Here is a 144,179-nt window from a genome sequence, read left to right as displayed (position 1 = left end):
TGTAAGCATGGTGAAGATATTCTACCAGTTCGCGCATGTACATATGCTTGGAACTGCAAGAAAGCTAATAAAATCATGCGGCTTGCTATGCTTAGTAGAAAGATAGTGCAGAAAGCGCCACTATATATAATCTACCTCAAAAGAAGCATGTTATATAACTATACTTCCACTTTGCACAAGAAGCAGAATTAACTAAAGGTTACTAAGGGCCACACAAGGAGAGCTCATAGTTAGAAAAATCGAGAATAGATGGCAGAAACAAAACTCAGCAGAGGCAAATCGTGCCAAGAAAGCCAAGGTCGTATCAGTAGAATAGACACACAGTAGCTAAAATTAATTGAAACTAAGAACAGAATATCTTGCTTCAGAAAGGTCAAGATAAGAAACTGAAGGCAGGTGGTGGGTGAAACGAAAATCAAATACACTAATTACATAAAGAAGAGACAAATTCACAGTGTCTGAATCACGTGACCAGCTGAGCAAGGAGAAGTGAGACCTTCACACCTACACATGGCAGCAGGCCAGGTGAAGATATCAGAACTTTTCCAGACAGAAGATGCAGTCTCAAAGCCAACCACAGTGAAATAATTGACACATGGCCACTAAAGTGATGATTGATTGTAACAATAATTGGAGGGAGGCCGGGGAGCTAAGGGTCCTCCTGCACCTGGCCGATCATTCTGCGTGCTGCTAGGCAAAGTGAAAAAGTATGTGTGGGGTTTGGTGCCAACCCAATCACAGTGGACCAAGTAATCTAGGGTCCTATAGTTAGTAGAACCAATGGGATGTCGTACTTTTAGTGGCATCTACAGTAGCCATTTTGGAGGTAGGGCATGGATGTCACACCTGACAGTGTTTATCCAATCCCTTTACTCTGTTACCATGTACAGATATAGTACCTATGTTAAAGTTACCTTTCCTAAACCAATAGAATAGCATGCCAACTTTTAAGCGTTAAATGTCAGTGATGACAAGGTTTTAGTATAAATGATGTTTTTATGAAGTTCGTTGGCGTTGTGAAGCGAGAGAGAAGATCACGCATCCGCTGATATTCATGGGACTCCCCGTTTTTTGTACTTGTCATTAAACTGACTCCCTTTGCCAAACCGTCGAGTTGTCATTATTGATTTGGTGTAGGAGTATTAATCTGCACCCCCATCCATCGCAAGGGTAGTGCTTCTGGGCAAACCCCGAGTGTATCGGCCGGTTGGGGGTCCCGGAGTACAAGTGCCTAACAAGCGAACAATAAATAAATAATTGAGAAGGATTTTGGTCTTACTGGCATTAAGGAAGAGATCACTAGCCATGCACCAGGCCGGAATAGCAGTCAGGCATGAGAGAGGAAGAAGGGAGGAAGAGGAAGGAAGCTTGAAGGAGAACTTTGTGTCATCACTGTAACACTGGAAGTGAGGGGGAAAGGTGGAGTTCAAGTAGGCCTAAGGGGCACGGTAGATGTTGAAGAGCCACAGTGATAGGATCGACCCCTGAGGGATGCCACAGGTAGCATGTGAAATGGCAGAGAGGAAAGGGCTCAGTTGCACCTGCAAAGGTCGGGTTTGATAGGAAGGATGGCAGCCACGCCAGTGCCTGGTCTGTGATGCCGAGGGTATCCGGAGACGATTTATGAGGCTGGCATAATTGACCATGTCAAAGGCAGAAGAAAGACCATGTAGGATGAGAGCGGAGGGAGAGTTGGAATCAAGATTTGAGAGCAGGTCTTCAGATCTAAGTGCAAATCCATTGTTTTTTCCAATTCCAGCTTTGATTGATTTACTTTGCAAAAGATGAAGTAAGCAAACATGACAATTATTCAATTATGTTTTCTCCATGTGGATCCATCTTCTAATCTTACTGCATTGGATAACACGTTCCTACTCTTTTTGGTTTTGATAACACAGACGGAGAGGCAAGCTGGCTACCGTGCTACTATCATTGACTCCAGAGAACAAAGAATCCAATGGGTTCAACACAGCTGGTGAGTCAGAGGAAGCTGATAGCAAATTGAACTGTGTTTTGTCCAAGGCTGCGAGTAGCAACATTGTGAATGCAAGGAATTTTCACAAGAAAGAACTGGTGTGGGTATTTGAACTTTAAAGAAAACCCGTTGAGGTCCAGGTGCAGAGGGGTCCGGCGCCAGGTGGGCGCTCATTCAAAAGACTCTGACCGGGACCTGCTTTTGAAACTGCAAGAACCAGAAAGCTCTAGGAAAGGGGGACGTGAGGCGTCTGAGTGGTCCTATAAATGTTACATCAAATCCCTTATACAATCGCAAGTTTCAGAGCCCAGGCCAGAGGAAAGCTAGGGGATGGGAACCCTGCTTTCCAATAAGATTGTGAACTTTGGAATAAGGCAAGTGTGAACCCGACAGATGGATCCCGAAAGAAAGCTATGAGAAGGGAAACCAATGCTTTCTGATGAAATTGAATAAAACATGAAAATGTAGTTAAAATTACATGAACTGTGTTAAAGAATTCCATAGTGACCCCGATGAAGGGAGGCCCATTTTTTCAGGGGTGATCCGAGCCTGGGAGTGGGAGATCCTAGGGGCGAAGAGCAATCACCCAAGGTACAGGAGTACCGAAGGTACGTTTGTTTGCTTGTTTGTTACTTTGAATCAGCAGTCCTTCTAAGGCAAGAGGCATTTGCAGGAAAGAGACTTAGCCTCTGAAGCTTGTGATATCGTTGAAATGGAACTGTGAACCTCAAGCTGACAAGGCCAAGGAGTGTGCTGTGCTCAAGAGTCCTGTCTTGTCTCGTGCTTCAAACGTGTGGAATGGAGTCCCGGGCACACCATCCTGCCTTATCATTTGGTGAACACTTCTTTATTTTCTGGTGAACGTTATCCCACATGCTTTATTTGTATTTAATTGTAAGTATTGGCAATCGTTTTTTTTAGTATAAGCCCTTTTCATATGACAAGACACCACTGGGACTGCTTTATTATTATTTGATTGTCGTAACTTGTTCCCATTTTAGATTTAGGTTTAGATTAGGAGTTTATCTCACCCATTATAAAGTTCAATAAACACACTTGAACTGTGATCACTTGTGCCTGTCTTTACTGTTGCAACCATGGGTTCCTTACAATACCAAGATGTCATCTTGATACACCAGTGTCCCTGAGACCCCCTTAACAATCCAACTCATCACTGTTCGAAAGACCACTTCTAATGTTAATCCGAACTGTATCCTACAGGAGTAAAAAAATCCAAAAGGTGTGATGAACAACGTCAATGCTCTACTGTCTTCAGTTAATGGAATTTGGTGATATGCATCTGAAAGGGCAATAGGGTGTTTATTCCCCTGATGAAGATGTTGTGAAATAGCTATACGTCGAAATTGGTTGGGACAGGTTAACTACAGGGTCCTAGAAAACTCTCTTGAATACCCTGGCTTCGGGACCAAAAGAAATGGCTACATAAAATCTTACATTAAGAATGATGTGTTTATGTTGTGCAATTCTAGTATTGATTGTGCATGAGTTGTGGATGGTATGACTGGTATGATTGAGTATATGAGTTGTACTTGACGACATCATTAGTGTTCTCTGACTTTTCAGTCTTCTTTCATTTATGATGGATTGTCCATTGGATTAAGACCATGTTGCTTGCGTTTTGAATGAATTGTATGATTTACTTCCTATGGGGAAAAAATGATCTTAAAAGTTTATTTTACAAATTAGACCTACAAACCGTTTCTGTTGTTCAATTCTCTACCGTGCTCACCTGTGTTTAGTGGAATCTCCTGAAACTTTTTCCCTTCCCTACCTAGGGCACGTAACAGTAAAGACATGTACTTCTCTGTACCCATGCCCTCTGCATTCCACTGCGCTCAAATAACTGCACCAATACTGCTTCCAATCATTCCACTTAATTGATGGTACAACTGGATTGGGTATAAATGCTTCAGGAAGATGTAAAGTTATTGGCATTTTATTTTTTTATCATTTCTTTTTTTTCAAGTTAATTCCTCCAAAGATCCGAAGCACTTAACTATAATCTTCTTCATTTATAAATTGCTGCTGTGTTTGTATTCTCATTAGTACCCGGCACGCGCTGTCCACAGGAAATACTACATGTGGATTGGCTCTTTTCCAAGCCATACCACACAGTATTCCCATGGATGTACGAGCATGCCAGCGTTTGTTCCCAGCAGGGGGCGTGGCAGCCCCTTAGCCAAAGAGGAGGCTCGAATATGGGCAATCCCCGCTCCAAGCCTCCCAAGGCTGGAGGGTGCCTTTGTCCCCTGTCGGGGACTCGAGTACTTTTTTTTTTAACTTTCTGTAACTAGCGACCTGAGGGCATTACCTGGGGTGGTATTGGCCCGCTGCCTCGGGTCTTATTGCACAATATTTTATGATTATCCAAAATGGCCATCACGTTGCGTGATAATAAAGAGGTTATTTCCTCTCAACTCCCTTCATGCGTGCCGCACAGGTCAAAACAAGTGCTTTGCCAAATATGGCTGCCACCTCCCTTCTTCGTAGAGTGGTCCTTTCCTCTACCACGTCATCTTGGGCTTGCGCTCATATTGTCCCAGGCTATGCTAGACATTACCTTGCTAATGAGTTCCCTCCGCGGACAACAAAGTGGGACCGCAGGGTATTCCTTTGTTCTTGCCTCAATCCATGCCAATTTCTCAATGATCCCTCACACTGCCTTGCTCCGTTTTGGCTCAGACATAATTGATGGCGAGATGAGCTCAGTAAAAGTAAGTATTTATTTTGGAAAGACCCCACAGCAATATCCGCTGTCTAAACTCAACCGCCTTCCTCCGCAACAAACACCACTTTCAGGTTCAAGTTCCAGAACTTGGGATCTGATGGTTTCTAAGATACTTTAGACTGTACTGAATATTTCATCTCAGTCCCTGCACCAATCCAGTTCAGTTCCCATTACTAACCAACAGTCTGTTGTTATAGAGGGTGATTTTGTTGCGCACTGTCCTCCAGTCCATACTGATTCCTTGCCGGTGCCTCCCCACCTACTATCTTGTAATAATTCTTTAACAGTCACACCTGCTATTTTCGGATCCAACTCCTCTAATGCCCATTCTAGCTTTATGGCAGAGGCTTTTTATGAGTCTCCAGAGGATTTTCTTTCTTCCAAAGTGGATAAAAGACCTCCGCCATCACATTTGTCTGAGCCTTTAATGAATTATTTTTTGGACAATTCAAATGAACCTCATCTGGTACTGAACCTCCTGTATTTACCACAATCTTCCCTTATGGCCGCAACTTAAGCTCTGCTTCCATCACAACACTTCATTTTGTCCTCAATTCGCTAGTCAGATTGTATGACAAATTCAACAGTCACAGAAGAATACTCTTAAGGCCGTGAACTCTAAGCTTTTGTTTATAGAAGGGCGGATTAAAAAAAAATAGTAATAAACAAAAGGATGAGTCTATTTGGGGGCCAGTACAGTTTTGTGATGAACCATCAATCAAAATATTACCAATGATGCTTCAGGATAAGTAATTTAAGCTGTATGTAATTCTCAAGCTTTTATGAGGATGCTCCTTATCCAGGTGGACTTACAAGGAAAAAAGGACAAATTCATCAACTGGAATGCATCCTAGAAAATCTCAAAATGATAAAGCATAGCATAACAACAAATACATTGGTTCCCGAAAATTCCTACTATCACTGTTAAAATCTACTAGGCTCCCTTCTCGTGCTGTGTCCATTGTTGGCGAACCTCAGCTGATGGAGGATGACATCCACCTAACAATATCACTCTTAATCGCACAAAGAAGTCCAAGAAAAAGTAAGCAATGAAGTCAACTCTGATAGAAATTGCATCTGATTCAGACAGCAGTATACTTCCATGTTTGAGTCATGGTTCAAAACTGTCTAAAATAAGTTGAGCTGAGGAAATAATTGAGGATGCTGTGTTAAGTTCGGACATACTCATAATTGTTTCTGTACACAACTGGTTTCTCAATCCTTGTGCCTGATAATAATCAAACTAATTCTTTGTTGCACTATCCTAGAATCATGAATATTTCATCGTGCAGTACTTGTCCATTGCCTTCATCTTCTTCTGCTGATAGAGTCGATCTGGATGACCTCATACTTGCTAATCAAATTATGACGGTTGTTAATAGGGTCCACCAGTATGCTAACCTAAATGCATGCTCATCCTGTATTTGAATTGGTATTAAATGCATTTTTAAATTTGATCAGGTCACAATATTGAATAGGAGAAATATTTTGAAAATGTTCCATATGGTTCCCTGTCTTCCATTGATTATATTGGAGGTTATAGATTTGGTTTATTTTGTGAATGAAAATTAAACCGATTTGGTGCTGCTCTATTTTGGCTCCAAAATTATGCTTGACATGATCTTTAATGAATCGAATGTTGTTTTGAAAATGGGGTCTGATTTGTTTTTCCCTCAGAAAAACCTGCCCATTTTGCAAAGCATCCAAGAATGGGCCATTCGTTTGGAGTCTTACTGCATACATACCCCTTCAACATGAGAAGGAACGGTCATTTCTATCAAGGTACGCCACACAAATCGCAGCCACAGGATGATTTGACATGGCTGCCTAATGACTTAATCTCATCTAATAATCAACAATTCAAGCCTCTTTTTAATCATTAATGCTTGTTTTAACACTTTTAAAATATGTTCTTGGAATACCAGAGGTTTCACACATTTTCAGAACCTAGACGCACAAAATATAAATCTTTGAGATTAACAAATTAATCTTTTGCAAGAGGTTTGGATTGAGGGATACTTATTTTATTGATGGTTAATCAACATACCTCCATCCAGCACGTAAAGGTTTGAGGCAAAGACCCTATGGTGACTTGAAAGTCTCACTTAGTAAGGAACTCCCTTTATCTCTCCACGTCCTCTTTGAAGAACCCCCTGGTTGGTTTACATTAATGATTACTAGGTTGGAAAAAACCCTGGTGGGATAGTCTCCATATTATTAATCTGTAGTTGGATGTACTCTGGGGGCCAGAAATTAAAGGTGACACTAAATAATATTCTGCTAAATTGGAGTAATGATAATGACAGGGGGAATATATTCAATGCTGGTGACTCCACCTATGCTATGGGCCCGGACCCCTTGGATAAGCATGGCTTCTTGCATGGCCCTTCTTTAACTGGGGATAGCATCTTCCCAATTTTGGAAGACTGGAGCCTCATTGCTCTTAATGGCAAAGTCCAATGTAGCAAACACAGGGTTCTGTCATGGCTACCCAAGGGGAAGCCTGTCCTTGTGAGGCTAAGGAGGTGAGGCCACTACGCAATACCCTCCCTACAGGTAGAGGCAAGCGGGACCTCACTGGAAGAGTCTCCACCTTAGGGGACATGAATTTCCGTTCCGGTAAGGAACTCCCTCAGTCAAAGATCACTACCCCATCTTCAATGAAATATCATAAACATAGAGGTGAAGAAAAGATTGACATTTGTTATTGTCAACCAAGCACACCATTACAGTTTGTGAGAGAAAGCTTTAAAGAAAGTTAGACATAGAGTATTCAAACCATATTTAATATGAGTCCAAACAAGAAGAAGGACGTTTCCAATGTACCATGGAAGCCCCCTGACTAAGTCATAAAAATGGAAGGTTGGGCCCTGGGCACAGTTTCTAATCAGCTGGAGTTGCCCACCGATAGAATCCAGGGCACGTGGCATCTGAAACGAGGTAGAGAAGCCTATGAGGCTGTTTGAACATGAAGAGCCGCTGAGTGTGGGACCGGAGCAGGTTATCTGTGCACCACGTTGGAAGGAGAATGAGACACAGTATATCACTGGAGCGCTCTTACTCATCCCAGTCATAAAAAGATATTGAGAATATCAAAGAAGGGGAAGAATCATTATTATTGGCATACTCATACTCGTCCCAGTCAACCCAAAGGGTTGAAGAGAGAGGAAGAGAATTATAACAGGAACCCTCATACTCGTCCCATTCACAAAGACATATTGAGAGTACTAAAGAGGGGAGAGAATCATTACTGCTATACTCATACTCATCCCAGTCAACCAGAAGTGTTGGAGATGAAGACAGAGAGTGTTATTCATTCGTCCCATTAAGAAGGAAATATGGAAAACACTCAAGGAGAGTGATAATCAGGATTTGGAACACTGGAACTCATCCCAGTCGAGAGAAACTTGAAATAGGAAATGAGAAAGAATTTTGCCTTTATAACTTGCATTGAACAGGATGACAAATCAACAATAAGAGGTTGGAAAGATTGGTATGAAACTAGAGTCAGAGGTGTTAAAATATTCTATCAGAGAAAAAAGGTAACAGACAAAGCAGAAGAAAGAAAGCGAAAACGAAAGGACACAAGTGACAACACATAGTCAAACCTGGGAGAACCCTGCATTGGAACTGAACAATCTCATGAGAGGTGGCCAAAGAACATTTTCGAATTCCCTATTGAATAAAAGTTGGAAAGAACCCCAAAAAAGGAAGGGAGGTATTCTCCGAAACCTTAGTTGTTTAAATAGTGGTAGGGGCAGAATAGATTTGTTTTTGGACAATTGACATTACCTGATTTAAGACTTACACTAACGACTGACAAGCACCTTAGTCAGTTTGTTAGGCAGACAATACACTCAGATTAGGAAAAGATAGGAGTCTACACTCTCCTCTTGAATAAACTTCAGTCAAAATGGAACATCAGAGTCTGCATTCTTCTTCTGACCCGCCACACCAAGGAGACTTTTCTCCCAAGAATACCTGGAAGTGAGGCGTCTCCTCATCCATCACTGAGTATGCTTGGGTTTCCAGTAATCTTTTTCAAACTTGTGCCCTTTTTCGAGATTATTCATACTGATAAAAGTGATCACAACAACCTATCTTGCTCTTTTTGGTCCAATCAAAAGAGTGATGGGAAACTTACAGGCCCTTTTGACGTAGTGATCAACCCTTTTAAGCATCACTTGACTTGGGCACCAAGGTACATTCACACCTTTAATGCGATAATGCTCGATAAGATAGACGTCTCTTCTGGTGCCCAAAAGCACATATCTTCTCCCCTTCTGAGTTTTGTAATACATGGTTTTTGGGTCGGGGGGAAATGCTAGAATCCTCTTCTTGCTCAGGTTTCAAAACTAGAAAAACTCAAGCCTTCATCTCATTATGAAATCTCCTTAAAAAAGAGAGCTTTGCAGAAATGTGCATTCTCTTAATGATGTGTTTTTATATACAAAAAAAACTGAGACAGGATTATAGGAATTGGCTAAAAACTCACAAATGCTTGATGCTGCAAAGGGATAGTGAGCATATGCTTTCTATTCTTGCTAAATAGCAGACCCATTCATTTTGGACTCTGATGAATGTTCACATCATAAATCAGCACTTTCCTCGGTTAAATACTAATATTCAAAAAGGACCTGGACAGCTTATAATGAGAATTTGTATGATTGTAAAAAAGATTCAGAAAACGGCGAGGTCCTTGAACAAGATGCCACAAAATGGCATATACCCTTTTCCTTGGACGACCTAATGGCACTAATGAAAAATGTAAAGAACTCACAAGCAGCCGGTCTGACGGCTTACCCAACATTGTTTTATAAATAAAATAATCCTGCCATGTGGGCAAACATTCTTTATGCTCTATTTTCTTTGGTCTTAAGTCATAAAATAATTCCTATTTCCTGGCAGACTGCATTTGTGGTACCAATTTTCCAAAAGAGCGATCAACACAAAATCCCGACAATTATCATCCAATCACTCTTTTGGACACCAGTTAAAAAATCTTTGCATCTCATGTTCTCAAACAGATTGAAGTCTGATCATCAGGGGCTGGCAGAATGGATATCCCCCAGTCTGGATTGCGAAAAGGCATAGGCTGTGGACTTAGTCGTCTTCTGCTCTCCCTTCTAATTCAGCAATCCACTGCAAAGCGTCTCCCTCTCCCTTCTAATTCAGCAATCCACAGCAAAGCGTCTCCCTCTCCCTTCTAATTCAGCAATCCACAGCAAAGCGTCTCCCTCCATATATGGCTTCCGTTGACTTGTATAATGCCCTTGACAATGTCAGCAGTGCCAAACTGTGTAGAAAACTTGCAAAGTGTGGTATGCCAGCTTCCTTTTAGGTATAGTGGTCAACCTACATGATAGTTCCTCTTTAAAAATCAGATGGGACATGTATGGCAAAAGGTCAGGCAATATATCAACCTTCAACGAACTGCATTAGGGATGTGTCCTGGCTCCAGCATTGTTCAAGCTATACATCTGTGATTTGGTTTCCTTTTTATCAAAGGTAAATTCTTTGCCTCCCAAACTCGGCTCTACTTCCTTTCACTTTCTGGCATATGCCGATTATCTAGTTCTACTTGATAGAACTCCCGCTCCCACACCAACTAAAACAAAACCCAACACACAGTCACCGTTTTCCCCGAAAATAAGCTAACAACAGCACAGCAAAGATGGCTTGCGCTCTCCCACTTCATCCCACTAACTAGCCCTCCCAAGCCTTGCTTCCTTTCCGGATCTGCCACAGCGCCTGGAGGCCACGAAAAGTGCAGCAGTGCGCAGTCAGAAAAGCATAGCATTAATTAATGGGGAAATAAATGGACAGGCAATAATCACAGAGGGTCACTAAGTAATCCATACGATGTTAAAAGTGTCATTTTTTTGAAAATGTAATTGCCCCATGGTGTTATGGGGTGCCCCTTGAAAACAAGGGGACAGGGCATCGCCTTTAATAAGGGACCGAGGCAGTTAGGCCGAGCAAGCTACCATTAGCAGGTCCAATTGAAATGGCCTCAGGGGTTTAAGAAACCTTCTTGTTTCCAGAGTCTAGGCCTGGCATGAATTTGAAAAATGTGTTTGGGAGAAAATCAGTGGCCCACATAAAGATTGAACAACGCATTCCGAACAAAGGGCCCTCGCCTCCTCTAGCAGATTCGCTCACTCATTGCAGTCACAAGGAGCGAGTAACTGAGAGCAGTCTCTTTTCGCAGCCCAGGCCGGATCGCTGAAATAATGCATCACTTTGAAGTTAATGAACTAGAAACTACAAATGAGGATATAATCAAAGCAGCAAGTGATAGCGCCCGCTCAGAATATGAATGCGAGTCTGGGACTGAACGGGAGCCACAATGTCTTCAGAAGGTAAAATGCAAATAAAAACATCGCACTGATGGATTGAAGCAGAACTGTAAAATAAAGCAAGGGGGACAATCGAGGGCTAGCTGAGAGCATAAAGGAAACGGGGAATAATCGAATGAATGGTTTAGTCCAGCAGTGACCTCTGCAACAGCGTACTGGATATTAAAAGAGGTAAAACATATACACATGCTTTGTTGATAGAAGTAAAAGCAGCAGTTTATTTATTTTATTTATTGGACATTTGTTAGGTGCCTATACACAGGTGTTTCCAGGCACCACAAGACAAAATGTGGGGGGACATGGTAATCAGAAAGTAGAACAAAAACGGTTATATTCGCCTTGTGACAATCCTACCATGCAAGTGTATGACAAAGTGATAAGTGTGAGGGGGAGGGATTACAGGGTGAAGTGCAGGAGTGGGGAACCCCCAAGGGTGGGGGAGGGCAAGTGCTGGGCATGCCAAGGTGGCAGGTGCCAGGGGAAGAGGGGGCAGGGGGAGTGTGGTGGGCATCGTGGACCCAGTTGGGCTACTCCGTAAAGGGGAGCCTGAGGGCAAATGCTGGGAAAGGGTGCTGGGGGACTGGTAGGAGGGTGGTCTGGGCCCTGTATGACTCTGAAGGGACCAAGCGCAAGTTGAAGCGGCAGATGGAGAGTTAGCACCAGGGGTGGACTGGCTTATAGGGAGCTCTGGAGATTTCCCGGTGGGCCTCTGACCCTGGGCCTCTTGTGTGGTATTTCCAAATTTTCTCATAGGAAAAGCATTGGGCTGGCTGACAATGTGCCATATGGGGCCGCTTTGAATTTTATTTACAGGGCCTCTTTTGGTCTCCAGTAATTATTTCCAGGGCATCTTTTAGTTCCCAGTCCAACCCTGGTTAGCACGGGAGGGGAGAGGGAAGGAAGAGGAGAAAAGGAAGTCTTAAGAAGTTTCCGGCTGAAGTCTGAGGGGGGAGGGAGGTCATTCCAGAGGGAAGACCCAGCCAAGGAAAGGGGCCTACCTCCCACTCTCTGCTTGAACAGAGTTGACAATGCTGATTAAAAGAATGGCTTAAGTGGAGACAGGAGTCACTTGTAATTAGTCAATCCCTCCTGGACCACAACCAATCCAGCTTTAGACCACACACTAACTGGTGTAGCCTACTAGAGACTCACGATTCTTCTTGTCTGACCTTACCCATATCGCTTGACCGCCCCACAGCATTGTTGCAAAGAAGTGCATCCATACAGCCCATTATACGTCAAGCTCTCTCTAGGAGCTGTGCTGCACATTTCCATCAAAGGAATTAGAATTGTGAAGGTCCCCAAAATATAAGTCTGAATATGGGGAGGGTAGGGCAAGTTATTTCACAACTTGACAGTCAGGAGAAAGAGGTGTGCCCTCTGAATAACATACGAATGTGGCTTGCAAATACCGTAGTTTTGATGATCTATGGCGTTTGGTTGTTTGGTAGGGCAAATTTTATTCAGGAGATAGCTGAGGTCTGACATTTTGCAACACTTATAAATGTGACAAAGACTTGTAAACTTAAAAGGAGATTCCAGTGGCTCCTTCTGGGCAGCAGAGAAGATTTTATTCCTTTAAGGCTCATGACCAGTCAGACCCCAGCATTTTGGGCTATTGCAACTTAATCAGATATTTCTTTGCTATTCCCAAGGATAAGCTATTGGGATAGCATAGTATGGAATTGGTAATGAGCTCTATGAGCATAGCCGTAATTGTGCGGGTATGAGGGCAATCACAGATCTCACCCAAGCAGCATGAAATAATAAGTTGTGCACTGCATGATTGACTTGATAGCCTAGTGAGAAGGCTTTGTGCATAATCTCCAAAAGGTACTTATCCCCTGGAGACAGTCACTTTTTCGTTAAAACCAAACAAATGTTGGGCGACACAATCTAGCTACAACTCCTGCAAGCATTCAAATAGTTTGGAACCTTCCTCTCTGATTGGCAAAAAGTGAGAGACTGGGAAACCCCATTTCTCCCCAAGGAGATTCAAAGCCTTTAATAAGCAGAACACCACCTCTTTCAATCCTGCATGGATGACTATGGCAATCACCCCCATGTTGGTGGGCAGAAATGACCTGTATCGGCCGACCAGCCTGAGCCTAAGCAGGCCTGAGCGACAAGGGGGTGACAGCCATTCGCACCCGGGGTGCAACTAGTTTATTTTTGTTAATTCTTTTATTTGATTGGCTGAGATTCTTTTATTAACCTTTCAAAAAACATATAAAAAGTGTATGACATATAAAGAATCTATATACAAAAACTCTATATACAATAAAGCAAAATGTTTAAAAATTTAGATCAAGACAAAACATCACATCACATTTTATACAAATAAATGTTTACATAATTAAGTGTTCAGTTAACAGAAGGATCCAATTTAGCCATATTGGCCTGAAAATAATATAAAAATTACTATTCAGCATATGATATATGTGGGGATCCTTAAAACCGTGACTCATCTACCATAGCCCCAAGATGGTGCATGAGGAAAGATAGATTTCAAATATTGTATTAGTGCTATCTTGGGTGCCATCCTAGGTGTGGAAACATTTTTTTGCCAAATTTCGCATTCTGGTAATGGACAATAAAAGTTATACTGTGTCTTAAAAAATGTGTTATGCTTTGATGTTAGAGCAGAACACCCAACAACAATATGCTGCAATGTTTCTTTCAGATTTTTTGTTGTTGCAGAAATTACAAATATTTTGGTACTTTGTTATCATGCCTCAACTTGCTAATATTTCATTTGTAGGTCAAAGGTTCAGTCTGAATCTTAGATATTGATTTTGAAAGAAAGATGATTGGCTCTTGATGAGATGTCTGCCATGCTCCGTAGTTTTCTATGACCAAATAAAGTTATATCAAAATCTACATAATTAGTACAATCGTGTTGGGTGCTTATCCAGTCATGTTGTTGCAACTTAATTTTAGTATGCACTGGATTGGAATTCACAATTCAAGAGAAACATCTGCATTATCTAGGGCATCTAGCGTGTAATTTCTCCATTTTGTTGTAAATGAGTGAAAAGAGGTTAACAGATACTTAGCCACAACACCTAAGATATTCTTTGCATTAGAACCTAAAAGGCACTTTCTTAACAAGGCACACATCTTCCACAACATTTGAACAAATAGAGACAGAGCACCTAATCCAAACCGTATAACAGCCACTGGTGTATATTTTGGTAACTTTAATACATCCCTCCAAAATTGAGCCTCTTATTTATCTCATAACTGGTGCTCTCTAGGCACCTTTGTTTCTGAACCATAGGTTATTATTGGTACTAGTTTTTGTTGATAAAAAAGCATGATATGCTTACAGGTGAATTTACCATAATTGTAATGAAGAATTTTGGCTTGTGAGGTAAGATTAGTCATCTTGGAGTCTAAATTAAGTAAATGCAATATTTCATCCGATTTACCATTTATAATGAGACCTAAATATTTGTAATGCGAAACCACCTGTAATCTGTGTTCTTGTAATGACCAGACAAATCTATTTGATTTGCTCTTTCTTTGTCCAACACATTCATCTATTTGAGTCTTTTCCAGGTTAATAATCAGTTTGTTTTTATTAGCATAGTCATTAAGTTTTTCTAATGATCTCTAAAGACCATTCTGTGTTTGGCAGAGTAACACGAGATCAACCGCATAAAGTAACCACTCTATTTGTTGTAGACTGTAGGGATATTCATGCAAAAAGAGCAAAAGTGGGGGTTTCTTTGGGTAGTATGTAAATGCAGCCATTTCAGAGTAGGTGTGAGGCACAGCTTTTTAGCAATAAAAGCATTTAGCCAAACCAGCAAAATGGGTTTAGTTTTAGAAGCATTTAGTACAGTGTGCTGTTATTTAAAAAAAAATGCATATTTTACAATTGGGATGCTTTCATTTCATCTGTGTGGGACTGCCTTAAAAAAAAATAATTTACTAATCCAATACTAATTTGTCCCACTAACTCATTAACTGTTCATCTATCATATAATACAGTTCTAAACACAGTGAGATTCATTCCATGTTAGCTTTTTTCTATGAGGAAATATGCACCAGCAGGAACCAAATGAAACAATTTCACACTGAAGTTTTCATTGTTCTAAACAGGCAAAAAAGTAGTGCAGAACATTCTTGTAATTTGTTTCAAAAAAGGTAGCAGGCGCTCCTCTCCAGAAAGAACATTCTTGTAATTTGCTTGGTAAATGAAGGGGTAGAAGAACTGATATCAAAAGAGGGCTGACCTAATAGAGAGAGTTTTTTAATGAGCTGGATTCAAAAAAATAGGCAGAGCTGCTTGGGATCTGAATGCGAACAGTTCTGCCAGAGATCCGAGTGCTGCCGGTGTCTCCCTGGGACCTGGGATTCAGAGATGCAGTTTTGAAGACAGAATTCCAAAGGCGGTGTCCGTGGGCTGAGCTGTGTGAGGGAGGTTCTCATAGATAAAGCTCCGGTGGCAAGATCTTCAGAATTTGCACATTTTGATGAGTCAGGTCAAAGATGAGGAGCGTGAGAATGTATGAGATGCATTACACATATAGAAAGACCGTGTGGTGAGATAATTTTAAAAAGAAAAATATCATGTTTCTCTAAGCATGTTTGCATTGGCTAAGAAAATGATGCACACTGAGTTCATTTTGCGATGTTTTTTATTTTGATATCTTTTTGATGCATTTATTTAAAAAATAATTGGATACAATGTTTTTATTTCTTATGCTTGTTCTCTTCACTGTGTTTATTTTCTAGAAGATGAGGTTATGCTCGCTGTTGGTAAGCTGGATTGTGTATAACAAATATATTATGACAAAAAGCAAAGCTGGTGCAACTTTATTGGTTTTATTTTATGTCTCCCATGTTTACTGTATTAGGGGAAAAAGTCAATGGGTAATTCTAGTGTTATACCAATGTGGTAAATAATTTTGCTACCTCATTTACCACATGGGGCAAGTTTAGGACAAGAGTAAATATATACAAATAAGCAAGACAGAAGGTTGTATGCATGAATGAGTCCTTCTCTGCATGCAGAAAAAAAGGCAGTGTCATATAAGACACATAGGTTACTGGATGTAAATAAGTCATTAATACAAGCCACATACAATAGGTGGCGTTCTGCATAAACTCACTGTGTTGCCTAAAAGTGTGATAGGTCTAGGGAGTTCTCTAAAGGCGACCAAGAGATATCCCAATAGAGAGTAAAGGTTTGTTTTATCATGGGGCCGTAGTAAAAAAAGATATGCTCACCACCATACCACACAAATAAGGTAATTCCAAAAATACCACAAAATAAGATACCACTTAAAGTTACCGCCAATATAAGCTAACACCATATTTTCACCAAAATAAGATAATACTGAACTACTCCTAATGGTAAAAACAGTTTACCGCCAGATTACTGAAAAATTACCACTGTAAGAAAAAAGTGCCAAATTCTGAATTTACCCAAAAGACAAAACAAAACTCCTACATAAATGGTGCATTGGCCCTGTTGGAACAGACTGTAGAGCAACTACTGGGCGTGGCAAGTGTGTTCAACACCGCCATACGTGCATTAAAGGGAACTCGGGTAAGAATCATTATTCCGTGCGAGATTCGTTTTTTCTTGCTGCTAATTGCACCAGTGATCCGCCGACCTGCAAGAATATCTACTCAGCCTGCATGTTTTAAACTTGATGCCTACAGCTGCTGTGTTTGCCCCTGCCACCATTAGCCACACTTCCAAGATGGCCGCCCGCCATGTCTCAAGGAACCCCAGTGCCTAACTGAGCACATCCGACTGTCCTCGCATCCGATTGGCCATTGAGCCACCTTAAGCAGCCTATCGCCAGCCGGTAGGCGAAGCCGGCCCACTCCCAGCAAGGCCCAGGATAACAAGGCCAATACCTGTCTTCACCTGTCCTCAGCCTTCCTCGCCGTTTGCCCGGACCCCCTGCCGGATTCCAGACCAACCTGAACGGTAAACACCACTTCGCTTTTAAATTGAACTGCCTAGACTCTGGAAAAGGCTTTGTTACCACAAGCTACTTATTGCCACTCTCGTGCACTCAGGCCTTACTGCATGCTGTATCTGTGCCCAAAGTTGCTGCCATTTCCAGTACATAGGTGCTCATTCGTATTTAGACTACTGTGTCGCTAATCATCCCTGTCACATATAACTGCACTGTGCCTCACTACTGCTCGGCTACCCTATGCAATTCTAGCTGCCATTTTTAACCACATTGTGACCATCTGCCCTGTTCTGCTGATCTGCTCACCAACTGCCTCTAGATCTGTTGACCTGCAGCCCAATGTGCCCCCGCTCAACATACTTTTATAGCCACTAAACTCAATGTTGTGCTTAATCTGCTCTATGTGCTATTCTGAAGTTAGGGGTTATTCTGATTCTAGGTGTTATCTTGAACTAAGTGTTACTCTGAACCTAGGTGCTATTCCCATTCCAGCCGCTATTCTGAATACATGATACTCTGATCCAAGATGTTAATTGGTACACTGGCACAATTCTAAACCTAATGCTGTGCTAATTGACAAACGCTTACTATGACCACTTTGCTTACCTGTACCTGAGTCAGATGCCAATCTGCAACCTTGCACTACATGGATTAGGTAGTATTCGGCTACTCCAAGCAGGCCGCACTGTCCACTGCTAGATTTCAACCCTAGACAGGACACACACTGCACCTTACCCCCCTCACACAATGTTCCTCCCGGGCCTTTACTCTATACTACTGAGAACCATTCTCCACATCACCAATTCCGCATGCCTGCCCAGCTCACCCCTTAACTTGACCAGCCTAGGCACCGCATCACCCACCCTCACAGAGCCCAGCACCACAATCATGCTTAGCCTACTCGCTCCCCCATGCCTTTCGGACAGGCTGACCAGATTACGATCCAGACTTCCAAAAATACACGAGCCTAGAGCCAGGGACTCCTCACAATCCATACTCACACACCGAACCTCCATCAGCTCCTGCGCTAACCTTACGCTAAAAAAACCCGAACCTAAACCCGTCAACTCCACTACAACCAACAATAGAGCGCTCATCACAGCTACCACACCCACCCCTGCCAAAGCCAAAACCCTACCTATAAAAGGTGCCCTCATCAACGCACGCTCCATTATTGCCCATGCCACGGACATCGCTGATCTCATTTTAGCTGAAGATCTAGACTTCCTAGCCATAACAGAGTCCTGGCTTCATGCAGCCGCAGGCCCAGCCCTTTCGCTAGCCATCCCCACTGACTACACCATCATCCGAGCGGACAGAACTGAAGCTAAAGGCGGTGGTTTGGCCATCATTGCCAAGACCCACCTTACCATCAGACTCAACTCCGCCACACACCACCCATCATGTGAATCACTTACAGCCAAACTACCCATCGCTAACTCCCAAACAATATCCATTCACTTACTATACAGACCTCCCGGACCCCCGGGATCTTTCGAGGAAGACCTCAATGCCATCCTTACCGACAACCTAAAAAACTCCTCACAATGCCTTCTCTTAGGAGACTTCAATTTAGGATACAAAGACCCCAAAGACAATCAAGCCACTCTCATCAGCAACACCCTGTCTGAACTAGGCTTCACACAAAAAGTAACCAGCCCCACCCATAACAAAGGGAGAACCCTTGATTGGATAGCAGACTATAACTGTGCCGTATCGATCACTAACAACACTCCCCAATCCTGGACCGACCACCACCTCCTCTCCTTCTCACTTGAGGCCTCAAGCCCTACAACCAACATGGCACTAGCCCCAGCCATCCACACGAGAAGCAAAAAAAATATCACAGTAGAAAAACTGATCCCACTCATTCTTCCTACACTAAGCCAACTCCAAGACTCTAATCCCTATGACCTCGTAGAAGGCTATAACAACACCATGCGCATAGCCTTAGACGCCATTGCACCATTGAAACTTAGAAAATCCAAACCAAAAAAGCACCTCAACCAATGGTTCTCCAGCCATCTTAAAACCCTTAGATTGGAAAAGAGTAAACTGGAACAAGTCTGGAGACAATCTCCGACTGACCACAACAAACTATTGCTTAACAAAATAACGGCCAACTATAAAAAAGAAATCATAGCGGCCAAACAAGAATCCTATAACCTGAGAATCTCCCAATCCAACTCCAGCTCCAGAGAATTATTTACTATCCTGAAAGAATTGGAAACCCCGGTAACAATCCCAGATACTTGCGTTAAAAACAAACAATGGTGCACCAGTGTCCAAAATGCACTAAACAACAAAGTCACTGGCCTTCAAACAAAAATTAAAAATAAGAAAGACTCCCTCACCAATCTTACCAACCCCATCAACGCCCACTCGAGCCCTCCACCCTCACACCACACACCTAACTCTGCTCGCTTCAGCTTTTCCAAAGTCTCTTCCCTCGAAGTAGAAAAAATAATTCTTGGCCTTAAACCCTCCAACTGCAAAGGTGACCTCTGCCCCCCACAAATCATTAAAGACGCGGCACGAGACCTCTCGCCATTCATCACCAGACTCATCAATGCCTCCTTTTCCTCAGGAACAGTCCCCAGTAACCTTAAAGAGTCCTGGGTCCTCCCTCTCCTCAAAAAACCCTCCCTTGACCCGTCCATCCCAACCAACTACAGACCGATTACCACCGTCCCATTCCTGCTCAAGATACTAGACAAGACAGCATACCTACAAATTCAAAAGTATCTTGAAACAAACCACCTTCTAGGAATAAGACAATCCGGCTTCAGACCCCAACATGGAACTGAAACAGCCCTGATAGATCTGAAAGCCCAAATAGACGACCTTAGAGATAACGGGAAAACTGCATTACTACTCCTGCTAGACCTCTCTGCGGCGTTTGACCTAGTTGACCATAAAATCCTATGTAATCATTTAGACTCAGCTGCCCACTTTTCACAAGAAGCCATCAGTTGGATTGAGTCATTCCTCAACAACAGATCCATGCGAGTCTTCTCCTCCTCTGCCGCCGCCGAACCCATCCCCATTACATGTGGAGTCCCACAGGGCTCGTGCGTCTCCCCCACTCTGTTCAACGTGTTCACAAAGCCCCTGTTTGATGATCTAGACGGCCTGGGTATCACCTACACTAACTACGCCGATGATACACAGATCCTCATCCCGTTGACGGGAGATTACAACCAGGATTTGGCCTTGGTGAACAGGGTGTATCTCATCATCCAGGCATGGATGGCTTCGCACAGTCTATGCCTGAATGATGACAAAACTGAACTCATCATCCTTGGTTCTACGTCCAACCTAACCAAACTCGACCACAATTATGCCAACTTCATCATAGATGGGAACCTAATCAAGGTTTCGAAAGAAGTAAAAACCCTAGGAATATACCTCGACTCCTCCCTAACCTTCCACAAACAGGTTAGCTCGATGGCATCCTCTACGGCCTACACATGTAAGCTCATAAGAGCAGCCAAACCCTTCCTCTCCACCCACAGCTGCACTACACTTGCCAGAGCATTGGTATTATCCAAACTGGACTATTGTAACGCCCTCTACATAGGAGCCACCAAACAAATCACCAACAAAATTCAGACGCTACAAAACAACGCCCTTAGGGCAGCACTCAATATTCCCAGGAGGGAACACATTTCCAATATCAGGAAATCCCATAACTGGCTCAGCACAACAGACAAAATCCTGCTTAAAGTAGCATCGCTCACCCACAAATGCCTGAATAATGCTGCCCCACGCTATCTGGCAGACAGAATATGCAAACACAGCCCCATCAGACCCACCAGAACCTCCAATGCTAATCTGCTCACCGTCCCCAGGTTTAAACGCACTAAAATGGGTGGCAACAGCTTCCAGGTGAAAGCACCCCAACACTGGAACTCCCTACCACCATCGCTCAGAACTCCCCAACCTTACTCACTTTTTAGACGCAACTACATCCATTGGTTAAAGATCACGAACCACTAACACCTCTAACACCACACGGCTGCTCTCCGCGTTGCATGCTTTAAGAGAATCTGTAAATTTGTATTACTAAACTTGTATATATTTGTAATTCTTTAAATACATCTACTGCATTCTCTCCTGCCAAACTGTACACATGTTCCTTCATCGTCACACTGTAATTATGTAATGTAATGTATAATTATGTAATGTAAAGTATAAGCATCCTGTAACCAAGCTTTGAATCACCTTGCTGCTCATGCGCCCTCATACCCTCGGGTCTGGTGCGCAATACAAATGAATAAACTAAACTAAACTAAACTCATTTTGTGAGAGCAATGCGACACTGAAAGTGAATCTCAGGATGTCTCAAATTGATGCCACATTCCCAGAATTGGAGAAATATTTAGAGACAAAATGATATGCACATGGAACATGGTCATCAAATGATGCCACAGAATGGTGTGACCGTATCTATGGAGAAGTTGACAAAGAACCACTGGACAGCATTTTTGAAGAGGGTAGCATAATTCAGGTCTGTCTTCTGAGATTTTTTAATGCTGCTGACAAACATTCAGAGAAGGACTGTTTAAAATGGCTCTGTGCCAAAACGTGGTTCATTTAAATAAGTCTATGCGAATGCAAGAAAATTATGCTAAGCTAATTAGCAGACTAAAAGTTGAATTAGATGGAGCTAGTGAACAGGAGAAAAAGTTAAGAGCAAAACTGGAGGTATGTCAAAAAGACATGCAATCAAAGTGTAATGAATTCGACACTCAATTGTCTCAAAGGAGAAAACAGTTTGAGGACAATGAACAAGAATTAAAACACCTGAAAGGGGTGGTAAATCACATTAGAAAAGATAAAGAGAAGGCTATTTTAGAGATGCGAGTTTTACAAAGAGAGAATCTAGAGAAAGAAGGTGAGCTCCAGACTGTTGAACAAGAGATAGCTAAAATGTTTCAAGAAAGTGACAAGTGGGACAAAGAGTTTAATGAATGTCAAATACAGATGAGTGATATGCAAAATGTGATTAACAAAATGGGTAATGAAAACACTTATCTGCGTAAGGAGGCTGACCGACTCCTTAAAAAGTGCAAAGATTTGGAACAGCAGATGTGCGATAAAAAATTTAGGTCAAGACAAAACATCACATCACATTTTAGTTTAGCAGATGTGCGATTCCAGGTCTCAGGACAAGTGACAGGGCACCACATTCAATGGGATTGATGTGAACTTCCTTTCTACACGGGGTAATAGTGTCCCAATGGCCATGCCCGTGTCTGGACTTGGTTGCAGTACCTTTGGTGGGGTTTGACTCACCCATTGGGGGTTATCACCAATCCCATACACCTGAGACAAGGGTTGAACCACCAAGTAATGCAATTCCAAATATAGCGCTAAGTAGTCCTATCAAGATAATGAAGTCAATCAAGGCCCTGATCAAACCGTTCAAAAAAGGAGGGGAGTGCTGCATAGAGGACCACTTAGAAGCAGTGCACGATATATTTAAAGCCCTAAACTTACTCAAGGAACAATACAGACAGTACTTTCCCTTAACTGTGGATGCTCCCACAGCGAGCATCATCAGAGGATTGAATGAACAGGAGAACATGTCATGGGCAGAATTTGAAAAAGAGGTTAGGCATCATTTTTCTCTATTTCAGTCATTACAGGAGTTGAAGAAAGCTGCATATACGATAACAACTGGGCCAAATACATCATTTCGCCAATTTCTTCAAGACTTAAAAAGAGCCATTTCTCGTTTTGATGTATCTTTTAATCCCAATTCCAGTGAGTTTAAAACTGCCTTTTTTTATGGTTTGCAGAAAGACATGATATCACAGTTAGTCTGCTAGTTTGATCGTGAGAAGTCCCTTGAATGGATTGTTCACCAAAGTACCAAACTGTATGAGGTGCTCTACTGTCAGGGTAGAGAGGGCGATAAAAGGAAAGAAACAAGATCAAAATCTAAAGAATTCTCAGCAACGTTAATGGAGATCAGGTCGGCTAAAATATCACTTGAGTCTGCTCAAAGTTCAGGCAAAAATAATATGACACCAGCACAGAGGGGTACTCCACAGAGGTTGCCACCCTCGGCACCAATGTTTCAGTCACATGATCCTAGTAATAGAGAGAGTTACATTAGTCCCAGGCATCTAGGAGACAGACCCCGGGTAGGATACCGGCCCGATATGTAAGGCATGAACAACAATCAGAGACAAAATCAAGATCAAAGCAGTAAGAGTCCCTACCAGACATTGGGGACAAAGAGCAGATTTGATAACCAACACCATGATATATGGTAAACAAGACAGACCATGGTATGTGGATCGATTTATTGAAAATGGTAATCAGCATAGGGAACAGTACTCACAAAATGAGAGACAGAACATGAGGCAAATATGAACCATGCTCCACGTCAATACAATCAATCACTGCCACCCGGCGATCACAGCCAAAGAATGGGTACACCCCGCTCCCGGCCTCACATGAATCAAGAGTTCAGAAACAATTCAAATAGGAATCAATCTCTTGCAAGATATCAGAATAGATTTAACCAGGGGGAGAACAACCAATACCGGCCTAGGCTGCAAAGAGAAGATTCTAGAGAAATGGACAGGTTTCAATGTCTTGAGGCCCAGGTAAAAATGTTGGCTGAACAAATAGGGAAACTCTGTTAAGTTCAGAAATAGTCATCAAATGAGGGGGCAGAGGGTCATAGAAGTGACATGGTGGCTTCTGATAATAAGTGACTAAATATTCATGACACCTGCAATGATAAAAAGATAGATTCCCACGAGCCGGTTTTGCATAATGACCCTGAGCTGTTTGATGATTTAAACATGAAAATACCTGCAAATTAACACGAGGCAGGAATTGCGACCACATCTAAAAAAGAGGTTTGGTTTAACCAAGCGTTGAATCAAACGTTGGAAGTCTGTACAAATGAAAAAGGAAAAGGAGAAAAACAAAGTTCCAAAGGAACAAAGAGACAGATTTAAGAAAGACACCTTATGCACTGAAAAAATAACTGATGAGATAGTAGATGTGAATGTTAGAACACCCTCCCGAGACAATCAAGATGCTAATAAAATGCAGACAGGAAAAATAAGTACTAAAAAGGAGGGTACAGATCAGTCACCTGAAAAGTTATTTGAGCCACATATTTTTGAAGAAATTAAAAAGGCTGATATGCCAAATACCAGTAAATGTCCAGGATTAGAAAATTACAACCTATCATGTGATGTTTATAAGCATATTCAGCTGGAGAATTGCAGTGTGAACTCTTATGATCCCCGGACAGAAGGGCGAACATTGGCCATACTCCAAATGACACCTGAAAATGGGGAGATGCTCAAGGTATCTCAAATGGAAATGGAAAAAAGGAAGGAAAAATGTCTTCTCATTTACTGATTTGTTTAGCCAAGAGTAAGAAGGGTCTTAGAAAAGTGAGTCCTGAAATCAGTAAAAAGTCACACTTTATGTGTGTATTAGAGGACGTTGAAGACATATATTATGCTCCCATTACTGTGAAAGAGAAGTGCAATACATTTGCAATGATTGACACAGGTGCACAGGCCACAATTATGTCCAAGGAATTGGTAAAAAGTATCAATGAAGGTAGATCCCCACAGAATCAGATCAAAGTGAGACAAAATGAAGGCCCAGTACATAACTTTAACAGTGAGGAGGTGCCTATTGAATGTGTCACTGAAGTTGACATAAAGATAGGAAAACACAGAATGAAACAGGAAGTATTGATCATATCGTCACTGAAGTTGAAATAAAGATAGGAAAACACAGAATGAGACAGTAAGTATTGATCACATCTATTTGTGAAATTCTATTATTGATGGGAACAGATTGCCTGAAAAGATTGTCAACTCTCATTGATGGGGTAAATGAGGTTCTGTGGTCTTTAACCAAAAAACCATTACCATGTAAATGAATGCCATACTGTTGCCAAATCTAATGATGCAATGGAAGTATATCTCCAGAATAGCTGTGTGCCTAGTGTCACTGTTATTTTAATGTGTCAGGACAAAATGCAAAATGAAAATGAAAAACAATCCATGCAGATTTATTTGGATCCTAGAAAGAAATGGCAAACTGAAATAGATGAACACACATTGCGCTTCTATTTAAAAGAAGAGAAGTGCAAACAAAACATCATCCCTAAAGCAGACATAGAAAAACACATCACCACTCTTGCTACTATTTAAAAGAAGAGAAGTGCAAACAAAACATCCTCCCTAAAGCAGACACAGAAAAACAAATCACCACTCTTGCTGAAATACATATGGAAGATTAGCAGCCATGGATTCATGTTGGTATAAATGGCCATTCTGAAGTGATAAAAGCCACTTTGGCACTTAAACAGGAAAGGAGTTTTATTAATGAGAAATTATTTCAGAGAATAATGGAAAGGGAGGAGAGCCGGAAGTTTAGAATTAAAAACCAATACATCTCCGGATTGGACAATCCAAATTTTGAAAATCGAAGGTGCATGTTAAAGATTATTGTTGGACAAAAAACCATCTACCACAAGATGTGGATAGTGAGTGGAACACAAAATGATTTTTACCTGGGCAATGATGTCATGCACAGGATGTGTATGGTGTTAGATATCCTTAACCAAAAAGTATGGTCCCGGCTAGGCGAGTCTGCGCCCGAATTTGAAGACAAAAGAAAGGCTTATCATTGTGCATAATTGGTGTCATATGCAATTGAACTACAGTTGAAGAAGGATATTACTATTCCTGCATTCACCAGGCAGATTGCTATAACACTAAAGTGCAAAACTGGACAGCATGAAGGATTCTGATGCATTTGTGTGATTGAATGAGTCCATGAAACAGTAAGGGCTGGACTATGAATATACCCCATTGGTAGATATTGGGGAGGGGTCCGTCAATATCATGGTGGATAATAAAGGGTGCCAAGATGTTCATTTAGAAGAGAATTCCATGCTAGGAATGGCAATACAGAAATCACATTATACTGCAGATTTCAACAATATGGTGATTGGAAATATCCCTGAGAGATGTGTAGATGCACAGGGTGTGTTGCCAGAGTATCTCAACACAAAGGGATGTTCATTCAGTCTGTGCACCCTTATAATTCCAATGAGACAGTGTGCTGTCACCAATAGAATTGTATATTATTTGATTTAGATGAAAATGAAACAGGAAGTCAGCACATTGAAATTGAGGCTGATATGCCAAAATATTGAAAAGTGGCAACTCTGCAGAAAGATACAGCCACACAGTTGGAAGAAATCGCAGAGGTTCCTCCATTGAAGGATTTCCGAGAATTTTCAAAAATGGTAGAGGAGCAGATTCTGTTAGCAGATGCCTGTGATAGCGAAGAGGATAAGAATGAATTGAGAAAAATATTTATGGAATTTAAGGAGTTTTTTGCCAAAGACGCATATGATTGCGGCCTAACTGATTTACATGTTGCCACATTACCACAGGAGTGTGGTAGAAATCCAGCATTTGTGCGCCAATATCGATTGCCACTGGCATGCTTGGAGTCATTGGCGAGATAATTAAAAACCTGGAGTCTAGTGGAATTATCAGACCCATTCATAGTACCTCCAACACCCCCATTTTGGGTGTATTAAAGCCAAATGGTCAATGGGGTCTGTGTGCAGACCTGAGGGAATTAAATAAAAGACTGCGAGTGTCTAGATGGCCGCTGCCATTCATTGATCAAGGCCTTGCTCAGGTTCATGGTTCAAAGATATTTACCACATTAGATCTTACATATCTGTGTACTGGTGTGTGCCATTGGCAGAAGATATTCAGAATTTATTTGCATTTTCATTTCATAAAACGCTATACGCAAAACGCTATACGCTTGGGTCCATAACACCATTTGGGTATGTCAATAGTGGTAGCGATTTTGGCATATTTTTGAGAAAAGATATGCCAGATGCAGCAGAAAGAGGGACCATAGTTTATGTAGATGATTAAACCATAACAAATTCTGTATTTTTTTAAATGGTGCCTTTATTTATGCATTTGCGTTATTTTATTCCTTGCAGTAATAGTCTTGCATGGATTGGTGGTATCGTAGATCGAATCCAATGGTATCTAGTTCCACATTTTCCATGTATTGAGTTTCTTGGTTCCTCGACACGGGTTTCCCCTTCTATAGATCTGACGGTTCTTCAGGAGGTTCCTTTTTTGCCTTGGATTCTGTTGTAGGTCATAGAATTCTGATTATTCGTTGTGGATTTATCTTTACTTGGGTTCTGTTGTCTGTCACAGTTCCAATTAAAGCTTTCTTGTTTTTGTCTGGATTCTGTTAATAATCACAGTTCCAAATACACAGTTCCTCTTTTTACTTATGTGTGAATGATCTCCTTTGTTAGGTTCTGTTATTAAGCACAGTTCCTCTTAAAAGGTTTATATTTGATTCCAATATTTTCTTGATGCTCACAGTTCCACGTTTTATTTTTCTTATTTGGTGTAGTTAGCAAATCACAAAAGTGTCTTTTTTTATCCCCAAAGATTTTTTGTTCTGTTATAGTCACAGAGATATTGCTTCTGGAAAGGAAACCCACATTATGCATGTTACAATTGTTGTTCACACAAACTCTAACACTTTTTTGACAGTTACCTTGTTGATTTTTAAGATTGAATTGAAAATGGTTGAACATAGCTTTTTCCATAAAAGTACAAGAGGAAACCTCTATTGACTGTTTGGCTCAATATTATAATTGTACAGCTCAGCTGCTTGTTATCCGTTAGACCATAATTATTGCTATAATTTCTTCATTATGTTAAGGTTCAAAAGTACCTTTTTATCCTTTGCTTTGTGTGCATAGCAGGAAATGTACGTAGTGGCCTCGATGTGAGCCTGGATTTGGTCTTTGATACCTAAGTATATGGAGCGCAGTAGATTCTGTTACTACCTTCGATTTTGATTGCATCCTTATAGAGTTTAATTCTAAGTTGACTTGTATGAGTAGGTTCAAAAAGCCTGTTAAATGCAAAAAACGAGCATTGTTTTTACCTTTTAAGTTCTTTTCCAAATTACCTGTTGCTTGCGCTGTTCGCCGATCCGTTCGGATGTTCCTCGTCGTGATTCTGAGCTCCGGTCATGTGATTATCTTTCTGTGCATCTGATGACGTTTTTTTCCCCACGCCGCATCGGAAAGCCTTACGCCATTTTGGTTTCGGAACATATTTTTGTTCTAAAATTGCTGTGATTACGTACACTTTCCGTTTTCACCTTCTCGTAGTTGATGTTAAATATGTTTGAAAATCTTCTTATTCCCAGATTGTTGCATTAATGTACTTTGTTTCATCTTCTTTTTTAGATCCTATTTTTTTCAAATTTAAAGAAGAGAAAGTTTCAATTTTATTTCAATTCCTTGTAAGATCTTTTTTGTAATGTGTTTTTCTTTTCCATGATTTTTATTCTATTTGCACTCCTTTCTATCCCAGACCTTTAAACTATAAGGTAATCTGTAGTTTTATATACTTATTTGGTTTATCTTGATGCAGGGTTTGCCCAATGAAAATGAAGGTTTTCCTTTTATAGGAAATGGTACATCTCCTGATCTTTGCTCAGTCCGGTATGGCAGATGTCCAGATGACAAAATCAAAATGCTTCTCTTTTTTTCAGAATTTTTTCTAAATTGCCTCCCCTTGGCGGTGGCATTATTTTTTCAATTCCAAAAAATCTTAATTTTCCAATGTCATTTTGTTGGTGATTACTTTAGTAATAGTGGGTCAATGGTGTTTGTGGCTCTTGGTTTGTGATGGATCTTATTTGTTCTCCAATTCTTGTTTTCAAAATACGTATAGTGCTCCCTATATAAAGTTTTGCACAAATGCATTGGATTGCATAAATTACATGTTTACTAATGCAGTTTATGAACTGTTGAATTCTCCTTGTTTGTCCATTGGGCAATTTGATTGTGCTTCTGGCATTATCCGAAAATTTACATTGGTTGCAGGATCCAAACTTATAGTTCCCTTCTAATGGTGGTCTAAGCCACATGGATTCTGGTATGGTATTTGGCATGCTTTTGTTGATGGCTAAGTATGTTTTTTAGATTTTTTGCTCTTCGAAAGGTTATGCTTGGTTGTGAATCTAGTATGGAATCCAAATCGTTGTCTGTTTGCAATATATTCCAATTCTTTCTCAAAATGTTAGTAAGTATTTTGTTGTAGATGATGCCCTGATAAAAAATGAAAGCCTAAAAAGTAATTTTGATGAAATTAGACATGTACCTGACCAATTGCAGAAGGCGGGTGCCAAAGTTTCTTTACAGAAAGCCCGATGGTGCAAGAAAAGGTTAATTTCTTAGGCCATGAAGTAACTGAACATGGGTTAAATCCACAAAAGAAAATGTGGAGGCCATACAGAAATTGAAAGATCCTAAAAACATGAAAGGTTTAAAATGTCTATTAGGAATGACAGGATATAACAGGACATTCATTGAAAATTATGCTGAAATCACTCAACCATTGACTAAATTATTGAAGCTGAATACACCCTGGAAATTGGGAAAGGAGCAGTCTGAGCCTGTTGCTAGATTGAAGGAATGTCTCATAAAGGCACCATGCTTGGCCTATCCCATAAAGAATAAAGATTTTTTTGTAGAAATAGGATTCACTGAGCATTGTATGTCAACAGTGTTATCTCAAAAACATGATTTGAACTATAGAACGATTGCCTATGCAAGTAAGGCATTTTCTCAGGTTGAAACTACATTCAGTGAATGTGCAAATGCCCGTCTGACCACTGTATGGGCATTGCAACATTTTCGTCCCATTGTTCAAGGGGAAAAGGTGATCATTGAGACAAATCATTGCAGTTTTTACAGAGTAAAGGGATTAGATCAGGTAATCTAGCACAGTCCAGAATGAGTTCATGGACATTGGCATTGCAGGGTTTTCCTGTAGAAGTGAGATATGGCCAGAATAAAAAGAGCCCAATTGCTCAAGGATTGGCAGATCTACATGACTGTGCAGCTGAGTGTGTATCAGATGAGGTAGAGGTGGAGTCCAGCTTGCAGGAGTTTGAACAATCACCACATAAAGCTTTTGATGAAAATACATGCAAGGAATTGCAAATTGTGTATGTCGACGGGTTTTCTTTTCACATTGAAAATAACAGCAATACAACAAACCCGAACTGTCTCAGATGTGGGGATGAGGAGGGGACCTTCTTTTACATTCTGTGGTCCTGTCCCCGCATCCGAACTTTCTGGGAGGCCTGTTGTCGGGAACTGGCCCGGATACTCTCCAAAACAATAGAAATGGACCCGAAGGTCCTAATCCTGGGAGCACCGGGGGAGCATGAATTGAAAAAATGGGAAGAACTGCTATTGCATACGGCAGCCGCCCTAATCAAGCGCAACATTGCACAAAAATGGGGAGCCCTGGACTCTCCGACACTGGAGAAATGGGCATTGGACATGGAATCAAAAAGAAGGATCTATAATGCAAGAGGCTGTCCCAACAAAGCCTCTAAAATATGTGCGGCATGGGAGGAGAGAGGGCCCTGATGTACTAAGGGGATGTTACTCTGAACACCAATAAGGTGAACTATAATAGTATTCCATGAGAATGGTGATGCAAGACATATTACTACTGTAAGACGGGCCGTGTCGGCCCCATTGGATGTAGCACTCGTCTCTCTCTTGTTCCTACCCCTTTGGTTTTGGTTGTTTTGTTTATGTTGTACCCAATTATAATAAAAAAATGTTTTATTTAAAAAAAAGAAAATGACAGCAATAAACAGTTGGGGTCAGGGATAGGAAACATCTGGTTGAGATGTGAGGACATTCCTAGTATTGGAATGAGGATTGTGTTTAGGAGTAGCCAAATAGCAGAGTTAGCAGCCATTTATAAAGCAATTACTACTGCAGTTGATAACAAATTCAGTGAAATTGTCCAGGTGACTGATTCTGATTATCCACGAAATAGCTTTGTAGAATATTTGCCTGGCTGGAAAGCAAGTGGCATGCTCACATATAACAAAAAGCCCCTCAAATATGGGAAAATGATTCAAGCTATAGACACATTAGTGTCAGAGAATGATTTAACAATATACTGGAGAAAAATGTGTGGACATTTGAAAACACCAGGGGCCAGATTAGAGACACTTTGCACTGGTGTAAGTACAAAGTTGCACGGGATTAACGCTAGGGCAAAGTTTGCCCTATTTCTGAAAACACTTGTAAATATTAGAAAACCATTGCACCATGACAAGTGCAGCCTGGAATGGTATAAGCACCAAGGCACAAATTGCCCAAGTGCAAAAAAAAAAAAAATTATGCATTTTTGCATCAGGGCAAAGTTTACCCTAGTGCTAAAACCATTCCGTATTAGTACTAGGGCAAACTTTGCCCTGGTGCAAAAATACAGTGAAAATGTATCTTTTTTGCACTAGGACATTTTAGCCCTACTGCTTATGACATGTCAAAATGCACTTGTCATGGTGCAATGGTTTTTGAATATTTGCAAATGTTTTTAGGAATAGGGCACATTTTGCCCTAGTGCTAATATCGTGCAAACTTTGAATTTGCACCAGTGCAAAACTTCTGTAATCTGGCCCCAGGAGAGGATAAGGAGGGAAATGATAGAGCAGATCAATTGGTCAAGATTGGGGGTGTTATGGGAGAATTGTTGCCCATTGAACACCTAATTGTTGAAATACAAATAGATGCAGTTACACGCTCTAAATCTCCAAAAGAAGTTGAACAACCTGTAATGCAATGGAGTTATGATACACCAGATCAGGAACGGATTAAGGCACAAAAAGAAGATCCAGTATTGGGGATCTATTATAATCATTTGATGGACCCCGAACAAAATCCTTAAACTGAAAATGATTGTACAGGAAAAGAAGGGTTGAGAGTGTTATTAAAGAAAAGAAAAGAAATTAAACTACAGGGTGGTCTGATGATCAGGGAATCCATAACAGGGCAGATACAGTGAGTGGTGCCTCTTCCATTCAGAGGGCTAATGTTACACCATGCACATGATGCGATAACTGCAGGACATAGAGATTCACAAAAGAATTTGAGAAATATTGAAAGATTATGCTTACTGCCCACACATGTCCCAAGATGTGGAATTATATACCAGGGGGTGTCTGGTATGTGCATAATTTAAACCTGCTTCACCAAAGCACAGCGCTCCATTAATGAAAAGAGGTTTAACCCTTCCATGGTCGGATTTACAAATCGACTATGTAGGGCCTGTAAAGAGATTGGGTAGGGGAAACCGGTATTTATTGACAGTGGTATGTTTAATGTCAAAATGGGTAGGATGTATTACTGCACCAGATTGTAGTGCAGCAACAGCAGTTACATTGCTGGTAAATCACATATTTTCAAGATTTGGGTTACCACAAAGAATAGAGTCAGATAGAGGAAGTCATTTCACAAGCACCTTAATGAGCAAGGTGTGGCAGATATTGGGGGTAAAAAGGAAATTGCATATCGCATATCGGCCCGCCTCTTCGGGGAATGTATAGAGAAGCAATAGATCTGTCATGGAAATACTAAAGAAATTTGTAGCAGAGGCAGGTTCTATTTGGGATTTAAGATTACCTTTAGTGTTGATGACCATTAGGTCGACCCCTGCTAAAGCAACAGGTATCAGTTCTCATGAGGTGTTGATAGGGAGAAAAATGGTGCTGCCACAACATTTATTGTACAAGACGCATGAGCAAACACTTGTGAGTGCATCTACAGTTCACGAGTATGTGGAAGAATTGAGGAAGCATTTACAACATGCATTTGCATTTGTACAGCGAAATGTCCAAAGAGCTGCTGGGAGTGCAAAATCCTATTTTGATAAAAAGACATCTGTGAAAGAATATAAAATAGGTAATCAGGTATATAAGTTCAATTTTGGCAAAAATAAACATACAAATTCAAAATTCCTCGCAGCATTGCAAGGACTATTTAAAATTGTAGATAAAATATCCCCCGTAGTGTACAAAATATTAAAGGCAGAGGGAGAAATAGTGACTGAGCAATTTGTCCATGTCAACCAAATTAAGCCCATTATCCAAAGCATGAAATCCAGAGACTGGAGCAGGTGGAGACAGGCTAAGTGTACTGATTGTGGGGAAAAGGAGGCTGAATGTAAATGACAAAAACATAGTGAACTGGTATTGATAGATGCATTGAAGAACCGTTGACTATTTCATAATGCATTTGGTTGACCTAATATCAAGGTGGTATGTTTCACTCCATGTGAAACCAAAAATATAGTGGTAGACTAGTAATTAAGAAGCAAATGAGATTGTCACATTTAGCCTTAAAAAAAGATTAATCTATTATAGTACAGTGTTGTAAGGTTAGTCTGCATGCAGACTGTAGTGAGGTATAATAATGTGAGATGTAAATATTGTTTGTTTCTCTAATGTGTGTTTATTTACAGATCCAAAAGTGACAAGTCTAAAGGATTATAATGTTTTGGGCCACATTTATGTTTTTGGCCAGATAATAGAAGGGGTAAAATTCGTATTGTGCTATGTACTTAACCTGTTCTTTTTCTATTTGATTTAGATGCGACTAACTATTGTCCTGGCAGGGGTGGGAGGTCGCAGGACCGGAGGACGCAAGAGATGATGGATCCCTGGTGTCCACAGGAGGCAGCATGACTAAGGACCCAGGAGAACCTCCGAACCAAAGTATTTAGGTGAAGATGAACAGTAAACAATTTGAAATGCCAAAAGAGATGATTTCTATGGAGAAAAGCGTATGAGCACCGAATAGGAGGGATTACACTGAAAAGGATACGAGTATGAAAGTTTGGCGATCAGGACATCTCAGAGGTGAGGTCATGAAAATGGTGAATGCCATCAATGGAACAGTAGTCAGTTGAACTTAATTTTGCAGCATTGCTGGTGGGCATAGTATTGTCCTATATTTTACCAATTGGACTGAAAATGGGAACAATGGAGATCCATAATTTTGTTATTTTATTTAATTGTTTTAGTTAGTTATGTTAGCCACTTATTTTATTTATCTGTTTTATTTTATTATTTTATTGTCATGCATACACACTGAGAAATGTTCATTTCATACATATATAGAGACTATAATTGAAAAAGACATTATAGCCATGGACATATATGGACACTTTGCTTGGAGGTATGCGCATACAATGTTTCATTATATATGCACATGCACACGTGTATGAGGACTGATAGGCCTTATTTGAGATCTGCTTCACTTTTGCTTTATGATTAAAAAATGGTTTGTTGTGAAATGTTTAAATCTTCATTTTATTAAGATGCTATTATTTCAACCGTGATTCGTCTAACAACAATGGAAAAAGAGAGATGTCTCAAGAAACGACAATTTTGAGGTAATGCAGGTTTCCTCCAATTATGGGTTTATTAGCCAGAATTGTCAGAAAAAGGACGGTAGTATGTAGGGATATTCATGCAAAAGGAGCAAAAGTGGGGGGTTTCATTGGGTAGTAGGTAAATGCAGCCATTTCAGAGTACGTGTGAGGCACAGCTTTTTAGCACTAAAAGCATTTAGCCAAACCAGCAAAATGGGTTTAGTTTTAGAAGCATTTTGTACAGTGGGCTGTCATTTTAAAAATGTGCATATTTTACAATTGGGATGTTTTCATCTGTGTGGGACTGCATTAAAAAAACATAATTAACTAATCCTATACCAATTTGTCCCACTAACTCATTAACTGTTCATCTAACATATAATGCAGTTCTAAACACAGTGAGATCCATTCCATGTTAGTTTTTTTCTATGAATAAATATGCACCAGCAGGAACCAAATGAAACAATTCCAAACTGAAGTCTTCATTGTTCTAAACAGGCAAAGAAATAGTGCAGAACATTCTTGTAATTTGATTGGTAAATGAAGGGGTGGAAGAGCTGATGTTGAAAGAGGGCTGACCTAAGAGTGACAGACAGAGAATGTTTTATTAATGAGCTGGGCTAAAAAAATAGGCAGAGCTGCTTGGGATCTGAATGCGAACAGTTCTGCCAGAGATTCGAGTGCTGCCGTTGTCTCCTTGGGACCTGGGCTTCAGAGATGCAGTTTTGAAGACAGAATTCCAAAGGCGGTGTCTGTGGGCTGAGCTGTGTAGGGGAGGTTTGCATTGATAAAGCTCTGGTGGTAAGTGCTTCAGAGTTCGCACATTTGCTGAGTCAGGTCAAAGATGAGGAGTGTGAGAATGTATAAGATGCATTACACTTATTGAAAGACAGTGTGGTGAGATAACTTTAAAAAGAAAAATATCATGTTTCTCTAAGCATGTTTGCACTGGCTAAGAAAATTATGCACACTGAGTTCATTTTGCGATGTGTTTTATTTTGATATCTTTTTGATGCATTTATTTAAAAAAGAATTGAATACAATGTTTTTATTTCTTATGCTTGTTCTCTTCACTGTGTTTATTTTCTCGAAGATGAGGTTATGCTCGCTGTTGGTAAGCTGGATTGTGTATAACAAATACATTATAACAAAAAGCAAAGCTGGTGCAACTTTGTTGGTTTTGTTGTATGTCTCCCATGTTTACTGTATTAGGGGAAAAAGTCAAAGGGTAATTCTAGTGTTATACTAATATGGTAAATAATTTTGTTACCTCATTTACCACATGGGACAAGTTTAGGACAAGAGTAAATATATACAAATAAGCAAGACAGAAGGTTGTATGCATGAATGAGTCCTTCTTTGCATGCGGAAAAGAAGGCAGTGTCATATAAGACACATAGGTTACTGGATGTAAATAAGTCAGTAACACAAGCCACATATAATAGGTGGCATTCTGAACAAACTCACTGGGCCTCATTACGAGTTTGGAGGGAGCCATGCTGTTTTTAGCGGCATGGCTACCCCCAAACTCGGGTCCAGGTCCCGCAAAATGGGAATTACCGGGCCATTCCGACCTTTGCGGGCCCAGTAATTCCCATTCATGGGATCCGGACCCGGTACATCCCCATTCCCATTTGAGCCCCCATAGGGCTCAATGGGAATGGGGAGGATGCTAACAACTGACCTGTTAATGACGGGTCCGTTGTTAGCATCCTGTTCTGCTAGCGGGTACTGCTCTGCACGTCTGGTCTGGTAAGGTGTACAGAGCAGGACCCGCTGCAGTACTCGTAATGTGGCGGCCCAGTATGAACGGTACCGGTCACCTACCGGCACCGTTCATACCGTGGCCGCCACAGTCGGAATGAGGACCACTGTGTTCTCTGAAAGTATGATAGGTCTAGGGTGTTCTCTGCAGGCGACCAAGAGGTATCCCAATAGAGAGGAAAGGTTTGTTTTATCATTAGGCGGTAGTATAAAAAAGGATATGCTCACCACTATACCACAAAAATAAGGTAATTCTAAAAATACCACCAAATAAGATACCACTAAAAGTTACCGCCAATATAAGCTAACACCATAATATCACCAAAATAAGATAACACTGAACTACTCCTGACGGTAAGGCCGGTTTACCATCAGATTACTGAACAATTACCACTGTAAGAAAATACAGCCAAATTCCGAATTTACCCAAAAGACAAAAAAATCTCTTACAAGACCCAGCTTAGGCGCATCAAAGTTTGTTTCAAGAAAATTGTCACCCATATCTAAAATGAATAAATTAAAAAGGGAGGAGCCCAAAATACAGCCTTGTTTTAAACCGCGCTTTCTGGGAAAAACTGAAGATAGTAAACCTTCTAGAGAGAGCCTAACCTGCATGGTAGTGTTCGAATGGAGTAAATCAATAAGTGTTATAAGAGGCAAAGGGCATTCATAAAGGCAAAGTTTATTGTAAAGCATCTGCGAATCTATTGATTCGAAAGGGACCTGGAAATCAATAAAAGCCATATATAATGGTTGCTTTATGTTTGGCAATGCGATTTAATCATGTTGAGAGTGATAATGTTGATCGCAGTCCCCAGGCCAGAGACAAATCCTGACTGGAAAGGGTCTCTTGTTTTTTTCCAGAGTCCCGACATTTAAGTCTCGGAGTATTATACGACTAAATATTTTACCTGGGGCGTTCAACAGGGCGATGGCCTTATAACTTGTTGGATTGAGCCGATCACCCTTTTAATAGATCGGTAGTACGATCGAATGGGTCCAGCTACGCGGAATTTGTTGTTTAGTGTTTATATGAACGAATATATTAAACAAAATCGTAGCCGGGGCACTGTTGTGCGCACAGCGAGATGTCCATTGCCATGTGCGCTCCTGCAACGTTCTGCAACGTTCTGGGCCATTAGAGTAATTAATCCGCTAATACTCCCCGGTTTTGCATGAAAATTGGCTAAAATATCTCAGAGAACCCTCTCACCATGCTGTGAAAAAATAGGGTGAATCTGTGGCGGTACACCAGAGAAACTTCAAGTGGAACAGATCCCCCCCACGCATGGTGCTGACCACGGCAGAAGAGATCTCCAACTGATTTGCAGCCGGTAGGGAGTGAGAGGAGTGGCCCAATTGGTGATCGGGGATGTCGAGGTGACCCGTGCAGTGGAGGGTCGTGATTACACTGCCCAGGGCTAGCGCGGGCGCTCCGGGACACTGTTCAGCGCCTGCTGTAGAACACCAGTGTCATCGCTCACAATCCGGGCCTACGGAACAGCGAGAAAGAGGTAAGGAGTGTGAGCGGGCGGCGGAGCACACAGGAGGAGGCAGTGGCCGTGGCATCCCAGCTCGGCTGTGGGATACCGCCTGACTTCCCTGCCCATCAGTACTCCAACCACAGCCATGCAGACTCCGCGACCCGGACACACACAGTAACGCTGCAATGCGGTGGACACTGCCAGTCCATACTCCACTGCAAATATAAGTCGCTGTGGTGGTGCTTGAGAAAGGGGGCCCCTGGAGAAATAGCCAACGCGGCATGAACTTAACTAAGTGATAGTGCTCACACATGGAAACCTGAGCAGTTGAAGGGCCCCATTAGGCAGATACTATGAGGATCGCAGGGCGCGGAACAGATGACTGTCAGGCTGCGCTGCCCTTTCCTGAACGCTCAGAATTACAGAGGTGCATCGATCCAGTGACACAGTGCAAGGGGACAGAGGAGCCTCAACAGGGGTTCCCAGTAGTGGGCCGCCCAACAGCCAGGTGAACCCCCATAACATAAGCACGTGGCTCCAGGACGATGAAATCAATGAGGGAGCAACAGCCTTCAACAGAGGCATCTGCGAGACTCCCAGATACGCAGCCTGATATGAGACACAAGAGGGCCCGAGCGTCTGGCAGCACGGAAACGGAAGCCTTGTACACGGCGGTGCCGACGAGCGAAATTGACATTCACGGGACAGAGCACAGAAAGGGCCATCCCGGCAACTTCCAAGAAACATCCACGGCACCGCAGGGTGAGTGGAACGGGATTGCAAATACCTCCTTATTGGTGAGGACGTCTGATCTCCAGAACCACAGGCTGGACTCCAGGGTACCTCAAAATACTCCTGCCACACAATCCACTCATCGAAACAAGGCAGCAGATACGATCATCGTAAGGGGAAACCATCAGGGTCCATGCAATCACAGCGCCTGCTGTAATAACCATACTCTCTCAGTGAACTTACAACAGAGGTACTATATGGCTAACGCTATTCTCCCGCTGCTGCAAAACAGGGTTAACATACAGCTGGCAAGAATCCACGCTGGTCAACAGGTTGCATACTAAACAGCAAGGGCAACATTAAATACCTGAAAGGACAGTAGACGATACCCAAAGGCCCAGGCCCGAAGAAAGGCATGGGGACTATTGACAAATATACAACGGCAGCAAGGAAGGTGGAAGAGGTAAACATGTCTTCGGAACAGACACCGCAAGCAAGCCCTGCCACACCATCGGCGACTATGGACCCACATGCAGTTTTCACGGCCATGCAACAAGGCTTTTCAGCCCTTAACGACGAACTGGATGTGATCACAGCGAATGTGGCAGCGCATCACCGAAGTGGAGACCCGAATCAGCACCACCGAAGATGCCCTGGAAGCATTAAGGAATACTATGACGACTATGGCGAAGGATCTGGGATCCGTGAAATTAAAATGCAAGGATTTGGAAGCCTGGTCTCGCCGCAACAATATACATATAGTTGGCGTCCCGGAGGAAGCCATAAAGGGCCTCATGGAGCTTGCTGTGTAAACACTTTTGAGGAACCTGTTGGGTGACACGGTATTGTCCCCTATTTTCGTTGTGGAATGAGCACACAGAACGATGGCACCACAAACCAAACCTGGAGCCTACCCAAGGCCCATCATAGTGCGAATGATGAACTACAGAGACAGAGATCTAGTACTGAAAGCGGCAAGGGAAAAACAGGAGCTAAAATGGGAGGCCAACACAATCCGTATATTCCCAGACTACATGCTAGCAGTCCAGCAAAAGAGGCGCTCGTTCACGGGGGTCAAGAAAGTGCTATGTGATCGCCAAATCCCCTATGCTAAGCTGTACCCTGCTAGGTTGTGGCTACAACACCAAAACAAGACATACTTCTTCACGTTACCGCAGGAGGCGACCAATATCACTTTACCTCCGCATCAGTCAGTGATTGATGCCGACAGCTGAACCGCGAAACACTATGTATCACTAGCTGTGCGCCATGGAGATGCAGGAATGTACAACAATGATGGGCATCGTGAAGGTGATAATTCGCTTTCACCTGTTTATTAGATTTGATTAAATAAATATGCACAATGTGGGTATTCCCAAATGTTTAATATGGGTTCAAGAAACGGATAGTTGCGAGACTGACCGGAAGTTACTGAAGCAAAGAGGCCTAGATCGTCGCAGCAGACACGCCCTGTTGCAGATGGACATATAGGTTATGGGGAGGTAGGGCGATGAAAGGGGTAGCATAGTTGAAGTTTGGGGAACTATGAGGGTGGGGGAGGGGGAAAAACTGGACACGTTTGGAGTTAAAGTTGGAAAAACACAGGTACTATCGATGGTGAAGAATGGAATCACACCAAAATATGGACACATTGCACAATCCCGAAAAGAAATACATGAGCATGGCTAAGGGGGACAAAGACATTGTCACATTGTTGAGCTGGAATGTCCGTGGGATGGGATCCCCAATAAAAAGAAGGAAAATAATGGGGTACATAAATAGGCTGAGCCCCAGAATTATTTTTCTGCAGGAAACCCACCTGCTAGATCACCAAGCAGTGAAGTTGGCTCCCAGCTCTAGACCCCAATGCCACTACACGTCATATTCAAGCGGGCTAGAGAAGTGGTGACCTTGATACACAGATCCATCCCCTTCACATGTCACAACACAGAGATTGACCAGGAAGGGCACTATGTCCTAGCACATGGTAAATTCAGGGAGGAGGTACTACTCATGAACATATATGGCCCTAATGTAGATGTAGAAGACGCAGGGTTCTATTCTGCACTATTTGGGAAACTGGCCAAATATCCCAAAGCTCATCTGGTATGTGGAGGCGACATTAACACAATTCTTGATACGCACCTTGACCACACGTCTGAACATCCTAGGGCTCTCACCAATGCTGCTCGCATGATAATAACCCATATGTCCAACATGGGGCTCATTAAATGGTTCAAAACGCGTGAACACGTACTGTTCCTCTGTTCATGATATGCACTCCAGAATAGATGTTTGGTTACTGTCACGTGGGATACTGGGATGGGTCACTGATATGCAGATACATCCAAGAACGTTCTCCGACCACTCACCTATCCAAATATCGCTAAAGGTCCCAGAAATGAGGATACACAGACCCCATGGAGGTTCAGGCCTGCAGCCCTGGCAGATCAGGTATATAAAACAACATTAACCCAACACATTGAAGAGTACTTTAAACACAATGATGGCATGGTGACAACCCAAGCTGTACTATGGCAGGTCTTCAAGTGCTTATAAGAGGGACTGCGATGTCAATGGAATTTGGGGTGCTGAGGGACAGTCGCAGAGAGTTACAGTGACGTGAGAGGGAAATTGCCTGTTTGCAAGCGCAATATGCTGCTCATCCGTCCCCCTGTCTGGCAGTGGATATTAAAGCCCAAGAAGAAGAATTCAGCAAAACAGTGGATTTGATAGACCCGCCACAGCAAGGCGGTACAGGGAGCAGGAGCACCCTGCCAGGCTCTTGCCAAAATGGAGTGGTCACCACAGAACAAGCAGGGACCTAGATATAGATCAGTACCTTGCCGGGATCCCAACAACGCTTCTATCCCCTGCTGCAAGGGATGCGCTTGGAACCCCAATCACTGTTGCAGAGATCTCAGAGGCTATTAAAGCTTTACCTAATGGCAAGGCACTGGGCTCTGATGGCCTGGGAGAAAATTTTTTCAAGGAGTTTGTGTTACTCACCAGTTGCTGAACTGGTCGGGGTGTTGCTCGACCTTGGGATAACCGAAGAGGGAGCAGCTCCGGAAAGTATTCAGTCTAAGCTGGAGTGTACAAAGGTACGATCCAGAACCAGACCTCCTCAACTCGAGGACCTCTTTAAGGCAATGTACCCCTCTGCTGAATAACAAACAGTCAGAGGAATCGATTAACCAAAAGAGCGGGGAGAACCACACCGCCAAACCCAGGCTGCAAGAAAAAAAAGCACAATATTACGTCACTGACTTGGAGACAACTGAGTAAATTCAATATCAGACCAACAAACAATACCTGATAAAGGTTTGATAGGACTCTAAGGCAATATAGGATGGGTAGTCGGGAAACAAGAAGATTGAAAATAAGGAGAGACAGGTAAGAATGGTAGTCTAATGATTATCAAGAAAACAAACCAAATGACTAAAGGCTTACCCAATAGGTGTTTTTCGGATAGCGAAAGTACTAACCAACGGCAGGAGAAAATAACAAACAGGAAGGTTAGTGTAGGAAAACTACCCCGAACGGCACGAGGGTCGCAAACTAGATCCGGGATGGTGCACTACAGGAAAGCGTGAAGAAAGTGCACAGTTGCTGATTGAAAAGTTCCAAACGCAGAAGTTCACACAATGGTTCCAGGAAGATAGGAGTTGGTCAAAAAGGACTGTTCATGTGTTCATACATTCCCCATAAACAGTGACTACTAAAACGTGGAATGTTGTAGGCTGAGTGGTGGTCGGTTGAAGGGAAGCGGGCCAGCAATAAGGCTTACCTTATGAATGAAGGCAGCGTGAGTTCTCAGCAGGTACACGGAACAGCTGCTGAGGAGACCGCTACAAGGAGCGGTGCGCCGGCAGAATGGCTTGCCTGAAGGAACGAAGGCAGCGAGGAGTATCGGCAAACAGGAGGAACCGCTGCCGAAAAAGCTGCTGCAAGGATGCGGCAAGCCAGGATGGTACGTCAAATCCAAGGGGTAATCCAATAGAAAGGTCAAAAAATGTTCCGAGTTCAGTTGAGGAAGAGATTTCTGGATCGAAGGAATTGAAGTAATAACGCTAATTAGAAGCAGCGTTTACTCCTTTGGCACTCGTATTTGAAGAGGAAAAGGAGGCGTCACTGTGCGCGTATTGCGCGTAAATGTTGTGTCACGTGACTACCCGAAACACGGGCAGCGGAAAAGCCACGTCTCCATGGTAATCTCCAGCGTTGCCAGATCGGAGATGCCTGGAGACGGGGAACGCGGCGGTGGTTCATAACAGTATCCACCCGCAAAGGCCACAGCAACCCCCTGGCAGCATGGAAAGCACGCACCAAAGTCGGTGAGTGAATATTAGACAAGGGTTCCCATGTGCGGTCCTCCGGACCATAACCCTTCCAATCCACCAAATAGTAGAGCGAACCTCTGGATACCTTAACATCAAGGATGGCAGAAACCTCAAATTCCTCCTGCCCGTCAACCTGAATGGGCGCCGGGCATCGAAACAGACGAGTAGCCGGGAGGCAGGGTTTAACCAGTGCCACATGAAACACCGGATGGATCCGCCATGCGGACGGTAGGGATAACCGAACTGCCACAGGATTGATGACCGCAGTGATCTCATATGGGCCAACATATTTAGGCAGGAGGGATTTTTTTCCCGGGATCTTCAAGTTGCGAGTCGACAACCACACCTTCATGCCCGGGGTATATACCGGGGCGGGGGTTGGTGTGCATCAGCAGACTTTTTAGCGCTAACCTGGGATCGTAGCAAGTGCAACCGGACATCTCCATGTAGCTGATCCATGTCCCTAATACTAGCCAAAGCCGCAGGGTTGTCTATGGGCAATGAAGGATCCAAAGGTAAGGATCGCGGGGGGAACCCATATAAGGCAAAGAAAGGAGACACCCCTGTGGCGGTATGTAATGAATTGTTGTATGCGAACTGAGCCAGTGGTAAGGCTGTTAACCAAGAAAACTGAAACTGGAGAAAAAGACACCTCAGATATTGTTCCATAGTAGCGTTAAGGCGTTCTGTCTGCCCATCCGTTTGAGGATGGAAAGCCGAGGAAAATCGGTCATCTATAAGGAGAGAAGAAGTAAGAGCCCTCCAGAATCGCGAGGTAAACTGTGTTCCTCTGTCAGAAACAATGATAGAAGGCAAACCAAATTGTTGAAAGACATGTATACGCACCAACTCAGCCAGAGTAGGGGCATTAGGAAGACTGGCACAAGGAATGAATACTGCATACTTGGTAAAGTAATCAATTACAACTAGAATAGTATTCATTCCTTTAACGGCTGGAAGCTCCACCACAAAATCCATGGATATAATTTGCCATGGTTTGTATGGTACTGGTAGAGGCTGCAGAAGACCCACAGGTTTGGTTCTAGAAGTTTTGCACTGAGCGCAAATGGCGCAAGCAGAGATGTAATCCATGACATCTCTGGACATGGATGACCACCAAGACCACCGGCGAAGGGACTCTACCGTTTTTTGGTGGACAGGATGTGACGCCACCACTGAGTCATGAGCCCAGCGCAGGGCGTGAACACGGGCAGGGCCAGGAGGTATGTAAACACACCCTTGAATGAAAGGAAGCCCCCCCTTGGACGTCCAAGTTGAGTGATGTTACTTCAGATGGGTTAGAACTCAACCAATCCTCAATGATGGAACGTAGAGAAGGCTGGACAGTGCACCCACATATCACCTTTTCCCCCAGTAACGGCGCCGGATTCATGGAAACCGTTTTATCATCGGACGACTGCCTCAACAAGGCGTCCTCAGGAACATTCTGGCGTGCTGGGCGGTAAGTGATGATGAACTCAAATTGTGAGAAAAACAAGTGCCACCGAGCTTGTCGGGCGGTAAGGCACTTCATGGTCTTGAATGCCAGCAAGCTCATGTGGTCTGCATAGACAGTAACCACATGTTTGGCGCCTAAGAGATGGTGTCGCCATTCCATGAAGGCATCTTTAATGGCTAACAGTTCTCGTTCCATGATAGGGTAATTCCTTTCATAGGTTGATAGTTTCCGAGAAAAGAAGGCAACAGGATGTATTTCCCCTGTGAGGGAACAGGGCTGAGAGAGAATGGCGCCTATGGCATACCCTGAGGCATCTGCTTCAACAAAGAAAGGTATGTCCTGATTGGGATGTTGTAATAAAGGAGCTGAGGTGAAAGCCTCCTTCAGAGATTCAAAGGCTGACTGAGCATCGTCATTCCACATGTAATAGACCTTCGAACTAGGCAGGGCCGACAGTGGAGCAGTAAGAGCCGAAAATGAATGAATAAAACGTCGATAAAAATTGTCGAAGCCAAGAAACGATTGCAGTTCCTTGACTGTCTTCGGGATAGGCCATTCTAAGACTGCCTTGACTTTGGACTGGCTCATCTTGATACCTTGGTTGGTGATGTTAAAGCCCAAAAATTCAACCTCGGAGGAGTGAAAGACACATTTTTCGGCCTTGGCATATAGATGGTTTTCTCTTAGTCTCTGTAGGACCATGGAAACGTGTTGAACATGCTCTGCCATTGAGGCAGAGTAAATGAGTATGTCGTCGAGGTAAACCACAGCAAAACAGTCTTGGATGTCATGAAACACGTCATTCATAAATGCCTGAAAGGTGGCAGGAGCGTTACAGAGCCCGAACAGCATCACTAGATACTCAAATAGGCCAAAACGGGTTTTGAATGCAGTCTTCCACTCATCACCGTTTTTAATACGGACAAGGTTGTAGGCCCCTCGAAGGTCCAGTTTGGTAAACACGCTGGAGTTGCCCAATTGATCAATAAGAGTGGAAATCAATGGTAAAGGGTATTGGTTCTTCACTGTTACCTCGTTCAAATCTCTATAGTCTATGCAAGGGCGTAGGTCCCCTTCTTTTTTGGGAACAAAAAACAAGGGAGATGCTGCAGGGGACTTGGATGAGCGTATAAACTCTGTAGCAAGTGCTTTGTCCAGATATTCTTTAAGGACTTGATCCTCCTTAATGGACAATGAGTAAACTCGTCCCGAAGGTATCTTGGCCCCTGGTACCAGATCGATTGGGCAATCGTAGACACGATGTGGAGGCAATGTCTCCGCCTTGCATTTGTCAAACACATCGAGAAACTGTGTATATTCGATTGAGACCGGAGGGACAGATGTTTTGGTGATTGCCCCTATATGAGCGGACAAACCTGATAGAACCCGGCTTGGATTGTCGTCAACAATACCTAATGAGGAGAAACAAGTGCCGTTACAAAAAACAGATGGAAACTGAACCAGGCCTAAGGACCAATCTATCAGCGGGTTATGTAGTTTAAGCCACGGGATGCCCAAGATTACTCTGTAGGCAGGGGCTTGGATAACATCAAAGCATATTTCTTCTGTATGGCCTTCGGCCGTGGTCATGGTGATAGGTATCGTCTGTTGAACCACCAATCCTGAAACGAGTGCTGATCTATCGACTGCACTAACGTTTTCCGGCAGTGATTTTTTTGTTAATGCTATTTCAGCGGAGGTCGCAAAGCTTTGATCGATATAGTTACCGGTGGCTCCGGAATCGATCACCACTGAGATCGGAACAGGATTTTTCAAGGCACCTGTGAAGGTGACGGGCAGCTTGATTAAGGTAGTCATTTCCATTCTCAATCCTGCAAGGTGGTGCAGGATTTCTGCCATGGGCTCAACCGGCTCCATGGCTTCTGCCATGGGCTGGTCGGGTTCCATGTTTTCTGGGTTCTAATTCTGTTACTCACCAGTTGCTGAACTGGTCGGGGCATTGCTCGACCTTGGGATAACCGAAGAGGGAGCAGCTCCGGAAAGTATTCAGTCTAAGCTGGAGTGTACAAAGGTACGATCCAGAACCAGACCTCCTCAACTCGAGGACCTCTTTAAGGCAATGTACCCCTCTGCTGAATAACAAACAGTCAGAGGAATCGATTAACCAAAAGAGCGGGGAGAACCACACCGCCAAACCCAGGCTGTAAGAAACAAAAGCACAATATTACGTCACTGACTTGGAGACAACTGAGTAAATTCAATATCAGACCAACAAACAATACCTGATAAAGGTTTGATAGGACTCTAAGGCAATATACGATGGGTAGTCGGGAAACAAGAAGACTGAAAATAAGGAGAGACAGGTAAGAATGGTAGTCTAATGATTATCAAGAAAACAAACCAAATGACTAAAGGCTTACCCAATAGGTGTTTTTCAGATAGCGAAAGTACTAACCAATGGGAGGAGAAAATAACAAACAGGAAGGTTAGTGTAGGAAAACTACCCCGAATGGCACGAGGGTCGCAAACTAGATCCGGGATGGTGCACTACAGGAAAGCGCTCAGAAAGTGCACAGTTGCTGATTGAAAAGTTCCAAACGCAGAAGTTCACACAATGGTTCCAGGAAGATAGGAGTTGGTCAAAAAGGACTGTTCATGTGTTCATACATTCCCCATAAACAGTGACTACTAAAACGTGGAATGTTGTAGGCTGAGTGGTGGTCGGTTGAAGGGAAGCGGGCCAGCAATAAGGCTTACCTTATGAATGAAGGCAGCGTGAGGTCTCAGCAGGTAGACGGAACAGCTGCTGAGGAGACCGCTACAAGGAGCGGCGCGCCGGCAGAATAGCTTGCCTGAAGGAACGAAGGCAGCGAGGAGTATCGGCAAACAGGAGGAACCGCTGCCGAAAAAGCTGCTGCAAGGATGCGGCAAGCCAGGATGGTACGTCAAATCCAAGGGGTAATCCAATAGAAAGGTCAAAAAACGTTCCGAGTTCAGTTGAGGAAGAGATTTCTGGATCGAAGGAATTGAAGTAATAACGCTAATTAGAAGCAGCGTTTACTCCTTTGGCACTCGTATTAGAAGAGGAAAAGGAGGCGTCACTGTGCGCGTATTGCGCGTAAACGTTGTGTCACGTGACTACCCGAAACACGGGCAGCGGAAAAGCCACGTCTCCATGGTAATCTCCCGCGTTGCCAGATCGGAGATGCCTGGAGACGGGGAACGCGGCGGTGGTTCATAACAGTTTGTTGGACTTCTTGCCCCCAAAATACATGCTGTCTGGATAGAAGCCCAAGAAAAGGGGGAGCTACCAGAGACCACCAGGGAAGCCATCATTACCTTGCTGCTTAAACCAGGGAAACCCCCAGAAGACTGTGGATTATACAGACCACTTTCGTTAATAAACACTGATGCTAAGATCTTCGCCAAGATTCTGGCAGCGCGGTTAACACCTCTGATGCCTTACATGGTCCATGAGGACCAAGCAGGATTTGTGACAGGCAAGTACACGGCGACAAATATTGGGCACTGTTATAATATGCTGGTGGCAATCCCGAAGGAACTACAGGGGATGGCGATAGCATTAGACATGCAAAAGGCCTTTGATACGGTCTACTAGCCGTTTCTGTTTAGAGTCCTTAAAAACTATGGGTTTGGTGACTCTCTCAAGGGTGTTGGAATTACTAGGTGGCACAGGCCAGGTCTGCCTGTTGTCCCCCATACTTTTCACCTTGGTAATAGAACCCTTGGCTGACCTATTGAGTGCTAGGTATGGCAGGCTCGGGATACAGTTGGTAGGCAGGGTAGAGATGATCACACTGTACGCAGATGACATACTGGTATATTTGAAGAATCCCAAGCGCAATTTAGACAAGGTCCTGGGAGCGATTAAAACATTTGGGGAGCTTTCTGGCCTTAAACTGAATACTACCAAGTCTGAAATCTTTCCCCTGACAGATGCGACTGTCCGACCAGTGGAACTCCACAGACTCATTTGGAGCACTGTTCATATTAAATACCTGGGGGTTTACGTTGCTAGAACGGCGCAATTGTCCCACACATTGAACTACGAGGCTTTAACAAACGCTCTTTGTGTAAAGATGGAATGTTGGAAGTCGCTGCCAATATCGGTGATGGGCAAGTTAGCTCTCATAAAAATGATAATTCTACCAAAATTGTTTTATTTGTTCACTACTGTCCCGGTATGGCCCGGAAGAACACTATTCTCGAGAATTAAGAGTGCATGCACTTCGCTAATATGGAACGGACAATCGAGACTGGGCTGGCGGCTGCTAACTGATCAATACTCTCAAGGGGGATTAGCAGCTCCAGACTTTGAAATCTACTATGCAGCAGCGCAAGTGTACTATGCGTCACAATGTGCAACCACATATCTCGAACCTCACCGGGTAAAAGACACAGTCCCTATCTCGAAACTGAACGAGCTTCTCCACAAACTGGTGGTGGCACTTCCCAAACACTACAACATCATAGATCCGGCACTGGCGACGTGCATGGCTTGGGCCAAAATTGCTGACACACAAAAGTCTGAAACATTATACCATCCAAGCATGCCGAATTTGGGGTACACAATAGTTAGCTCCGACACTTGACTTGGAGATTGCATCATACTGGAGCAACAAGGGTATCAACCAACTAGGAGACCTGTTCCCAGATAAAAAATGTGTAACGTGTGACACAATTAAGGAGAAAGTGGGAGATACACCAAGTCAGAAAATGTACTACATGTGCATGAGATCTGCCATCACAAAGGTGTGGGGGGCATTCCCCACAGAACCATGGATACATCCAGGTTTGGGGTACATGTTCACTACAGGGAATGTTAAAATATCGGCTTCAACCCTGTACAAGCTCATAATAATGTCCCAAACCCCTATAAACTGTACAGCCAGGGAGAAGTGGGAACTTGATCTGGGACATCCAATCACGGATAAGCAATGGGAACAAATATGTAGTTTGACAAAACATATCTTATGTATTGCACAGTACAAGCTGATACACAACAAGATTGTACATAGGATGCGTTACACCCCAGCTAAATTGAAGCGCATATACCCGTTTATGGAAGGTAAATGTCCCAGGTGCGGGAGCGAAGATGCCAATACCCTTCACATGTTTTGGTCGTGTTCATACCTGAGAGAATACTGGGGAAATATATGTGATGTACTGGATGCGATGGCGGACCAATATATCGAATAGTCCCTGACGCTATGCCTACTGGGGGCGACAGGGAAGATGAACCCCACGTGGCGAAGGTTACTGAACCTTGGTTTATTGTTAGCAAAAAGGGCCATACTTCTGAGGTGGAAAAGCAAAAATCCACCCACCAAAAATGACTGGGATAAAGATCTGCTATGGGCGAATGGCAGTGAGGAAATGTATATAGAACTAATGCAAGTTGCTACGCGGCCCAGGGCCCAGAAACATATGGGTCAGATATAGACAATACCTTGCGGACAGAGCCGATGAAGAAGATGATTCAATTGTGTAATGAAAATGTATAGCTGGTTTGAAAAATGGGATAACACTATGAGCAATGTGTGTTTCAAATGTGATTATATAAGTTTTGTACGTGTGTTTATAAAGAAAATAATAATAACAGAATCGTAGCCCAATACTCTCGATGTTGCTTTAGAGTGTGGTTAGATAAACCATCGGACCCAGGGGCCCTGGATCAGCTCGACTTTTTTGTGTAATACAGAATGTCCTCTCTATTGAAGTCCAAATGAAAATGTTCAGGCATTTGTTGTTTGGCTCTGGATTGATTAAACTTGGGTAACGCATATAGCTCGGTAAAATGGGAGATCCATTTTTCCTCCGTTACTCCATTAATTTGAGTGGCCAATTGTGGTGTGGCTGTTGCTTGATCCAAAGAAGACCACATTTGACCCGTGTTTTTGTTTTGAATTAAATTCAACATCCTTTCTTCATCTAATTGATATATTCTGGATTTCCTTGCTCGCAGCCGGTTTTTGAATTTCTCTTACGGCAATATTCCTAGATGAAGGTGAGAGTCGCCGTGCATGGCTTTTCTGCTTGCGGAACAAGGATTTCCTGTCTTTAATTTCAGGATTGTAAGCATGAGTTGTTTTGTGTTTTTTTGGTGGAAATGTACCAGCTATGCGATAATGCTGAATCAATTCATTACAGGCCACATCATAACCCTGAGCCTCCAATACGGAGTTCCGGAAGGCTGACACCAGCCAATCATTCAGATGCAGCAATTTAGGTTCCGTCCAACGCAGTCTATTAAGACCGTTGTTAATGATTACTACACCCTGATATTGTGCATCAGGGCACTTCGACGCTTGGCTAGTCACGCACCAGACAGTGGAAAGTTTATTATGGTCACTTTGTTCGGTAGTTGCTACACAGAAGTGCGATATTAGGGAGAATAACACAGGGTCCACATAGATATAATCTATTATAGCACTAACATTTCCTCTATGTCAAGTCTTTTGAGGTGGAATATTGTCAGAAAATGCACCATTCAGCATAATTAGATTATGCCTTTGGAAAATGGTTCCATTGCATCAATCTTTTTTTGCACTTAGGTCGGGATTTGTCTAAGCAATGAAGTTTTAATGAATCTCCTGCCAAAATAATGTGGGAGATTTCAGGGGCAAGATGAATCAATTCCAGCAGGTCATTTAGATCACGGAAGAAGCAGTCATCTGAAATGCCTTGCACATTCCAATGTACATTAAGTAATGCATCGGAACTAGTGGCAATTTTTAATTTGATTAATTGAATGAAGGCATTTGGTGAGGCCCATTGTTCAGAATGAATATCCAAGCTCAGTTTGGTGGCAATTAATAAGCCTGACATTGGTCACGTTGAGCTGGATTTAAATGGGTATCAAAATTATCCCACGTGAGGTTGGTAGATAACCAAGTCTCTTGGAGAATGACTATATCGTACCATTCCAACCCATTTCTTCCATTGTTTATCAAATGAGCAAAACCTCTAGCATTCCAACTAAGTAGTGAAATACATTTCTGTTTTATTTGCTGTTCTAGTTCGATTTGATTATGACCACAATTACATTTGCAATGGGGAAGGCTCTGTGCTGATTCTTGTTGGGACAGTATTTCAGATCTAGGTTTAACACCTTGTTTATCATCAATGTGTTGTGTTCTGTCATCTGGTATAGTGTCTACAGATAATACAAAGCCCATATCATGCAATTTTGCCTCGGCTAACCAGACGGTATGGAGCACCACCCTCAAGTTCATTCATAGTTTTGCTATCTCTAGATTTTTTTAGTTTATAAATTCCATTTTCACAATATCACTAGATTCAAGATTTTCTAGTGTTGGAATTTCAGAAAATATGGCCATAATACTACCTCGATTTAGATCATAATGGGGAAAGGGGGCTGGACGACAGCCAATAATCAAGGAATGTAAGGCAGATCTTTTAGGTTGTGTGCGAGACTGGAGTTCTTTGGAGGAATTGATGTTCTGAGGCAATGATAGTTCGGCCACTTTAATACCCTTATCAATATCTAATTTTCCTGTTAGCAAACTTTGTAGCACCGTGACAAGACCTGATAAAGAAGTTCGATCTAAGCCATCTACATCTAATGCACCACCGACCCGTTAGTTCTCAGCGAAAGGATATCTAATTGTTGTTCTAGTGAGCTTCTGGCATTTGTTCTTGCTGTATGCTCATTATTATTATTATTAGAGAATACTTGTGGTACAGAGGAAGAGAGTTGAGGAGCTGTTTGATTTACTTTAGGAGCAGTTTGCTCACATGTTTTAGATATGTCTGTGTGCAACTTGAATTGTGACATGTTAAGATTTGACTCAACTAAATGTGTCGAGGTAATTTTCGTGTTGCTATTTTGACCGAACTGGAGTCTAATGAGTGATGGTTGAATTTTTTGAGAAGCCATATACACATCCATGGCTTTCTGTATTTCTTGACGCCGGAAATGGATAGCTACATTATCTTTAGAACTGGTAGGGACTGTGTTTTTTTTACCTTTTGTTGACTATTTGAGACTGATGTGGTGATGTTATCACAAGAACGAAGATCTTCAGCCGCCTCAATCAATTCATCAAGTGGGTCATATGAAGATATGTTCACCGCTACAGGGGCTTAGGATTTAAGCTTGAGAAAGTTTCACATTTTTTTTGCGACCGCATTTGACGCTAACAAGGAATTTTTTTTTTTACTGCCATTTAATGATTTTAAAAAATGCTTTGTAGAGGAGGTCGTTAGTGATTTTGCGGACTTACTATTTTTAGTTTTCTTTCCCTGAAAATGTTTTGTTGTATTAGAATTGCTTTTAGCATGATTTGTTTTGCGGTCAGCCACTGAGAATAATGTGTAAGCATGTTTGGAAGATGATGTTTTCGCAGAATTAGAATTGGTGGCGAGACCACCGGTACTTTAGCCAGTTTAGTTTGTACATCATTAACATACATCACTTCTTCGATTAATGGAACCGAAAATTAGAGATTACTCATAACTCCATTCTTTTTTACAGGATAAGATGGTTTTTGCAAATCATCGAGAGGTACACTTTTTCCAGAAGTCAAAATTGACCCGAGCAGCCATTACCACTTGATGAGTCAAAGGCTTTTTGCCATGATATGATTGCAGATATTTGGGCCGCTTGTTGGTTCAACGTCATGTCAAGTGTTTCAAATAATTTTGACAATGAGGTTAAGGCCATATTCATGGCATTGAGCATGATCTCTATTAGCTTATTAGAGGAGAATGAAAAAGATGCAGAATTAGTAGGGGCGCATATCGCATTTGGTTTATGGGGAGTGGGAGCAATAAAAGAAATGGCCAAAGCGGGGTAATTTCGACTAATATCTGGAAATAAATCCGGAAGGGAGCAAGAGAGATTTTGTGACTCATCTTGGTCCAAAAAAAATGAGCCGCTTGAATCCAAGTCGATAATGACTGAGGCAGGCGATGCCATTTGCGAATTTTCATCCACATTTCCAATATCATTTGAATTTGGAGAGGAAGACGTGATGGATGCCAATTTCTCATCTGAATTTCCAGTGTCATTCAACATAGGTGGGGCAGTCATTGCGTTCTCTAAGACCACACTATCCGACACCGAACCATTGCAAGGAACTGTTCTTAGACTCTTATTGGTCCGACTAGACGAAGTTAACAACGGCATATCTTTTTCCGAGATACCAATTTGTTGATGTTGTTCATTAGCTCTTAAGCAAACTGGCTCATTGGCACCTGTCCGTTTTAACGGGGCTTCAGGGGTGACAGACATAACACAATTTGGAACACCAGCAATTGAGGTACAAACCGTTATTTGTGGTATTACTGAGGTTCTCGTCTATGTATTTATGATGGTGAGCAAGATTGCACCTCTATCTCAGCAAATCAAATGAATATCTGAGTTTGTAGTAGGCTTATTCAAGTCAGAGGTAGCGACTCTACTTACAGGAGTATTTGGCGTTGAACATGTGTTCGTTGCGTCACGCCTCCTCGTCGTGGAATCACAGGCCTTTCATATCGTGTCTTTGAGGTGTAGCTCAGCAGGAGACGGCATGTCTGTACGCGATGTGTACACAATTTGTCTCATGTATTGTAAGATAATTCTATATCTACTAGATCACAATAGCACACCAATGCCAAACCCAATGATAGAATATGAGTACCGAGCAACTGCAGCGCGGCGGCAAAGCAGCACTTCTACGGTACTTCCGTGCGTGCGCTGGTGCACGCATGTGCTGCATTTATGGAAAAATGCCAAAGGGGGCGGAGCTTGTATTTAGTAGTGGATATTTACTCCCAAATGGTCCATTGCGGCAGAGTAGCTGGAGTAGGAGGGATCCCAAAAAGCAGCAGAGTTCTCAGCAATGCAGCACTTCTCTGGTACTTCCGCGGGTGCAACTAGCTTAATTTTTATTTTATTTTTACGGGAGATGGGCTCCCATAAAAAATAAAAAACAAGATGGCCGCCACCATGGTAAGGTGAGTCAAGTATTCGGAAAACAGATATAAGGAGTGTATTGTGTTCCTGCTGTGAAGGCATCATGAAGCAAGACAAAGACAACAAATTGAAAGTTCAAAACAAAATGGTTTATTAACTCAAATGTCAGGATAGTTGAAGGCCTAATTTGCCCTATGCTAAGGTGGGATTTCCCTACCTGAACGAAACTAAGGGAAGTCAGGGTCAGAAAGTTCAATTTAAAACTCTGTCTGTGTCCAACACCTATCCTTGCCTTCACAACTAAAGCTAAACAATGTGTAGGGATGTCAACAATAAAGGAAATGGTGATCAAAACAAAGCTCCTAGCTTCCTTTTCAGCTTCCCTTCCCCAGGTTCAAGGCAACACAGTTCCACAGATGCTCGTGGTTCACTTCCCCAAGTTCATGGCAACCCAGTTCCAAAGAAAAGGGTCTTCAGGGCTCCTTCCTTAAGACAGTATTAAAGTTCATTAGGTCTCAATTTGCCAAATTGTACTTGATTTCAGTTTTTCCAATTTTCAACACAACTCCGGACCAATGCGACACTCATTCCACATTGGATTAACAGTTCACTTTAATTTGCTTCTTCTTGGTTTACTTCAACAATGTTTTGGCTTTCATAATTGAGGGTTCCCTGGTCTAGGCGCATTTGCCGAAACACACAGTCCACCTATCATAGGTCGTGCCACCAGGAACCGTACTCTCTTCAGCCCACACAAGTTCTTCTGCATCTGTCCCTGTGGCAAGGTTCACACTCACCTAACTTCTCCTTGTCTGCCTCTTGGCTTTATGTGAAAATTCACACCCACTTGGCCTCTCCTGATTGGTCTCTTGGCTTTGCCATGATGTGTCACATATCCTGTTGCCAGTCTTTGGCCTTGCTGCACTGTATTCATGCATGAAGTTCGCTTCGGGGAGGTTTTACTTCTTCACACCTTTCTGTCATGCTCTTTCACAAACCTCCACACTTGCTCTCTTATTTCAAGCGCTGCTTCCAATGGGCAATTTCACATTTATCTCTCAGCAGATGGTTAACTTTGCCCATAATGTTTAAATTCAGTTCGGTAGTCAATATATAAAGTCTTCATTCAGTTCGCTATTCAATATTAGTGATTTTTTACTTTGCAGCTTAATTTTCACTTAACTCATGGCTTTGGGTTTGTTTCAATCTCTGCATGTTATTCTAGTCATTTGGCATTTAACTCACTCTCACGCAGCACCTAGGAGCTCCCCGGCTTTGAGTGACGTTCCCCTTCATTCACCGGTCCTCAGAGTTCCTTTCAGGAAGCTGCATTGTTACAGCTTATGCTCTGCCTGCTGCCTTGCTTTGCATTGCGAGCCCAGCTCACACTTCTGAAGCTTCTCTGCTCCTGCCGGCAGCTCTTCTTCCCTTCCGCAGATGCTGGTGGCTATTTTGCTTTTCTTTCTGTGTCCGCAACTCTGGCTGCTAATCTCCATCACCAAAGGCTCATAAACATGTGGATTTTGTATGGCCCGCCTATTCCTGGGCTCCACAGTACCTCGGGATTGTTGGCCGGCATCCTGACTTCCCTGCAGGACCCACCACGGATGCCTCCTCACAACTTGGACTCCCTGCTGGTCTCCCTGTCACTGGTTTCCTCCCTTCTTTACCACCTGCAACCACGTAAGCCGGGCCGCCCTGGAAAGGCACCATCCGTGGAGAATCAAACCCACTACTGCCCGACTCGTAGCCACTCTCATCTAACCCAGAGCAGGAGCTCCGGATCACTGCAGGAGCAGTTGATCTACATTCCCCAGCGATGCAGAGCCCATCCGGAGGTACGGCGACCACTGAAACACATTGAAAGCAGCATCTCCATTGTTGGCTATTCTTAGCGATGTACGCACGGTAGCCCCGACAATTGCACTTTTTAATGTGCGCTCGCCATATGTTTGTATATGTGATGCTTAAAAGTCGTGCAGCACATATTTGATCACAACATTCTATGCCACACCATTATAACACACGAGGTATGTTTCTCTTAAAGATGGCTGCCCGTGTTTTTGCCCAGATCCTCCAGGCACAGCCTCCACTGCTGTAAAGAGCATTGTGCTGATTGGCCCTTGGCTTGCCTACCCGGCCTATTGGAAGCCGGGAGGCGTAAACCGGCCCTTCCTGGAAAGGCCCTGAGGGTAAGGCTAACAACTGTCCAGAGACTGTCCCGAGCTGACCAGACCCCAGGGCCTGACCCCCTGCCCGTGCGCCTACAGAGATTGGTGCATGCTGGACAATCTATTAGAGGTATCTCTTGCTACACACTATAAGCCATATTTGACCACTCCAATTCCAACAAACCCTGATTCACGCATTTTACGCAGAACAGGCATTACTCTAACTCTGAGTCCCCTACTCAAACTTGGTCTTCCTGGATTACAAAGGGATGTGTAAACCTAGGTGATTTTTGCTGTTTTTGTGTTTTTCGAATCTACGTGAAACACTGCCCCCATTTTACTCAATGCATTCTAGTGTGATTTTTGCTGTTTTTGTGATTTTCCAATCTAGGTGAAACCCTGCCCCCATTTTACTCAATGCATTCTAGTGTGATTTCTGCTGTTTTTGTGATTTTCGAATCTAGGTGAAACACTTGTCCCCATTTTACTCAATGCATTCTAGTGTGATTTTTGCTGTTTTTGTGATTTTCGAATCTAGGTGAAACACTGCCCCCATTTTACTCAATGCATTCTAGTGTAATTTTTGCTGTTTGTGATTTTTGAATCTAGCTGCCCAGACCCCACGCAGGCCCATCTAGTAACTAGAAGCTAGCAGACACATGTCCACTGCTCCTCACCGCTACTCACTAGAATGTACTTGCCAGATACTTACTCAGCACTGCTGAGAGCCATTCTCCACCTTATCTACATATCCAGTCACCCCAGCTCCCCCATAGCCCGACACACATAGATACCACCTCCCCACTCACCATGTACCCTTCTACGCCATGCAGCCTCTCTGCCAGAAATTCCAAACTACGCGCCAGACTACCCAAAATATATGAGCCTAGAGCAAGGGATACTATCCAGACTGAACTGACCAACTGGTCCCTGCCATCACCCGTGACTAGCCCTACCAACAACCTCACAGCACTACTTATGCTTAGCCGAACCAATACTTCAACTAAGCAAAAGGCTTGCACATTAACCACCACACCTACTATTAGTAAAAACCACCACCCTGCCTATAAGAGGCGCATTAATTAATGCAGGATCTGTAGTAGCACATGCTACAGATATAGCAGACCTCATCCTAACAGAAGAATTAGACTTCTTAGCCATCACTGAGTCCTGGGTTCATGCAGCCGCTGGCCCTGGCTAGCTCTCTCGCTAGCCATCCCTGAGGATTTCACCAACCTCCGAGCAGACAGAACATAATCTAGAGGCGGAGGCCTCACCATAATCGCCAAAACTCACCTCAACTTTAAACTAGACACTACCAACCATAACTCATCGTGTGAATCTCTTACAGCTAAGCTCCCCACTGCCAACTCCCAAACCATTACCCTCCACTTACTTTACAGACCTCCGGGACCTCTAGGCTCCTTCAAGGAAAACCTTAATTCTATCCTCCCCAACAACTTAAAACACACCTCCCAGAGCCTTTTCCTTGGAGATTTTAACCTTGGCTTCAATGACCCCAAAGACCCTCAAGTGAACAGCATCAACAATACCTTGTTAGAATTAGGCTTCACCAAAAGAGTGTTTACCCCCACACACAACAAAGGGAGAACCCTTGACTGGATAGCAGACCATAACTGCGTGGCTTCCATTACCGCCATCACCCCGCAACCATGGTATGACCACCACCTCCTGACTTTTACACTTGAAGCTCCAAGCCCCATCACCAATAACTCATTAGCCATAGCCATCCCGAGGAGAAGCAAGAAAAACATAACTGTGGAAAAACTCATCCCCCTCATCCTCCCTACCTTGAATCATCTCCCAGCTAATTCCAACCCCCACTACCTTGCTGAAAGCTACAACAATAGTATGTGGTCAGCCTCAGACGCTATTGCTCTGCTAAAACTGAGAAAATGCAAGCCATTAAAACACCTGAACACCTGGTTCACTGCCCATTTAAAAGCTCTCAGAATAGAGAAGCGTAAAAAGGAACAAATATGGAGACAAGCCCCCACCGACATCAACAAGCTGATCCTCAACAAAATTGTTTCCACGTACAAAAACGAAATTATCCTTGCCAAACAAGAATTGTACAACCAGAGAATCCTACAAACCAAATCCAGTACCAAAGAACTGTTTAATATCTTAAAAGAGCTGGAATCACCTATCATAGCTCCAGACACATGCATGAAAGGTAAACAATGGTGCACCATTGTCCAAATGCCCTCTCCAATAAAGTCGCAGGCCTTCAAATCAAAATCAACAAGAAAGAGGTACTTACCAACTCCTCTAACTCCAACACCCCCCTGCACCTCACTCGCCAGCACCCGACCCCCAGCCCACTCACCCGCTTCAGCTTTTCCAAAGTCTCCAAGATAGAAGTGGAAAAAATAATACTGAGCCTCAATCCATCCAATTGTCAAGGCGACCTGTGCCCACCACAAATCATCAAAGATGCAGCAAGGGACCTCTCACCATTCATTACCAAACTCATCAATGCCTCTTTCTCATCAGGCACTATCCCCAACAACCTCAAAGAATCCTGGGCCCTCCCCTTACTAAAGAAAACCTCCCTAGACCCTACCATACCCACGAATTACAGACCCATCACCACCGTCCCCTTCCTGCTAAAAATCCTAGACAAGACAGCCTATCAACAAATACAAAAATACCGCGAACGAAACCATCTCCTAGGTATCCGGCAATCAGGATTTAGACCCCAACATGGAACAGAAACTGCTCTCATTGATCTCAAGGACCAAATTGACACACTGAGAGATAATGGGCAAACTGCCTTACTACTTCTCCTAGACCTCTCGGCAGCATTCGATCTTGTCCATCACAAAATCCTATGCAACCACTTAGACTCGGCTGCCCACTTCTCCCAAGAAGCCATTGGCTGGATTAAATCATTCCTGAGTAACAGATCCATGCGTGTCTTTTCCACCTCGGCTTCTGCTGACCCCATCCCCCTCACATGCGGGGTCCCCCAGGGATCATGCGTCTCCCCCACATAGTACAACGTGTTCACTAAGCCCCTGTTTGACGAACTTGACGGTCTGGGTATCACCTACACTAATTATGCCGATGATACCCAGATCCTCATCCCGCTGACGGGAGATTACAACACGGATTTGGCCTTGGTGAACAAGGTGTACCTCATCATCCAGGCATGGATGGCCTCCCTTAGTCTATGCCTAAATGATGACAAGACTGAACTCATCATCCTGGGATCCACCACTAACCTAAACAAATTGGACCATAACTACACCAGCTTCACCATAGATGGCAACTCTATCAAGGAAGCCAGGGAAGTGAAAACCCTTGGTATTTACTTAGACTCGACCCTCTTCTTCCATAAACAGGTCAGCACTATGGCCTCCACCACTGCTTACACATGCAAGTTTATAAGATCAGCCAAACCCTTCCTATCTACCCAGAGCTGCATTACTCTAGCCAGAGCCCTCGTACTATCCAAGCTGGATTATTGCAACGCCCTGTATGTAGGTGCTAATAAACAGGTTATCAATAAAATTCAGATCTTACAAAATAATACTCTCAGAGCAGCGCTCAGCTTCCCTAAGAGAGAACACATTTCCAACATTAGGAGAACCCACAACTGGCTCACTACCAATGACAAAATCCTTCTCAAGGTAGCCTCGCTAACCCATAAATGCCTCAACAATGCAGCCCCTCTTTACCTAGCCGACAGAATAACTAGATACACGGCCAATAGACACACCAGAAATAGCAATGCAAACCTGATCTCCGTTCCCAGATTCAAGCGAACGAAAATGGGTGGCAGCAGCTTCCAGGTGAGAGCTGCCCAACATTGGAACTCCTTACCACCCTCCGTAAGAGCACCACAACCTACCACCACTTTAGACGCAATTACATCCAGTGGTTAAAGAACGACAATCAATAACTGACATCTCTGCTGCAAATATTGTAAATATGTATAAACTGTATTCGCACCTCATTGCTTCATTCGCAACTGTACTAATCTATGCACACTTTGTAAACTAATGTACAGCACTGTAACTAAGCTGAGAATATCCTTGTTATGCCTGCACCCTCATACCTTCTGGTCCGGTGCGCCATATAAATGAATAAACAAACAAACTTGACAGGTTCCCAATTGGCATTGCCTGACTGCAATTAAAGGGACATGCTTGACCTATACAATACTTTGCAGGCATCTTCCTTGTCTCAGTTACTAGAGTGGTTAAATGACCTACTTATGTTCACTACTCTTAGTTGCCTCTTCTTCATTCCAGTATTGTAATAGGTTGAATGAGGAACACTGAGAGGAGCTGTTTTAAAGTACCCCATAAAGGCCGGGTTAGGGTGGTTGTCATAAGGGAAAGGGGGTACCATATATAGCTTTTCTCACCCTTAAACCTTCTCTTCTTCACCCTCTTCCTGGTGCTTCTATGCTGGTAATATCTCCTGGCGTTTTCTTGGTCAGTGGGACAGGGGTAGCTTTACCCCATTACTGCATCTGGGATTGAGAGTTCTCCTGAAATGTAAATAAGGTGTACCGTGTCTCACCAGAGGTTATCTGATCTCCAATCCCCAAGGATCCTCTACCCAGGTGATCCGCCCTCACTTCTCTACCCCTAAGGTCAGGGTCTAAACACGATGGCCTTTCCCTGGCCACCTGAGAAGAGGACCCAAGGGGAGTAGATGTGAGGACACCTTAGGTTTCTCACACTGCCGACACCTGTCTCCCAATAAGGTGTATGGTACAATCCTTCTTCTACATTTTTGAAGGCAGTGCTGAGATCACCTCTGGTGTGCCTATAACCTACCTAGCTTACCTGCTTACCTCATATCTACCCTTTGTCCTTCCCAGGGTAGTGTATACTTTGCTAGTGTAAGTTTCCATGTTTTTCCCAGTCAATCCGTTTTTAGGGCAGGTTTGTGGATAGGTAATTGTATATAAGATTATAATCATTGTGTTCTTGATTCTTATCTGATTTCCCACCTATATGACAGACAGGTACAATCACATAGTCAGCTGGCTGAGGGGATTTGATTTTTTATGTATATAGCGCCCAAAGCCCAGAGGCATCTAGGTGTTTTAGCTTAAGAATATGGCTACAGTAAGTGCAGGAAGGAAACAAAGTACAATAGTAACAGGCTAGACATACAATGGACCTGTATATTGCAAGAAAATATATACTTAGGAAAGCTTGCATCTTGTTGTGGGGAACTACATCAGAGTGCACATGAGGGACATAGTAGGTGCATTAAATACATACTTAGGAAAGCTCACCTCTTGATTACAGGGAACTACATCAAAGTAGATATTTTTTTGATTTTTTTATTTGGTTTAGTTGAGAGAATTTCAACTTTTCAAATGAAAAAGACAGTTCACATATCATAGACCAACAGAAAACGAAACCATAGAGGAAAGGAAAAGCTACATTAAAAATTCTTCGCTTTAAAATCAGTTTAACAAAACTATTAAATGTAAACAAATCTAACAGATCATGTCTAGGGTGACGCAGGACCTATCTCAAGTTGTCTAGATTCAATGTAAAATGTGATTAATTGCCAAGAAGAGAAGTTCTTCATGTCATGTTTTCTGTTGGTAAAACAACTTCCAGAAATTGGACTATAGCTTTCAATACTGTGAATCTCTTATCCGAAAACAGCAAGTGCCACATTTTTCCATCAATAGTAACAGTAAATAAACATAAAAGATTTTTTAAGTACAACATTCGTTGAACATTCAACATAGGACATGAAACCAATAAATGCTGTAGAGTCTCCTTTTCAGTGGTAACATTACAGTAGCGACAGAAGCTCATTGAGGGTGATATTATCTTTCGATGTGCCAGTATTTTCCTTGTTGGCCACAAGTTTAATCTAAATCGGACATATTTGTTTCTTATGACTGGTGAAGGGCATTCTAGTAAATTGTCCGACATGTGTCACAAGCTTTTGTACCCAAATTTGATGGTATCAAAGTCCCGATATTTCATTTGCTCGATTCTTAATCCAATCCCATTGGTATAATTTAACGTTAGCTCGAGATGGATTCTCTAACAATAAAGTTACGGTGATATCAGCTTCGGCCATAGCTCCTTATACACACTTACACCATGTCATTGAAAAATGATTGGTTGAAGATGCAATCTGATGAGCTATGACACTCAAAAGATTATTAGCATCTAGACCCAATAGACATTTAGTTCTACAGTTCATAGTGAAGGATCTGCATTGGAGTACAATTAGCTAATTTCAAAGATTTTTTCCAAAATCTGGCCTCTGGGCCATTCCACATTTTTGTCTGGGTGTTTAACATAGTTTCGACTCCATATAGCATGACAGGAATGACTTTTTGTTCATAGAAAAGTAACAGATGCTTATACATAAACTTACCATATTTGAAAATTAAATCTTGGCCTGTGATATCAGTGCAGTAATTTTTTAATCAAGATGTAATGAATACGACATGTCCACCCATAGTAGCATGATTTAGATTTCCTTAAATTTTTACATGTCAACACTTGTGATTTTTCAAGGTTCACTGTGAGGTTATTTAATTGAACATATTCAGTCAAAGCGTTCAACAGATTTTGGAGACGGAGACCTTTAGGGGTTTGCAATATAAGTATTAGGTCGTCAGCGTAAAGCATCCAAGCTATGCGCTGATTTCCTAATTTGGGGGCATCTGATGCAACATTAAGAAAAAAGGCCCCCATGTCTAGGATGAATAGATTAAATGAGATCGAGGCCATAATGCATGCCTCTCTTATGGATATCTCTTGCAGTTTTTCTCGGACCAGGTATATAAGATCTCTTAAAATGATGCACCCAAAGATTTTTCCTGGAGCATCTTGTACTGAAATTGGTTGATAGCTGGCCGGATTTGCTCGATCTCCCTTAATATATATAGCAATAGTAATGGAGCGTTTCCATGATGTCGGTATTTGTTGAGAGACTAACATATTGTCAAACATGGTTATAAGAATATTGGCCTAGATTTCTGGATGCTGTTTCATTATTAAATTAGACAGACCATCCGGACCCAGAGCTCTGGAATGGCTAGCTTTATATATATAATATAATATGTCATCACAATCGTGTTTTAAAGTGAAGAAGGTTTGTTCTATTTGTGGTTCAAAGGTACAGGGGATTCCGGGAGACTAAATAGCTTTTGATAATAGTCAATCCAGTCTTGTTCTTTTACACAGTTTGATTGCACTGCCACCTGGGTTCCAGCTGTCGTTTAGTTTATAATATACCAGATTTGTGAGGCTTTTTTGCTAGACAGTCTCCTTAGCATGTAATTGCCATCATCCTGGTATATCTAGGATTTCATTCCTTTTATCCAGTTCTTATATTTTGTTTTAATTTGTATTAAAGCCTTTGATCTACAAACAGTGGACAGTTTTAATGTTTCACGTTTTTCTTTTCTTACTTTGGCTTTAATTTTGTTTAATCTCATGATTGTAGACATGTAAATGAGGTGTTTGTTTTATCTTTGAGTGTACAGAGTTAGGTTGAAATAGCTGCATTAATTCAGGATACACCAGACAACACTTGTGGTGATCGTTTTCGGCTTTGAAAGCTTATCTGGCATAATATTTGCCAAAAGCGTTCAAAGTGGATTCGGATCAGATTAATCTGTTTCGTGCAGTATTCATTCGCAAATTTTCCAGATGTGATTTAGGTTTAACTCTTGTAAAGAAGCTATTAGGGATCCAGGATAAGCATAACATATTAAGATCGCTCAGAACAGAATGTATTACTTGAAAGCTCAGTATCTGAGTAAAGAGGATCTTGTCTACATAAATTAAGTCAATGATGCCAGTACTAGAACCTCTATGCCAGGTAGGATTGGGTGGAATGTCTGACAACTGAGATCTATTGAGCATGAATAGGTTTCTGGATTAAGTGAATTTGTTCCATTTTTTTAATCAGATTCTTTCAAATTGTTTTTTAGAGTCAAGACAATGTAGATTAAAGTCTCCTGCTATGATTATATAACAAGGATTAGTTTCTTGAGCCACCAAATCCAGAGCTTCATTCATGGATTCTAGAAACCCATCATCAGTCAGCCCATCCGGGTTCCAATATACATTAATTAGTGCATATACATTTTGGTTTAGATGCAATTTAATCATTTGAATAAACGGATTGGGTGAAAACCACTTTTCGGAGTTTAGGTGTAAAGTCTGCTTGATAGCAATCCGAAGCCCGGATGTCGGTCTACCATACTCGCCTTATTGGCTGCAACAAGGTGGACATCATAATTGTTCCAAGAGGGTGGAGACATAAGCCATGTCTCTTGAAGGAAAATGATGTCATATGATGTTAAATTGGTTTCATTATTGTTAATGAAGTGCTTGAAGCCTCTCGAATTCCAGCTTACTAATAAGTAAGCTGGAATTCGAGAGGGGCACATGCTTCACGGATTAGCTAATTCTGAATTGTTGATGAACCACAAATGCAAGGGCTGTTAGAAAGAGCTTGATTTCTCATAGTTTCATTCAAAGGAGGGGTCACTTGAGTAGACAAGGCAGAGACTCTGCTATCCATTTTATCAGGGCTTGCTAAAATTACCAACCCCAATTTGAAAAGTTGGGATCTAACAACCCCGGATGGTATTGAGTACTACTCTGGAGTTCAACCACAGGGTGACTGATGTTATTTTCGAAGAATCTGTAATTTCAACTAATTCTATGTCGATTGTGCCAATGTCATCAAGCGCTGGTAATTCGCTAAAAATGTACAAGACCGAAGTACGATTTAAATTGTACTGGGTGCATGGCAAGGGGCAACACATCATAATGAGTGAGTGAATTGCTGGTCTTTTAACCACTTGGCTGGTGAATTTAAGATTTTTCTGGACTGTGCTTGAAACCTGTTTAAGCTGGTCATTGGAGTACGAGCCCTTGACTTAAAAAAAATTGGCAAATGGTTGTTTTAATCAATTGTTTTAGTTCAAGGTCCATTAGAGCATGGCTTACGGAAGTTTTAGATGTTTGCTTTGACGCTTCCTTATCTGACACTGTTTTTCCAAGTTGACAAGGGATTTTGTGGGGCAATTATAGGTCCTTGGAGGTTTGTTTCCCTTTGCAGCCCTTTATTAGTTCAATATATTTTCATATTCAACAAATCTTTATCATTCGGACAAAAACGAAGAGATTTTTGAGGGGGTAAAGTGGCAATGTAAGCATCCACAGCTTGTCTTATTTCGCTGCGGCGAGTGGCTAGTGAGTCATTTTCAGTACCTAATATTATAGGTTGGATGTGAGGAGTTGCATTATTGGCTGGAGCAGCAGTGACAGCAGCCACAAGATCATCCAGTGGTCCATATGGTTGGGCCTTTTCATTTTTATTAATTGAAGGTGGTTGTCTCTTCTGAGAGGCCTGCAGCATATATTTTTTTGCTATTGCTTTGGAGGCTGTAGTTGCAGCAGACCGGGATTGAACTAAATTTTTGATAAATTGTTTCGATTGAGAGGAAGAAATTGCAGTTGACAGTTTTAATATTCTGAGTCTTTTTTTTCAGCTCAACTTTGCATTTATTTGGTTTTGCTTGGGTTCCTTCGGATGGAACACTAGCGGCTGAAAATAAGGCATAATTAGTTTTCATCTTTGATGATTGTTGTTGACTGTTTCAAGTACTTCCGGGACTTGTATGGTTGATTGGGCATTCCCACATTGAGGGTCAATAATCGGACTTGGAAAGAAAGGTACTGGGCAGTTGTTTAATTTGTTTTGGTTTTTACTTTTATTGACTACATCTCCTTGCGTGATTGATTGAGTATTTCTCGAATTTTGTATTTGATCAGGTAGTGCCATTTTTTTTAGTGAGTCAGTATGCAATGAATATAATTGTTGTCAAGCTAAAATTGTCTCTAATTGTGCAGCTTGGAGGACTATTTTTTCATTCAGGGTCTCAAAGAGACTCACTAATGATTGTATCGCAAAATTCATAGAAGTGAGGGCTATTTCAACTAGAGTGTTTTTTGGCTCAGTTTGTTCAACCTTGTTGGAAATTGGTGTAGAAGGTTTCATTTGGCGAGGGGTGGGAGCAGCAAAGGAGAGTTCCTTAACTGATCTGAGCACACTAGAATTTGTAAACATGTCTGGGGATCTAGACAGATTTGCCGGTAAGGTGTGAGGGGGGAAAAGCATGAAGCATCCAGATCAAGATCAATAATGGCCGGATCAGCTGGAGAGTTCAGTTCAGAAATGTTTAAAATATCGGCTCCTGCACCGGTTAGAACACTGCGGAGTAAAGCACTGTCAGTAAGTGAGACATTTTCTTTAGCAAATACAACAGATACAGAGACATTTGTGATTACTTTCTTGTTCGCCTTACCCATATGATTAATTTGCTGTTCAGTATCGTGTGGGTTGATACCATCGTCCTTTGTACATGGAACAATTGGGGCAGGAGGTTGTAATCCAGCAGACCGCACTGCAGGAGGCATCAAAACTTTATCCATATGAGTAGCGCCAGGATTAATGGAGTCCTGGCAAAAGGAGTGAATGTCTGCATTTCTGATTTCTTTTTTCTGCAGAACAGCCTTAGCTTGAGCACTGGTAATTGCAGGGGTGGAAGAAGTGCGAACTCGCTTGGGCGGGCACTCCGGGGAAATAAAAGACTCCAGCTATAGTATTTATTTTAATTGCTGAGCACGGCGCATGCCCGACTTGAGGGAGGTGATATTTCGCTTCATTAGTGCTTAAGGATCCGGACGCCACCCGCAGCAAGCAGAAAAGAGAGTGATCGGGTGCTTGGAAGTATCGCTCGGAACTGCAAAGATGCGACAAGCGCGGCAAAGCAGCCAGGTGGTACTTCTCGGAACTTCGTCCGGTGCGCGCGCTTTCTGGGTTTTATAGACCCTCCCACTAAACTTAGGCAGAAGAGCCTGTGAACGAATAAAAATAAGTAAATATTTTTCCTTTCTAGTAATATAACTAATATTAAAGTCGTTTCGGGTGTATATTCACCTTCTGGGCAATGTAGTCCACAGTATAAAAAGAACGAGCAACACGTTTGAAGAAATACAGCAAAATTGAAGGTCTTTGATTCAGCAGGGAGCTGCCAAGCGGTACTTCTCGGTACTTCCTCTGGTGCGTGTGTGCGGTGCGCGTGCTTGCAGGGTTTTATAGACCCTCCCATTAAACTTAGGCAGAAGAGCCTTCTGGGCAATGACGTCCAGAGTATACACAGAACGAGCAACACGATTGAAGAAAGAAAGCAAAATTGAAGGTCTTTCATTCAGCGGGGAGTGGCCAAGCAGTACTTCTCAGTACTTCCTCCAAAGTAGATATTAAGGGGCATAGTGGGTGCATTAAATGCATACTTAGGAAAGCTCACCTCTTGTTGCAGGGAACTACATCAGAGTACATATCAGGGACATAATAGGTGCATTAAATACATACTAGGGAAAGCTCTCCTCTTGATTATGGGAACTACATCAAAGTATATATGAAGGAACATAGTGGGTGCATTAAGTACATACTGAGAACACTTGCCTCATGTTATGCAAGGTTGAGACAGATATGCATACAAGATATAACATAGATGGCAGTGTAGTACATATTTGGGAAGGTGCCGTCTAGGATTAGAAGGCAACGACACATACGTGTGTGCAGGAGAATGAAAGGAAAAGCAATGTGGCAAGGGTCTTAACGTCAATCCGGCAGTATGACGGTAGAGTGTTACATGTAGACAGCAGCAGTGTACTGTAGTTTAATGATAGTAAACGCAGTAAACATTTGATTACACTGACCATTGCTTTATCATAGGTGATGTCCGGGGCGTGGCCAGCGCCGATGGTGTAAAGACGTGTCTGTGAGGAGCTCCCGTCTCGATCCTGGCCTAGATCCTTAATTCGATCGAAAATTTTGACCTGAACAAGTTCCAAGCCCATACTCCGGTGGGGGAAGCGATTCTGGCCCTGCCCGGCGCAGGAACGAAGAGAAACGGAGCCGGCGTCCCTGAAAACGCAGCATCCGAACTGATACCCCCGGGAGAAACAAGATGGCGGACGGCGCCGAGGCCTGACGGAAGAGCAGTTTAAGCCGGCAGCGAGGCAGCAGGGAGAAGGTCGCGTCGAAGGAGTCCCTGTGAGTAGAGCGGAAAGACCCCAGTGGAAACCAGGCGCAGGACCGGCCGCCCTTAGATCTCCCTCCCCCCCAGAAGCCCCTGAGCGCACAGGAGAGCCTCCGCATTACCCAGGGGAGCGAACGGAACTACATCCGAGGCCCTGGGACCGCTGCAGAGGAGACACAGGGGGTAAGCGGACCGCTGCCATTTCGAGGGAGACCCGTCGGTGAACTGCCAGCCGCGAGTGCGGTGGGGCTCCGTGGGCCAGAGAGGCAGCAGAGTAAACGAACCCTTGCCGCTGTCGTTACAGCGTACTGCACGGGGCCCTCCTCCCTCCCTGAACAGGCAACCGCGCGGTTGAAGAGGGAACGGTCCACGCTCAGATGAACCGGAAGACTTGCAGACCCTAACCCAACACCGGGGAGCAGGAACTCGCCCGTGCCGCAGACAGCAGGGCCTAGCAGGGTTACAGGACAGCGGCAGAGCACTCCATTGCCCAACCGGGAGAATACCCTGCGCAGGAGCGTATACTTAATTGCACCCCCCCTGTGTTCTCCGGTGCCATCACGGACTAACACTGTGCATCACTGCATAACGCTCGCCTTGTTACTCACCGTCTAAGGGCTCGTATCTGCCTCCACAACATTAAGAGGGACTAATGTCTACCTCACGAAACAAAAACAGGGGTGCAACAATCATGGACTCGTTCTCAGGGGCTAAACCTAAACAGTCCAGCCAATATGAGATCCCCACACAGACGGAACCCCCTGCAACAGTTGACGACCCCAGCAACGCCCAAGTGCTGCAGGCCATTGCTACACTCCAAACGTGCATGGAGACCAGGATAGATGAACTTAAGGTAGACATGCAGCTCATCCGCCAAGATGCCCGCAACCTAGCGGAAAGAATAAACACGGTGGAAATAAAACTGCAGGACACCACAGACACTGCCAAGGACTTAAAGCACAAAGTTATCGCACTTGAGAAACAAGTGGCTCATCTCGAGGCGAGGTCTGAGGAAGCAGAGGGAAGGGCCCGCCGCAGTAACATCCGAGTCCTTGGCGTTCCGGAAGGGATGGAAGGTACCGACCCCACGGAATTCATTGAATCCCTATTAATACAAGAGGTGGGAGCTGGCAAGCTTACACAGGGATTCTCCGTCGAGAGAGCCCACCGCTCCCTACAAAAACGACCCCCACCGGGATCACACCCACGCCCGATGATAGCCAAGATTTTAAACTTTCGCGATAGAGAGACGATCCTCAAATTCTCGAGGGACGGAGGCGAGATCAGACGCAATGACTCCAAGATCGTTATCTACCCAGATTATACCCCACAAGTGCAGCGTGCCAGGAACTCATTTATACCTGTCAAAGCCCAACTGCGGAAGCTGGATCTCAAATACATGCTCCTGTACCCCTCGCGCCTTAAGATACTATACAAAGGCAAAGCTGTCTTCATGGAGACTCCGGCAGCAGCCACTATGTGGATGGAGCACAATAATTTGGCTGAGGGAGAGGATCACGCCCTGACGCCCAACGGCTGATCACGAACAGATCTCTTTGCTGTAATGATCAATTGGTTCTTTCAAGGACGGGAGCTATAAGGACTACCCATGGACATTGTCACAACCCACCCCACCCCAAGCATGGCTGGCCTATGGCCAACACCACATCCGCACCTCACGGCCCGGATCGGCCTATGGGTAGCGGAAGCCCCCGAGCGTTGTCCTCCCAGAACGACTGCTGGGGGCAACACACAGTTATCTTTCATATTCGATCCACCTGTTCGAGTGGAAGTTAAATTTGTTCATAAGTCTCCGTTTAATATATCAACACAACAATCATGGGCAACAGGAAGATTACAATGCGCATTGCTGACGGCCGACCCAGGGGGCATTTGTTCAGCACACGAAGCTGGCTTGAAGACGGTTGAGACCACCATGAGTTCAGCGCTCCAACTCCTCTGCCACCATCATGTCTACACGCCTTAAGATCGCCACTTGGAATGTGAGAGGTTTGGGTACCTACTTACGCCGCAACAGAGTTAAATCCTTTCTACACAGGAAGAAGATAGGGCTGGCCCTATTACAAGAAACCCACTTAACCAAGGAATCCACCGCGACGCTCCAATCATACTGGGGTGGACAGGGGTTCGGGTCCGCCTATTCTAAATTCGCAAGAGGGGTGTTCACTTGGATCAGCCCTCACATCCCCTTCCAGCTCAAAAAAGCCGAACAGGACCCGGAAGGAAGGTACGTGATACTCTGGGGCCACATCGAACAAACTGAGGTATGCATTGTCAATTCATACCTCCCCAACAACAATATCCCCGCGCACCTTGCTATGTTGTACACAAAGATTACACTGTATAGAGACACATTCTTTATCTGGGGAGGCGATTTTAATTGCGTCAGTGACTCAGTGCTTGACAGATCTGCTCCTCCCTTGGGGGGCCCGTCGACCGCTACCACCGCCATGAATGTCATGCTGAACCGCCTAGACCTGGTAGACATCTGGCGGGAGCAACACCCAGGGGATCGAGGCTATTCCTTCTACTCCTCGCCACATAATCTTCACACCAGAATTGACTACCTCTTTACTGGCAGAGAAAGCTTTCCCCAGATTGCTTCTTCCAATTATTTGGGCCGTACCATCTCTGATCACTCCCCCCTGGTAATTGAATGGAACATTACGGGCCCCAGACCTCCTATACCTACATGGAGGATGCCCACCGAGGCACTTAAAGATTCGGAGTTCAGGGAAGATCTCAGGGAATCCCTAGAGGACTACATTCGTGAGAATAAAGACAGCGTTGACCACCTAAGCACAGTCTGGGATGCTCTCAAAGTGGTTGTAAGGGGAGAGGTCATAGCAAAGGCTGGAGGAATGAGAAAACGCCTAAGATCTGAACTTGAATTACTAGAGACTGAAATAGAACAGCTAGAATCCAACACCCTGGACCCCCAACCGCAGGAAGACAGGCTTGCCAGTACAAGGGCCACCTGCAAGGAAGCCTGGGACAGACTGGCCAAATTTGATTATATCACCAGAACCAATAAAGCACACGCCCACGCTGATAAACCTGGTAGACTGCTCGCCTGGCTGTGTAGGAAAGAACACCCTAAACATCCGACTACAGCCTTAAGAGATGCTGATGGCACATTACATCGGACCCAACATGGGATTAACGACACTTTCGGGCAGTTTTATGCCCAACTATACTCCCATAATGACGTGGTGCCCCCTGAGGAAATTTCAAACACCTTGGATGAAATTGGCCTGCCCCTACTCCCGCCGTCACATAAGGAGGCTTTGGATGCTGATATCACCATAGATGACATAACCGATGCCATCAAGTCTCTGGCCACTTGTAAGGCCCCGGGCAGTGATGGGCTACCTGCCGAATTTTACAAAACCTACGAGCCGGAATTGACTCCGCTGCTGCACGAGGTGTTCCTAGAGGCCTACGAGACGGGTATCCTGCCTGGGAGCATGCGTGAGACTTTGGTGGTTCCGCTCCTCAAGCCAGGTAAACCTGCAGATGACTGTGACTCCTATCGCCCTCTCGCGATGCTCAATTATGATGTCAAAATTCTTACAACCATTCTGGCTAAGCGGCTGTCCAGGGTGATCGGAGGAGTGGTGCACCCCGACCAGAGCGGCTTTGTGCCGGGCCGCAACACCACTGCCAACCTTCGTAGGCTACAACATGTATTATCACATTCCACTCATGTGGGGGAATCTTATGCCTTGCTCTCTTTGGACGCCATCAAGGCGTTCGATTCTATTTTCTGGGAATGGCTAATTGCGGTGCTCCGGGAGTTCGGCTTTGGAGAACGATTCGTTAGATGGATCACAGTTCTCTACACTAAACCACGAGCACGAGTAAAATCTGGCCGGCTCATCTCCACGGCATGGGACATACAAAGGGGCACGAGGCAGGGCTGCCCGCTCTCCCCTATGTTATATATACTTGGGCTCGAACCCATCGCCATCTTTTTTAGGAAACAGTTCTTCGATGCTGGTATAAGGCTAGACGGGGTGGACCACATAATTTCCCTGTATGCAGATGATGTCCTCCTTTATGTGAGGGACCCGCAGTTGAATGTCCCGACCATGCTGGAGGTCCTCGGCAACTTTGCCAAGGTATCAGGCATACACTTCAGCAGACATAAGTCTTGTCTGTTTCCGTTAGGCGCCCTCCAAAACACACACGTCGATGACCTCCCCTTGCTGGGTATAAGTTGGCGCCCCATCACGTTCCGCTATCTGGGCATTAATATTTATCACACGCCTGAACTTATGCACGTCAACAACACGGCAGCGGCGCTGCCTCCCTTGCGCAGGTCGATTAAGTTTTGGGCTCGCCTCCCCCTATCCATGATGGGCAGGGCTTCCATCATCAAGATGATTGTTCTCCCCAGATTTCTTTATGGTTTCCAAAACATTTTTTATTATATTAGGACACCCTTCTTTCGCCTTTTGGGGAAGATACTTAAAGACTTCCTGTGGGGAATTAGTAGGCACAAATTTGCATTATCCACGCTGACCCTACCCTATGAGCAGGGAGGCATTCGGCTCCCTGATCTGGAGCGATACTACCTGGCTGCCCAACTAAGCTTCGTGGCTAAATGGCTAGCTGATGATGACACCCCCGAAACAGCGCTTTTACAACGCTCAATTGCTCCGATCCGGCTAAACGAACTCATCTGGGCCCCTCAATGTCTTGTGGATGGGATCCCATATTTAGCTACCCTGGGTCGTCAGATATGGCAAAGGGTTAAAATTCTTCTCCACTTGAAACATAGATATACTCCGGACACACCGCTCCTGGCCGACCTGTGTCAGAACTCTGTAGACCTTGCTTCCATTAGATACTGGGAAAGGCTGGGAGTGTACACTTGGGGGGATCTATATAACGAGGGCTCCTTCCGGGATTTCTCCTCCTTGCAGTCAGTAGATGGCGTCCCGGCTGGCCAATTCCTTTGGTACTTAAAGATCCGTAAATTTGCTCGGACCAAATGGGACGCGTGGCCAGAAGAACCTGAAACTGACCCCTTCATAACACTCCTATATAGTTTGGGAGATGGATGGAGGCCTGTGTCCCGTATATACAGCCACCTAATCGATAGGCCCAATCCCCGCAGTCAGGATCTCAAACTCAAATGGGAAGGAGACTTGGGGCATGAATTGTCTGAAGCAGAATGGGGTAGAGCACTAGCGTTTCCCAACGTGGTATCTAGAAACTCTAGATTTAAATTGATTCAGCTTAATATGTTATATCGCTCGTACCTGACACCACTTAGAATAGCCAAAATATATGGGCTACCCCAACATAACTGCCCTTGGTGCGGCAGAGATGAAGCAAATCTTTTACACATGTTCTGGGGATGTGTCCAGGTCCGGCAACTCTGGGCGAAGGTGGAACTCCTCTGTAGCGAGGCAGGCATGACCAGATATGAGTGGACCCCAAAGGAGTGCCTTCTCGGAACGTATCCCAGACTGGCCAAGTTCAAACACTCAGTTAAGCTCATGGACCTAGTATGCATTCTGGTCAAAAGGACCATTGCTATGGCCTGGAAGCGACCTGGAGGCCCACGATACCAGGTATGGCGTAACGAACTGGAGCGCTGGATAGGGGCAGAAACCTCTGCTTGGGAGGATGGGGTCACCACATCCCCCGAAGACACGAGCTTGGCACTTTCTGCCTGGAAAACTCTCACCTGGGCCTTACTTAACCCCCCCAATGACGATAAACCCCCTTGAGTAACTTGCCACTATCGAAACATGCTATCTGACACAGAACATTTGCGCAGTCCATAACTTGAACTTATTTGTTGCCTGATCTTCCTACGTTGCTTACGCCACTGACCATACGGAGACTTGTTAATGTTGTTTACGTTTTGTTGTTTCTGTTTAATTGTTAATTTCTATTTGGCCTATCTTGATTAATCCTGACTTATACCAATGTGATCGCACAATGTTACGATGCAACTGTCTCTTATATAAATGCCAATAAAGAAATTTGAAAATAAATCATAGGTGATGTCCCTTGTAGCACACCTCTACATCAGGTGTCCAAGTTGACGGTGTCCCTAGAGACCTTCACCGGCCAGGTAAAATGCCTGGACCAAGCCCCTGGTCTAGCAGGAACTAGTATTCTGCTCTGTTATGGGGCTAAGGAAGTCACCCCTGAGTCACTGCTCCTTACCGCCCATGCTGGAGACCCTATAATGTCATATTCTCTCATGGACAGGGTTGCAGGCTAGTGTACCAGTCACACTACCAGCGCTTAGGCCAAATCCTGCCTGGCCCAGTGCTGGACCCAGACATCCTGTGGTGCCCAGTTTAGGTGCCAGCATGGCTACGCGTATAGGTGCACCTATTTCACCATGGGCTAATGTGTGCACCAGTGCTACACTAGAGAATAGAGGTGCCAAACTGATTGATTCCTCCATGATGGATGACTTCAAGGACATGTTACACAAGTACATTAGGACACCATCGGAGCATGGCCCGCTTGTCCACCTTAAACCCTTCTCTGCGGAGAAACCAACCCAGAGCGGTGAAGAAGAATACTAACTTTTGACAGACCACACAAATGAGAGGATACATGACTGGAGAGCTCCAGACCAGGAGAAGAGGTGTTGCATCATTGAGAATCTGTGTGGCCCTGTTTTGAGCCATCTAGGCACTCTGTGCCATGCATCCAGACCGCACAGCAAAGGACATCATATACATGCTGGATGGAAAGTTTGGAGCAACTGAATCCGGTGCTCAGGTGATTGTCAAATACTACACCACCCACCCACAATAGGGTGAGCAACACTCAAAATATCTGTCCAGAACCAAGATGATTCTTCAGCTGGCTTTTCAACAGAAGGGGATTGAGACAAACAGCCTGAACCTGGTCCGGCTGTAACAAGTCATGCACGGAGCAAAATCACTACTGCTGATGCTGCTACTGCTATGGCTCAGAGAATGGACCCAGAAACCGCCTTGGTTTGATGAATTGGTCCGGGAGGTGCATACTCTTGAAGAAGAGATGGAAAACAGCATGCAGTCTACCAACTCAACTAGTGTCTCCATACACAGATCTGCAATATGAAATGTGACATCAGGTGGAGGAGTTGTGGCATACCATCCAGGCGATGCAGTTGCAGAGGGTGCCGGTCAAGCCAACGTTTGTACTAACATCCTGGCCACCCGAGTGCAGAAGAGGTTCTACACCACCATCCCGAGAGAGAACACAACAGCACCTCAGGCACGCTCAAGAGCCATGGCCGCCCAAAGCATATCAAAGGCATACAGCACCGCTCAAGCCTTGGCAGTTCTGCCATAAGTCTGGCAGGGACGTCATTTCACCAAAATGCCTGGGGTAGTGGAAGTGACATCACATGACCCTTGACCCCCTGATGACATCACAGGAAGTGATGTCATTGGTCCCCACCCCGAAGTGATATCGCGGGAAGCGATGGAACACGACCTTTCACCCTTTGACAAAACAGGAAGTGCCATCACATAGCATTGTACACTACGAACAATGCGTTAAGATCAGTGTGTATAGGCCCATATTATCAAATAACTGTGAATGCAAGCAGACGTCCATGACCAAATGATAATGATGTGTTATTATATAGCACTTACGCTTAAACGCTTTATATAGAAAAAATATACACCCAATATCACCCAACCTGTGTTAGTACTCATTTATTCGACCTCAGAAGGATGAAAGGCTGAGTTGAGGTGTTTAAGAACAGACTACATCAGTGACTCACCCCCTGAAGTGTGCCTGAAATAAACCTTTAATGAGTCTAGCAATTATTGTATAGAATTCCAGCAAGAAACATCATTTGGTATTCCTATTCTTTCTTATTTAGGGTCAGTGCTGAGTGGTAGACTTGTGGCACTCCTGTTCTTATTTTTCTTCTTTTTTTTAAAGGGCCTGAACAAGAAAGCCAGTCACTCCAGAAGTAAAGAGCCCAGGAGCTTGCCTTACAAAAAACGAAATATATATATATGTTTATTTTTTACAGAGGTCGCAAGGGAGACCTCAGAGGTCGCAGTTGTGACCTCTGGCGACCCCTGAATGACGTCCCTGAAGTCTGGAAAGGAGGGCCACACCTTCCACATGTGCATAAACCCACCGGATTACATCCGACTCCCAGAGAGGTTTAAGGCCTTGGACACTCCAACACACACGATTGTGGGGAATGCCAGCATGGACCAGGAAGCAGAGCATCTGAATCCTCAATACTACTACCCTCAGACTGAGTAGAGACAAGAAACAACAAGTCTGTGCGACCAGACGTGCACAAGGCTGCAGTGACACCAACAGTGGGCTAGTCCTCAGGGAACCAGTATTTTCCCAGACCAGCTGGTCCACCCGAGAAGAAGATCACCAGTAGTCAAACTACCAGCAAGCACAGCACGCAAGCATCATGGCCAATAACTAATGGGCTCATAGGACCACCAGCCACTGTGACTATTGCCATCTCTGGACAACAGGCACAAGCGCTTCTGGATTGCAGGTCACAAGTGACCATCATATAAGAGTTGTTCTACAGAAAACACCTGGCACATATTCCATTGGAGCCCTTGTGTAATGAACCACAGGTCAAGGCACTAACCTGGTGAAGAAAGACTGCAGCAGTTGATTGTGAGAACCACCCAAGGGCCCCTGGCCCTTCTAATAATACTAATTCCTCAGAAAGACAGGGGACCCTAGGGAAACCCTCTGGCAAAGAAACCCCTAGCTGGGCATTGATCAGTCCTCTGGAGAATACTGCAGTCTTTGATTGCAAATTCAATGAGGAGATACCGGCAGCAGGCAGTGGTTATGCAGCACAGCAGATGTCCGATGGGGATTGAGCAGCGAGCAGCAATCATACAGCTCAGCAGGCAACAGGGAAGAAAGCAACGTACAGATGGAGGACTAGAGAAAGGGAAACAAAGAGACTTAGGCAATGGGCAGCGATCAAGCAGCTCAGTGGGCAACAACGGGGAGGCAGTATGCAGGCGTAAGAATAAAGAAAGGGAGAAGGAATATATAGAAAGCAGAGCAAAAAACAAGCATAAACTAAGCAATCCAGGAAAGAGGTACAACACTTATGGTAGCGTCGGGGCTACAGAGGAAGCAGCAACGTGTTCTGCAGCAGAATTAATTCCTCTTTGAAAGCTCTGGCTGTAGGTCATGTCACATGTCGATGTCAGACGCTCTTTTCCCTGGATACCAGAATGCTGCAGGTAGAAACCAGACCGCTGGAGGAGGGCCCTGACACTGGGATAAGGAAGTTGCATGGCAGTCGCCGACGCCGGTACCAGACAGACCATTCCCTATGGCGAGTCATGATACCTTGGCTGGACTAAACCTTTCAGCTTGGGAGACAACTCATGCAAATATCTGAGGTACACCCATATCTGGGGTACATCTGGATCAGATTGTAGTTTCCTCTTGATGTGGCTGGAATCGGCACTCCTATCGAGAACCTGGCTTTAGTCTGCAGCAGTCAGAGTGAAGATCCTGCAGCACCGGTGGTGAGTGGAACCAATTCCTCAATGTTTGACGCACTGGCGGCATTATGTAATGAGGTGCCTGGACCACAACATACCAACACATTTTCCATGCATCCCTTCTGCCAACAGGTGTACTTGCAGAGATAGAAATCCGGTCCAGAGCTCCAAATGATGGACCTATTGGTGATGTTTACATCACCCATTTCAGGCAGATCACGATCCTGGCTCATGCCACTGTGATGGTTCCTGGCAGAGAGGTGACTCAGCGGGGAGAAACAACCAAGACGTCTGGTGATGCAAGCACCAAAATGTGGGGAGCTCCCAGGGGGTTTACTGGTACAGCTGGCACTGGAGACAACAGACTGAACAGATCAAAAGACCATCAAGGTAAGGTCATTAATGTGACCTATAGGACCATCCGCTTACCAGGATGCACCATCATGGCACAGTTCCACCTGACCACTTCTTTAGCCCCAGCACGTTTTGCCACCAGCCCGTGCAAGACAGCACTGGATTTAAATACCTTGGACTTTGGAACTCGCCAATCTCAGAAAGGGACAGGACCACCTGAGGAAACAGCTTGTCCTGGGTGCCTTCGCTTTCTCCACCAGCCCCTGCCACACCCTATCCATGCGAGTGACAACACGCCCTTCAGGGAGTGAATGCGACACCTGGCCCCAGGAGACGTGGAGGATGTACACCGCCACATGAATGATCTTCTACAGGCAGGGATTTTCCAGGAGTCCTGCAGCCCATACACTTCCCCCATCGTGTTGCGTGGAAGAACGACAGGGATGTCTGGATGTGCATCGACTACTGTCAACTTAAAACCTGAACTATTCCAGACCAGCACACCATCCCCCAGGTGGATGAAGCATTGGAGTGCCTGATGGGGAGTTTGTGGTTTTCAGTCCTGGACTTGCAGAGTGGCTATTACCAGATCCTGATGCATCCAGCAGGCCATGAGAAGACAGTATTTATCTGCTCGCTGGGATTCTGTGAGTTTGTCAGGATGCCTTAGGGAATCTCTAGTCTGCCAGCGAGGTTCCAGCACTTGATGGATACGGTCCTCATTGACATGAACCTCCTGGAGGTACATATGTAACTGGATGACATGATTGTGTTCAGGAGGAGCCTAGAAGAACACAACAAAAGGCCCATGAAAGTGATGGATCACCTACAGGAGCAACGGCTAAAGGCCAGTGTGGTCAAGTGCCAGTTTTGCTGGACCAGCATAAAGTACATCGGACACATCTCTGCAAACAGCATCACTGTGGATCCGGCAAAGAGGGATACACATGCCTCAACTTGCCAAGACCTCAGACCCTCTATGAGTTGCAGAGTTTTCTGGGATTCTGTAACTACTACAGGAGGTTCGTCACGGGATATGCCAATGTTGCTTGACCACTTGTGGACCTCACCAAAGGATACCCACCTACCCAGAGTAGCCTGAGGAATATGGTCACCTTTGTGGACCATCTATATCATCCACTGAAGCCCTTTGGTGAGCGATGTACTCGCCAATGCCAGCAGCCCTTCTAAGAGCCCAAGCAAACCCTCACGACAGCACCAGTCTTGGCATACACTGATCCTCAGTTGCCTTACATCTTCCACATGGACATGAGTCTAGAGGGACTTGGAGCTCTTTCTACCAGGAGACCAATGGTGAGATGAGACTGGCTGCTTTCATTAACCGAGGCCTGCATGCAGCAGAGAAGAATTACTCAGTCCACAAGGTAGTGTTTTTAAATTGAAGTGGGCCGTTACAGAGAAGTTGCAGGATTACCTCTCTAGCACCACCTTCATAGTAAGGATAGACAACAACCCCCTTATGTAAGTGTTGAAGTTGGTGAAGCTAGATGCTACTGCACCGATAGCTCACTCCACATAAAATTTCAGTTTACAATACAGACCTGGCGCACTAACATCGGTGCAGATGCCCTCTCTCGGAGGCCTCATGCTCAGCCCGATGATACAACTGGATCCACCTCATGAAAGGAGATGTCTTCAGCAGGCATCATAGCTATCTGGCAGTCTGAAAGTCAGCAGGGGACAGACAGAGCCATGGGCATAGATTTCTTGGGATCCTCAGCTGAGGTGGTACCCGCAGTCTACAGCAACATCACCAGTCTGAAGGTAACTGAGCTACCACATCTGACCATGAAAAGAAATCTGCATGTCACAGCTAGTGGATCCTGGCATCTCCGTTCTTTAAAGCCAAGACCACGGTAGCAGTTGTGTGCAGAGACTTCGCTCATGACCCCGAGCAAGCTGCGATGCTGAAGGAGTGGAAGACGCTCATGTCGAATGGGTGGAATCCTGAACAAGGAAAGTAAAGTTGGAGACTGTATTAGAGCTGTATTAGATGCACTCCATGACCAGCGTGGACTTCGCATACACAGAACATTTGGGTTGATCTGCACAATGTTTTTCTGGCCCAGACTAGCATCAGATGCCGAGTATTATTACCAGCACTGCACCAGGTGTGTCACCAGGAAGACCGCTGCTCATTGTGCAGAGTTCCATGGACCTCATCTGCATTGACTTCCTCAAGTTGGCGAAGGACAGGTGACGTGTACTGAACATCCTGGTATTGGCAGACAACTTCACTCAGTACGTGTTTTGGAATGTCCGCAGATGGAACATGCAGTGATAATTACGCCAGCTCTGAAAAACAGATCAATCGTCAACTAGAGCAAGCCCATCAGCTTACCCAGGCTGCCGCGGAAAGGCAGCGGAAGGGAACAAACATGGCTACAATGCCAATGTCCAGTTTCATGCACTTCAAACTGACGATCGTGTGTTGATCAACAGCCTGAGAAAGCGAGAAAATAACAAGCAAGACGACAAATGGGAGTCTCTGCCCTTTATCATTAAGCATCAGCTCCGAAAGCTCCTTGACTACCAGCTGTGAGAGGAGGGATGGCAACGGAAAATCAAGACCTTGTACCGGAACCACCTGCTCCCAGTCAGGGAAGAGGGTGAGCCAACGCTGGAAGTGACTGAAGATTAATAATTCACAGTACCGTTAACGAGAGAGTAGCGACTCCATGCTAAAAGGCTCAAAGAAGATCCTTTGAAGGCTCACTCCCTGGAAGCTTTTCAAGCTACTGAGATAGTGAGACCGACAGAAGGCCAACTGGAAGCCAGTGAGGATGCTGACACCGAGGGCGATTAATATACGTCTACACAGACCAACATTTAGATCAGACACGAGTGTGTGTCCCTACACCCGCAGTTCCAGATCCCACTCCTAAGGAACCTGAACCCCATCCTGAGAGCATTCCTTCAGAGTTCATTCACGAGTTCATTCACAATCCTGCACCAATCGGCCCTACGAAGCTGGGCATAGTAGAGGAAAACTTACCTAGTCCTCCACTAGAAGCTAGGGACTTGACACAAAAGTGTGTAGAGGAGAAGGCAAATGCCTCTACCAGAAGTCCCACCCCAATTCTTCCTATATGTTGGAAACCGGAAATTAAGACATGCACAACACCAGTATTGGTCCCTATACCACAAGAGTCCTCAAAACAAGGTACCCATTGAGAAAGCCCTACATAATGTAACTGCTGAGAAATGACGGTCTTCTAAAAGAAGTTCTGGAAGAAGTGTGAAGCTATGAAGGCAAGAGCCTGGCGACGTCACATGAAGCAGAAATGACGCACCAAGAAGAGATGCCAAAGAAGAAAGTATATAAACCTTATAGATTCTAATGATGAAGTAAAGAATTGAGTGCATTTTATGTGCGGAATGAAGATTGCACGAACGAGAAGCAGTGAAGAAAATGCAAATCACTTTATAACTATACAGATGCTGTAACGAAAGTAGACTAAGAAATCATAAGGCTGGCTATACGTAGACTGCAGGTGGTGCCGCCAATATATATATATATATGCGTACAGAATCTGGATGTTCCACGTCGTGTTTAGCAAACTAGGACCCCATGAGTGAAAAGGGTTGAAAGTGTGGCGCAGCAAAGAAAGACGGCTGACGATGGAGACAGAATCGAGAAGGCTTGTCTGGCCAAGTGTCAAGGGTTGGAGCAGCCAAGAAACTGGTTATCTATTCGAGAAGATACAATGAATGTGAGAATCGAAACACGCTCCTGTTTGAGGTGCATGGAAAACCACCACGAGTGCCAAGATTTATTTATTTAATAGTATTAAATACGAAGAAAGGAGTTCAAACACATTCTCCTGTCACATGGTCAGTGATGTCATCAATGACATTTGTGATGTCATCTTTGATGTCCTGGGTGTTAGTCTTAGCAATGCACGGTGGTGGCGCGAGTTATGGTTGCTTATCTTACAATAACTGGTGAATTTCAGGGGGTTTTCGGTTTTACTTAGAAGCATAACATCCCTTTAACAACTTTTTTCTACTTAATTTCATAAGTTTTTATTAGTGCATCTTTACCAAAACGTCCCTTTAACAAAGTTTTTTCATTGAATTTCATAGGTTTTTATTAGTGCAACTTAACCATAACGTCCCTTTTACAAAGTTTTTTCATTGAATTTCATAGGTTTTTATTAGTGCCACTTTACCATAACGTCCCTTTAACACAGTTTTTTTTAACGGAATTTCATAGGTTTTTATTAGTGCAACGTAACCATAACGTCCTTTTCAATAGTTGAAGAACACTAGCATCCTAGGTCCTCAAAGTGGGAACCCCAGGTGGTAAAAAAAAGATTTTTCTTCCCAAACCTGAACGCCAGCGGCGTCCCGGTGTAGGAAGGAAAATCTTTTATCAAGATGGACACGATGGAAAGGGAAGGCGGGGTGTATAAAGAAAACACAACAGGGCATCAGCAGGGGTGTGGGGAACAAGAGGTCAACAAGGGGCATCATAGGAGGGGGGGACAAGAGGAAGACACAGGGCTTGAGCGGGGCATGGGGGGAACAGGAAAGAGACACACGGCATGAGCGGGGGTGGGTGGAACAGGAGGGAGACACGTGGCATGAGCGGGGGGTGGGGGGAACTCGGGAGACACGGGGCATGAGTGGGGTGTGGGGGGGAACACGCAGGAGACATGGGGCAAGAGCGGGGGGCGGGGGGAACAGGGGAGACACAGGGCATGAGCGGAGGATGGGGGAAAGGAGGGAGACACGGGGCATGAGTGGGGTGTGGGGGGATCATGCGGGAGACACGGGGCAAGAGCGGGGGGTGGGGGGAACAGGGGAGAAACGGGGCATGAACAGGGGGTGGAGGGAAAAGGAGGGAGACACGGGGCATGAGCGGGGTGGGGGGGAACGGGAGGTAGACATGGGGCATGAGCAGGGGTGGGGGGAACAGGGGAGACATGGGGCATGAGCTGGGGTGGGGGAACAGGGGAGACATGGGGCATGAGCGGGGGGTGGAGGTGAACAGGGATGACAGGGGGCATGAGCGGGGGGTGGGGGAAAAAGGAGAGAGACACGGGGCATGAGCAGGGGGTTGGGGGAACAGGGGAGACACGGGGCATGAGCGGGGGGTGGGGGGAATGGGAGGGAGACACGGGACATGAGCGGGGGGGACGGGAGGGAGACACGGGGCATGAGCGGGGGTTGGGGGGACCAGGGAAGACACGGGGCATGAGCGGGGGTGGGGGGGATCAGGAGGGAGACACGGGGCATGAGCAGAGGGTGGGGGGAAAAGGAGGGAGACACGGGGCATGAGCGGGGAGTGGGGGGAACAGGGGGGACAAAGGGCATGAGTGGGGGGTGGGGGGAACAGGGGTGACACGGGGCATGAGCAGGGGTTGGGGGGAAAAGGAGGGAGACACAGGGCATGAGCGGGGTGTGGGGGGGAAAAGAAGGGATACACGGGGCATGAGCGAGGGGTGGGGGGAACAGGGGAGACACGGGGCATGAGCTGAAGGTGGGGGGAAAGGAGGGAGACACGGGGCATGAGCAGAGGGTGGGGGGGAAAGGAGGGAGACACGGGGCCTGAGCGGGAGGTGGGGGGAATGGGAGGGAGACACCGGGCATGAGCGAGGGGTGGGGGGGAACAGGGGAGACAAGGGGCATGAACAGGGGTTGGGGGAAAAGGAGGGAGACACGGGGCATGAGCGGGGTGTGGGGAGGAAAAGGATGGATACACGGGGCATGAGCGGGGGGTGGGGGGAACAGGGGAGACACGGGGCATGAGCTGAAGGTGGGAGGGAAAGGAGGGAGACACGGGGCATGAGCAGGGTGTGGGGGTAAACAGGGGAGACACAGGGCATGAGTGGGGGGTGGGGGAACAGGGGAGACACGGGGCATGAGTGGGGGGTGGGAGGGAACAGCAGGTAGACACGGGGCATGAGCAGGGGGTGGGGGTGAACAGGGGAGACACGGGGCATGAGCGGGGGGTGGGGGGAACGGGAGGGAGACACGGGGCATGAGCAGGGGTGGGGGGAACGGGACGTAGACACGGGGCATGAGCGGGGGGTGGGGGTTAACAGGGGAGACAAGGGGCATGAGCGGGGGTGGGGGGAAAAGGAGGGAAACACAGGGGTTGGGGGGAAAGGAGGGAGATACGGAGCGTGAGCAGGGGGTAGGGGGAACAGGGGAGATACAGGGCATGAGCGGGGGTGGCGTTAAACCCGGTTAAGTTGTACTTGTTCGTTCAATGTGGCATATTGTTTTGTACCGTGCACTATCACTGCCGAAGTGGTCCCCTGGCGCTCAGACGGCTCTGAAAAAGGAGAGAGGGTGGGTTAGTGGGAATAAGTTAAAATACTCCGTTGCACTATCCTCGCTAGCAAATAGTTTCACACCCTAATAAATAAAATGAATATTTTTAATGAAGATCGGCTCATGAGACTAATTTATGTTTTTAAAATGCCCAATAAATAAAATGAATATTTTTAATGAAGATCGGCTCGTGAGACTAATTTATGTTTTTAAAACAGGTACGTCCTTCCCTACTGTCAATGTCACGATTTCCAGACCCCGGCCGATGGATTCTTCAACTGCCAGGTGCAGCTACTTCTAAACAACTTCATGACCCTCACCATTTTATGGGACAATTGGCAAGTACCAATATGCCCTTACGCGGTACTAGCAGCTAGAAGCAACATACCAACCATTATGGTGGTCTAATGCCTCGTTGTTGGAACAGCCTTCCGATTATCAATGCGACCATAGTGCTTCTTTTATCATAAACCAACACCCTGTGTACCGCAAAGGAACAGCGCGTGACTCAAGATGAACTTTTGTGGATCGACAGCAAATACAAACGCAAATCGCTGAATATTCGCTAAACATTTGATGTCAAATAAAAGTACTTTACGAAATGTACAATCTTGCTGTTTGCTTTTAAATCACAGTTTCATATTCCGAATTGTGGCGTGCTGTGTTGTGAAATGATCTGTGTTGTTTTCCGGGTTCTGTATAAAGTCGCGTAGGACTGGAGACGACTGGGCCTTACGGGGTACTAGCGGCTAGAAGCAACATACCAACCATTATGATGGTCTAATGCCTCGTTGTTGGAACAGCCTTCCGATTATCAGTGCGACCATAGTGCTTCTTTTATCATAAACCAACACCCTGTGTACCGCAAAGGAACAGCGCGTGACTCAAGATGAACTTTTGCGGATCGACAGCAAAGGCAAATGCAAATTGCTGAATATTCTCTAAACATTTGATGTCAAATAAAAGTACATTACGAAATGTACAATCTTGCTGTTTGCTTTTAAATCACAGTTTCATATTCCGAATTGTGGCGCGCTGTGTTGTGAGATGATCTGTGTTGTTTTCCGGATTCTGTGTAAAGTCGCGTAGTACTGGAGACGACTGGGCGCGTTTGGCTACGCACCCTGTAACGTCACGGAGAGAGATGGGGAATATGAATGCTTTGATAATGTCAGGCTTACGGGCGGGAGATATGATTTAATGTCGCAAAAGCAGGTCAGCCAGGTCGATGGGGCAAGTGATAGGATTATCACATAATGTCGGCGCACAGCAGCCTGATTTATCGTTTGTTTAGTGCACAAAAAGTCGCATAAGGGCCATAGGTAATTGTAATGTCAACGGACATAAGGAGGGTTCTTAGAACACTTTCAACCTGACAACGAACAATACGAACAGCATTCTCAGACTACCTCCATTTTGTTTAATTGCAAACATTACCTCCACGTCCACTCTTCCTCGTCCCAGTACTTACTTCATGAGCCTCCTGCCTCCGACACAGGACCTTCTTCTATGTCTTTAAATTCCTATAACTCCTCCCCCACATCCACATCACTCAGTTTCATATTACCAAGCCGGAGCATGGGACCTTCCCCGCAGGGAGGGTGAGGAGGGTCGTCAGTACTGTGATGAGGAAGAGTAGGACTAGGAGTAATGAATATTACCGGTAAGTAATCAGAGCATTTCCGGACACCGCTATTGTTCTTAGAACACATTCAAATTGCCACAGTACAATACGTACAGCGTCCTCAGGACACCCCCATTTTCTTTATGTACGAACATTTAAGGACACTGCGAGTGTTCTTAGCTCAATTTTACCTTGCTTGCGAACAAAACGGACACATACTCCGTCCTCAGAACACCCCACCATTTAGTTTATATAGAACATTTCAGAACAGCCGTGTTGTCCGCAGACAAATCGAACACAACAAAAGTGTCTAGCACATAAAAAATACAGAACATTGAACCTATCTCAGTCTCCGCCACCCTCCCCAAATACTCTTACACACCAACACACTCCACTAAATACAATTTTAATCCAAGTTTCACCACGCTGTCCGCGGTCGTCTGCGAATGCAAGATGGCGGGCGCCACAGAAAATCTGACGCGCTTCACGCACCACGCCGTCCAATCAGCGAACACGTCGCAATTCCGCAGACATCACGCAAGCCGCTCGGCCAATCAGTGCACTGTCCGTGGAGCGAAGCGGGAAGTCCGTCCGCGGAGCGAACAGAGATATCACTAATTTTTTTGCCTTACATTTTGATCATTTTAAAAGAAACTACTGGACAGATTTACACCAAATTTGCAAAAGCCCGCTTTCGGGGCCAAGCCCCCGCTCCTGCCACAAATTTGGTGTAAATCCATCCAGCGGTTTGGGCTGTAGGCCTGCGCAAAGTTTTTTCCTATTATGTCTATGGGAAAAAAAAAAGTTTGGGACCCCTCCTGTAACTTTGCCCCCCCTGGACCAAACTTCTCCAAACTTTGGAAAAGAATTCAGAGTGGGCCATATACTTTTTTTTCAAAGTTTGGTGAGGATTCGTCCAGAGGGAGCGAAGTTATAAGCCATCCAAAAAATGCTCTTCCTATGGAAACACCAACTTAACTATAACTACATGGACTCTACTGCGTCCATGTAATATATATATATATATATATCTTCGCTCTCCCTGGACGAATCCTCATCAAACTTTGCAAAAAAAAGTATACAGCCCACTCCCCACTCTAAATGTTTTTGCAAAGTTTGGTGAGGTTTGGTACAGGGAGGGCAAAGTTATAGGGGGGGGGTCCCAAAATGTCTTTTTTTTTCCCATAACCTGAATGGGGAAAAAACTTTGCTCATGCCTACAGCCCAAACCGCTGGACGGGTTTTCACCAAATTTGGACCAGGAGCAGCGGCTTGGTCCCAAAAGCGTGCTTTTGCAGATTTGGTGAAAATCCGTCCAGTAGTTTTTTTTTTAAATGACCAAAAAGTGGGTCACAAACAATTAGTGATATCTATGTTCGGTCCGTGGGCACACTTCCCTGTTCGGTGCGCAGACAGGACACCGATTGGTTAATCGGCTTATGTCATGTCCGCGGACATGCGACGTGTTCGCTGATTGGATGGTGAAGAGCGTGAAGTGTGTCAGATTTTTGGAAACGCCCGCCATCTTAGATTCGCTGACTTTTCCGCTGTCCGCGGACATCGCGGTAAAAACATGTTAAAAAACACAACATTGCACTTGTCAAACTTATCAAATAATCTCTGGGGAGTTGAGGGGTGATGAGGATGGGATGGGATATGGCTGCAAGAAGCAAAAAAACAGGTGTTTTTTTGCCGCGAAAGTCTGCGAACAGTTCGTATATTCGCGTACAGTCCTGTAAAAGTTTGCGGGCACCTCAGGATTACAGGGTTGGTGAAATGCAGTTCTTGGATGGCTTATAACTTTGGCGCCACTTAATGGAACTGCATGAAATTTTGCATGTATTTTCCAGACCTGATTCTGAGTGTATGCAACGTTCGGTGGGATTCTGTCATGAGGGGGCAAAATTAGAGGGGGGTCCCAAAATAATGTAAAGGTTTATAAATGAGATGCCATTTGACAAATCTACACTACATTTGGCAAACTGATACTAGATCTAGATATACATGTTTTTGCGAAGTTTGGTTGGATTCTGTCAAGAGGGAGCACAATTAGAGGGGGGTCCCAAAATATTGTAAAGGCTTATAAATGTGGTGTCATTTGACAAATCTACACAAAGGTTTGCAAAACGATTATAGATCTAGATATAGATGTTTTCGTAAAGTCTGAATGGATTTTGTCAAGTGGGGGCCAGGTTATATGACGATTGTATGTGCATACATTTGACACTTTTGAAAAAATAAAACATGGGTGGATTTCCAGCGAACTTGCGTAAGGAGCATTGGCAAGGACCTACAAGCATAGTTTTGCAAATGTGCCAGTGTTTTATTATTTGACAAGTGTCATAATGTAGCTAGAAAAAATAGCGGTATACCTTTAGTGACTGAGGGGTAGCCTGTGGCCATGGGCAGTGGCCAGATTGTCCGGGTCATGGAATAAGGTCATGATCCAGACAATCTGGCTACTGGACATGACCACAAGGGACAGAACATAGGACTCAAGTGGCCATGTCCACCTGGGACTAGCTTTGTGGTAAACTTATTCAAAATTAGGATAGATCTGAAAGGGAAGAAAAATGTGCTTGTGGTAATATCGTCATAGGGTTCTCTTTTTGCGTTCTGCAGGTTGCGATGGAAAGCGAAGAGGGGCCTGTATGGAACCCTCGCCTTCCCTTTCCATGCTGGACATCTTGGAAAAGGTTTTTCCTTCCTTTCCTTTTCTGTAGGAAGAAAAATCCTCTTTTTTAGCACCCCGGGTTCCTGCTTTGGGAAAAGGTGAAATGGGTGTGTTTGTTTAGATCTTTTGTGGCTATTGGTTTTATGGTTGGTGGTGTGAGGTCACCTACTATCACAGAATTTCAGGGGTCTTAGACTGGGTATGGGGTGGGTGCCATTACACCTGGTGGCTGGGTAGGGGTCAGAGGTCTACTGGTGGCCTGATTGTGATGAATGTTATGATAGGTTATTTATAATGTGCTTAATACCCAGAGGTTTCTAAGCGCAGATCTGTGGATCGGACCTGTGTTGCTCTGTGTCGTCTTGCTTCCAAAGCGAGCATGTTGCCCCTGGGCAATCCTCCTGGTGCTATCTCATGACCATGCAGGGTGCATTCCTCTCTGGGATAAAGATGAATTGCAATTGTTAAGGAACAAAGGAAAGTTTCTATGGGAATTAGCAGCGCAAATTTGTCTGCCCTCAGTGTGTGGCCTGTTCAGGTTTCTCCACTGGGCCTATGTTTACCACGCGGCCATGCAGGGCTGAGTGTGTGTACCATAACTACAAAATGGCAGCGCTTTATAAGCGCGCACTAAGCCTATACATCGATAATTCGTGCAATATTGTGTTGTGCAGGGTTTCTTAGCACAGCCCTCTTCCCCCTGGTACATCACGCGTCTATCTATGGGACTCGCCAAACTCTAAAGTGCCTGGGGTGTGGGAAAGGCTCATTTCCTTCCTAACATTCCTCCCTTTTCGTTACTTCTACAGTAACAAACTCCACTGCATACTTGTGTTTGTTCTCCCTTCTCACTGCAGCTTCATATGGTGATGTTCAATTTTTTTATTTATTTATTGACAGTGCCCAAACCCATAAGTATCACAGAGCTGGTAACTTAGGAGCATGGGAAGAATAAGGTACATAAGCAGGAAAATATATGTTACAGAGAGACAGAGGTAGGGACCAGGGGGTGCCCCAAAAACAGGTTAGTCGTATTTGCCAAACAGCCAGGTTATTAGCAGTTTTCTGAAGATGAGGTCAGGAGTGGGTCCATGACATCCATGTCCTACATACATTTTGCAGGCTTTCTCTCACTTGTGCATACTCTTTGGGAGTACATATCATATAGAAACATCCCCCATCCCTTGCTAAATCTACCGATACGTCTTTATAATGTTCAGGGTCAGGGGGAGAAACAATGATTGTGTGGTACAACCTATCCACTTAATCTCCATAGGGTATGGGCACCATGCGGATGATAGGGTGGTCAGTTTGTATGTCTATCTACTTTGTACCATGAGGTTCTTTTGAAACGCCAATTGAAACCATCATCATTGCGCTATTAGGCACTGCTTCAGTACAACATCACAGTCCCAGTTGACAGGTGCAAAAAAGGGCCAGGATGAACACAATGACAGGTACCAGCGTCTTCACCAGTGCTCCGCTCCAGGATGGGGCCCTGCTGAATGGCATTGTAAACCAGTCCTCCTCTTGAATGCCAGCTTCTTTTTTCATTTGGTCCCCCAGGCTGTGCACTGCATCTATGTGTGACAGGGACCCATTGTCTGTGCCTTCAGAAGGCACGAACATGCAACATGAACTCCTGATCATTTTGCACATGCCTCCTTTCAATGCTGTCAGCATATCCAGGACATAACAGTTCTGCATTGTCATCAACCACAGGGCGCGCAGCTCGACCTTTATGATGTTGAACCACTGCTCAGTGTCATTTGCCAACTGGACCAGTTCCCAGCACACGATCTGCAGCCATTTGGCAGTGACTTGTGCTTGTACGCCGGGTAGTAAGAGTGATGCAAAAAAGGTTTATACTGAGCTAAACAACTTGTATTTCTTCAAGCAGTGCTTATGAGTCTTTTTGTATAGATAGTTTGATGTTCTCCTTTTTCTTCGCAATTTGTCATATTGGCTCTTCCCAGGTAGGATGCAAAATTCTGGTGGTGGCAGTGGGTTTTGTTCTTCGACTGCTGGGGACACTGTTGATGCTTCATCAGGGATCGGCTCCCCTTTCAGGTGTTCTTCTCAGACTACTAATAGTGATGAGTGCAGCGTGGCCAGAGATCAATAGCCCCTCCAGGATTCTGGGAGGTGCAAGTGGGCTTGTTGGCCATACACCCAGTAGTAGTCCATCAGTGCTGCTGTGCCCCTATTCAGGTCGGGAATCAGCAATGTTCTGTTGCATCACTCGTTGGAGCTGACAAAGACAGTTCCTTCGCTATGGAAACATAGCTCATAGTTCTCTTCTCAGTGCACGTTCATTGGCTTCTCCATTGCTGCAGTCCACTTTAGTTATGTGACTTGCTCTGTCCATATTTATGCACATGTGCTTCCAATGAATGCCATTGGAGTTTATTCTCCGTATCCCATGAGACCTTAAACTCGGCACCTGAGTGTCGTTTCCTGCCACTACTTGTTTACATATTTTGCTCCGTTAATTACTCAATATGGCTGTTGTAAGCAATTGATGTTCGTCGGGATGTTTTTGCATTTCAGGGCATTTGGATAAACAAGTTCTAGCTGCACACTGTGTGCCTGGAAGGTGCCTATTAGTTTACATAGCGTAACATGAACCAGGTGTTATGCCTTTATAATTGGGACTTCGTGTGGAACTACAACCTTGGGTGCCACTGATGCGTGCGGTATCAACAAGCATACATAGCAACTACTGTTGGTCCTTCATCTTCCCACCGCACTCATGTCTGAATACCAGCTATTTGAGTTTTCAGGATGATGAATATCTTCAATAACATCCAGGCCTACGGCATGGTATGCATCATGCTTAAGCCTGCACGCAGGTCTTTTCATTCTATCATGGCGCGATATATATCTCCTTTCTGGTATACTACTGCTAACATTGGTACTGCTGCTACTATTTGTGCTGCAAACAAGGTTTTTGATAGTGGGAAATAGTATTGCTAACATTTTGCTCATGCACACGCTCATTTGGTCACAGGTGTTACTTATTTGGGGCGCATTGTACATATATATAGTTGTGTTTAGCAGTTTAGTTGTGTTGAGAGGTGTACTTTCATTACAGAGAGAGAGATTGTTTTAATTCAACAAGCTTCTGCTTTTAGTAGCAATGTATGTCTGGTAACTTGTACATGCCATTTATATTAGCAGCAGTAAGCTAAGTATGGTGAGGTAGATTGGTTGTTTGTTTTAGGATGTGGTGGGGAGTTCAGGGGTGCCCTTTTGAACATCTGAGAGGTGAATCCAATATCAGAGCCCTTTCAACTTTACTGGGAGAGGGGTGGAAAACACCACTTTATAAGGCCCGTGTAACCGAGGGTTGTTCCACTTGTGCACAAAGCTCCTAACATATTCAAGCTCCCCTGGCACTAATAGTTGGGTGGGCATGGTTTCTGAGGCAGGTTCATCTGCAGTGCTTTGAGGAATGTCTGGGCGAGGTGGTGCGATCTGCCACAAGAAGCATTTGATTGCACGTGTTAGATTCTTTAAGTATTTTTTTAACTCCTTGCCCAGAACTGCTGCAGCTCTATGGGCATCTGATGACCTCCTGATAGTGGAGATGGGTGTGTGCATGCATCTTCCTGTCACTATTTTGTGTGGTGAAAGGCGATGGTCTTTACTTGGCTGTGTGTGCAAATTGAGCAGGGCCAGGGGGCAAACAATGCACTCATTTATTCTTTAGGGTGGTGCAAAGTTCGGAAAGTTTACTCTTGAGAATGCCGTTGATTCGTGCCACAACACCATTTGCTTGGGGTGATAAATTGAGCACATACAGTGATTAATGCCAAATAGTGCTGTCATTTCTTTGAAGCACTTGTTGAAAAGGTGGGTGCCATTATCTGATCTTAAAACATCGCACACTCCCCAGCGAGGAAAGATCTTGCAGACCAGAAATTTTACAGCACATTTGGCATATGGGTGGGCACAAGGACCAGCCTCAACCCACCACGAGAAGGGGCACACCATAACTATGAGATATCCCGCTGCGTTACATCTCTCACCCATGTCTGCAAAATCAATATGGAGCTTTCAGAATGGGCTGATGGGGTGGGGCAGAGTGCCTCGTACCGTGTGCAGTGTCATTCCAGTGCTGAACACTTCGCATGTGGTGCACTATATGACCATGGTTCTGAGGTGTTCCTGGAGGTTTGGTATGAGCCAGTTCTCCTGGATGTCTGCTGCAATCTGTTGTTTTGAACTGTGAGAGGGATAGTGCAATTTTTCAAATGCCGTGTGCAGTAGTTCAATGGGCATTACTGCCTTGCTGGTGCATTGCTGTCTGAGAAGCGTGGGTGAATGTACGCATCCAGGCCTGGGCCAACTGTCCTTTCCTTCTTCCTGTGATGCTCTGCATCGGAGGTTCATTATTTGTGCTGTGGGCAATGTTGTGTATGGTTCCTTCTCTGTTTGTGCCAAAATGGTAGTTATAACGTACTCAGCAACTGTGGGCACGGTGAGATATGCTGCCATTTTGGCCGCTGCATCCGTGCCTGCGTTTCCCAAAGAAATGTAATCAGTGTTATTGGTATGGGTGGCACATTTGATGACCGCCACTACAGATGGCTCTTGCATGGCGTAAAATCAAGGCATTTAGTAGCTCTGCATGTTGCACGGGTGATCGGAAGCCCTTTGTTTTCTAGCATGAGAGATCAGTGTGCACCGTTGTGCTAATGTATGAAGAGTCTGAGTAGATGGTCACATGACAGTCCTTCATTGCTGACAGCATTTCTACGAGCGCTATGAGTTCTGCGGCTTACTGCTGGGTAGTACATGGTGTTACGCTCACCTGGTATCCATGGGGCGCCACACAATACTGGATGTAGGTGTAAGCGCTATCCCGGACCCCTCTCTGCTTGGTTATGTGCCAGACATTGGGTAGCACCTATAACAGGTGAATTCGATTGTAGGTTGCAATGGTCGGTAAGTACTGTGATGGTATTTCTAGCGCCTAGGAGGTAAGGCCGCCAAGCCTTAAAGGCTGCCTTGATTGCTAGGAGTTCCTTGTCTGTTATTGCATAGTTAAGTTCAGGTGTAGTACATTTCTGGGACCAAAAGGCCACGGGATGTAACTGGCCTGTTTCGGGATCCCTTTGGGAGAGAACAACCCCCATTTCCATGCTGGAGGTATCTGTTTCCACTACATATGGGAGATCTATGTGGGGGTGTCGTAGCACCGGCGCTGAGGTAAATCTTTTCTTGATTCCTGGAAGGCCTTCTCCGCCTCTTCTGTCCATTGGAACAGTTTGTTGTTTTTTTTGTAATAAAGAAGTGATCAGGTGCACAATCTGGGAGAAACCCTGGATGAATCAGGGATAAAAGTTTGCAAAGCCGAGCATACTTTGGACACCTTTGACTGAAGACGGTGATGGCCAGCTAAGGATGGCATCTACTTTGTGCATATCCATCTGGACGCCTCTGGGAGTGAGGACAAAACCAAGGAACTCGACTTCGATGACATGGAAGGAGCATTTTCAAGTTTGGCGTATAGCTGCTGCTGTCAGAGTTTTGCAAGGATGGAGCGAACGTGCCTGACATGGTCCTGTTTAGAAGAGGAGTACACCAAGATGTCGTCAATGTAATCTAGGGCACATAAGTCAATCAATTCCCGTAGTACATCGTTCATGAAGTACTGGAATGCGGTGGGGGTGTTGCAAAGCCCAAAGGGCATCACCTGATATTCGTACAGCCCATACTTAGTACAAAAGGCGGTCTTCCATTCATCTCCTTTCTTTACACGCACAAGATGGTCTGCCCCCCTGAGTTCCAATTTGGTGTAAATTTGGGCATCCTTGACTTGGTCCAGCAGTTATAGGATAAGGGGTAGAGGATAACAATTTTTAACTGTTAGCTGGTTTAGTGTACGGTAGTTGATGCACGTTCTCAAGTCCCCCTCCTTCTTGGGTACGAAGAATGGGGGCGAGGCTGCCGGGGATTTGGACGGGCAGATAAAACCGTTTGCCAGGTATTGGTCCAGATATGATTTCAAGTGGAGATTTTCAGGTTCGGTGAGTGCATAAATTTGACTACATGGGATCTGTGCACCAGGAACAAGGTCGATCCGACAGTCATATTGGCCTGTGAGGGGGTAAGGTATTAGTCTGTTCTTTTTGGAAAACGTCTTGGAAATCATGGTATTCGCTTGGTAGTGTACTTGTTACACCTTGTACCAGCGCCTCTTTATCTTGGACAGGTGTCTCTGGGTCAGACGATGGCATTTCCACTTGGTAGCACGCATGACCACATTCATTTGAGAAGGCAAATTTCTTGGCTCGCCAGTTGATGTTAGGATTGTGAGCCAACAACCAGAGCATCCCTAGAATTGCCCGGAACTGAGGGGCCTTGATAAGGTCGAAGGCATTGGCTTCCTGATGTCCGTCTTGGCACAGAAGGGTAAATTCTGCTGTGCGTTGAGTTACAGTACCAGAAGCTATCTCTGTGCCGTCAACAGTGGTGACCTTCTCAGTTGCCGTTTCTGACAGAGGGGGAGCCCCATCCTTGTTGCCAGGTCTTGGTCTATGTAGTTACCAACGGCTCTGCTGTCTATGTATGCCTCCACAGCAGTTGGTGACTGATCAAAATCACAGACATGGCAGGGTGTGAGGTCTGTGGCTCTTTTCCTTCACTCAACAAACAGACCTCCACGCTTGCCGGGCCTGGAAGTTTTCCGACTCTTGTTCCCCTCCTTCTTTCTCTGTAGCTCCAACTGTTCTCCTATGGGGTTTTATGGGACATTCTCTGAGGAAGTGACCTGATTTCCCGCAGTACAGGCATAATTGCTGTTGTCTCCTTTTGTCTCTTTCGGCCTTGGTTAATGGGCTCCATACCCCCCCCCATTTGCATGGGTTCCGAAGTGTTTTCTGATGACCGTGGAATGTTCTCCTTTGAGCGTACATACACAGTGCGATTCTCCTTTCAGGCTAGATCTGTCCTTTGATCTTGCAGCTTGTAGTCTAGCTGCACCACTAGGTTGATGAACTCTGCACAGTCTTTTGGTGGGTTTACCACCTGAGCTAGGATGTTTTTCAATTCCCCCCATAATCCTCGATGGAATAACATTGTTCGTTTCTCCTCAGGCCACCCAGTTTCAACGACAAGTCTGTTAAAAGTTGCGATATATGTTAACAAATCTTGGCTGCCTTGGCGGAGGGACAGAAGTTTGTTATCCAGAACTTGGCCCTGGGTATGTCGGGCGAACAGCTTCTCAATCTCCTGTTGAAACCCCTTGAGTGGGTCATCCTGGCTTACTAACGATATGGAACAATCCGTGGTACTGCCACTGAGATATGATAGAATGAAGGCAACCCGCGACTGATCATTAGGAAAGGCTCCGGGTCTACAAAGAAAATGGAGGCGGCACTGGTTCATGAATACTGCATATTTTCTTGGGTCCCCCGTAAAACGTTCTAGTGGGGCCAAAGGAATTGCCCCAGGGAGGACCACCTGAACTGGATTGACGGATGTGGCTGGAACCGGCGGAATACTTCCTGGCAACGGAGCCTGCCAAGCCTGTGTTTGGAGCAATTGTCTGGCTAATTCATCGGTGCGGTCCTTGGTGACAATCAACTGCTTCCTAAGGGCGTTGGTTTCTTGCCGGGCGGAGTGCACCTCGGCCCGTAATTCTCCCAGTAACTGGGCTAGTTGGTCAGTCTCTGATGTTTCCATGATGCCCAGGTGGATATTTTCATTTGAGTTCTGTTACGCTCACCTGGTATCCACGGGGGTGCAACACGATACTGGATGGTGGTCTAAGCGCTATCCTTGACCCCTCTCTGCTTGGTTATGTGCCAGATGTTGGGTAGCCCCTATAACAGGAGAATGGAGGGTTAACATACTGGTTCTGTGATGGGTGCATTCCCACCTCCCCCGGGTCCAAATCCCCTCCCTTGTGGTTATTGCTCACCTTAGGTTTTTGTGCATTGAACTCTCCATCCTGCATCTACGTGCAGGGGCGCGTGGTTGTTGCGGGCATTGCGTGGACCTAGTTACTTCACTGGTCCGTGTGCCCTTATATCGGGTCCAGACCGGCTGTGACTCCGACTCTGCTTACTGTCTTCCAGGTGAGTTATAATGTCTTTTCCGTCTTTATTCTGTCTATTTCCTTGCCTCCGTTTTCTCTGCCTTCTCGGTGTCTTGCTCCACTATGCTGTTTCCTAACAATGTCTCTTTTTGTTTTCACAGGGATGGTTGCAATCTCGGATTTGCCACGCCGATGGCAAAGACCACGGTGAGTAATTGTTGCACGGACCTGCGCACTCTTTATTGGTGTTAATTGCTAACCTGTGTTCTCTTCTCTTCTTTGTACAGGTTGCGGTGATGTTCTGGAGTGATGAGCAATCGAAGCGCTGCTTGCCCAGCTAAGTGCTTTGTTAATGCTGACCTTGTTCCTTCTCCCTTGCAGGTTGTTGTGAAACCCAGAGATGAGTGAGGTAAGAGAAGCACAGGGTGCTGCCAGGACTCACTGTTTGCCCATGTAAGAATTGTTATTTATGCTGTCCTTGTTTCTTTACCTTTGCAGGTTGCGGCGAACTCCAGAGATGGGCGAGGTAAGCGAAGCGCAGGATGGATTCAAGGCCGGATACTTCACAAGTAAGTGTTCTTGCTTGCTAATTCTGTTCTTGTTTTTTCAGGTTATTAATGGAATCCGGATCTAGGGTTTCAGGATCGGGCCACCGGAAAAGCAGATGAGCAGGAGCTGGACACAGTGAGCATTATGCTGCAGGAGTGCAGAGTTACTCGAAGCATGTTCTGCTGTTTGGGTGTGGTTTAAATAGCCCAGGTAAAGTAGTTCCAGGCCAAGTAGTTCCAGGCCCAGCCACACCCAAAACACTAGACCGCATAGCTTGGTTCTAAATAACTGAGCTGTGTAATAGGCCTCCATGTTGGATTAAGGTCCAAAACTGGTATTGCTTTATTGCTGATAATGAGCCTGGCACCAAAGGCACCAGGACTGTCTCCATGTATGTTTCTGAAGGAGTTCTAAGGCCCTTGGGGCCAGTGTGAAGGGCTTTAGCCCCACTGCTGCCAGGGGGCTTTATATCTGAGGGGGTCAGGGGCATGGATCCTGACACATTCGTACACTTTCCTTTACTAATGTTTCATATTCCCCTGCTTCTAAACGCACCACTGCTGCCCCATTATGTCTCTGTCCTGTGCCCTTGTGAATTGTCACTGACCCGTCAACGAAGAGCACCTCACCCTCCTCTAGTGGACTGTCCTTTGCTTTGGGGATGTCATCCTGATTCTTCCTCATATTTGGCACAATCGTGTTGCTCCAAGTCATCGTCTGTGCATGTTCTGTTAGGATTTATGGTTTTGCATCATACTACGTGGATATTCGCACTTGAAATGATCTCGTATGCCGATGCTCTCTGGGTAGTCAGGGTAGACATCAATCTCTTTAAGATCGTGAATAGTGAGTGCTCCACATATAATGTTACTGAGCACCCCATCACAATGGTGGAGCTTTTCTCAATGGCAAAGGCAGCTGCGAGAGCTTGATCGCATGCAAAATGTCCTTGTTTTACTGAATCTAGCGTACCACTGTAGTAGGCCAGTGGTTTATGGCCCATTGCAAACTTTTTTTCAGCACTGCAGCCATAAGTGTGCCATTTGAATGTGAAAATATATAGAATTCCTGCGGGTAGTCTAGAGTGGCGAGAACTGGGGCTGTGGAAATCACTTCTTTTAAGTCGTTGAAAATGTGTGTCCATTCTAGTTTATGATTGCCCTTTTGTGCTTCTTTGAAGCCCTGTGATAGTGGTCTTGTGTATGATGCATAGTCTAGAATCCGTGCCTTGCAGTAGTTGCATAACCCCAGGAATGTACACATGTCTTTTACTGTGACTGGCTTGGGTGTGGCGCACACCGTTGCTGCTCTGTCTCGTATGATTCTTTTACCGTCTGCTGAAATGAGTTGTCCTAAGTATAGTACTTCAAGCTAGAAGTACTGAAGCTTGGCCTTGTCAACCTTGCACCCCTTGTGGGCTAACAGTTGCAGTATGGAAATGGAATCCTTGCAACAGTTTTGCTCACTGTCACTGCACACTAACAAGTTGTCCACGTACTGGATGACCTTGCTGGGCACATGGATGTTACCTAAGACTTTGTGCAGTATCCTGTTGAATATGTTAGGGCTCTAGCAATACCGCTGGGGCAAATGAATGTGCTTGTAGCACTTCCTGCCATGTGTGAATTCTCTGAGGTACTGTGAGTGTGGGTCTAATGGTATTGAGAAGCAGGTGTTCTTTAAATCAACCACTGTGAAATGTGTCGCTTCTTTGGGGATGCTGCACAAAATGGAGGCAGGGTTCGAAACCAGAGGAAATTCTTGTTGTACTACATCATTGAGTGGGCAGAGATCCAGGATCATTCTCCAATTGCCCCTGTTGCCTTTTTGACAGAGTATATGGCTGTGTTGCATGGTGAGGTAGAGGGCACTATTATCCCCTGGTGCATTAGGGCCTGTATTGTTTCTTGTATCCCTTATTCTGCTTCTCTTGATAGTGTCACTCATTACAGGTATGCCGGTCCAGAAATAGTGGTGCCGGTCGCTCCGGACCGGCATACTCTGAGCTGCGATGTCACTAATTCCATCACTGCAAGTGACCTACCGTATCCGGCAGCACCATGAATAGAATTTGCAGAATGATGCGTCAGCCATGCCTGAGACACCGGCATGGTGGTAGTATGTGCACCTTCTGAGTACCACATTCACGGAAACACCGGCATGAAAGTGGTGGTAGAACCGTGATGACAGTGCCCGAAACACCAGCATTGCTTACCAGAGGCATTAAACAGTGTCAGGTGTGCAGAAACAGGCCACAGGTGGCCCAAATCAGCCCAGGAGGCAACCATGAGCACTGCAAAAGCACAAAAGGACCACTCCCACACCTGTGCACCCCTTCCAACACTACCATGCTTGCAGCATCAGTAGCAGTAATGGAGCTGGATGCCCAGCATGCAGGGATACAACTTGAAGAGGCAGAGAGGTAAAGGAGGTGGTGTAGGCGAGGACGAGGAGGAGGGTCATCATGACAAGCAAAATAACAATGGCCACCAGGTTGCACCCCACAGGCAGCCTCCTCCGTGCCCCCTTGTGACTGTCTTTTTTTAATATAATGGTTTTGTAGCTTGTAGCATACCACGCATAAGGGCCACACCTTTCAACCTCAGCCAAACACAGATCCACACCCTGTACCGGCTAGACAGGGACACCATCACATCCCTAGTGAACATGATCCACGATGACCTCATCAGCCTCATCCAGTCCCCCCTTGCTCAAGGTAGTGTCTGTGCTACACTTGCTTGCCACCAGCACCTACCAACACACCGTGGGTGAACAGCATGGGCTATCTCAACCCGGTTTTTCAAGGGTCCTCTTCCAGGTTCTTGATGCCCTCCTGCGGCATGTGTCTGATCACATTCGCCTACCCACAACACCCGACCAGGTTAATGCCACGAAAACTTCATTTCATGCCCTTGCCGGCATGCCCAATTTGATTGGTGCATTGGACTGCATATATGTGGAGCTGGTGTTCAGGCATGCCGTTGAGGCAGTGTACAGGAACCATAAACTATACCACTCCATCAATGTGAAGATGGTGTGTGATGCACACCACCTCATCACCCATTGTTGCTCAAGATTTCCTAGATCAACACACAATTCTTTGATGCTGAGGAACTTCACGCTGCCAGGGTACATAGCATGTCACAGGGGAGAGCGTGCCTGGCTGTTGGGTGAGTGTAATTACCAAAGCATGTTCACTGTGGAATTGGGGGGTGCATAACAAACCCCAGTGGACCTGGCTATTAGGTGAGTGTAATTACCAAAGCATGTGCACTGTGGAATTGGGGGGCACAACTATCTGAAGTGCATGTGTGCAATGCAATGTCCGACACACAAATAGCATGCATGAGTTGAAGGGCATGACTCGTGTGTGCCAAATGGCCAGACGGAGCATGCGCATGACTAATAACATCAAAGCTGCACTGCAACCTAAAATGCACTACAGCTACCAGAATGCATCACACCAATGTCCCAAAACCCTGAAAAAACACACTGAGCACAACCCTTGGCGCCTGCAGCACAGACTAATCATTCAAATGCAGCCAACCACCCCACTTCCATACCACTAGTGTACCCCACAGCAGTTAGCCAGTTCGCCTGCCTGTTCCAAGTGCACATACACCAATGCATGTGACATGAACTTCAACAAAATAGCCGGACAGATGGATGGATGGGTGACATGACCATCATAGGACATGCAAATTAAAACCAGATCAGAACACCCATTAGTCTGAGTTGTTGGTGGCGTAGGCATAGGGTTATAGGGCAAGGTGGGTGTTAATGGGCGATTGAAAAGTGACAGCAAACGACCCATCCACCACCCATAGAGACCAAGCATATTGGCTGCATAGCAGTCATTAGTCTGTCATCATCTTCCCAATCCAATCAATTCCTTCAAAGCTACCCCTCTGTGTATACATCCAGAATGATAATTTTGCCTGATTCATAGATGTTCGTCAACCACTCCCATGCAGCACATCGTGTACATCAAAATGCAAGTATGACTTCACGCATGTACTCAATCCCTAAATAAGAGCAATTTTGATTTTTGCATGTCAATAAACATTATGACCTGTAACAGCTCTGTCTACCAGGTCTGCCGCCCCCAGCACGGTCTGCCATGTCAGGCACATCGGCTGTGGCAGGCAAGTTTGTATTTTGCAGGCCCAGAAACAAGCCACCTAGTAATGCCACTGGCACACATTCACCCAGATAACCCAAATTTGCTGTTTGACATTGTCATTCCATTGACATTGATGAATGCACACAGAAAAACGTCACATCACTGATTCTACTCCTAACTGTCCGTACAATGCAGACACAGCAATTTCCATTGATAATGTGCTTGGTACCAGGCTCATCTATGACATATACTAGGTCTTGTGCAAATCGCATGTAATAACTTACATTAGTAATTGAACAATATACAGACTGTACCAATATGATACAGGCCCCACAATGATTTTTCCCCCTTTCTTTCCCTCCCGTGCAGGTGATGCTGGATACCCCTTGATGCCATGGCTGATGACCCCCGTGACGAAACCACAGAACCAGCACGAGCAGGGATACAACCGTTCTCACATCAGGACACGTTGTATGATTGAGCAGACATTTGGCTTGTTAAAGGTAAGGTTCCGCTGCCTGAGCAGATTGGGGGGGGGGCAATGATGTACAGCACTGTGAAGGTGGCCAAGATAGTCCTGGCCTATGCCATGTTGCACAACATGTGCATCAGGCGCACCATACCACTCCCCCCGGACATGGACATGCATCTACCGGATGCGGAGGATGAGAATGACAGTGATGAGAAATTGCCATTGGCACATTGCAGGGATGCCATGGATGACCATGATGCATACGATGCACTGATTATCCAGTATTTCTGAGCACATCACACAAGCACATTAAACATTAAACACTCACTCACACTAAAAATGAATGGCCAGTCATGATTTCAATGCAACACCAAGTGTAATGTAAATAATTAAATGCAAAACAAATATGGAACTATCCCTCTCCACTCCCCCTCCCCAACTATCTCTCCCCACTCCCCTCCCCAACTATCCCTCCCCACACCCCCTCCACCTCCCCAACTATCTCTCTACAACTCCTGTCATGTGGTCCATGTAGTCTTTGCAGAAGACACATACAGGGAACATGTCTGTGTGGGCGTGGGCCTATTTGCGTCCCCGCTTGCCATCTGGCGTGCCGCTGTGTGCAAAGGATGACAGGTGCATTGAATGATGCCGTGGGCTTCTGGGCACCGGACTTGCGGGTGTGGAGCTTGTGGATGGTGTGTGTGCCTGCTCAGTGGCCCGTCTCCCGAGGAAGGCCTGAAGGCACAGTGCCATGGTCTTGGCAATGGAGGACATGATACTATTGTCCTTGCGTACCCTCCTGGCCATCAGGACGATGGCAGTTAAGGCATGTCCAAGGGCATGTGCATTTTGCTAGCCACTGACCAGTACACACTCCCGTATCATGGAGGTGCTGCTGCAGTAAATCATTTAAAGCATCCTGACATGCCTCGATGCGGTGGAGACAGCCATCCATTTCCCTGACACTGGGGAAGGGTTGGTTTTGTGGGCTCATTGGGCTGATCAAACTGAATAGCACAGGCTTATAGCTGTTGTGGTCGCTGGTCTCCCTGGTCCACTCCAGCATTGTCAGCTATGTCCTCTGCACTTGATTGATGTGCATGTGGCTGCTGTGCTGAAGGCCGAGGTACTACAGCAGTTGGGGCTGATGGAGTGGCCGCAGCACTGCTCACAGTGATGGTAGGGGCTGGCGGGATGGCCTCAGCTGTGCACCCAGTGATGATTGGGGCTGGCCAGATGGCCACATCTGTGCACACTGTGATGGTTGGGGCTGGTGAGATGGCCGCAGCTGTGCTCACAGTGATGGTTGGGGCTGGCTGCTCACAGTGATGGTTAGGGCTGACGGGATGGTCGTAGATGTGGTGACTGTGGCAGTTGTGCCAGTGGAGGCTGCAGTGTCCTGGGCGGTGTTGGCCCATGGTGTCCTGCAGCAGTGGCTGCTGGTGCCCCTTGAGGTGCTTGCACGGCCCACTTCACTGTCAGATGATGTGCCTGAGGAGTCAGAAAGGCATGTTGTTAGTGAAATGTGTGGATTAATGTAGCACAGATACATGCATTATGTTGGTCGTGGCTGTGCTGTGTCGGGAACATGGCATGATGCACACATGCTTGTGTTATGTGTACTGAGCTGCAGGATGTGTGATGTTTGTACATGGTAGAGTAGTGTGCTGGGGATACTGTCATGGTGTACTGCCACTTGATAGGTACGGTGTTAGGGGTGGGTGTTCACGCTGTGGGATGTTGGGGTGGGGAAGGGTGTGGTATGGATGGGGCAAGCATGGGCTTGCTGCCTGTACCAGTTACAGGGACAGTTGTGCATTAGTGCTCAGGGGTCAGGCTGGCTGGGACGAGGGGGACGCATTTTGACTTTGTCTGCAATGGTGGTCATGTGTGGGTGGAGATGGGGCTTAGCACTGCTGTGATTTGGTGCCAGTGGAAGCACGGTGGGCACACATGCAGTACGCTGTGGCAGGGTGATGTGTGTCTGTGTGGGGGCAGATGCATTTTCAGTTAGCAGTACAGGGAGCCGGTACTAAATTCTACGTGTATTACTGGGATGGGTCATAGTTTGGTGGCCAGGGTGTATGTCCATGTATGCACCCAGGATGGTGTTTTCTCGGGGGGTGGGGGAGCATGCAGGGTGTTTTGGGGTTGTGGATGATGCAATTCACATTTCTGTGATCTGTTGGTACAGTGGTGGGAACAGGATGGTCAGGGATGTTAATTATTACATTGGGGTTATGTGTACTCACCGACCCCTTCAATTGACTCTAGGTGCAGCACACTGCTGCACATCTCCTCTTAGTGCATCAGGCATATTGGGGATGTGCTTCCACCACCTGTGGCCATGCCCTGTCGCCGCTGGGCTGGGAGGCGGTTCCATACCCTTAAGCACAGGTTGCTCCATCACTTGTGCAAGTCTGGCACTTTGCATGAGTTGTGCAGACTGTCGACACCTTCTGGGCCAGCCTCCTTCCAAATGCTCTTCTTGCGCAGCTGGGTTTCCCTGTGCTGGTCATTGCTGAAGAGCTCTGGTGCATGGTTGACAATGGTATCTGCACCAACATTGTCATAACCCAGGCTGTACGCATCACTGTCATGTTCTATGTGTATGGTTCTTATGAGCTTGTTGTCTATCCTGAATAAAAAAATCTCCTAACTTCCACTCATCTGTCCCCTGCTGCAGTGGCGGGTCTGTCTTGGTTATGTCACATGGCGCCCACAGTCTGGCTAGTTCCGAGCATGCTAATGCCAGTGCTATTTCTAGGTCTCTTGGGTCAACATTGGCGTTTGCTACGACATCTGGAGGGGAGACATGTGGGGACGCTGGGGCTGTCGCTGGCGTCGATACATTTGAACCTGTTGTCACATATGTTTTGTGTATCCCACTGCAGGACGGGCTGCTAAATGATATATCTCTGTATGTCCCATCAACGTCTTCCCATCTACGCTTGGGCCTGTGCCTTTACTATCGTCGCGCGCCCCTCCTTCCCCTTCACGTTCCTCTGTATCCTCGAACATTTTCCAGAGGTTCAATTTTTCCTTTTGTTCTGTAACTGTTTCCCTTTGTATTTTGCTGTTAGAAAGATGGACATGTGTTCTAGCATATTTCTGTCAAAGGAGGCCAGCACTGGCCATGAGCGGGGGTCCCACCTCCCTTAGTCTCGTTCACCCACTGGTTGTGATACTTCTTGATCCTGTCGCAGTACAACGGCAGGGTTTTACACATGTACTCTATGGGAGCTTACCCCCCATGTTCTCACCTGTCGTGTGTTTGTTGGTAGTACTACGCCTATGCTAGTGTGCCACACAGCTATACAGATATGGTCAAAACCACAGTTCAATTTCCCCCCCACTCTTTAATAACCAGAAAAATAAAAAAAATACTCTTTCTTAACCCCAGGCCCCTGGCTTCTCCTTTCAGTCTCCTTACTCACACAAACCACACTCTCTTCACACACATGCAAACCGCACAACACCCCTCCTGGGCCTCCTCCCTACACAATAAAACAAACCAAAATAACAAGCTAAGATAAAAATCATTATTATGCCCGAGCTCTCTAATTATACACAGCTCCTATGTATTTACTATTTTCTTCTTTGTTAAGAAATGTTTGTCAGCTTCAGGGATGACTGCCTGAAGGCTGAGCTCCTGCACCTGGACTGACTTGCCCTTACTCTACACTGTGATGGCTGAACCAACTTCACCTGATACAAAGCAACCTGCTAAGAGGCAGAAGGGGACTGGGGAGAAATCCTCAGATGAGAGAGTTGACAAAATTCTGGACATGCTCACAAAACTGACCTTGGACATAAATGAGATCAAGGATAAGATGTCCAGTGCGGATGAGAGATACCTGGAACTCAATTCAAACTTTAACAGAGTGGAGTCTCATCTGACTAATGTGGATAACACAGTGGAAAGGATGGGAAACCAAATCAGAGATTTGCAATCAAAAAATGAAAGACTGTTTCTGAAGCTCTCTGAGCAGGAAAATTTTTCCAGGCGGAACAATGTGAGGGTGGCTGGCCTTCCTGAGGACTTGGAGAGGGGCAAGCCCCTTGAATTCATTGAGAGAGTTTTGGTTTCTGCCCTCAAGCTGGATCCCAAGATGCACCTAGAATTGGAGAGGGCTCACAGGAGCTTGGGACCCAAACCAGCGCAAGGCCAGCGATCCAGGCATTTTGTGGTTAAATTCTTGCGCTTTCCAACCAAAGAGATGGTGTTAAGGAAGGCCCGTGAATTACGTGACCTGACTTGGAATGGACACAGAGTGATGATATTTGGGGACCTCAGTCGGGATGTCTTGGATAAAAGAAGAGAGTTTAATATGGCCAAAGATAAAGCAAGACTGAAGAACCTCAAATACTATATGGTGTACCCTGCCATCTTCAGGGTAATTAAGGATGGCAGGTTGTTCTCCTTCAATGACAGCAAGGGAGCTGAGGCTTTTTTGAGTGACTTGGAGGGGACTGAAAACGGAAATGATCCTGTGCAACCTATGGAGGCTATGGAGGCTGCTGTGTCTGCTTCACAGAGAATACCAGCCAAAAAGAAGAGATAGACAAATTGGATACTTAAAAGGCAGTGGAGGTGGTTTTGTGTTTTCTTTTTGGTTTTATCATTTTATTTTTATTTATTTTTTTTTTTTTGACTAGTTGTCATCCACTTACAATCGCCTTTGGATATAACGGTTGTTAAAGTCAGTTAGGATTAATGTTTTCGTTCGAGAGTGCAGTCACGGGCCATTAGAGGAAAGGCCATTGTTCTTTAGACGCTCCTGCACGTCGTTTCACGTCGCGGGGACGTAATCTATGGATGCCGATGCGTATAGCGAAGGTCACGCGTGAACATGATGGACGCGGTGTCGGGGGAATAGACTGGCGGTAGGTGAATTAATTTGACTAACAAACGGGGTACTCGGAGTGACTGCGACCGAGTTTCTTCCGCTTTCTCCCTCCCCTATCCTGCCTCCGGAGATGCCTGTGCGCCTATGCGCAGCCTGTGGCTGATGCCGAGCCTCCTGCCTACACGCATCCACAAGCCTCCAACTGTTCTGTCAGATTGGCGGTCAATGAACATTGTCGGATGCTTGGGGCCTGCTTGGGATATTATTTGAGAAACGCCGCGATAAGCCTCATGGCGCTAGGTTTGGAAACCAAATGCTGTGCAAGTTGTTTTATGTAAATGGATTATGGTGGCTGACTTGCAGCACCTCCCCCTCTAGCGCTGCATTGTTATTCATTGTGGCATGAACAGAGATATTGTCTGACCTTCATCTTGGTGATTGCAGCTTTGAAAAATCGTATTGAAGGGCATGGAATGGTATATGTTAATGCATAAGCAGGGGAAGTGTAATAGGCGTACATCATAAGCCTCATTTACATGCGGGTATGAGATGTCATCCTGCCTTGTGTGGTTCATACTCAGTACCACTTCTCTTAGAGATACACGGCATTTTGCAATTGGTTGACCATAAATCCGCAGTATACAACATGCATACCTGAAATAGAGTGTTTAATACTGTTATGGCTTCGGGAGAACGTGATGGGCCATGGTTTATTCCTTTATTCTGATGGCAACTGGGTGGGTAATAGTATGGTAGATTAATAGTTCTCTGGGGGGCGGAGGGGGGTATCCATGGTTGTGCATAGTTACTATAGGAGATGGAATGGGAATTATGGGTATTCTATGACTTCAATGGTTTAAATGTCTCACTGTGGACCTTGTCATGCCTGAGCTGAGACTATTCTTCAGCGGTGGATTCTGAGATGACATGGGTGTTAAGCCTAATGGCATACGGTGTCTCTCACTGACTTGTGTAAATGGATGTCGGGCATCATAAGTGTAGTCATTAACCTATGGTTTATTATATAATAAGAGCAATTGGGTTGATGGGATTGTAAGAAAGAATTTTATGTGTGCTATGTTATTGGGGTGGCAGACTTGGATGGGTTCATACTTTTGAAGGGAGGTTGGTGGGTTACTTTGACCTCCATGCTATTCTGGGGCTCTTGTGGATAGTGTCAGGGGTTATAGGGATGGAATATTTGTTATGATTGTCACTGTATATGCATTGGGTGTGGATTCTGGGGTGGTTGCAGTTCGAGACTTTGCTGTTTTTGTAAATAACTGCATTCAACATCACCTTACAGTCTTGCGGGGTGTATCATTTGTTTTGCTAATATGTGTTCATGGGTTTGCTATGTCGGTGTTTGTTCTGTATTGTTTCGTGTTGTTCTGTAGTGTTTGCATGTTTCAGTTTGCTTGCTCCCCTCTAGTTTTTGGTTTCAATCTGTCCAAGATTAATATGATTGGTCAATATGGCTGGTTTTGGTTTGATTTCAAATGTCGTTGAGTGATTTGAGAGTATGTACCTGGAATGTTAAGGGCCTAAATATTCAGAGGTAGAGGAAGGAAGTACTGAACAGACTGAGGAGAGAAAAGACGGATATTGCCCTCATCCAGGAAACTCATTTGTTGAACGAGTCAGTGCATCTACTCCGAAATAGATGGTTTACTAAGACCTTTTTTAATTGCTATGGTTCTAAATCAAGGGGGGTAGGTATACTGCTGCGCAAAGGCCTAATGTTTCAGGTGGAGAAAGTGATGATGGATGATGAGGGGAGGACACTCCTTATTGATGTTACATATGAGGGTAAATTGCTCACAATTGGTTCAGTTTATGGTCCATGCAGTAGTGGTGGCCCTTTTCTCAGAATGCTATCGACACTATTGAGGGAGATGAGGGGGGAACATGTGATTTTAGGAGGTGATTTCAATAGTGTAATTGACGGTAAAATGGACCGTTCGGCACAATGTAGATTTACTGCTGGAAACAATAGTAGATCCTTTAAAGAATTTGTGGATAATCAGGATTTAATTGATGCTTGGAGATTTATTAACCCTGCAGTGAGGGAGTTCTCCTTTTACTCACCGGTACATGACTCTCATTCAAGGATTGATTACTTTCTTATTTCTGAGCGGTTGGCTGAGGGTTTGCGGGAGGTGACCATAAAAGAGAGAAGTATTTCAGATCATTCGTTGATTATGATGCAGTTGAGTATGGGACAAGACAGGTCGGGGTTCACTAGGTGGCGACTTAAAACTCATATTTTACAAGAGCAGGGGATTGCTGATTCTCTGCACAATTTCACAAGGGATTACTTTGATATTAATATTGGGACTGCATCTGATGTCATGGTGTGGGAGAGCTTCAAGGCGACTGTGAGAGGGGAACTGATGAATATTACATCGCGGGTGCGGAAAAAAACCTTGGCGGAGATTCAGGAATTGGAAAGGGAACTAGAAAAAGTGCAGAAAGATTTTGCAGTGTCCAAGCGACCTGAGGATAAGTTGTTGGTCGGACGGTATAGGGACTTACTTAAACAGAAAATGGACGACCAATATGAGAAAGGTATGTTTTTTATGAAGCAGAAGTTTTGGGAATGAGGTGACAAAAGTGGGAAACTGTTGGCGAATAGGTTACGGAGACTATCGGATACTTCTTTTGTCCAAAAACTAGTTGATGATAATAGTATTCATATTAGTAAGAAAGATGAGATATGTAGTGGTTTTCGGACGTTTTATGAAACATTATATCAAGAAGATCAGTTCCCAAGTCAGGTAGACATGGACTCCTTTTTTGATAAAATTGTCATGCCAAATTTGAGTGTGGACCAAGCTGAGATGATGGATAGCCCTATTGAGGAAGAGGAAGTGTCAGTAGCTATTGGTCAGCTCAACAAAGGTAAATCACCAGGGATAGATGGCCTACCGGTAGAGTTCTATCAGACACTTAGTGGGGTTCTTGTACCGCTCCTGTGCAATCTATATAATGGTTTTATGCGGGATGGTTTGCTTTGTCCCACTATGAAGGAAGCTTGTGTAATTGTTATCCCGAAGCCGGGGAAAGATGCTAAGAGATGTGAGAATTACAGGCCGATTTCGCTCCTGAATGTGGATTTAAAAATTTTCAGCAGGATTCTGACTAATAGGTTGAATATGTGCATAGGCAAACTGATCAGTGGATCGCAGGTTGGTTTCATGAGAGGCAGGTATGGTTATGATCATATTAGGACGTTGATAGATTTGATGGGCCTACCGAAGACGAGGACCAGAGATACCTTGTTGTTATTTATGGACGCAGAAAAGGCTTTTGATAGGGTCAATTGGTCCTTCCTTTACCACACACTCAGGAGAATGGGATTTGGGGACACGTTCATTAAGATCATCAGGGCGATGAATTCTAATATTAGTGCAAAGGTGTGGGTCAATGGGGTTATGTCCTCCTCTTTCTTGTTATCTAGGGGAACTAGGCAGGGTTGTCCATTGTCCCCGTATCTGTTTAATCTGGCCTTGGAACCTCTCATCCTATACTTGAAACAAGAGCAAGGCCTTCGGGGGCTTAAATTTGGTGATGCGGAAATGAAAGTTCTCTGCTACGCTGATGACATGACAGTGATATTGTCTAATCCGGCTGAGGGATGTGTACTACTTAAACAGATGTTTGATGAGGTGGGACGTTTATCGGGCCATAGGATCAATTGGGGGAAGACTGTGGCTTTCCCTTTGGATGTTAGTGTCCCGCGTGATGTCTTGGGCTCTTGGAACTGTCACTGGGAGGTGGGAACTATGAAATACTTGGGTATACATTTAGTTAGGGATTTGAAAAGGATGACCGCTTTCAACGTGTCAAGGATACTGGAGGTACTTAAAAGAGACATATTGAGATGGGGCCGGCTGCAGTTGGGAATTTGGGCCAAGGTTAATGCCGTTAAAATGGTCCTTTTGCCAAAGGTTCTTTACATCATACAGTCCATTCCCTTGAAGTTTACGAAGAAAGATGTTGCTCCTATTGATAAAGTTTTTCAGGATTTTCTTTGGGGCGAAGGTAAGCGGCCCAAGATTCCTACATTTATTTTGCACGGTCCAGTAAAGGATGGAGGATTTGGATTCCCGAACTTGATGAATTATTGCACAGGTTTTCTCTTGAAAAAATCGACTCCATATTTCTCTGAGATTCATGAATATGTTCCCAATTGGTATATAATTGAGAGTCATCAGTTTTCGCCTTATGCGTTGAGAGACCTCTATTCAATGTCTAAATTGCCCGCCTCAGTGCAGAAGCTGGCCACAATGAGTGCGACTAGGGAAGCGGTGCTGCGCTTTCTAGACTTTGGAGATGAAAATGATGGGTTGCACTATGATGCATCTTTATGGCAAAATGCATGTTTACAATTGGATAATAGGCCCTTATGCTGGAAAAGCTGGATAGGTAGGGGCATACTTAGAGTCCGTGATGTGTGGCATAATGGTGACATGATCCTCTTTGAACAGTTAAGAACTTCTTTTGGTATTGGAGCTAGAGAAAAAAATCGTTATGTGGCCTTAAAGATGCTCTTGACTGAAAGGACAGGGATGTTAGATGGAGGCATGAATGAGAGACCTGCATTGTGTGAACTTCTCCGATCAGCATCGTATGGAGTTTCAACTTATCTGAAACTGATGCCGGCAGATGAGGGTGATGTGAGAGCTTGGGATAAGCTTCGCCAGGCCTGGGCGGATGATCTTGGGGTGGACATCTCGGTTCGGGAATGGACGTATTTACTTCATGTGGGAGTACAGGCAAAGATGGACTTGCAGCTGCGTTATATCAGGCAAAGGATCCTCTTTAGACTATATTGGACTCCGTCCAGGATGGTCAGATTGGGTCTATCGGACATTGATTCATGTTGGGGCTGTGGATGTGGGGTGGGCTCTTTGATGCATATGTTATGGACGTGTCCGAGAGTTTCCGACTTCTGGACTGGGGTATTGGATAGACTGGACCTTGTATTAGAAGAGAATCTTCCTCGCTCTTTCCTTTCAACTATTTTGTTATCCAACAGGGGTAGAGGAGACGGAGCTAGGGACTGTACGGAATGGATCAATAAAGGGTTGGTTTTGGCAATGAAACAAATCCTACGGGTCTGGAAGTCAAGGAAGAAACCGAGTGTGGATGGGTGGTTAACAGATATGCAGGTCTTGTCGAACTTTGATAAAGTTTTGCTCATTGGACAAGGTAGAGAAAGCCGTTACTCTCGACTTTGGGGACCTTTCAATGATCTATTTGGCTGAAGGTTGGGATCCAAACCTGGGGGGGTAATCCCTTCCTTGGGTTGGGGATGCTTTGATACTTCTGGAGTTGGGGAGCTGTTCCGTTATGTGTTTGTTATATGTTTTGGTCTCTTGTTGTTTGTCTTAATTGTTGAGCGTCAGGAATTTTTGTTCAAATTGTATTTGTTTTTTGCAAATATTATCGAGGTTCATGTGTTCAGCATTATTCTGTTTATTCTAAGTTTCTTTTAAGATTTTGCGATTTGAACACGATGCAATGTACTGGAGATTGTTTTTTCTTTGTTTATTGTTCGAATCTTTAAATAAAGTGATTAAAAAAAAAAAAAAAAGAAATGTTTGTTGCAACACCTTCCCCCTCACTGGCTCCCTATCTTCCCATCTTCCTTTCCGTATTATCCATCTTAAAAAATGAATGAAACCAAAAAACAGAACAAACCACACTACCAATGTCAATGTTTACATCATTCATATATTCCCATACATCTGTACATACTTGTTAATCCCTTGCAAGACTATACTTACGTGCGTGCGCTCATCTGAACTCCTCCATTCATGGCGTTGCAACACCGGCCTGCACCTGCGCTTGTGGCCACAACCCGCTCCAAAGAGCAGACAGGATTCTGCAAAGACGGATCCTGTACGGCCACTGGGTAGTACATGTTTTTGGGGCTAGTCACTGCAGGTGGGCGAGGACCTTCCAGAGAGGCTGTCTGGACACCTCCACAGGTACAGGGGGTTGTGGGATCACATCACGGTCACCAATTGAAGGCATGCCACTGTACGCTCATGCCAGGAAAGAATAGAACCCACTAGGGAAAAAAGGCCAAGAGATTTCTTGCAAGGATAACACATTTCAATCGTACAAAAATAAGAACGCAAGCAAAGAACTCTGTAATACTTTGGCCCGGGAATGTTCTCGAGCAGCAAACAGAAGCTCATAAGGCATCACTGCGTCATCAATGTATAGTAAAATTCTGCGTGGCTGGTTGGGGAGACCCTATACATGGGCCTGCTCCATAGGGGATGCCAGACTATGATTGTTTCAAGTCTTGTCCATCTGTCTTCCCTCAAGTGGGGTCAGCTGGGCTCATCTCTCCAGAGACTGAAGGCCAGACTTCACATGTTGCTATTACAGAGTTACTGTTAGGGAGAATTCTCCAGAATGGCTAATTCCCTTACCTACTGAGTCCCTCAGCATCTTTCCCGTATTTCTAGGATTTATTGTTTCACCTGGTAAGAGTGTGAGCCTTTTTTCCCCACTCTTACATGTGTTTTGCTGTGAGTGTTTAACATTTTTTTTGGGTTCATAGACTGTGGAGCCTCACCTACTCCACAGGCATTATCTTTTTACTGTGTGTTAAACGGCACCTTCAGTACAGGGACACAGGGTTGTCTTTTAGACTTCCCAACTCAGACTCCATTTTCTGGGACTGACTACTGTCTCCCAGAACATGTAAAGTTGCCATTAATTTTATTAGTCTCTTTAAATCCACAGGCCCAGTACAAACTATCTTGCATAGAGTACTGGAAAGGGTTACTAGTTATCCCTTTTTGTCTGTCTCTCATGGAACATTGTTTTGCTCCCTTTTCATTAAGACTTGGCTGGTGGCATGTGGGATGCACTGACCCACTTTTGCTCTGCTATGCGGCATCACTGTGTTATGATGGTGCCAGAATTGCCAAATGGCCGCAAAGCCCTTGTGCGTGCCAAAACCTCTGAAAATCGCGCTTTGCAAAGCACAAAAAGAGGGCTGCCCAATCTGCCACACATGTTGTCAGTGGTGGAATAGAGCTCTCACTCCTGAAATGTGTCACTGGGCTCCACAACAAGTAAAAATGGAGTACAGAAGGAAAAGCAGTGTTTTGCTAATTGAAACCCCAAAATCTTGCTTTGAATCTCTTGTTCTTTGTTGCTGAAACTTCAGAATGCCGATACAGAACACCCTCAAACATCGAAAATTCTTGCTGGGTGCTACAATTCACTTAGTTTAAGAAATCATTGTGAATTTACAAGGTCCTGAAAAGCTGAACGCATAAAGAGATTTCCACAGCAGAAGTGGCCTGTCTGTGGATCTGTCAAAAATCTCTGGGTGCAGTACCCTGGGCCGTCTGAATGGCAGCTGTCAGGAGCCTGCCTGATTAACCTTTAACATGTATAAACTGAAATCAAATGTTTGCAATCTAAGAGGCCTGTTACTGAGAGTAACCCATATTTAAATTGTTTTGATCCCATGGTTTAATATCTTGAATGAGAATTTTAGCTGTGATTTAATACAACAAGTTTGTTTTGTGCTGAGGTTAAATTCAACAGAAGTAACAATTAAAATAAACCTGGCTGAAGCTACCAAACTGGAATAACAGGTTTTCTAACAGAAGGAAGGCCCCCCCACCCAGCAGGAAATCACACAGAAGCGTTAAGTATGGGGTAGGAAAGAAACTGGTCTACAGAGGCAAGAGGAAAAATGACCAACTGCAACTAAGGAAATGCGAGGTGTGAGGACAGTCGTAAATGACCTCTGGCAGGGGCAAACAGGGAGGAGACTACTCCTGAACTGCAGGGAGACAAAAAGAGGCGGAACCAAACAACCATCTTTGGTTGAACATTAACAAAGAAATATTTTTTTGTGAAAAATATAAAGTAACAGATATGTGAATCTAAATTTTGGCTGCACGTTTCAAGAGGCGGCAAAATCGTATGACATGTTCTGGAAAGAAACGGCAAGAAATGTGATTTTACGCAAAATGCATTTCCGTTACAAGTATGAAACTTTATACACTTATGCCCATGTTGAACAGACACACTTGTAGAAATGTGCTTAAAAATTGGACATTGTGTTCCTGATGAAAAGGGCAAAATTCTGTGAAAAGCGGAGACAAGATCCCATAGCTACAGGGTTTTGAGGAGTAGCTGCTATGTAAACTGTGTAATCTGTATATGTGATTGTTATAGAGGTTGCACATGTGTAAATATGTATTGTGCCAAAAGTAGATTTTGTGTTGCAGGTGCTAGGGGTGGTTTCTAAGCCTCATAAAATCACACCATCAAGGTGACACTCTGTTTCTCTCCTCCTATCAAGGCAGAGAGTAGACTTTGACCCAATCACCTGTCAAAAGGGGCAAGCTTAGGATAAACCGGCCCACACCCCCCCTTTATCATAGCATAAATAGAGACAGCTCAACACTCAAAAACACAGACAGATTCACCCACTATCCTGATGTTGGCGGAGCACCCTGCTGCTGAACTCTACATCTTTCTTGCTCCAGACTCCAAAAACTTGGCAAAGCAGAAACCCATTGCATAGCTGAACTATTTTCAGCTAGGCTTCAAATTCCAGAACCCCACAAACCTAAGGGGAAGCATCAAAAGACAGCCGGGCTGCGCTGTACTGCTTGCCTGCTGAAAATAATATCATCATAACCAAGAAGGGCAGATCCAATCCAGTCCTGTGCCGTGCTGTGACAAGAGGGCCTTGCAGATCCAATCCAGTCCTGTGCCGTGCCCTGCTGTGACCAGAGTGCCTTACAGATCCAATCCAGTCTGATGTGCCCAGCCGTCTTTCCTAAACCAGATCCTATCTCCTGACCAGAATTGACGGTTCCATTTAAAAACATATCCAGTGAGTATCTATAGAAAGAATTGTGTCACTGGCATATGTGTTTTGCATAGTCAAACCTATCTTAAACCCATCCTATCTTGTATTCAGAATCTGTATTGTTAGGAGTATTTTTGAATTGTCTGAACTCTCTATCCAAACCATACTATTTTCCTCCACTACTAGTATTGCTAAAACTATCTTTGCGCTGATCTTTTCTCATCTGAAGAAGGCGAGTTTCTTCCGCAGGCAAAAACGACTTCCACTAAAACGCCTATAACTCCCTCCGTTTTTGTCCTCGAAACAAGCATTTCAACTTCTACCTGTAGCTAGCATCGACAGCTTTAAATCGCATCTAAAAGCGCATTCCAAATCCATACGGTTCTCCCGTTATCGCGAATATTGTGCAGTGAAAAGTTTTCCATACATTTTTGTTTTGGGAAATACTTACATGGATAAAACAACTTTTTATTGCTTCTGACTTGAATTTTAAGATTTCAAATTGTTTCTTGGTGTTAAATCATTGTTTGTGTGCAACTATCCAAAGCGGCTCCCATAAGAATTTATAACAATTTCAGCAATTTTTACCATATTTGGTGTTTTTGCCCAGTCCATTCTAAGGATAACTGTAAAAGCCATTCTGACAGCTTGACAGTCCATTCCATTTTCTCTTGTGTTTGAAAGGGGGAAAGTGGATTTGATATTCTGTTTGAATTCTGCCATTCCTGCATACCTGCTCTCTCCTTCTATCTCTTTACATTACTTATTTGGGGTTGAGGGGTGTGCAGGGGGAACCTTTAACTACAGAGCTATCCGATCTGAACCCACACACAAGTATTATTTTCGGTGCTGAATTGTTTGCTCACTGTTACTCCTTGTGTATTAAAGAGATCATTCAGGTTACATCACCCCATTGGTGATTGTTGTGTACCTATTAAGACCTATTGTGATAAAACTTTAAATACATAAATAAATCTTTACCTTTGCAAACCAGCCTGATTCCTGGTTCAGTGTGACCAGTGGAGTTCCAGGAGAAGGGCGTGATATGAGTGGTATATCGTTCAGAATAAAGAACTTTTAGACAAAAATATAAGGATTCCAGTTGTGCATTACATGCTAGGCGTTGACTTGGGTGTATGCCGGATTGAAATCACACACAGCTTGGGGGCTTGTCACGAGATCCTGAATTAGACATACCACTTGTGACAGTCTAACACAGCATGCTAACTGACGGGGTACATGCAACCTGTTAGGCTACCATACTGTGCTACACTGTAAAAACACCCTTCAAAAGAAATACTCGAAGGAGTTGGGCCTGTTTTGCAAAAGTAAAATAACCCTGAGATAAATCAGAAGGAAATTAATATTTCTGGAATGGTGACCCCAGTGGAAATCAATATTGCAAAAGAACACCCACTGCACAAATTGTTTGTCAGGGGTGAATGGCTAGAGCAGGATGAGAATGTCTGGCTGCAGGAAATCAAATAACAAGTCACTGCCATAGAATTAGATCATTGGCAGGCCCAGGGTCAGTTAACCCTGGCACTTAGTGAATTGTATATGGCCCCAAAGGTAAATGAAGAGCAATATAAAATTGCCAAAATAGCGGTTTACCTATACCTCAACAGTGGAGTCATACAGGAAAAATATGCCGAAAATCTAGATCTGGCAAAAAGGCAAGTACAATCCCTAGAGAAAACCCAAACTGATTTGGACTCTGCAGAGCAAATGCTACAAAAGAGCCAAGTAAGATCTGGATCTCCTGCAGCAAGAGAAGGTAGAGCAAGATACCAAATTACTGACACTGCAAAAAGAGTGTCAAGAAAGGTTGGATTCTCTACAACAGCGCCAAAAAAAGCTTCAGCAGTAATTAAATTATGATAGAGTCTGCGCAGGGCAGATAGGTGTCCTAGAAAATCAGATTGATGAGCTAAAAGAGGAAAATAATAAATTAATAGTGAAGGATCTCCACACTCAAACAGATTTTGATGAGGAGCGCCAGAAATTATGTGCCATTAGAAAACAAAGGGATGACCTGGCTGCACAGAGAGGCACTCTAGCTCAGAAAAGGGACGCCTTAGGCCAGGAGGTCAGCCATTTAAAAACCGAGCTAGAAGAAAATCACCTGGCCCTTCAGGAACTGGATAAACTCAAAATGGACTATGAAAAGCTGTTAGAGCATACAAGGAGGGTTGAATATGCTCTGGCAAAGAATAATCAGGCCAGTAAGGACCGAACTCAGGAGGTGAGTCTTCAACAGCAAAAATTGCCCCAATACTCCCAATGCAGACAGGAAGCACAGAGAGACAACGAGGCTCTCTGTGAAAAAAATGACAGGCTCCATAGACAGATATCCATGCAGGAACTAATAGAGACCGGTAAGGCCTTAATAGAAGAACAAAAGGGTCATATTCTTGCATGCAATCAGGGAGTAGGGGCTGAGAGAGATGGGGTCAGATGGGAGAGGGAAACCCCTGAGCATAACATCAGGAACCCAGGCACCAGAGATTTTAATCCCTTCAATTCCATGGACTCTGCCACCCCCATGTCCAATGGCTCACCTGAACCAAGGGCCACGGGGATGGTACACTTCAACCCAATGGGAAATATGGGGCTAATAGGTCAGCGCCTCCCAGAAATGGATGGGTGGGCATCTATGTGCAGGTTCCCAAGTGCTAGGCCCATCTTCTCTGATCAGGGAGACTCCAGTGAGGGGATCCTCAGAAATATCACATACCAAGAGATCAAGAGGTAAAATTTGGTGGGGAATTCCATGAGACTAGGCCCACTAACAGCGTACTAAAAACCTCTTCCCAGCCAGGACAATGGGGGTGGGAGGTACTCAACCAATCCTGGGAGCAAGGAAGAGTTAGAAGACCGTTTTGAGCGCCGCAGGTCCAAAGAGACTAGGCCCCCACATTCTGCCAGCCATTCCCAAGCTTGCAGAATCCGGGAGAGTCTAGAAGATCAGACAGCCACATCTGGTAGCAGTGCCTCTGAGTCAGAGGATGAGTGGACCAGGATGACAAGAACTAAAAAGGCTAACAAAGTTAAGAGGGCTTTATTCAAGGATCCCCTGAAGTAAATAAAAGCTATTAGGAGTGTCATCACGCCCGACCACAAAAATGCCAAATATTCGGTTTGGGAGCACCTTCATTATTTGAGCAGATGATGGAGACTTTCAACCTGAAGGGCAGCCAAAGCTGTATTCAGTACGTGAAGTGGACATTTTCCCCTGAGTATTCCAGCTTCTTTGAGGGGCTGGAGGATCAGAACCATTCCAGATGGACCACCTATAGGGCGGCCATCCTGAAACATGTTTCTATTCATGAACCCTCAAGAGGCCCGCAAGGCAGCCTACAACCTACAATGTGGGGAAGACCAGACCCCAGAGGAATTTGTCCAGGAATTGAAACGCGCCTTTGCGCAGACCACTAGATGGGTGCGCATTGACAGTAAGGAATTTGTGAACACCTTCTTTCATGCTCTCCCTAAATATACTATGCCCCAGCTAGTGAGGGACTTTCATGAGAAAAGATCACTAGACTGGGTCATTGAACATGCAATGCGCATCTATGAAGTGCAGAAGCTGCTGGAAAGTAAAAATATTAGCAAAAGCCCCAAACCAACTAACACCCCTGCTGCTGCTAATGTGGCAGAGGTGAAGGTTGCCCCCATTTTAGATCTGGAGATGGGGGCCTAAAAACCTTCCCGCTCAGAATCTGACCAATCCCAAACCCAGAAGGCCCTCAGGCCAATTAAAAACAGGGAGCCAGGGAGGTAACCCCACAAATGGGACCCCTAACTACCCTGACTACATCAGCCCACGCTACAAGGGCAATTGACCAATCCTGGGCTATGTGTGGACTCCCCCAGCCCAGGCGGGGGTGGGGGCATCCAACCAGACAGCTGGAAACCCAGGAAACTCCCCTCCTCACTTTCCCCAGGAGGGCAGTAATCCCCCATATGCTGGGCCAAATTTCTTTCCCCGGCACCCGCCAAACTTCAACCCCAAAAACAACTCTTCTTTCTTTCCACACTTTCCTGAGCCCAGACAGCCAAATTTGGAAGAGGGGAGGCCAAGGGTGGAGGGGTACCCAAACTATCCTAACCAGGGGTATTATGCAAGAAGGGATAGTTACCCTTCCTGGGATCAACCCAGGGTAGACCAGAGGACCCCGTACCAGCCAGAGCAGGTGTCCCAACTAGAGCGCCAGGTCCAGAATATGGAACAGGATCTGGGTCGCATGCTGAGGGCTCAACAGAACCCTCAGATGAGCATGGCGGCTCATAACTCCTCAAATCCAAGGTCTGGTGCTCCAGAACAATGACGGGGGAAGAACCCCGACAACCCACCGGTTCCTAGGGAGAAGGCACAAGGGCAAGGGGGGTGTAAAGCCTTAGAGGAAGCTTCTTTCCCCAATTATGACAAGCCCCTGGAAACCCAGGAACCGGAACCAAAATCTCCTGCCCCCGAAAGTCTGCAACCCAAGGAGCAGAGGGTGGGTTAGGAGAAATAAAGAGCCTAACAAGGCCCATTTTGCGGAGGAGGTGCAAATCTTCCAGTTTGAAGGAGAGGGGTCCTCAGAGGATTCTGGGAAAAGTATCTTCTCCTTCAGGGATGGGGGAACTCCCCCCAAAGAAAAATCGGTCCAAAAGGATCCCAATCCAGACTGGGTAGATGTGGTGACCGAGTTAAAACCGCCCATCATCAAACCCCAGAATGACCAGCACGAGAATCCCCTTGTTCAAACCCATTTGGGTGACTGCCTCCAAAAAGGGGGGGGCACCCAGAATCAGAACCAGGGGAACCCAAAACTTCCCCCATATCTAGCTGTCACCTTTTTCTTACAGGTTCCCAAGATCCCAAACAAAATCCTGCCCAAATCACCTCTCTGTAAGTATCCAAAGCAAGGAAATTAACCCACCAGTTGGCCAAAAATGTGCATTATCTTTGCCCCCTTGAGGAAAAGGAGGGATGATTTTATGCCCCGGTCCAAATAGAGGGGCAATGTACAATTTTGGCACTTGTGGACACTGGATCCCAAGCCACCCTTCTGTCAAAAAGGACCTTTGATCAGCTGAATTCGGGAAGGGGGGAGAAATACCAAATTCCTCTCACCCCTCTTCCTGGAAAACTTCAAAACTTCGATGGGAAGGATATTCCTGTTGAGGGGACTGCAGATTTAGACATTAAAATTGGGCAACACAAGGTGAAGCACCCGGTCATAGTTGTGACTCCAGAGGGCACACTATGTTTACTAGGGAATGACATCCTGCGTAGATTGTCTCCCCTCATAGATTGTGTAAACAAGGTTCCCTGGACCCAGACTAACTGACCAATAAAATTGAAACAGAGTGTCGACCATGTTAGTTTAAATGGCACATGCCATATGGTTGAACAAAAACCTCACCAAGTTGAATTCCACTTCCAGAATAACCAAATCCCAAACGTGACAGTAATTGCAGTAGGACAACAAACTGGTGATGGGGAGTCCTCTCTATTTCTGAAAATCAACCTTCCTTCCAGTCTAAGGTGGCATTCCACACTGGAAGGAAACACTCTGAAATTCTATACAAATTCACAATCAGAAAATCCCACTCCTATAGTCCAAAATGATGAGAAATCAGATCAAAGCTTGGCTGATATTCAGAAAATTGGAGAGCAGTTGTTCATCCCTATTCAGTTAAATGAGGGGAAGGACTCTGTTCTCGCCTGAGTGTGTGTGAGCAACAGTGAGAGCTTCATCAGCGAGGCCATGTTCCTCAAACTCCCAAAAGATCCAGCCATTCCCACATTCAAACTGTTAGACAAATGGGAAATGGACCTGGAAACACCCAATTCCAAACATCTCCTGCATAGCAGGTGTATGATCAAAATTTCCATAGGCAACAAGAGCATAGTCCATAATTGTTGGGTCGTGCGAGATGTCCCTGCTGCATTTTATTTAAGCAGTGACATTGTCAATCGCTTTGCCATTAGTTTGGACCTAATAAACTTCAAAGCTTGGTCCCGATTAGCAGGTAATCCCATGGACTTTGATAACCCAGAGAAAGCATTTTGGTGAGCTCAACTGCTGCCATATGCAGTTGAAATTCAGAATGGAGAGGAAGTTACCATCCCAGAACGGGCCCGACAATTCTCACTGGAAGTAAAAATTAAATGAGGACAGAAACTGCAAAATCCTGATGCCTATGTTAATCTAAATTCTCATTTCCAACAGCAAGGGTTGGGGTGAACCCAACCCCACTAGTCAACATAGAACCATTATTGGAATGGCGGTTAATGACCGAAATGTTTCCATAGATTTAGGTAACAAACTGTTAGGACCAATCCCCAAGGGCTGTTTTGACAGTGATAGCGACGATGAAACAACACCAGACAGGAACTTCATCCGGCATGGGGGGAATTTCCTGGTGTATTCTTCCTGCCCTTATGTTTAGGAAGATGTGACCTGTGACTTCAGGAGGGATGAGGTGATATTTCAAGTCCACAAGGACTGCCTCCCCCACCTGAAGCCATTAGTCCAAATCAACACTTTGACCAGGGACTTCTCCACCCAGCTGTAGGAGGCTGCTGAGATAGCCAAACCAAAAGTCTTTCCATGCTTCAGGCAGATGGTTGAAAAGAGAGTCAACCTAGCTGATGCCTGCGAGACTTTGGAGCAAAAGCAAAAATTGAAACAAGTTTTCTTAGATTTTCAAGATCTCTTTGACATCCACACAACAACAATTCCCACGGACCCTAGCATGACTCCAGTGTCTGTGAAGCAATATCGCTTGCCTCTCGCATCAATGGAGTCCCTTACTGAAATAATTAAGAACCTTGACTCCCGTGGGATAATTCGTCCAGTCCACAGCACCTTCAATAATCAGGTGCTGGGGATTTTGAAACCTTAACGGCCAGTGGAGACTCTGTGCTGACCTGAGGGAGCTCACCAAACGGGTCCATACTTCCCGATGGCCTTTTCCCTACATTGACCAAGGGCTGGCCCAGATGCAGGGGTCGAAGGTATTCACTGCCGTTGACCTGACCAATGGGTACTGGACTGTACCTGTCAGTAGGGAGGACGAATACAAGCTGGCCTTTATCTTCAGGGGGCGGCAGTACACTTGGACACGGACTCCCTTTGGATACATCAACTCCGGCAATGAATTTAACATCTTTCTACATAAGGCCATGCCCGACTTGGGTGAAAGGGGTAACCTGTCCTATGTAGATGATGTTCTAGTCAAAAGCTCAACTGTGGAGGAACATATAGCGGAGATCCGTTATGTCCTGACACAGTTGAGGCCTGCCAGAGAAAAACTCTTTCCAAAAGGCACAGTGGTGCAGAACCCATGTCAATTTCTTGGGGCATTAGATAACTCCTCAGGGTCTATGTCCCCAGGAAAAGAAAATAGAAGCCCTCCATAAATGAGCCTCCTTGGACTAACTAATTACAGCAGAAAGTTCATTGAGGACTATGCAGAGATCACAAGACTCCTGATCCATCTTTTGGAGGGAGGTCAAGTGGGAGTGTGATCTAGAACAAGCCGAGGCAGTAAGACAACTCAAAAGAAGCCTCTCACAAGCACCTTGCCTAGCTCACCCTGTCAAAAACAAGGAGTTCTTCTTGGAGACAGGGTTCTCAAATACATGCTTGACTGCAGTGTTATATCAAAAGCATGACAAGGTCAATAAAGTAATCTCCTATGCGAGTAAGACTTTATCCTCTGTGGAGGAAAAATTCAATGATTCTGAGAAGTCACTTCTGGCGACGGTGTGGGCATTGCAGAATTAACGCCCGTTTATCCAGGGGGGAACACATCATAGTGGAGACTCCACACCAACCTTTGAAATATCTTAAAAGTGACAGAATCCGGGCCAGAAATGTGAGTAATTCCTGAATTACTTCCTGGATTCTGTCAATGCAAGGCTTTCCTGTGGAGGTCAGATATGGCCAAAACAAGAAGAGTCCCCTCGCGCAAGGTCTGGCTGACTTGCATGATTGTGCCAGAGAAAACTGTCTCGAAAGTCTTAAAATCAAGGACAACATGGAGGCATACCTTAATTCCCCACACAAAGTCTATGAAGAATATAAGTGTGAGGGAATGCCCACTGTTTATGTGGATAGGTGCTCCTACACTGTTGACAACACCGGGGAAAAGGAGCTTGTGGTCGGTGTAGGGAATGCATGGGTGAATGATGCCCCAGAACCCTCCGCTGGGTACCAAATTGGTCCCCGAAGTAGTCAAGTGGCAGAGCTGATGGCTGTGCATCAAGCCATCCTCACTGCTGTCCAACACCTACTCCATGAACTGGTCATAATCACAGACTCAGATTATGTACGGAAAGGGTTCGTGGAGCACCTGGTTAACTGGAAAACCAGAGGCATGCTATGTGCTAATAATAAACCTTTGAAACACAGAAAATTAATATAAAATATTGATGATCTGGTCACCTCGAATGGGATGACCATCTACTGGAAAAAGATCAAGGGTCATTCTAAAATAGAGGGACCAGAAAAAACTGGAAATGACGTAGCTGATCATCTGTCCAAAACGGATGCCATCCAAGGGGATCTACTTGAGATCGAGTCCCTGTTGGGGGAAATCCAGGTCACTGCTATCACTAGGTCCCAGCCGAATGCTTTCAATGAACTCTCAACTGCACAATGGAGTAAGTAGACCCCAGAAGCTGATTTGATTACGTCTCAAAAAGGGGATCCAATAATTGGTAAGATTTCTCAACATATTGAGGACCCTGAGAACTTTCCCCTGACGGATACAGATTACATTGGGAAAGAGGACCTCAGAGTGTTGATGAAATGTCCAAAAATGTTCTGAATCCAAGACGGTTTGTTGGTGAGGAGATCCCTAGCTGGCCATGACCAGTAGGTGGTCCCTAACTCATTCCGAAGCCTGATGCTAAATCACGGCCATGATGCGGCCACAGCCAGTCATCAGGGGTTTCATGCGACACTAGAAATCTTGTGAAAGGTTGCATACTGGCCACACATGGGGCAGGACCATGACCAAAACTTGAAGAGGTGTCTTCTGTGAGCACAATTTCAGCCAACATCACTCACACACTGTACTCCCCTCCAAAAGAGGGGGATGACACTGCCTTGGTCAGATTTACAAGTCGATTTTATCGGGCCCGTGATTCGCTCCTCTAGGGGGAACAAGTACATGTTGACCGTAACATGCTTGTTCACTAAATGGGTGGAATGTCTCCCGGCCACAAATTGCAAGGCAGAAACAGCAGCTGCCCTGATGATGAACCACATCTTCTCGCATTTTGGATTACCCCAAAGGATTGAGTCAGACCAAGGTATTCACTCAAAGTTGTGGGAGATAATTGGGGTCAAAAGGAAGCTACACATTGCCTACCGGCAAGCCTCTAGTGGTGGAGTTGAGAGATACAACAAAACTATTGTGAGCATATTAAAACGTTGGTTGCAGATTCTGGGCCAAGTTGGGAAATTCGATTACCTCTGGTACTGAGGGCCATCACATCTACCCCTTGTACAACAATAATTTCTCTGTTTGAGCTGATGACTGGACGAAGGATGGTGCTACCCCAGCATCTTCTCTACAGAACCCAAGAGCAGACCTTGATAAATGCCTCCACAACTCATGAGTATGTTGAGAATCTGAGAAAACACCTTCAACATGCCTTTGCCTATGCTCAGTTGAATCTAGAAAGATCTGCAGACAGTATGAAGACCCACTATGACCTTAAGACAACTAAAAAAGAATACCAAGTAGGAGACCAGGTCTACTTGTACAATTTCCAAAGGAACCAAGCCAAACAGCGCAAATCCTTCCAACTTGGCGGGGTCCTTTTGAAATTGTAGACAGAATCTCACCAGTCGCCTACAAAATCTGCATCCCCAAGGGCAGTTTGGCAGAAGGGGAAGATAAGTGGGTCCACATAAACCAGCTAAAGAGTTGCCATCCCAGGCATACTTTGCAGCAAATGGAGGAGGCAACCAGGAACCCAGAGGGGACATTCCGCAACCTAGCAGAATCCACCTGTTAAAACCCTTAGTAAATAGAGGCGGGGAATATTGTAAATTGTATTCAATGTATGCATCTGCCCCACTACACGAGTAGTAGTGGGGAAATGTCCACAACCATGCTCTGATCTGTCTCATAGCATTGGAACCAAGAATTTCTAATTACCAAGGAGGACCACTCGGGGACCAGGAAGAAAGACCCAAGGAGCCCAGAGTGCTGTTCCATACTCCCATCCAGAACCAGCAAGGAGAGCATGTCGATCCAGCACTGATGGGAGAAGCAGCTTAATTTCTCCACCGGGACCAACAAAAAAAAAGAACATCCCAATCTCCAGACTTCCCCGTAAAGGGCGGTCAACCTAAAGTCTGGAGGAGGGCTCTGTGGGATGTATTGACCCACTTTTGCTCTGCTATGCGGCATCACTCTGTTATGATGGTGCCAGAAATATCCAAATGGCCGCAAAGCCCTTGTGCGTGACAAAACCTCTGAAAATCGCTCTTTGCAAAGCACAAAAAGAGGGCTGCCCAATCTGCCATGCATGTTATCAGTGGTGGAACAGAGCTCTCACTCCTGAAATGTGTCACTGGGCTCCACAACAAGTGAAAATGGAGTACAGAAGGAAAAAGCAGTCTTTTGCTAATTGAAACCCCAAAATCTTGCTTTAAATCCCTTGTTCTTTGTTGCTGAAACTTCAGAATGCCGGTACAGAACACCCTCAAATATTCGAAATTCTTGCTGGGTGCTACAATTCATTTAGTTTAAAAAATCATTGTGAACTTAGAAAGTCCTGAAAAGCTGTAAGCATAAAGAGATTTCCACAGCAGATCTCTGGGTGCAGTACCCTGGGCCGCCTGAATGACAGCTGTCAGGAGCCTGCCTGATTAAACTTTAACATGTATAAACTGAAATCAAATGTTTGCAATCTAAGAGGCCTGTTACTGAAAGTAACCCATATTGTAATTGTTTTGATCCCATGGTTTAAAATCTTGAATGAGAATTTTAGCTGTGATTTCATACAACAAGTTTGTTTTGTGCTAAGGGAAAATTCAACAGAAGTAACAATTGAAATAAACCTGGCTGAAGCTACCAAACTGGAATAACAGGTTTTCTAACAGAAGGAAGGTCTCCCCCCCCCACAGTAAATCACACAGAAGCTTTCAGTATGGGGTAGGAAAGAAACTGGCCTACAGAGGCATGAGGAACAATGACCAACTGCGACTAAGGAAATGTGAGGTGTGAGGACAGTCGTAAATGGCCTCTGCCAGGAGCAAACAGGGAGGAGACTATTCCTGAACTGCAGGGAGACAAAAAGAGGCGGACCCAAACAAGCATCTGTGGCTGAACATTAACAAAGAACAATTTTTTAAAAGACTTATCACTTGCCAGTTGAAATTGTGAAAAATATAAAAGTAACAGATTTGTGAATCTAAATGTTGGCTGCACGTTTCAAGAGGCGGCAAAATTGTGTGAAATGTTCTGGAAAGAAATGGCAAGAAATGTGATTTAACGCAAAATGTATTTCCGTTAGAAGTATGAAACTTTATCCACTTATGCCCATGTTGAACGCACACACGTGTAGAAATTTGCTTAAAAATTGGACATTGTGTTCCTGATGAAAAGGGCACAATTCTGTGAATAGCAGAGACAAGATCCCACAGCTACTCGGTTTTGAGGAGTAGCTGCTATGTAAAATATGTAATCTGTATATGTGATTGTTATAGAGGTTGAACATGTGTAAATATGTATTGTGCCAAAAGTAGATTTTGTGTTCCAGGTGCTAGGGGTGGATTCTCAGCCTCATAAAATCACACCATAAAGGTGACACTTTGTTTCTCTCCTCCTATCAAGACACAGAGTAGACTCTGACCCAATCACCTGTCAAAAGGGGCAAGCTTAGGATAAACCAGCCCACACACCTCCTTTATCATAGCATAAATAGAGACAGCTCACCACTCAAAAACACAGACAGATTCACCCACTATCCTGATGCTGGCGGAGCACCCTGCTGCTGAACTCTACAACTTCCTTGCTCCAGACTCCAGAAACTTGGCAAAGCAGAAGCCCATTGCATAGCTGAACCATTTTCAGCTAGACCTCAAATTCCAGAACCAGAACCCCACAAACCTAAGGGGAAGCATCAAAAGACAGCTGGGCTGTGCTGTACTGCTTGCCTGCTGAACATAATAGCATCATAACCAAGAAGGGCAGATCCAATCCAGTCCTGTGTCGTGCTGTGACCAGAGGGCCTTGCAGATCCAATCCAGTCCTGTGCCATGCTGTGACCAGAGTGCTTTGCAGAGCTCATCCAGTCCGATGTGCCCAGCCATCTTTCCTAAACCAGATCCTATCCTCTGACCAGAATGGATGGTTCCATTTGAAAATATATCCAGTGAGTATCTATAGAAAGAATTGTGTCACTGGCATATGTGTTTTGCATAGTCAATCGCTATCTTAAACCCATCCTATCTTGTATTCAGAATCTGTATTGTTAGGAGTGTTTTTGAATTGTCTGAACTCTCTATCCAAACCATCCTATCTTCCTCAACTACTAGTATTGCTAAAACTATCTTTGCGCTGATTTTTTCTCATCTGAAGAAGGCGAGTTTCCTCATTCTGTCAGTCAGTCATTCTGATCAAGTAGCTGTGTTCCTATGTGGTATTCGTTTTGTTCATAGTCATCCTCTAGTGTAAGAAACCCTGTTGTCATTTTAAAAGTGGATTCCTGTTTTCCATTCTTGCGCCTATCTTGAAAAATCGACCTCCACTAAAATGCCTATAACTCCCTCAGTTTTTGCTGCTTTCAACTTCTGCTTGTAGCTAACATCCACAGCTTTAAATCGCATCTAAAACCGCATTCCAAATCCATACGGTTCTCCCGTTATCACGAATATCGCGCAGTGAAAAGTTTGCTGCAAATTTTCATTTTGGGAAATTCTTACATGGATAAAACTGCTTTGTATTGCTTCTGACTTGAATTTTAAGATTTCAAATAGTTTCTTGGTGTTAAATCATTGCTTATGTTTGTGTGCAACTATCCAAAGCGGCTCCCATAAGAATGTTTAACAATTTCAGCAATTTTGACCATATTTGGTGTTTTTTTCCCAGTCCATTCTAAGGGTAACTGTAAAAGCCATTCTGGCAGCTTGACAGTCCATTCCGTTTTCTCTTGTGTTCGAAAGGGGGAAAGTGGGATTGATATTTTGTTTGAATTCTGCCTTTCCTGAATACCTGCTCTCTCCTCCTATCTCTTTACATTACCTATTGGGGGGTTGAGGGGTGTGCAGGGGGAACCTTTAACTACAGTGCTATCTGATCTGAACCCACACACACGTATTATTTTCTGTGCTGAATTGTTTGCTCACTGTTACTCCTTGTGTATTAAAGAGATCATTCAGGTTACATCTCCCCATTGGAGATTGTTGTGTACCTATTAAGACCTATTGTGATAAAACTTTAAATACATTTATAAATCTTTACCTTTGCAAACCAGCCTGATTCCTGGTTCAGTGTGACCGGGGGGAGGGACGGGGGTCCAGGAGAAGGGCGTGATATAAGTGGTATACTGTTCAGAATAAAGAACTTTTAGACAAAAATAAATAAGGATTTCAGTTGTGTATTACATGCTAGGCATTGACTTGGGTGAATGCCGGATTAAAATCACTTACATGCAGTGGTAACTACCCTATTTTTCCTACCGCAGTTATTGTAAATAGCCCTGGCATTGTTTTAGGTTATCTTGGTAGCCTCGAACTTAAACCCGATGGACTATATTGTTTTTAATTTGGTTCTGGCTGGGTTTATTCGCCATTTCTTTTTGTAAAAGTATTTCTCGTGTTTTTCTCTGCGTGCCAAACCAGGTTTGGTTCCTTTGTTCGCAGTCCTTTCGCGGGCTTCTTCACAGAACCCTTCCTTAGGCGCCTGAAAGACTGGGTAGGCAGGATGTGAGGGAGGGGTTTTAAGACCCCTGCCATGGGTTCCCTTGGTAACCCAAGTCGCACTCCTGTTTGATTGGCTAGGTGAATGTCCCGCCAGGACAGCCACCATGATGTGTGATTGACAGCCAGGCTGTGTGAATGGGGGAAAACTGCATATAAAACAGGTCTCTGCGGCTGGAAAGGCAGAGTCGCCACTGGATCGAGAGAACCGAAGAGAAGCAGACAGAAGAGGACCTCTACCACGACTCAACCTCCCGGTGAAGCCCTGCTGCGGGTCCGAATCTTCAAATTTCATTGACAGGGAAGATCTGCAAAGAATCTTCTGCCATTGAGCTGGTGGGAACAATCAGTTCACCAAACTGCAAGCCACGCCTCCTTCCTCTGGTCGAATTTGCTGTACAGAGCTACAGTGAACCGGATAGCCAGGAAGGTCGGACCCTGCTTGGGATTTAAGGAGCACGCCTTTTATTCGTCGTTTGGCGCTGCTGCTGGTTTCTTCCCTGGGCAGTGCAGGACCCTCCAGTCTTCCTACTTCGTGTCAGTCCGACAGTCGCTTCAGGAACCATGAGCCTGCAGGCCCTGCCAGGAATGTCCGCCTCAGCTACAGCCTCTTCTCCATTTAAGGTACTGTTCCAAATCCGGTTGTTCAATTCGTCCAGCCGCGGTGAAAGTGTGGAAACCTTTCGCCAATCCGAGGGCTTGTCCTTCTCTATTCTTTAAAGTAACTTTTCACCTGACCAACTTCATTCTGAACACTTGGCAAAGACTTAACCGCAAACTACCCTGAACTGTGTGATCTTGAGCAAAATACTTTTGTCCCATTGACTTTGGCCCTAAGCCTCTTGATCTTATTCCCTCACTGTAGTACCTTTTTCTAGATTGCCCTGCTTACTTACCTGTTGGTGCTGTTCAATTTTTGTCTAACTGTCTTTCCCTCCCTTTTAAATTATTGGAGTGCCATTTTGCTCACACTTCATTTTGAGCTTAACTTGTCCAGAATCTATTGGGAGTGGTGTGGTGTATTAAGACTGATTTTTCTACTGCTTGATAATAGTGAAATGTTTAATAACTGATGTGTAAATAAATGTATATTCTTTTACTCAGAAACCTTGAGTCAGTGTTTGCTTGAATCACAGTAATTGATGTCCTTTGTCTAACTATTGATACTGCTCACTTGCTCTTGAGATAAGTCTGGCTGCTCAGCCATCGCTATCACTTTACTGTGTAGTACAGGCTTGTACCGAAGGTGAATTTGTACTATCACTTGTAGTCTTAATTGTGTGTGGTGTTCCCAAAGGGTACTGCATATAATTCTGCCTAACAGTTACTATTGTAAGATAATGCTACTACATAATTATGAAATGCACCTGGGAAACTTGTAGACTGGCACAGAAGGAAGAACACAGTCATGCTGATCCACCCATTCTTTGCTCAGTTCATATTGCACTCTCTGCACCCAAGGCATCCACCCACATTTTGAGCTATAATTTATTTCTCCCTGTACCTCGTACTACAAAGGCCAGAGTTATGGGATAAAGTGAAATGGTCGTGTTCGTTTAGATCTTTAATGACTATTGGTTTTATGGTTTCTGGTCTGAGGTCATCTACTATCACAGAATTTCTTCAGGGATCTTAGACTGGATCAGGGATGGGTGCCATTAATCCTGGTGGGCTGGGTGGGGGTTGGACGTCTGCTAGTTGCCTGACTGTGATGAATATGTACTGCGAGGAGCCTGGTGCTGTCTCATGGCCTTGCAGGGTGCATTCCTCTCTGGGATAAGTAATTGCAACGAACAAAGGAAAGTTTATATGGGAATTAGCAGCACAGGTTTGTCTGCCCTCAGTGTTTGGGCCTGTTCAGGTTTCTCCGCCGGGCCTATGCTTACTGCACAGCCATGCAGGGCTGAGTTTGTCTACAATAACTACAAAATGGCGTCTCTTTATATACACGCACTAAGTCTATACATCTATAATTCATGCAATTTTATGCCCCTCCCCCCCCGGTACACTGCATGTCTATATATGGGTCTCGGCTCACTCTAAATGGTAGTGAGTGGGAAAGGCTAATTTCCTTCGTAACTGCGCCGGTTTTTAATCTGTATTTCACTGATGAATTTCCGAACTGACGGTAGAGGACAGAAATATGTTGGACAATCATATGTATACGATAGCTCATATGCCTCATTCAGAAATTTTATTTTCAATGAGATTTTCTTGTAAGAGATGTGAGATAGGTTTCAATTATGAATGTATAGTTAATTGTTGTATTTATATATGCTTGGGTGCATCAGGATTCAATCACTTTTCAAGCAATACGCCCCAAGCTGCGGGGCATTACCGCTTCAGGTAATGCGCTCGGGCCTTAACACAGGCCTTGGAGCATTACCTGAAACGGTAATGTCACCCAGCAAGGGGCTTATTGCTTTTAGTACCCAGGCCCATTGGACCAGAGTACTAATAGAATATTTTCAGGAGTTGTGAAACGTTTCACAACTCCCAGAAAAAAAAGAAAAAAAGATGGCCGCCATTATTTATAATTTATTTACTTGTTTATTTGTACTGCGCCGAAAGCCTGCAGGCATCAGGGTGCAAACAAGGAGACAATGTTGGACAATCATATGTATACGATAGCTCATATGCCTCATTCAGAAATTTTATTTTCAATGAGATTTTCTTGTAAGAGATGTGAGATAGGTTTCAATTATGAATGTATAGTTAATTGTTGTATTTATATATGCTTGGGTGCATCAGGATTCAATCACTTTTCAAGCAATATGCCCCAAGCTGCGGGGCATTACCGCTTCAGGTAATGCGCTCGGGCCTTAACACAGGCCTTGGAGCATTACCTGAAACGGTAATGTCACCCAGCAAGGGGCTTATTGCTTTTAGTACCCAGGCCCATTGGACCAGAGTACTAATAGAATATTTTCAGGAGTTGTGAAACGTTTCACAACTCCCAGAAAAAAAAGAAAAAAAGATGGCCGCCATTATTTATAATTTATTTACTTGTTTATTTGTACTGCGCCGAAAGCCTGCAGGCATCAGGGTGCAAACAAGGAGACAAGGACAAAACAAAAAGACAAACAGTGTTCACAAGACACTTATGGGTATCAGTACAATTAGAGCAGTTCTTCGCCTAAGGATGAAAACGGATCACCGTGAATTTATTTGAACAGGAAGGTTTTTAACTTCTTTCGAAAGGTAAGGTGGTTGGCCTCCAGCCTAAGGCTCAGCGGCAGTTTGTTCCAGTTTACCGCTGCACGTTTAGGGAAAGCTCTTCTCATGCCATATTCTTTCTTGGAAATCATTCCTGTTATAAGACCCTGGGCTTCTGATCTTAAACCTTGGGTGGGGTCATAGAATGTGATTTTAGATTTCAGATACGCAGGTGCTTTTCTGTACAGGCACTTGTGTGTCAGGGTTAATGATTTAAAGTGTATACAGTCTTCGATTTTCAACCAGTAAAGATCGCATCTGGCTTCACTAATATGTGCTGTTCTTGTTTTTGTTTGATTGTTCTGATCGTGTTGTTTTGGATCAGTTGAAATGTGTGCACACTTTGTTTACTGGCTCCTGCAAGGAGTGCATTTCCATAGTCCAGGTGTGATAAAATAGTAGCTCTGGCTATTGCAGTGCAGTTTTTCTCACTTAGAAATTATTTAATTGTGTTGCGCAATCTGATGTAGTAGACACAGCTTTTACTTACGTACATTGCTTGGACATCTGCATTCAGAGATGCTTCTAATGTCATGCCTAACGTTTTAACTTTACCCGATACTTCAATGTGGGATTCTGTCATTTTAAATGATTGGTAGTGTGGGGGGAGTTTGGCCCACGCCTGGTTGGAGCCAAAGACCATTAACTCAGTCTTATTGCTATTTAAACACATCCCCTTAGTATCTATCCAATCATCTATGCTGTTGTAGAGGTCATTTATTTTATTACCGTCCTTATCATAATTCCCACTCAGTTCCATGACCAGCTGAGTGTCATCAGCGTAGTTGGTGAAAAACACCTGGATATGATCTAACAGTTCACACAGCAATAGTATGTACAAGTTAAATAGAAATGGAGAGAGGCTAGCGCCTTGAGGGGCACCGCAAAAGATGTTGGATTCAGATGAGAATTTGTCTCCCCAGTGTACTCAAGAAATTCTGTCCGCAATGAAGGAGGACAACCATCCTATTGCTTCCTTAGAGCAGTTAGGTACTTTTTCTAAAGCTTGTTGGGGTAGCTGATGGTCAAGCGGGTCAAATGCTGCGCTAAGATCAACTAGGATCAGTAGGCCAGCCTTGCCCTTGTCCATAATCCCTAACATTTTAGTCTGTAGATCAAGCATTGCTGTCTCAATGCTATGGACAGGCCGAAAACCCGATTCTTTTGGGTGCAGGATCTCGTTACTTTCAACGTATGCCTGGAGCTGTGCAGTTGCAATCTTGTCCATAAATTTCAGGGTGAAATTACAGTTTGTGATAGGTCTCAAGTTGTTAGGGTCACGTTGGTCTAGGTTGGGCTTTTTTACCAATGGTGTAACAGTGAACTTTTTTATATTTCTTGGTACTATTTGATCTCGAAATGAGGTGTTGACTATTTTAGTAAGTAGTGGCGCAGAGATGTCAGGATTTTCAAGAATGGTCTTAGGTGGAAGTTTTTTTCTGCGCAGGAGGATGGTTTCATAGACGCCAGGGTTCTCAGCATATCTTCAGTGGAGATTTGCTGGAAGTGGAATTTCTCCTTGCAATCAATAGTCATTGTTGCTGCAGGTTGGTTAGGTTTGGACTTATTAGTTTGGGCGAGGGCTATTTGTTCTCTGGCTTTGGTAATTTTATTAGTAAAGGCTGCCTGTGTGTTTTCACATTCAGTTTGGGATGGTTTAAAGGCAGGTGCTAATGCCTGAGGCCTGTCTATTGATTTAAGAATCTCAAAGAGTTTGCCTGCTGAGTTGGATGAAGCTTCGATTTGACAATTAAAGAAGTTCTTCTTTGCCTCGTTGATATTTTTGTTGTAAGATTTTTCTAAATTTTTACAGCTAATCTTATTGCAAGCAGTTGGATTCTTCAACCATCATGTTTCACTGCACCTTTTTTCCTTTTTTGGGATTGCTAATTCAGTGGCAAACCCTTTTTGATGATTAATATTGGGTCTAACAATTTTATTTCGCAGAGGTGCTTTCTGATTTATTAGAGTAAGTATCTGCTGGTCGTATTTAGCTATGATGGTGTCACATGAGTCATCTTCCTTAATATCGGCTAGGATACCGTTTATACAATGTTCTAAATCAGATCTTCCCATTTTCTTGAAGTTCCGGGAGAGGACTTTCTTTGCTTAATTCGCAATTTTCTTTAGCGGCATTGGTATCATTAATGCAAAGGACACTTTAAAGTGGTCTGTCCAAATACAAGGGGTAGTCACATAACTATTTGACTCTAGGTTGTTGGTTATAACCCAGTCCAGTTGATGTCCATTTGGCATGGTAGGGTCAGAATTCATCACGTCAAAATGTATTTTGCGCAAAGTTTTTTCTAGAGGGATGGCTTCTTTGTCATTTAGATCCCCACGCCATCGGTTTAGATCTCAGCGGATTATCGTAGATTTATTTTGTCCTTTCAAAGAGTTGGCTAGGTGAAAGAGTTTGTCATTGAACTCTGAGACTCGGGAGGGAGGTCTGTAGATTAGTATTAGGTTAATGCAATTGTTATTTGACAGTTTTTCAGATGTAGCGTCTCACATCCCAAGCATATTGATGTGGATGGAAATATTTGTAGGGAATCCTGTGTTATTATGGCTACCCCAACCCTTTTCCCGCTGACTCTATTTGTGTAGTAGATCGTGAAGCCCGATGGCACTGCCATGGAACAGCGGAATGGTAGTCCCTTCTCCCTGTCCATGGCAGGGTGTTTCAGATTGAGAGCGGACACGCTGGGAACAATACTGTTCCCGGCTTGTCCGCTCCCGATCAGGACGAGAATGAAGAATGTAAGTGGGGCGGGAGAGTGATGGGGTTGCCCATCTATAGCAAGTGACAGGCCAGGCCCTGTCATCCATTATTAAATAGCCAGAGGGGAGGGCCTACAAAACCTGATCACGCCCTTAGCTCGTGCAAGCAGCTTAGGATATTCTCCAGTGTCAGCTTTTTTTTATCCTTGCTGTTTGGAATACTCACAAAATGCATGCTCAATGGCCCAATTAAGAGACCAGGAGTGTTTTGCTTCCATGGCTCATTGGGCATGCTGGCTGTGGTACTGAATGCACATATCTGGGAAAGGTGTGCTCTGCAACATCCCTGCTGTGGGGGCTGGCCTGCCTAGGGTGCTCAAACACATTGGTCCAGCACATGCGCAGGAATCAGGAGTCAGGGACAGGTACTGACTTTCACAACTCCCTAATTACTGCTTCCTGTAATGTGTTGAGCATAAATATTAACTTGCATGATGACCGTCTCTGAGCTGCATCTGTGCTGTATCGTGGTCAGAAACCTGAATGGTAATGCAGTAGGAGATTGTGCCGAGTGATATTTTCATGCAACTGGACGGCAGCGGTTGTCTCAATCACTTTGTTGTGGAAAGGTAAATGTGTGATAGCTGGCCAGGTCATCTGGGTTGAGTGTGAGTTTCTTCAACAATGGAGGTTCTGTCACATGTTCAGTGTATCTGTGCTAGGGATGCAGTTGATGACATTGAGAAGTGCAGTGAGAGCTTCACCACATACAATTTTGGATGGGAGAATGTCATCTTTGTAATTTGTGGGCGTGTGGGCTGCAGGAGTGTTGATCAGGTCTCCTAGAGTAATTGTCATGAATTTGGTCCATCTTGATAGGTTGAGGGCTGGTGGGATGTTTGAGATGCATTTGGGGCTGCAAACGTTTTCCTAATCATGTCTATTGTTTCTGTTGATACTGTTGCATTTGTCAGTGAATAGTGGTATTGTAGGGTCTGGAAGTAGGTTGATGCAGTTCTTCATGGCGTGGAAGAACCCTTTACTTGAGTTGCATACTTCCATGGAGGATGTTGTACATTAGTTTTCTTTGGCTCTGATGAGGATTGTCATGTGTGCTGATAGGATGGTTCTCAGGGTGATGATGTCTTCTAGTGGTGGTGAAAACCAGATTGATTGTGTTGCATTTGTTATGGGTTGGTCCTGTCATGAGTTTCTTTATGTTCATGGTGTGAAGCAGTTTGAGTAGAGTCTCTCTAGTGTTCGTAGTGGTTTGGGTGACAACTGTTGAGGTCACTTAGGAAGATATTAGTTGTGTTGTTGACGGATGCTGTTGTGAGGAGGTCTGTGATTTAATCAAGAAAGGCATTTTCAGTTTGGAATGGTCAGTAGTTCTGGTGGAAGGTAGCTGTGTGAGCATGAGTGAGTGGTAAATGACAAGAAAGGAGTTTCGTGAATGCCTGTGGGGTGAGCTCCTGGAGGATGCATTGTCCATGAGGTCTTGTGGATAATAACGAGCCCTCAGCCAGCCTTCCCTTGGCATTTCATGTGTTTCATGCTGCAGCTGTGGGGATGAGGATTGACTAAATTTGCTTTAATTTGTTTGGGCTATTTGTAGTGCGCTAATGTCGCTAACTGAGCAAACAATTTCCTCTGGGTCGCTAGAATAAAGGATGATGGTTTAAGCAAATAGATGTATTTATTTTTTTATATTCTTATAATGCGCGGCAGCCTGCAGGCATCAGGGCACTCACAAAACCAGTAAAAACATTAAACAAACAATTCCGTAAAAATAATCTTCCAGTGTTAATTGAATAGTAATGTCTTCATGTGTTTGCGAAATGCAAAAAGTCTCTTTTCTCTCCAGAGGTCCACTGGCAATCCAGTACATGCACGTGTCGCCAGAACACGGAATGACGGTCCATTCTCTGCAGTTCTTTTCCCCCTTAGGGCATATTAGCCTATAGGTATCCTTGGATCTAGTCGATCTCCCTTGCGGTTGTAGGGATAGACTTTCTTTGAGATATATACAGGCGGGTCCATGCAAACATTTGTATCAATGAAATGATCTTAAACAAAATCCTAGACTGAACTGGCAACCAATGGAGGTCTCTCCTTGCCGCCATGATACGATTCCTTTTAGGAATATTTTTAATAATGTGCACTGCACTATTTTGCACAGTTCTTACTTGCCCCACAAAGGAGAGCATTGCAATTATCCAACCGAGGTACGATGGTGGCCTGCACCATAGTTTCGCAAGTCTTACTTGTAACATAGGGCTTTACCAACCTAAGTAATTTGTGCTGATATTGGGATTTTTTACAACTGTATCCACATGTGAATCAGCCCGTAAGGTGCAGTCCACGTCCACACCAAGTGTCTTCACCTTGTCCAGTGTTTTGATACAATCTCCTTTAATAAAACATTTCTGAAAACATGTATCCAGTTTCATTCTAGCCATGGGAGATCCGAAAACTAAAATCTCTGTTTTTGCACTATTCAGGCAAAGACTATTCGCTGTCATCCAGTCTTTGAGCAGTTTGTATATATTTTGAATTTTACTTACATCTTTGTTATAGTTACCACTTAGCTCAATCAATAGCTGCGTATCGTCAACACATACGCAGGCATATGTTATAAAGTGCTTGTGAAAGGCACACACCCTGTGGGACGCTGCAAATAGATGTTTGATGAGTGAGTATGCCTGCCCCCAACAGACTCTGGACCGACTATTGGCAAGAAATTATTCAATACATTCAATGGCAGCTGCTGAGCATTGCTCCACCAAAAATAGGGTGGCTAGGAGTTTGTTATGATCTAGGAGATCCAAATCTGCCAATAAATCAAGCAGTATCAGTACCCCTGTACTGCTCCAATCTGCAATGTTCAGCATCTGTGTCTGGAGATCCAATAACGCACTTTCTGTGTCATGGTTTGATCTAAACCCAGACTGTCTGAGGTGTAGAACATTAGCCTCATGCAAATGTTCTTGCATGTGTATAGTGCCGACTTTGCCCACAATTTTAAAAAGAAACTTCATGTTTGTTATTGGTCTAAGATTTTTTACATCTTTAAGATCTAGGTCGGCTTTTTTAACAGAGGGGTAACCACAGCCTTCTTAATACTATCAGGGATGGTCTTTTGAAGAAAAGTGGCATTGGTGAAACTTGTTAAAAAAAGAGCAAAGACACTAATCATTTTCCAGTATTGTTTTAGCAGCAATTGTGTCTCCTTCACAAGATGGTGGGCACATCCATTTCAATATTTTCTCTATTTCCTGTACCTGGACAGGTTGAATGATTTCCAGCTAAGCTTACCATGTCCAATGAGAATAACATGGTAGGGATGGCTTCAGAGGCGATCTTAGCTAGTGCCCCCATGATTTTATTGGCAGATGCTAATTGTATATTCCGCAGTGCTCTCCATAATGCTATGTAAGCATTCACTTAAATCCTATTGTCTAGTTTGTTTCAGGTCTCTACTAGTAACACTCTTAAGTGGGTTACAATGTAGAGGCAGTTTACCTGATATATGGACTTGAAAATTTATCAGGGAATGGTCGGACCATATACAATGCTCAGTGGTAATAGAATCAATCTGTACATTTCTTGAGGCAACCCAATCAAGAATTCTGCCTTTAATTTGTGTTGGTTCATCATTGTGGACTGTAACTTTAATATTTTTCAGGCATTGTTCAAGTGAGAGGGCTTCTTTATCTGCCTCACTACCTTTCCACCTATTTTCTTTTTAATTAATATTGTGCTACAGTCAATCAACTGACTTTTCACAAAGTACAAAATACAACATTAACAAAATAATTCAAGATCTTCACATTTTCTTTAAAAAGTTAAATGATCCCCCAGTCAACAGATATATCACACATTGCATCTTGCTTAAAACATTTACAAAATTCAGATTTCAACCCACCAATCCCCGGGGCATGTCTTCAAATTCAAAATGTTCCGTAGTTTTTATAGTTAGTTCTAAGGACATGAAGATTTCATGCCCTGAGGATAGACGCTGTCAAAAGTTTCCAGAATCTAGACAGCTAAGGCCATCCAAAAATCTGATGAGCATTTGAATTCTCTGGGCTCTTGTTCATGCACACTCTATCAGAATATGGCACAGAGATTGACTTACACATAGATCACACAGTTTACAAACATTTCTCATTGGTTTCATGTGTTGTCTGCTTCATGAGATTTCACCTGACTGCAACACATTTTATCGCAGTGCTAATATAGCATCTCTGCCTCGACAATTTGGAAATTGAACCAGATAGCGAAGAAGTACTGCCAGGTTTCTGTCTAGAATAGTGGGGTTGCCATGAAGCTTTACATTTCTCCTAGTATCAGTAGTTATTATCCAATCCATTTTGAATAAGGCACGTTTACAACCCTTAAGGTTTAGGTTTAAATCTGTAATTGTTTTTGGTGATCACGCTAAGATTGATATTACGTTAAATATCAGATGTTTAATGAAAGTATTTGATCCCCTCGCTTCTTCTTGGGCTAAATCCACAAACAGCTTATTGTCTTGTGGGCATTTGATCGATCTGTATAACTGCAGTAATTTCCATGCCAAGCTTACTCTCAGAGATTTAAGGCCTAATTTGTATCGCAGGGCTACTATTGGCAGGGACAATGGGAGCATCAAACCCTTTTTCCACACTCGTCCATTCCAATAGTCCCAGTCAAGGTCCCAGGCCTGAGATTCAATATCCAATCCATATATAATAGTGGGGATGATTTTACCCCTATAGAAAGTGAGCAATGGTTTAAATGAGATTTTGCAGGATTTATGTTTTATGTTTTTCAAATGGGCCATTAAGCTGATACATTTTGTCTCCCAATATCTTTTTCAGTAATGTGCGTTGGCATAAACTGTCCATTTTAACACCAAATATTTTGTTTCCAATACTGGCTTGATGCTAATTGTTTCCAGCTACCATGTGATTTTCTCTGCATTTTTCGCCTGACTACCGATCTGAGGATGTTAGTTTTAGCCAGATTAATTATCAATTAATCAGCTGAGGCATACATGCTCATGGCATCGCGCAAACGCTGAATTCCGTTAGGGGTGAAGTCCATGAGCAGCATGTCATCGGCGTAGGCCAACCAGCACACCCCTTGTGAACCCACTTTGGGACTTGCAAATGCAGCGTTCTCAAGATGTTTTTTAACGTCTGCTAAGTACAGATTGAAAAGAAAAGAGGAAAGATGCAGCCTTGCCTCACACCACGCCCAGTTGGGATCTTTCTTGTTAAGTGCACAGAGCCATCCAATCTGACTACGATGTTTGTATCTTTGTGCAAATAAACCAAGATTCACAATAGATTCACAATAGCCCAGGAGGGATACCGCAGTTGTTTAGCTTTCTCAAAGTGAGGCCCCAATTCACTGTTTCGCAGGCCTTCATGAAATCTATTAGGGCCACCTATTAAAATCTCCCATCAGTAAGAGTGATGGGTTTGGTGTGTTAAATTCTGCCAATATGCTCGTAAATTCATCATTGAAATTAGGCATTTCATTAGGTGGCCAGCATACCAGCATACCACAATGATCTTAGTACAGTGTAATGGGGATGGGCTCATTTCAAGCAGAAGTATTTTGCAACATTCACAGGTAACCGAGGATCTGAAAACATCTAGTTCTTCTTTAACAATGAATGGGATCCCTCCCCCACTTCCCTGATCTCTGTTGTGACCAGAAAAAAACAAAACCTTTTGGCGTAGCCAAATTAATAACAGGACCATGGGAATCCTTGAGCCAGGTTTCTGTTATGGCCATGAGGTCCACCCCTCTATCTAATATAAAATCATGGACATCAATGGCTGATTTCCCTAAGGAGCAAGTATTTAATAAAGCTATCTTTAATGTCACTCTATTAAATGAAGGTGATTCACCTTCCAATCTATCCAGATTATTTATGAAGGTGTTGCTGTAAATGTAATTGCTCCTATCCCATGAGGCCACAGGTCCAGAAACATGATTGTGACACGGATCTCTGAGGGGACACTTGAATAATGGACATAGAATGGCTTTTTATAAAAGCCTTACTCAAATTATCCAGAATAGTTTATGCGTGTACATAAGCACGGTTCTCTGGCCTGCTGTCCAATGAGCAACTCCCTTTTAAGGGGGTAGTCACCTTAGTAAGTGTTTCGGACAGGTCGTTGATATACAGTTGCAAATATTTGTTAAGGCTAACCTGCCTGGTTGTTTTTCGGCTCATTGTTAGTGAAGACATATTCATGCAAAATTCCATCTTTTACCATAATCAGCAAACACACAATTTATCAAACAGGAGATTACAGAGCAACAATATACCCGATGAAGATAGTGCAGCATAGAGCGGCAGCTCGGACTAGCTCAGACTAGCTACCCAGGCGGACGCGCCAGTGCTAACACACCTGGACAAGAATTAATTAGGGGCAGGAATTACAATAAAGAAGAGAATTTTAGTTCTGAGCGGTCAAAACGCTGCAGGAAAGCAAAAGCGGCTTCTAAGTCACAGGTAGTTCAATAGAAGAAAAGAACAGTGTGGCGCAATTAAGGAGGCCTAGAAAAACACTGTCACGTTTTTGGATGGCAGTTCTCAAATACAAGCACAATTTCTAAACATTTCTAAAATCAAATCTAGAAAGAAAATGTTAAAATATCTAAAGCAAGTTTAACACATTAAAAAATGCTCTCTAATCCATGCACACAGTAAGACAATTAAAATAGTATAGAATAGTTTTCACTTCTTAACTGAATTTAAGGAAAGTATTAAGGAGTTAAATAAGGAGTCCATCCCAAAGTCAAGGGCCTATCCTTCTCTAGTTGAATATTTTAAGGCTGGGATGACAAGAAGGTGCTGTGTCTGTCACCTGCGTTTTGGAGGAGGAATTGGGTTTCTTGGACAAATAGTCCTGGACTAGACCATTAAGGCTTTTAAAGACTACGGAGCAGATTTTAAATGCAGTGGGTTTCTTAATGGGAAGCCACTGTAATTCCTGCTGAAAAAGGGAAAAGAGATTTAAATCGTTGTAGGCTGTAAAGTACCCAAACAGCAGCATTTCGAACTGACTGAAGGAAGGTAATGATGGCTATGAACTGGCCAACTTGCATAGCGTTTGCATATTCCAATCTGTGGAATTTACAATGGCGCCAATAACAAATTGGTGCAAATGTCTGGGAATAAATGTCAGTGTCCTTTTCAGTTGGTGTACCGTAAAATATGAAGCCTTGACAATAGATCTACTTGGGCTTTAAGAGTTAGGTCTGATTCCCATTAAAAGGACATTCTGGATGTGTGTGGAGGTGGGAGTGACTGCATCCTGCTTGTGAAAAGTGGCAAGATGTCCGTTGAATGAAATACTGTGGAATGAGCACTGATGAGCATGAGATTGCATGTGTGTGTTTCAGGTGCAGTGTGAGTGGTAAGGAGAGGGATGTGGACAAGGGTCTGTGGGTTGTAAGTGTGTGAGAGCGGAGCATGGACTGAGTGTTTGCATTTAAGGGTATGAGTGCGGTGTAATGCACATGCTGCTGGCTTACCTGCGCTCTAAGGTGCAGGGGTTCGGGCTCTTATTGGCACTAACAGGAACAACCAGTAGTTGCCTTTTTCTTGGTCTGTCCTTTGCTTCGGACACCCAGACAAGAGAAGATCTGTGATCTAACAGTTAAGAAACAAAGGAAAGGGATGGAGCCAAGCAGGTGGGTGGAGCTGATGTGATGTAACCTAGACCTACTTGCATCAGCAGGCTAACTGCAAAAGAAAAGAGTTTGAAAGACAGATTAAGTAGGGAAAGCAAGGGGCAGAGCTAAGAAAAAGTCACCAACAGATTAGTTATGATTGACCTAGATCCACTTACACCAGCCAGCCAACTAACTGCTGCTTTGTTTCAATTTGGTATTGAACCAAAAACATCCAGGCAGCAAGAACACCCTAATTGTTTCATCATGCTTTACTAATGACACTAGCACTGATGTAGAACGTCCTACCAAGTAGATCAGTGAGATTTGTGGAAGGTCTTACATTTATTTCAAGATTAGTTGGTCAAACAACGCCCTAGACATTTAAGGGGAGGTTCGAAAATGTTGCGTATATATAATTGTAAAAATCAGCTTTAACTCCGATATTTCATCTGTGTATCAGCTGGAGCAAACGCCAAAGGCAACTGTGCGTAACCTGCCCTCTTTTGCATCTTGGAAAATGAAAGCCGCGACTGGGTAATACCTTAAAACTCCACTACTAATTGCTAGCACATTTGAATACAGCGGACTCAAAAATGTTGGAAAGTTATGTCAATGTAATAGATGTACTGAGAGCGGCGCATTTCCTAAGATGAGGTGGTCGACGCATGCTCCATTATCTAGCTGCTGGTGACAGAGATTGATTAGCCCGCATATATTACACAGCGTGGTCCCCAGCTTTGACATGATGTATATTCCCAAAGATAGGGGAAGGAATGGCGCGTGCTGAAACGGAAACATAGCAACATCTTGTCCAATCCAAGCCGCACAATGGCGGCAGTTTCTCTTACCCGCAGCCGGAGGACTTACTGGTGTGTAGGCGTCCTCCTTACTACGCAACAGAACAAAGGCCACGCAGAATCCTCATCAATTTAGGTGGCCTCTAATTGTTTTTTTTTTGTGGGGGGTTTG

Source organism: Ambystoma mexicanum, chromosome 6p (assembly GCF_040938575.1).
Source record: "Ambystoma mexicanum isolate Mex_15411 chromosome 6p, UKY_AmexF1_1, whole genome shotgun sequence".
Classification (NCBI taxonomy): domain Eukaryota; kingdom Metazoa; phylum Chordata; class Amphibia; order Caudata; family Ambystomatidae; genus Ambystoma; species Ambystoma mexicanum.
Note: the sequence above shows the minus strand (reverse complement) of the source record.